We start from the raw sequence: 144,179 nt of genomic DNA, 5'->3' as shown, positions 1-144,179 counted from the left end.
TACCAAGGTGATTTGGGTTAAGAATCCTGCCCAATAGTAAAATAAGTGCCTCGGTGGAGGGTCAAGCCAAAAAAACTTGCTGGTTACGAGCCCCATTCCTTACCATTATACCACACTGCAAAGCCATTTTAGGGGTGGAGACCATATTCTGTAAGCGTGAAAAGCTGCAAAAAGGCTAAATCACAAAATGCACAGACAGAGCCTGAGAGAGGAAATGAGAGATATGAGATGGGGACACATGAGAGGAGACAATCTACATTAAATGTAGATTGTGCAGCTCATGACTGCAGACTTTCAGCTGTTCAAGGCTTGAAGAACACTGAGGTCTTAGACGTACCCATAGGAAGCCTGTGTCTAAGCCATGCAACTGAAATATGATTGCATGCAACTGCCCATAAGCTACAACATGCTATATCTGATGAATTCACAATATCCTTTGTAAGATTCGTGCTCTCATTTCTCATGCTCTCTGTGCTATCTTTTAATGTTTTCAGAACATACACAAAATGAAAGAAATGCATGATGGGAGGGAACAAAAGCACATCCTGCTGAATCACAGCCCATGCCAATACCATGCGCACTCCTATTTAAACATGCTTCTCATTAAGGCGCAATGAAAAGCCAGTTGACAGTGGGCGGCGTGAGGGATCACGGAGTTACAAAGTTGCTGAATGAGTGTAAATAAGCATTGTACACACTGCGCCTCATCCAAAATCCTGTTCATTACGTAGCAAGCTTTAAATTGGCCCTCTGAAGGCCACGTACATCAATCCACCATCTTGAGCAGAGCCATCTGACCACCACACAGCGCAGTTTAACTGACACAATCATCAGCCCTGTAACAGGCAGCGGCCAGAGGACCAGCAGACGAATGTTCATGCAAGCTAGTGAACCCAAATTTGAATATTTTCATGTGTAAGTGAGCCAGCTTTGGTGCTCATGTGAAAATGAGTCACCTTCTGGTTTTCTCATTGTATTCTTTCCTATTCTTCGTTGCCAATATACCACTATGTGATTTTTTTCCTCTGATGTGCTAAAGGTCTGTGTTCCCAAATGACTTATCTTGCTTTGCTGCCATTTAGTCAGCTCATAATGGCTGGACTGCGGTGATCTTGAGTTTACCCCATTTTAGCAATAGTCCGCTTGGTCACTCTTGTGAGGCAAGGGGAAGGACTGAAATCTTTCTACTTGCAATGACTCCATTCAGGGTCAGAGAAAATGCTTACTAGCTAGAACAATGGCGATTTTTTTCCTTCCAATGTGAGCATCAGACATTCACCACACAATGTCTCTCAGCAACTCTGCACAACATTTTTGGCACTTTTTGCAACCACATTCTTTGACCATCTTAAAATTCATACCAAAAGGAAAGCAAGGGAAAGAATGTCTGGGCTACAAAAAAAAACAAGAATAAATTAAAATAAATCTCCACGGGACACCGAGGCTCTCTCGCACTTTATTTCTTTTCTTCCTCTTGTAAGTGTATTCATCTCTTTCAGAGAATGGGCAGCTTTCAAACCTGAGACAGTGATAAAGGTCAGCGCTTCCCGGCTTGGCAGGCTGTCAATGTAGCGCTCCTGGTACCGCGAGCAGCAGAGCAGACAGCCCCAAATCAGCCCGTCTGAAGGGTCTCCAAATGTCAGCACTGGCAATTACTCCAATCACTGCGGCGAGAGCCTGCACTCTGCACTCCGTGTGAACCATTTTGCCGCAAACCATTACGGGCAAAGCCGAACTATTTACATAAGAAATTCACGCGGGTCTATCATCACACTTTACTCACCAGCTTTAACTTCAACATTGAAAGTATCAGATACAGACCACTCCTGTTCTCATAGAGGAAGCCAGAGGAAGCCTCTGCTGCATTTCTCATATCGGTTTGATAGGGTTTGCTTGCGTCAAATAGAGGCAAACTTTACTACCGGATGAAGTGACACTTATCAGCTACTCATTCGGTCAGGCATACAATTGTTCCACGTATCTTAGTAGGCCTTCCTGAAAAGGGGGCTTGTTTTTTTCCATTTGCTCTGACACAAACTGCAATATTCATGCTAACAGTAGCTGCTAGTGCCTGTTTGGTACTATGACATGCCAGTTGGCATCTCCCATTTACACATTAAGCAAAAGGGCTGGGGTACCTTTGCATATACCGCGTCGTTCTTAACAGCTTTTTGTTTTAAATAGCGCAGTGCCTGTCCTCTTCAGGACATGACGGCCTTACACTTACCATTTCCTCTGCCCGTTCCTCTCCGTAAACAGGAAGAGACTTTTAGTCATGGTTTCTTATCCTCTTCGTTCTGTACACAGGCGCACCACCATTTTAAACTGACAGCTCGCTCGCCTTCCTGTGACAACTCCTGTCTGGCAGCACTGACAACAAGCAGACATGGCAGCATACCCTGAGCCCGAGCATTAGGGGCCATCGACAGGGGAGGGAAAAAGAGTTAACAGGAATTCATCTGGAAAGTGAAAAAGAATCACTATGTTATGACTGACTTATGATAACCTCTAACCTGTCTGGCTTCGTAAGCAGTCTCTCAGGGACTGCTGCTGTCCCTCTGGTGACCTTTGACACCTCTGACATCACGTATCACTCATAGAGGGGTGTTTGTTGGCACGAGGCATGTCTGTGTCAAACAGCAGTCACAAGAGTAAAAACTTAACTTTGAAAGGGGAAAACAGCTACTTTAATTCTATGTTAATAAGGTCATAAATGTGGAAATGCTTTGTGAGCCAGGCTCACTAATGTCATCTTTTAAAGCATCTCAAGAGTGAACAACCAGAGTTAACGCACTCAACTTGCAGGCTCCTACAAGAAAACTCAGTGGGGGGTGGGGTGGAGATTAGTTGAAGTCTGTCCAATTATTCCATTTAGAGATTTACAGCCCAAATAAACTCCTCAGTCCTGCCACTTTCCAGATGAAAATCACAAAGTAAGACCACTTTAATGAGCATGCTGGGGGATAGGATCACTCCTACTCTCCTCAGGCTTTGGCTGATGTTTTGTTTATCATTTTCGGGAGTGCTTTGGACGTGGTGGGATGTCACGAAAGCTTTTATAATCATCTCTCAAATCACAAGGGCCGAGAGAGAAAAGAACAGAGGTCCAACAGAAAACCCGAGCCCAGGCAGGAAACAATTCGAGAGCTGAAGAACAACAAAATAGGTTTTCAGGACCATATTGATATTTCACCGCAGTGAAAAAAATGCATCCCCATGCTGCAAGTGTACGTTTCTCATTGGTTGGAGGACTTCTGGGTCCCTTAAAAATGATGAAACGCCATATCTCTGCACAGACTGCCAGGAAGTGAGGAACGATCAGCCAAAATGGAAAAAAAGAAAAAAAGAAAAAGAAAATTCATACTTGGATTCGACCTGCGAGTCGGGGGAGAGTTCAGCTTCACGCACTCCCTCCCGCGCTCTGCAGATTTTAGGTCCCTTTTAAAATATTAATTTCTGAAGCACTGGATGGCAATAGAAGAAGCATGGTGCCGCAAACGCAAACCAACCGCAGACACGGGAGGTTACACACGCACCTCACTCTTGAGCAATAAAACAAATTGGGCGAATTTGTGAAACGGCAACCTCGGTTATCTCCCGGCGAACCTTGCGCGAATGCTAATGCGCATCTCCCCCGCACCTTCCCACCGCGGCGGCTGACCTTGGTTTCAGAAACCCGAGATCGGGATGTTTAATTACATTGCGGCTTATGAATAAAGAATGACAATCGATCGGCGCACAATAACGGCGCTCATCATTATTAATATTGGGGGGGGGGGGGGGGGGGGGGGGTGAGGAGAGACGCAAGAGAGGCAACTGACGTATTCATTCAAGGCCCTCCCTATACAGCTAAGCCGAGTAACAGCGCTAGAAAACCCGAGTCTGACAAAGCGAGGGCTCCTGTCTTGGCGTACTCTTCACTCTTCTCTTGTCGAGGTGATGTACGGAATATCAACATGCAGAGCCCGTGGCTTTGCTGGGGAGTTCCGCGGGCTAACGACAACTGCTACGAAACTACCCATTACGGAGCCCACACGTGTCTGTGTGAGATGTCACCACGGGGACAAGAGCTTGTTGCTGTCGGCGGGCAATCGAAGGCAGGGCGTTGGTAGAAATAACCGTTAAGAGACTGATATCATACCGCTGAGCCAAGTAATTAACTTAGCACATACCGGTAATGAAGCATAACAGTGGAATGCTGATGTTATTTAAAGTTTGCAGGAATGTGACGCGCGTACGATGGAAGACGGTAATAAAACGTTAAGGTCTCATGACCTTAAGGAGTGGCAACTCTGCTGCACCTGTATGCCCAAGATATAGCATCCGCTAATCCAATCTTATCAAACGCAAACCCATTCATAATACGTGTATGTTGGCACTACTGTGTTCATTGACAAAATGCCAAATGATTGCCTGGTTCCGCTAGCCTATAATAGCAACAACAGCGTTGATAACAATGGCAAGGAACAGCACTGCAATGCTATTTTATGTCCCAGGTTTGGATTTCTCTTTTTTCCATTTTGTTTTCTTGTGCTGCATGTAGATAATCTGACAGCAATATTACATATATACGCTCACTATGATATATTAATTTTGTAAATTGTATTTTATTTGTAAATTAATTGTATTAATTTATTGTACTGTATTGTACCATATTTTTAATTGTATTGTATTTTTAATTGTAAATTGTGCTAGGAAGTAGTAATATTGTTAACGTTATTAGTAAATTAGCTACAACCATCACCTATAATAATAATTGTAATAACAATTAATCAGTACTACTGTGTGGGATATTACCCACAACATACAGAACAAAATGCTTTATAAACTCATCACACTTCAAGTGCTTTAGGGCAGCCCCTTCTGCATGAATGCACAGTTTTACTGCACTTTGTCATCATTTTCGTCTCATGTCGTCATTATACGTACCCTTTTGTGTAATCAAAAAAAAAAAAAACAGTGCTAACAAAATGTGCAGGCCAGCAAACACAGAGAATCAGAGAAGCCATTTGGAAAGTGCCCTGTGCTTAGCCTACATGCTGCTGTTCCACTTAAAAGTTTTCTCACAGCCCTGCTGCCAGCGGTTAAAGGTTGCTTCGAGAGCTTGGTGGTAGTTATAGTCTGTGGTGAGCGAGCTTGCCAGCAACCGCTGACAGCTATTCATTTCGGCCGCTGCACCGGCACCTCTCACACAGAGAAACAGAGAGGTGAGAGACAGTGGCTGAGAAACACAATGCATATTCACCCACCCTGTCTAAGCTACTATATACTCTTATTTTTAGCTTGCACTGTAGTCGTGACCAGAAGCTTCACATTCCATTTTACTGTTCTGAGTTGTGCAATTTTGTTCCCCCCAGATGTACAGTCAGAGGTGAGATCAATGTGATTGGTCAAGAACCCTGTCCTCCGAGCAGTCAGCAGTGAGCTGTGGCCTGTGTGTAAGCTGCTGTCCAACGGCTCTGTTCTGTGGTGAGGATGTGCTACATACAAGCTCAGCATGATGGGGAGAGCTCAGAGTCTCGGCATTGATTTTCTGCCTGTATTCTTTACTCTAATCCTCCAAAGTACCAGGGACTCCTATTATGTAATGGAACTACACCCAGAGACAGCCGTGGATCACAAAGGCGTACTCTTCCTTCTTTTCACAGAGGCACGTAGGCCACCGTCTCCAGCATTTAAGCTGATCTGCTGCAAGTCAAAATGTGCCCTCCAAACCCCACCAGTTCTTATGCAAGAAAAAATGTGTGGTGCTGGCAAGCTGCCATACAGATGTAAGCCCGCACTGTGTCATTTCCTGTGGACACTGGGGCCATTGAGCAAAAAAAAAAATCAAAGGGTCCTCATTTTCAAATCTGTAACATCTTGAAATCCTGTAAAATCCCCCTCTTCCGCAGCTAATGGGATAGAGTTGAAGCCTCCCTCAAATGCAAGCATCATGTGATTCTTCGCACCCAGCTCAACCAATGTTCCTCTTTGCATCTCTGATGTAAAATAAGCCAGTTAGAGATTTGTTACACCGGGGGAAGAGCTCCTGAAAGAGGAGGCCTCAGATCAATAGACTTCTCCGAATCTTCAGCAGAGAACCCGAAATTGAATTTCCAGGAACGTTCCCTCTCCCCGGATCACAAATTCTGAAAGGTATTTCGGTCTTAGCCGAATATCCGATGTCAAGCAGGGTGCAACATTTGAATAGTGCAATCCGACGAAGATCATCATAGCAGGGTCATATAAGACAATGGAACAAAGCTATTTAAGGGTCCCTCTTGCACTCAGGGTATTGTCAGCATAGATACAGAAACATAGATATACACTTTATTTCTGTGGTGTATTCATATCCGCTGTATGGTGGAATCAATTCACAGTGAAACATTGTTAGGGGAGCCATTTTCCACAGCAAGGCACAATGGCTTTTTCTAAAATTACAACAAGCTCAGCAGCAGGGTGATTACTACTGCTGGTTATGTAACAAAATGCACAGCCCAAACGGTTTCCAGTGCTCAAAGGGTACCGCGGTTGTTCTAGTCACTCAGAGTTCACTGTTGTGAATCTGTGGCAGAACCTGCACCAAATGTGACATCTGCGCTACGCTACGCTACCTCTGAGTGTTTCTGCTGACTCCACCAGCCCTATTGCTGGGCTGCCACAATCACACACATTTTCTAGGTCCCTCATAAAATACTGAGCGTTTTGAGGACACAGTTATCTGCACCATAGCAGCCTCATAAATTATCCAATTCTGTAATTAAGAGTTCAGATGAGGAGAAAAACAAGTACCTCCGGCTGTCATGGGCTAGAACTGCCCAGCCCTGGACTACAACAGCACTGGATACTGATGTCTTAAGGATTAGGCAAAGATTGGTTTCTTATGCCGTGAGGCCATTTTGGTTTTGTGATGGCCAGTACATCCGTTTGCATCGTCATGTAAATCGTCTTACACTCAACAGGGCTTTTTAGAAAACGGCTTACTCCCACCCATGTGTCAGCCAAGGTATCAACAACCCTCCCACCGCTACAGAACACCACAATGCTAAAGTGTAGCTCTTCTCAAGTGTCACTTTTTCTCTGGGCATTTGCGTAATCAACAGCAAACTGCTGTAAACCATCAGCTTCATTTCATGGCCCATTCCTTGGTGGACAGCGGTTTCTAATGACAAACATGGCACCGTGAGAAGATATTCAGAAATGTATATGCTGAAATTCTTGGAAAACACCGAGACAAAAACTGTCGCAGTCTCAGAAATACAATCTGCAATTCACCAGGACATAGTACGCATCCAAACAAAACACCAGCACAAACGCAGCAGTAAAGAAAAGATACACTGGATATGAGCGTCTTTGTTCCTAATACAAGTGTACTGTAAGCGGGAACAGGCAACCAGAAATAGGACATGCACGATATACTGTGTAAGGACAAAAGACCTGGATTTATTTACAATTCTGGTGGTCAAAAACAAATCAAAAGCAACCTTATGGAGAGATAAACTAGGAGAGAGCTTAGGAAGGCAGTGACACTGGATGTGGAGCTCCCCCTCCTCAACTCCAGATCCACACTCTGCATCTTCTAGACTAACATCAGTGTTTTAAAAGCCCAGTATTAGGAGCTTCAGCTGTTTGGCAAGACACAAAATGGCTGCGCCACACGTCACTCGTACCCACTGTTTATTCCTCTGCCAATGAAATGAGACACTTGGAGAATCTCTCTGCCAGTTCCCCATAGGGCTGGGGAAGACTGCGGACTGCAGGGACCAGAGCGATCATCACAGGGAGTTTCTGAATCCAGAAGCAGCAACCGTAGAATTCAGCACAGTATCTGAGCAAGAGAAACGAGTTCTGTGCAATTTCCTTTCTGTCAATGATATGGCTCACCTCCTTCCAAAATTGCCAAATAATGATACTGACAGTGTCAGTCCTGCTCCTATGTGATGTTAAGGGAATGAGAAAGAGAAACAAGCTCTACAGTTAAGGTAGAAGTTTTCTTTAAAAAACTGTGAAGATTTTAAATGAACACTTAGGGGAAAAAACAAGAACTAGAGACCGGTTGTTACTGCAGGCCAAAACAGATTAGCCTAAGTAACACTTTCCAGCAAGAGAACAGGGAGAAACGAGGCTATGCCCAACAAGATCTTATCTCTCAGGCTCTGAGGGATCTCGTTGCGCTGCTGTGTGCAGATATCAGCGGAAAATCCCCAGGAAGCCGACCCCAGTAGGATTATCCCATTTATCTCCCATTTGTCTGTCCTGATCACTGGGTGACCGCCAGCTCCAGACCCCGATTTATTGGAGATGACAGCACTTTCACCTGCGCCCATCTGGGCATCAATTATGGGATCTGGCCACAGACAGGCTTTTGGGACTGAGCCCTATCCAAATCTCCATGTCTGACGTGATACTATACTATGCTATACTGCATTATACCAACAGCAGGGGAACTTCCAGCAATGATGGTCACACAGCTGTGTGGTCAAATTGCACTAAAAGTATTCAATCCAATGCCATTTTTTGTTTTTGTTTTTTTGTGGTTGCAACAGTTAATCCTCTCTCTGCAACTGTGGTTGTTCCCAAATGCAGCAGGACAAATACCAAAGGCCCCTCAGTGTCTTACTCTGTGTGCAGTGCTTGCTGTTGTTGTACTGTTCGGTAACTGTGCTATGCAAGTCAATAAAATGGGCTGAGAATATGATAGTAAACCTGAACCTTGGACTCTGGCTGTTTAAGTATTGGTAGGGTTTCCCTGTTGCACCAAGGTAAAGCTGTCAATACATCAGGCTATGCACTCATACTAAGGAAAGTATGCAGCATGTGCTCTTGTGCACTTCAGAATGCATCGTATACTTTTCTTGCTGACTCCTTAGCTATAGGGGAGCATGTATGGAAGATGTCAGATACTCTAGAATTTACCTTTAATCAGTGCAGTGAAGTAACATACAGAAATTAAACGCTCAATAAGCTATTAGCCGAGGCTAAAATACACCGCTAATGATCGGAGCCTGCCCCGCAACAAGGTCTCCCGCCTGAGCGTGGTCATTAATTCCCATCTGTGACATATCAATATTTCATTTGCAAGCTTTCCATATCATCTCAAGCTTTGAGGAATCCACTCCACTTCTAGTGATTAGGACCGAAGACGAGCTTTGAAGTCACAGGGAAGAAAAAGGGAGTAGTGCGACTGCCTTTCTCAGAATGGGAGGGAGCGATTACTCAGAGCGGGAAAAAAAACCACCTCACTGACACATCAGGGAGGCTCCTCTTCCACACAGCCAAAACCGACAGGCTCAAAAACGGGGTGGGGGGGGTGCAGTTTCATTCCCCATTACCTCAGTCCACCTTCCTTTGCCCAACAAAATCAAAAGAAGTATTAGCTGGCTTTGAAAGCATCCAGACTTAATCGTTCCTTCCTCTCCCCCTCCTTCAACTGAAGAGCTACCCAGTATGACCGAGAACGACGGTGGGGGAATGTGGGGGGAGGACTCCACACGGTACCTCCTTTTTGAGTAAACTGCACCTGTCAAAACCTGTACTTTTGTTTGCACAAACATACCAAGAGAGAGAGAGAGAGAGAGAGAGAGAGAAGATGGAAAGGTCAGCAGTGAAAACGGTCTGGGTTTGTTCTGAATGGAATGCATTCCTGTTGAGCAAGGAACACTCCGGCAGCACAACAGAAGGCCTTACCTTACCTGCCACCTGTCAAGGCAGATGGACTGGCGGGCACAGCCGCATAAAAACAGCAAGCGTGCGCCTGGGAGATGCTGTAACACCAGTCACCTCAAAGACAGTGAAAAGAGATCGCAATGCCTCACACACTGGCCGATGGGAACAAAAAAAATGACAACATAGCTGATGAAGTTCAATTAACATTCCTCAAAATTCACAGATTTTGCAAAGACAGGACATTTTACTCCATATTAATTTAGGACTTTTTTTTAACTTGTACTGAACATAGCGTGACTTTGCTAACGTCACTGCTTCCCACTGCCTTGTCTTCAACAAAAAAAAAAGTTTGCCTTCTGCAAATCACCTTCTTATTTAATAGAGCAGTCTCATAAAAAAATCTTTTCATCTAGCAAACACAAGCTGTTTGGTTAATTAACGACTTGGTTATGTACTTGCATGAATCTCAAAAAGGTTACTCGCCGAACCGTCTTTTTGATCTGCGCCTCTGTTCATAAGTCAACCGCAAAAGAGGTTAGTGGGGGGGTGGGGGGTAGGGGGGGGACATGGCCTGAAAAAAGGTCACTGGGCCTGTGCTACACAGATGTACAAACTTCTATCAGTCTAATAGCCAGTGAAAGCTCAGGCCTTGGTCAGCGCAGGCTTTGACCCAGTTTCTTGCATTACGCAGATTATGTCTGCGGCGCGATCACACAGCTGATGGAGTGTGCACACATGTGCTGAAAACAAAAGGGATTTCCAATAGCTTAGCGTCCTGGCCCGTCTTTGCACAATGGGCCCCTTGTCTGGCATGCACGCAGCCCATAGCCTGCGCTCGAGATTGGCTATCGAAGAGCGGGCAGCCTCAGATAACATTTTAGCAGTCCCCCCTCTCCAGGCAAGGTGAAGGTGGCTGCAGATATCGGTGAGTGGCGGGGGGGGGGGCAATTACCCCAGCAATGTGGTGTTGTGCTCCCGCGCAGGAGGGAGTTTCGGGTCGCCCGTCCCCCTCCTCCTCGCGGTGTCGGTTTGAGGGACGTGTTCCATCAAGCGGCCTGTCTTCCTCGGAGCCCACACGCGAGGCGTCAGGTCTGAACGCCGCCGGCGCTTCCCGCAAAAGGAACGGGCCAGTGAGGTGAGCATAAATCACGGCGCCTGCCGCGCCGCTTCAGAAAGGTCACCGTCGTCTCGGTGTCGAGGCCTCAGCCGCGAGGCACGGGCTCACAGGCGACCCTGGAGGAGGGGACAGAAAGACCCCCCCCCACCCCATCCCATCCCCATCCCCTCCATTCCCCCTCCCCCCGGGTGAAGATAACTAAATTCCATTCCTATCTGTATGGCAGGAACTCCCGCATGCAGACTCAGGAAACGGCTGCCCTCTTTTTTCGCCGGCGTCAGTCTGAGGTCGCGGCCTGGAGCGGGTTCGCTGTCAGGGATAAAGTAAACACGGACCGCGCGACCTCTGAAGCTATCAGCCACGATTAATTATGATCTGATAACAGCAACACTGATGGGTTCATCTGCCCGTCCTTAGAACTGCACAGCTCATATATCAACCTCCATTTCCAATGTAGCATTAGCCTACATTACTTAAATACTTAAACCATTCAGTTAAAGAGTTCAGTCACATTACAGACCCTTCCTCCCCTATCCTGCTGCCGAAAAACCCATTCAGATATTTTGACCTGTAATGGCCAGGGTTACCTGTAACAGTCAGAGCTGTGCAGAGGTCCAGACACAGGTTTTATATCTGCATAATCTTTTGGACAGGGCTTCTGGGATGAGGGTTAGGAGCGTTAGGAGCAGCTGCTCCCAGTGATCATCCCGGTGTTAACCAAATCCCCTCCGTGGCTCTCCCAAGCGGCCGGCACGGAGCCTGGCAGCGGTTCAGTGAGCCCTGCTAAGCAGCGGAGCCACCAGAGGCTGCGCTCTCTGAGGTACACCCCTCCTCCAGCCCATCTCCAGGGCTGCATCTTAACCATGTATCCACTGAATGACTCCCGGAGTGAGGGCAGGCCAGTGGGTGTCTTTACATGTGCTTCAGGCCATAAGGACTGCGATCAAACATGGTGTGGGGCGACCAACCGTGGCGAAAAAAGTCCCGCTCTCCCAAATGCCGCAATGTGCCTTCAGGCGTTCGACCCTCCCCCCTACCACCACCAAAGCCACCCCCTGCTAATATCATTTCCAGATATCGTCCTGGGGTGCTGTGCTATTTGCACATTCCTGGAGTACATGCTCTCTCATTAGCAGTTACAAAAAAAAAAAAAAGAGCCAGACTTAACAGAGGAACGACCCTGACCTTATGAAACTTTTAACAACTTTCAATTAAATCGCTAATGACCTGATCCACCGTGCGATTGCCCCCGACCCACTGGCTGCGCAACGCGGCAAATTAACAGTGGCAGTATATATTTTCACACATATTCAATTTCACTTTGGGCGAGATTAAAAGGTTAGGAGGGGGAGGGGGAACCCTGTGTTCTTCCTCCTTTCGATTCGAGGCACACCGGTCCAGTGATTCTCCCGCAGACAAATGGAAACCTCCGTCTCTCGCCTGTCAGAGAGCCCATCTTCTGGGGAATGGGGAAAAAGCTTTTAATGTCACAAGAGCGGGCTCCAATCATTTTTCTCATGAGTCAGCACATTAGCCCTAACTACCTCGCGCTGTCTTTTGTGGGAAAACAGCCGGGGTTCACTTTTATAGATAGGCCTGAAACAGACACTGTACCATCCAGCCAAAGCCAACAGCAGAAACTCTCCGAGGAGAGCGTATAATTTGCTGGGCGTAACTCACCAGCCCTTGCGGATATCTCTAACCATTGAATTAATCCCAGAAGAACAATCGCTAGTGATGCGTATGAACACTCAAAATGGAACCCCCGCTAGCACTTCACAATACTGCCTAATCTCTCAAAGTATGCTGATAAAACACGTCAGGAATTGATGAGGGTTTTCTTCATAAAGAAAAAAAAATAAAACTTGGACTGTTGAAGGATAAACAACACCATGGTTACCATCAGTACAGTGTTATACTGCAATAAGAGGAACCCTCACACATTAACATCTACAGAAATGGAAGCAGACAAGTTCCACAGGCTGCTTCATCATGGCAATCTCTCCATGACCAAAAAGCACTGATAATACATGAAAAGCAGCAGAAAGGTTCCTAATGAAAAACATTTGCAATGCAAACCTGGCTAACGGCCAGACTGGACCAGGCAATGTGCTGAGCAGAGCAAATAACTATCAGTGTGTTCACCACAACAGCCATGTACCAATCTGCCCGTGCCTGTTTGGAGAAAACCAGCGTGTTGGCCACAAAAATCACTGTTGAGAACATGCTGCAGGCATTTTGCCAGAGGTGGGGGGAGTGGGTTTCTCTGAAGTCACGCAATTTACCCTCCTTAAATCCAAATGGGCCTACCGCATGTGGGTGTCCAGTGGGGTTGGACACCCGCATGCGGCAGAAGTGCTTTTGTCAGCATGGTGCTTCTATTTGATATATACGCTTTCTGTTAGACTTTACAAGACTTTTAAACTATACCATAGTGATGTTCTGTGTGCTCCTGTAGATAGACCATACTTCTGCTACCACACAGCATCTTCCCAAGTAGCCTTTTCTCACTGCAACTGTGTTTTTAATAAAACTAAGACCTGTTAAACTTATTTTATCACTCCCAAGTGCCCACTCTCTGACTCACCTTGAAATATCCTGACCTTGTCAAATCATTTCACTATTCCATCTCTGACTAGCAGCAGGCCTGGCTAGCCTTTATTCAGTCAGGTTCTGAGAACATGTTAATAGGATGCTGCCATGATAAGAAGATTTTGACAGGCTACTTGGTGTCTACGTTACCTCCAGACATGAATATGTAACCCACTGGAGGAGACTGTCCTTTTAAGAAGCAGCCAAAGTATAAAGATCACATTCAATTAAGCAACGTGGATACACAATCAGATAAAACATATGCCTATTACTGTCCTGTATCCTAAAAACCACAGCATTGAGAAAATGCCAGTTTTAAAATATGCGGCGTGTATACATTTGAAAAAAAATGCAAACTGTTTGTGTTGAAATGTCAGTTACACAAGGCAAAGGGACAATTAAACATAAGGAATATCAATTCTAAATAAATGTTAAACGTCAGACCATGAAATAAGCATCTGAGCGAAGCACATTTATATAACAGCGTGAATAAACGTAGCTATGTTCAGCAAAATGCCGTGTATCACTTCAACAGTTCAAACCTTTAGAGATGAAATATTTTGGGACCTTGCCTGTAACGTCGTTTCCACGGCAAAATAAATACAAATTTCTGTCTCTGAGTGTGTGTATGTGTGTATGTGTGTTTATGTGTAAGGGGAGGGCACAAAATTACAAGGGAACACAATGTTACAAACAACGTCCCTGAGTGCTTCAGACATTTAAATGAAGCACAGAGGAAGTGAAGCGTATGAGTGCGGCTAAGCCAGTCTCACCTTGCCATGAGTTTCACTACCTTAGCAGCTCCAGAGAGGTCGGGAAATGACCTCTCTATAATATTGTGGGTGCGGACTCCAAAGGTCAATATAGCTCCACTCAATGTGAGCTGGTCTTTAAACTGCACCGCACACAGTCTCCGCCGCGAGTGCAGACAGTCACGAACGAAGACCCCGACTCCTCGGGGGAGACAGATTGCTCGGGCCAAATTCGCCGCGTGTAATGAACGCAAGTGCTTCAATTTATCAAGCTTCCTGTTCTTGAATGCTCCTTAAATAACAATGGCTGAGGATTCAGCACACAGTAAAATCAGGGCTAGCACAGCTGCTCGCACCTGGAGAAGGACATAATGGCCAAAGCAGAAGGAGTCCCGGTCTGTGAGAGGGGAATACTATCATTCCACTAACATCAAATATTCAGCAACCTAACACGACTATCGAGAGAAGCCTCACACAAGCCCTGAATAGCTGAGCAAGCAGCAGTAGCAGCGAGCATATTGGACCAATCCATCTGGAAGGTAAAATACAGTTTATATTTTGTAAAACGTCCAGCAAGCCACCCTTATAACACTGTCTGCTTGAAATTTATGCTCAAATTTATGTGGTAGTCTCACTCAGATTTATCATTTAAAGTGGGTGGTATCAACAGCCCAAACAGAAAGCCACAAGCACACATAAAGGACACACACAAGAAAAGAATCCAACTTTTAAGGCTTTGGCTTAGCTGCAAATAAAAGTATGGATTACAACGGAGGATCAAAAGTACCATGTTACTTGATCTGGCCTGGTGGGTGCTTTGTAACTTTTCAATAAATACGTATGCAACTATCCTCTTATACATATGTAAGTTAAATATTTCAATCGTATTACGGAGATTTTGACTTCTTCCTCTGGGTTCAATGAAACCAAGGTATTAAGAGATAAACAGTCAAGTCTTGGCATTTAGCCATCTGTTGCCAAGCGGCCTAACACAAAAAAATCAGTCCTGCACTCAAATTCTTGGGTAACAGCTCTGTAACTTTCCCCTGCTTGAAATTACAGGTCACCGCCATCTCTGACAGATGACTGACAATGTGAAAGGAACTTTGGGCTGTCCCACACATACAGGGATAGAACACAGGTGTCCTTTTTTGAGCAGGAGGGGTGGCTCTGAAAGTAAATACCAAATCAAACTTTTAGTCCATTGAGATACTAAAATCTAAGTCTGCCATAACCATCGGAATTCCAATTCCGATCAAGTTTTGTTCTGCAACACTTGTTGTTTCCTTTGACAATCAGTGCCAACCAAAGCGCCAACCACAATGCACAACACGCTCAGTTTAAACCTATTACAGTCCTATAAACTTTTGTTGTGTTTTTCTGCGGATAAGCTGGAAAATAACAAATTTGCTTGAAGTCAAAGCTTTAATGAGACACTGGAGATATGAACATCAGAGGAGGGGTGTGTGGGTGTGTGTATGTGTAAAGTGGGGGTGTTAAAACTATAGTGACAGAGAGGAGGGGAAGAGTCTCCTCAGGAGAGGGGTCCCTCGTGAGCTTGCACATTTCAGGAAGCACCCGCGGCGAGTGCGCTGAAGCGCCGCGGAGCCCTGGTCCCTTTCCTGATGAACGCGGCCGTGGGGCGTGGCTCCGGTGGAGCGGCGCGAGGCGTGGGAGTCGCGAGCTGGCGAGCGAGCGGGTGAGAATCAATCAGAATCATCGTTGTTAATAAACACTCTCCTTGGGCGACAGAGACAGACAACCCTCTCCCTCCCCTCTCCCAGCACCCCCCCCTCCCCCATCCATGTGTCAGCGGTGGCTGCCAAATCAAAACTGCAAATGCTTCTCATTTGAGTCTCGGGAGAGGAATTATTGTCTATACTGTCAGACAGCTACATTTACAGACTGAAGGAACAAGTGATTTTTTTTTTTTTTGCTTTACTGCGAGGCCTTCCTGCGAGGATATCATAAAATCGCCAGAGATGCCAAAAACAGGAATGCTCCAGCAGGAGAGGAAAGAATGTGCTCCCCTGTCTTGCTGGTGTGCAATCCCTTCTGAGCGTCAGTAAAGTGGAATAAGGGGAAGGAGAGTACGCCCAGGGTATTGCTAAAGAGCTGGGGTGACCGCACTCACTATTACCATATCAGACTGTGACGTCCAGGGAAAAAAAGGCTTATATAGGCCACTTACATGTGATTCTCAATCCCATGATTCAGGGGAAAAAACAGAAAATGCCCATGAGTAAAGTGGTCATAGTTGAAGCTGGGTGAGGGTGGTGTCCCCGGCGCAGGGGGAACAGACGGGCTAGTCAGACACCCTCCTCAGGAGAACATGCGATTCACTCACGACAGCGCACTGACTGATTCTGTGAAAGTACCACTTTAAAAAAAATCAGAAAAAACCATCTGAGTGAATGCTCAGTGGACACAGTTATTTTTACTGACATTCTTTTTGTTGTTGACTAGTTAGGCCATTTTTTTGCACTTTTTCACAAATCAACATCCTTCAGTGTTCTCAGGCGCCCTGAAAAGTTCTACTGCCTCGCAGCGCCTCTGCTCACTGAAAGGACACCTTTCCTCCAGCTGCCAGGAAAAGGCCTGTCCTTCAGCCTCTTCCCTGTGTGTCACTGGACTGGATACCAAGAGCCATTTCATTTAAAGAACGCTCACATGAGGGCTGAATAACCAACATGTTTAAGCGATATTTATGCCCAGCAAACAAAAACCTCTCGGGCACCTTGTGACAAATATGCTGTTAGCGTTGAAGTTATGTCACTACGTCTTTACTGTTGCTTCATAACCGAATAATAGGAGCTGAACAACAGAATAAATGAGAAAGCTCACACACTGTTAGCATTAGAGGAGGACTGAGAACACTGCTGTCACATGCGTACCCATGAAGAACAACGCAAAGCAAGTCGGGTCTTAGAAAAAATGTTGGAGAGAAAACCCAGCTTGCTTTCCACTAGCTACGCTTCCAGTGTTGTGACATAACCAGTGGGTGACGTTCACTGTGCGTACATGGATGACTGCATTAAAGATTTATCGTTCGCTTTCTCACTCAAGGCGAAGTAAGCACATCTCCCCAATATGTCCCTTTATATTAAAATTTATTTTGAAGCTCGAATACTACTGCGCTGTGCTTTTTAACGATCATCTGTTCGGCTAGCTAACACTCATTTTTCTTCGAAATAGCCTTACTTTCCCATCGGGAGACAGCCTGTATTTGTGCCCCCAATAACACTGCTAGGTTGCAGTATTTTTTAAGATGGATGACTACCGTAGCTACTGTACCTTATATGCATGAGCTCATCTAAAAGTAAAGGAAGCATTTAAAAAAAAAAGTCTTAACCCATGAGGAAAATATAAAAAGCATGAGTCAACATGTAGCTATTGAACACATTCCACAAAGACATCTCCATACTTGCTAATCGATGACAGAAACAGACAGCCAGTCATAATTTTGGGGAGCTGGCACAACTGGACATTAGTCTACTGAACATACTACAGTTCTTTAAAACTATAGGTCATTACTAATACATTACTTTTGAATTTGTATTAACATATGGAAATGCAAACATCCATTTTTTTTTTCTCACAAGGTGTGAAAATAAACATTACAGCGGCTTTCAACCTCTTGTGCAGCTCATTCTCTAACTGCAGCATAGAACACATACATTTTAAAACATTCCTGACAAGTTATAATGAACCGTCTGAGAAATCCAACGCATTCTGCAAAAGAAAGCGGCTTTTTCATGTCAGGGTGTAGCTACAAGCCACCATTCAAAAAGACGCATAGTTAAACTGAAAACACCTCCTCTAAAACTAAAAATCTAAAATATCCGAAAGGACCAAATAAAACAAAAAAAAAATCCTCAATGCTCATGAAGTCTCTAAGTCCCATCAGACGAAATGCAGGAAACCTCTGACAAAGATCTGCCTGTTATCCCCTTGAAGTGTTTCTGCAAAGAGGCCAGTTAAGGCTCTCCCATAGCTCAAAATGACCTATTTCCACGCAACATTATCCCTGATGTGATCACATCAGAAGCCCATCTACTCTGTGCCAGCCCGGATCAAACAACCTCGCAGTTCAGACAGAGTGAGAGCACAGGAACACATCCTGCACAACGCTGGCTGCTCGCGACCCTGTCTGTGATCTCCCATGTTCTGCACAAGCTTACCATCCCTTCATTACTCACCAACTGGGACTTCCGCGTGAAAACTCATAGTGAAAAGCCATTTTGACACCGTTTCGCAACACAATTTAATGAAATATTTCAGGTGATTTTTTTTTTCTTTTTTGGAAGAAGAAGTGGACCGCAGCCATGACCCAAACGTAGATACGATGCAAATCAGACAGGCTTTGCCTCTCCCCAGAGAAATCTGTGCCTTCATCTGAGCTCCTACTTTTTGCATTGGAATCTACAAATATTGCTATTTACAGAACAATATCCTCTTATCTGAAAATATAATCAAAAAACACATATCCATATGTCACTACGCATCTGTGATATATGACCCTCTATCTTTCCAGAGAACTTGAAAATGTGAGTGGCTTGCAAGTAGCTGTGCGTGTTGCATTTCTTTGTATTCTAAACCTCCCGAGTCATTGTCCTCCAAAAAGCAGGGGGAAAAAAAAGCACCGCAAATGACACTTGAGCTGTTTGGATACCAGAAAATGGAAAGGAAACGGAGCCGCAGAAGCCAGAATCAAAGCCGGCTTTGTTGACAAAGAAGCTGTGATGTCACAACAACACTGGGTCCCTTGTGAGTCCCGCAAATGAAATGAAATCGCCCTCAACGAGCCAAGTTACCTCTGCTGCCCGCAGACTGAGTGAGGGGATGAGAGAGCAGCCGTGTGTGTCTGTCCGCAGTGAGGAGGATGAATACAAATTCGTTAAAAATTACCTATTTGGATGTAACTCCATGCCACGATGGCCTGCTGGACGAGGCACAAATTATTCGATTTTAGGACTTGCAACCACTGTCATGGGTGGCAGAGGTATTCATTCTGCCAAGTGCCAGTGTAGTTTAATTAAACTGCGGGAGGTGGACAGCAGGAAAGAAGTAGTAGATTCATATGTTCAGTTTACTTTAGGCACTGAGATGAAGAATGACCATGGCAATAGCCATTACTCAACCATCATCATCAACCTCACCCACAACATAAATAACTTGTCCTAATGCAGGCATTTAAAGGGCAGCATAAACACAGAAACTAGATCTGTCCACCTCAAGTTACTCTACAGTCCATCTGCAATTGACATGAAATGAGTCAACAAGAGCAGAGCTTATATGACAGTAATCCCCATGTCACTTCTATACAAAGCCCTGCTGTCTGTTAGACCAGAACTACAGCTGTGCTCATCTCCCTCCTTCTGTGACCCAGTCACTCATGCGGCTCACCTTTTCCTGTCCCGTCCTCTGCTAAAGGTCCACCGCTCCTTTCAGTTGACCGAGTTTAGTTTAAAGCGCCGCTGTTCCCCCAAGTTGGTTTCTCCAGCAACTGTCCGTACCTGCCCTCCACTCACCTATAAGAAATGACCTCTCTGTCCGCCGGCCATGCCCCCAGGGGATGTCGGAGTGTCCGGTCTTGCCTGATTTGCTGGCACTTGCCCCCCCCCCCCCCCCCCCCCCCCCTCCAACCTAGGTCTGCCGACTTCCCTCACTGCCCCTTCCCTCCAGCTCTCTCCATGTAGGAACAGTTGGGAGTTCCTCTCTTCTCTCACCTTTGTCCTCCTTCACCGTCATCCATTTTGTTGCCCTCGCCCTTGCCCACCTTGCTCCCTGATGCCCGGGTCTCAAACTGCAGATTAAAACTGGTGCTGAGGGACTCCTCCTCCTACACCATACCCCTGGCAGCATTGGCACACACAAATGCAAGAGTAAATTCGAAACACTTTCTTTCTGAAACCCGCATTCAAGGGGATCACTTCCGCTCCCATTCCGAATGACAGCGATGCGCGACCACGCTGCCCACGAGGCCGGCGGGAACAATGGCATTCCTATGCTCCCTGCTGCCAGGTGCCCAGTGGAAACCCAATCCCCACATCGCTGGCACACACTCCACGGGGCTGCCTCCACTGCAGCGCACAAAATAGCGCTATTGTTCCAGGGGCACTTGGAACAACAAACACAAAAGCACTCACTTTTCATCTGTGGAAGCACATCTGCTGTTTGAGGCATACCAAAAGAGCAGGGAAGGAAACAACTCATGTTCTTGGCTTCACAAGTTCTGCATAGTGAAAATGATTCATTTCCCTCTAATGTAAAAAGACAGTCGTCATTGATTTAAAAACACCTCAGTGAATGAACCATTACCAGAAAAATGTGTACAACAGACAATACAAGTATAAAAACTACGACTGACATATGCGCATAGCAAGTAACTGACAATAACCGAGTGATAACAGAATAGGGACGTTATGTACAATTTTTTTGTAACGTGCATATTATCGTCATATAGTCTATAAACTCAGTTTTACATATGTGCACACACATTAAGCCATAGACCGCGATGTCTTAGGGAGATTTGTAGGTAACTAACGTTACGATTCAGACCAACCAAAATGTTGCTGTTGGCAAAGCAACTTGTTCTATCCATGCCTCCCGGTCTATCACACCAGGACTCCAGGGTTTCTCGGTTTCAAAGCGAGACATCTTTACAGTCAATGTGAACAAGTTACACTTGTTTATGCTCAATAAGGGCTCCCAAAAGCTATGGATAAATTATGGACTACTTGCTCTTTCCTACCCGCTCCTCCGCGCAGAAACATGAAAATTTCATTCCTGTTACGTCTATCTTACATCTTCATCTACAGTAATACTCTTGAGCCGTTTGATTGCTAATCTATTTCGACTTCCGTAATTTCGTAATTATCAACTCATAGCTGTCCTCTCACAAAGACAGTCCCTTGCCGACTCCAAATAAAGCAATCAACAGCCCTACAAATAACGCCCTCCTCTATAATTTAAATACTTATTTTATATTTAATTGAGATATAATCAAATTTGTATAACGGCTAGTATGCATTGTTCCGTATTGAAAAGGAGAAACCAAGCTTTCAGCCTGGCAACCTAGTGTCAGAGATGAATCCGAACTTGCGAAATACTAGTCTTAACTACTTAGCCTACCTACACAGTTCTGGACACATTTCTAGCTACTGACAACCGACCATGTCGAATTATGCAGTGTTCTTTAACTGATGGATGTTCTCACACCCGCGTCCAAAATACAGCTAGGACATTTCATGCATTTTGACTCAATTTCATATCTGCAGCGCAGAACTTTGCTTGCCTGCTACAAAGGTGCCGTTAGCTATTCATAAATTGCAGAGATGTAGCAAGCTCTAGCCATACACCTCGAAGGTAGGTTTAATACTGAGATAACACCTCGAGCTACTTCAGTTACAGACACAATCGCAAAGATATAACGGTATTTAGTTGGCTAACTTACGTAGCTAACTACCAAGCTTGCATACGTCTGTGCAACACTTGAACTGATCGCCATTTAGCTAAGCAGCTACAAGTTAGCTACCTAGATTAACTAGTGGCTTACCAGCTAGCGTTACATTACAGCTAGCCAGAGCCGCAGAACATCTCCTAGGTAGGTAGAGTAAGGTAACGTTAACCTTAGACTAGCAAGTGTTACATGTGTTGACACCATAATGCATTTCTGCTTCAAAAGACAGTTAACGTTGATTTCACATAAAATAATATCACTCAAAATGAAGATGCATAAAAGACCGAAACAAAATTACTGGCTGAAAAGCTGTATCGACTATGGCCGTTCAGTCGCTTCCCCATAACAGCTCGCTAGCTATCTATCAAGCAAGCTAGCTCAAATAGCTAGTACAGCTAGGTAGCTGGGTATCAAGCAGCTTCTACCAGCTAACAGTTAGCTGGGTCTAAAACACAAGTAGCGCCACTGTGGTCAGTAACCAGAAACCTGTAACGTTACAGAATAATTCCACCTACCTTTTGATGCTGAACTTGGAATCGCGTCAAGTGTTTTCTTTCGTTTCTTTTTAGAAGTTATTTTACATGTATTCTGGTAAGTCGCATTCCGCGTTTAGATCCCTCCTGTGCCAGTCTGATTTAGCGGAGCGACAATTTCACAATTGAAAACGTGTGCTGAAAACGATGCAGAATCAAGCTGCTGTAGCTCGCTAGACAGAACAAGGTAAAGAGGAATATGACACGTTAGCTAACGGTTCTTGCCTCTTAAGTCAACTAACAGAAATCCGCCCGTTAAATGTAGTCTATTTGGCAAACAGACTAGAAGCCCGACTCAGCTAACGTTACATTCAAATGCGGATCGAGCCAGCTAGCTCGCTGGCTAGGTCCTTCAGTCGATGTAATTTGTGATCTCAAGATCGCAGTACCTCAAAAATTAATCCAAAAGAAAAGAGGAGAAAAACATCCGTAACATTCGTCATTTGTGGATAAAACGCGAAATCTCTTCCATACTTTCAAAAGGCGTCCTTTAAATACTTCGTGCGTAGTTGGCGTTAATTGCAGAGCAAATTAACAGAGGATTGCGAGCCTCCAAACCCCATACGTGCGGTCTCCTGCTTCGGCTCACCGCTCTGTGCTCTATGCTGTGTCTGGCTGTCGGTTGCGGGGCAGCCAGCAGCGGCTCCGTGCCCTCCCACTGCAGCTCCAACCCGGAAGAACATCTCCCCTCTGCAGTTACGTCACTCTGCGAGAGCGCGCACTAATGGATGAGCGAAAAGACATACCGACATAAGCAAGTGCCGAGAAAACAGTACATAGCTCGTCTAAGTTGGTTCTTTTCTTTCTAAATGTATATATTCACACAGTATTTAATACCTAAAATTATTTTTGAGCGTGCAGGTCTACAACTGGGATTTACCCCGACATGCTGTGATACTTAAGCTTTCTCTTAGTCCGAGCTGTGTGATAATATTGAATTATTAGCGTTGTTGTGTTAAAGTGTAGAATGTCCCCGGTGTACTCAGATTGATCTTCATTCTACGATCGGATGCTCTCATGCATTTTAAGGTGCTGCCAAACGACAGCTTCCCTAGCAGTATTAACTGAATCGTGTAACTGCAAGCATCGATTAACAAAAATCAAGAAAATCCTGACCTATATTGTTCCTCGTTGATATTGATTAGTGATTAATTTAACAGCCAGTACTTTTTACATTTATAAAAATCTATATAAAGGTATACATTTTAAATATAAATATGAATATGTATACAATATAAGTATAACATATTGTGGGGGCAGAGCTTCTACCCCAAAGGTTGTCTGTTTGATTCCTGGGTGGGACACTGCTCTTGTATCCTTGGGCAAGGTGTTTAACCTGAATTGCCTCAGTAAATCCAGATGTTTAAACTAACAACAGGCAAAATTGGTAAGATATGTAAGTCGCTACTCTAGCTGACCCTTTTGGAATAATATTTTTTATTCCATTCACTGAGGGTGTGGTGTGAAATTTATATAATAATTTAATGACTAGCCACAAGATAAAGGAAGTATCTTTTAAAATGTTACACAGGTGCTGCCTGTTTAAAAATGACCTGGCAAATTTCAAAATAGACATTAACTCTCTGCACTTTTTGTTAACTAGAATATGAAACTTTTATTGACTTATTTAGTAATTATGTATTTTCTGAAACCTGTCAGATTAATGTAACAAATTTTATTGCAAAATATCTTTAGGAAGATTCATATTTGAAATGAGCAGGTTGTTTCTGGAATTATCTGGAATTATCAGGATCTGAACCAAAATAGGCTTTTTTTATCCAATTTTCTGATAATATTAGGGAAATTCACCCATAAATGTAAATTCACACAGCAGAGGCCAGTCTGTTGTATATGCTTTCTGTTATTGTAATTAATAATGTTAATAAAAAGTATTGGTACAATAGAATTATAAATAATTGCCACTAGATGGCACAACAAAGCATTCAACTTGATCAATAACAAATATGAAGGTATGAAAGATATGAGAGTGAGACACATAATTACAGTTCTATTCTCAAGGAGAATTGGTTAAGTTTACTTTGCAGTTTGCTTTACAGTTGTCATTGGTTAGATGGGTCTTACATTTCCCAGAAGAAGGAAATGCATCAAATAAATCATTTTTGTGGCTAAATGCAGAGTAAGATATGACTATTTTTTATCCCACAAACTGTTCTTACTGATAAGCTGGCTAGGTATTGATCTTTACATATTCTGTTCACTCGGAACAAATATTTCCATTATGGGTGCACACATACTATAAGCCTGTGGCTGTAATATTAGCTAACATGAAACAATTTCTCTCTGCCTCTCTGTGCTGCTCAGCATTTCGCCACATAGGAGATGTTCATAGTATAATAAGAACTAACTCCTACAACAAAAGGTAGGATTTGACTTTTCTATGGGGCCCCTTAAGAAAACAAGTCTCAAAACAGCAAAATCACAGGGCGAATGTTTCTAATCTAGTAATGAGCAAGTATTTTCCTACACAAAATAGCTATGGAATAATGTGAGCCAACAAAATAGTTTATTTGACATCTAGCCTCACATTTTTGTGACTGCATTGCCACTTGTGTCCTGGAGGAATTGTTACAGCCAATATCCAAATCTTTTTAGAATGTCAATTCTTAATCAATTCTAAATGTTGGCAACAGCTTGTGAAATGTTGAGTCGCAAGAAATGCTACTGCATCTGCCTGGTAGTCTCATTGTGATTTTGTACATCTGTAAAATGTAACAAAAATGTAAATGATCACACAAAGAACTACCAATAAATACCAGAACCATCCAAATGAAAAGTAAATAAGAAATGTATACTATGTGTGTAAGGCATATCCCCAGGAACTGTTGCAGTCCGAAATTAAAAATATGTGCAAATATTAATAATTAATTTACAATGGTTGCAATTATTCAGCAAACGGCCCCTCAGCAAATTCAAAATGTGGGTTTTTCCCTTTGTGCTAAAAAAGACAAATTAATAAGCTGTGAACAAATCTTTGCATATCTGTTTTATCAAGTGTAATGCTCTGTGCATTCCCCATTGGCGTTTCCTGTTGCACAACAAAACAAATTACCCCAATAAAGAGAGTGAAGCGCTTGTGACTGTTGAAGCTAATAACACTGCCAAGACAAGCAGCTGAATTCAGTGAGTTAATTTCATTCAGTATATAAAATGGAACTCAATTAGCATGTAGCACATGAAGCCAAATATGCACTTTAATAAGAGGAATGTAAAAGAAATTAGGCTTGCTAGTGCATTTCAACTGAATGTCATTCCCTGGCACAATCACAGTCTACTTGTACTTTTAAAATGGTGTTTACACCTGTCTAAATAAAAAGTTGACTTTGTCAGCACAAGTTGATTGTGATGTTGTTTCCTTAAAAAAAGGAAGAATTGATTAAAAATTAAATTTTTTAGACTCTTTTATGGAAGATTTCACAATAGATGTATTGTGACAGAATGTCCTCTCTTAAAATCAAAATGGAATAGGTCTCCAGATACAGTGGAAAATTCCTCTTTTTCATCACAAATATAAATGACTTGACACTTTAGATCATCAACCACAATAACATCCAACACAGATGTATCAGATGTACTTCTCTTTTATTGATATTTAGTGAAATTATTGATGTGTTAGAAGGCCCAATTTCACAGAACTGCCAGCTGAAGATTTTGATAAATTTTGTTCCAGTAATCCTCAGAAATGTCAGAAAAATGGTTTTTGGCAGTGGGAACTTATATCTAGAAAGCTAAATGTTTTGAAACACATGTTAATATTTACATATATTCCGCATAAACATTTAAAATGTAAAAATAATAGGATTGGTTCATAAATGAGCCTCTTAGCAATGATGATAGTGACAGTGATTACAGCCTATTTTGCAATGAACCTGGATATGCTGCCATTGTGAGGTGAGTCCAGCAAGATGTCAGTGTTGCTGTCTCTTATCTTTATTGGGGGTCTCCGCCGTGCAGCATAAGTGATATTAATATCTCAGCTAGCTTTCTAGGGAAGTAATGTAAGAAGTACACATAGCCTTGATGAGACCACCTTGAGCCGATGAGGGTTTTGAGATCTAGAGATATGGGTCTTTCTGCAGACTGGACTTAACATTACTTATTCAACTGAACACATCAATGTGTGCTGTAGACAGTTGTTAAGTATCATATCAGTGAAATTGGGCTCCAAACCAGCAAAATGACGTGAGTGATTATGCTTCTTATTATTCCATTATACAGATATTTAATCCATGCACCGCTTCTCAGTAATGTCCATCCCCTACAGTTACAGTCCTTGTGTGAACTAGGATTCAGAGTTTTCTTCCCTCTTCCCTGTCTACAGTGGAGTTTCCATGTGTAAATCACCTTTGAATTCACATATATTCAAGTCAGTCAATGATGTTTGACATGGATCAGTTGGATATGTTGCTGGCCCACTGACCTTTGACCTGTGCCTGAGGAATGCGAATCGTTCCTGGAAAAACCAATATCAATAAATCAGGCTTTACCATGTAAAATTATTTTGAAATCACAAGCTTTGGGGGCAAAATCAATGTGAGAATGGATGGGTTCACCACTCTATTGCTGTCATGACATCTTTGTGCATTTTTTATAATGGCTGTACCATATCACTTGATGTAAGATGCAGAGAAGCTTGTATTGATAGGACTGGTTGAGTAGCAGCACAATGAAACACCTCCTTATTGCTTGCAGAAGGAAATCAGTGGACTATAGGGTCATGTTATATTAAAACCTTGACCCACTTACTTACAGCTATTCACTGGCTAAAAGTGGGTTCAGTTTAGTATCAGCAGTATTTACTTGCCTCATAAACCCAAGAAGGTACAATTAGTTTTTACTGCAAAAGGGCTATTGATTTTTGACCAGCAGCAGCTTATAAAATTCCATAGTTGTTCACTGGAGACACAACAAGGTCTGCTGTGACATGCTGACACTCTCCACAAAGTGAAACAGGAAACATTGATTCATTGGCTGTATTTAAATTAAAGGGCCATTTCTGTTTTTAGACAAAGTTCAGAGTTTTAGCTGCTGCATAAAACTATTTTTTGTGAAAGAGAACTGTAAGAAACCTGATACTAACAATCAGGTCTAGGCCTAGAGCCCAGTCACCTTTCCATCATCTAGTGTCATTTACTAACTAATATGCAGTCTTATGGTGAAATAAGTAATAAATGGAATGAATGGGAATTCTACAGAATTTAGTGAAAACCATTACTTTCAAGCAGAAAAGGCGTACACATCAAAAGCAAGCCAGCACCTTCGGTCATCCATACAACATTAGTCTGCTTCACCATCCACATCAGCAGCAGATGCGGTGATGTAAATGTGCAGTGTTTAGGCAATGCAAACACAGACCTGAAAACCAGGTCCCGAGTTGTACGCTCATTTGTTTTATGTGACACCATGCATCTGACTGGGTCTGAATTCAAATGCTTCCAACTTCCCTGGTGTATTTAATATTGGTGCGTGAAGAAAAAAATTATTGGATTCTGCCATTACCCTGCCACTGGCTAAGCTGTCATGACTGGCTGCTGCAACGAGGCCCCTCAGTCTGAAAGCCATTTGGATCAATGTAAACAACATTACAGGAGCCTGAAGAAAGCCAGTGTTTAAATAATCAAGGATCAGGTTTCAGGCTGAGATTTATAGCCCTTTTTGTTCCTTTAATCTGACTGAGGAGACAATTTTGATCAATTTGCACCAATGATTTTCAATTTGGTGTGACTCAGTGGTGGTAACTCTTTTATTTATGAGCCGAAACGTCCTCTGAGATGTCTGGGAAATTAACCCCTGTCTCTGCATTCTTACATAGCAACAAAAACAGTGAGGGTGGTGAGAAATAGAAACACTAAACTTGCCCTAAATTACGTGTTAGCAAAAAAAGACGGGTTCCTATTTCCTAAGTTGCTTACAAACTGAGTCTGTCTGATGAACCTGAGTGAGGATGTGAGCAGGGCACCCCTTACCAGAGTCATACGCACGGCATCTCCATTCATTAGTCTCAATTTGTCCATTGAATGTCTCTGTTCGTTTGCCAGCTGAGCTGCTGAGCATTGTCTACAGCCATGCTTTATTCATGCGCCATACATCGTGCAATACTTGCAGCGAAAAGCCTTGTATTCATAAAATATGAATGGAATGTCAAGCGCTGTTGGAATTGGCTGTTTTCTCTCTGCATTGCCCTCCCGATGAATATGAACTCAGGGTTCACTTCAGGCGGGAGAGCTCCAGAAAGTAAACATCAATAAACAACTGGAGAAAATCTTCACCGGCAGCACGCGAAGCTCCAGCTGCCGCATGATTCCACAATTGCCTTTTGAAGAGGTGCCTTGGTACTGACATTCCGTTCCCCGGGGGATGCGAAGGCGAGCTGATGTGACAGCTCGAGGTTTTTTTTTTTTTTTTTGAGAGCCAGATGTGCAAGGAAAGTGAGGCTCCAAAGTCACAGCAGGAAAATATGTGAGTGGCTATGTGTGTGTCAAACAGTGCCACTCCCTTAAGGCCCACTTCTTGGCACCAAGTGGTATTTGCTTATGAAATTACAACTGTCCAGTTTCTTAAGACCATGGAGCGTGTGATCCGTTCATTAGCTCTGACAGTCTGTTTCAGCATGCTGTGAGAAGCAACAGGTATCCTAATGAGACCATTGAGCTGGAAACCATACAGAGAGGTCAAAAGTTTCTGTTCCAATAAATGAATGATTCTCTTCAGTTCATCTGTGTTGCTCTCAGGTTTTCTTGCATTGTTAGTGCTAGGATTGTTAGCAACTCGTTTTCACAAACTGTCACGGAGTGGCCATATTTCCTTTAATTATTTCCATGTGTCTACTTGAATGCCTTTTATTCTTAAATAATTCAGCTGGAGCACATACAATGTATATGTTCTGTATTCAGTTATTAAACAGTGTAATGAAACATATACTGAAATATATTTTAAAATTACAACTGGGCAATTTATTTCTCCAATGAATGCATGGAGTAAAAATTAGATTTGACATACTTCATTTATTATGGATTTGTTCCTTTGTGCTTTAGTTTGTTAGCTTTAAATGCCTGAATATTGTACACATTTGGATCCTTTCTTTACATTAAGAGGAGCCGCTTAGGAGACAAAGCAATTTTCTAATCAAAGCCAACACTGACATAAGAAAAAAAAATAATAATTGAAGGACTGCATGAGTAACAAGAGACCTGCCTTGACACCTGACATCTCCTTATTTCCCAACATGGTTAAAGCTAGAGTTCAGACACCATAAGACATGTGTGGGTTAAGGAAACATTGTTAGGAAACCATTCTACACTCACATTCACCATTCTCCTTCCCCGGCCTGAAAACAATTTCAATGACATGGCAAGTAAGAGGGAAAATATAACTCTTTTTCTGAAGGTTCATCAAAATATCAAAACTACTATAGGCCCAGTGGTATATAGCAACATCAGTAAGGAGAGACCTTTGACAAAACAGCTGCAAGCAAGCTGCTCACTTTCTCAAAATGTGCTTCCAGGGCAGTAGTGTCAGATCTGATCATTTCTGAACACATGAGTCTCTTTGATAGAGCGCTGAGAAGCCACAGGAGCCCATTGCATCAGTCAGTCATTTTTAATACTGATGCAAACTGATATCGCCAGAAAACACAGGCTGCTGGGATTAATAGCCATCTCTGAAATGATGTGAAAGCCTTTCCTTCAGTAGCTGAAAGCAATACCAAGAAAATCACTTGAAGTGGCAGCATCTCCATCCAGTATATATACTGTATATGTGTGTGTGTGTGTACACGTGCACACACACACACACACGCACACACACACACACACACACACACACACACACACACACTCTGAATTATATTCCTGCGGGCCAGCACTTTCAGACAGGTGAAATAGCTGTTTTTTCCGCCAAAAGAAAACACTTATCTACTGCAACATTTGTTCTATTATTTCTCTTAAAAATATATGCTGTTGGCAAAATTTGCTATTTTTCTCAGTAGTTCTGAGTGAATGTATTTATATATAGCATATTTCCTGAAATATTTCTGAAATGCTCTGGTCAACGTTCATATTTTTCATATTTATGCTTCATTATCCTGCCATTTATGAGTGGTTCCATTATGTGTTTGAATGTGTTGGTATTTTCCTTCATTTTTTTCGTTTTCTCGTCAGCAGCTTGAGAAGGACGAACAGCACAATTAAAGAATGCATTATTCATCTCTTTGCTTTGGTGCAAGTGTAAATCTTCTATGTGCTATTACTGCACTATGAATAATGAATTAGTTTTTTTAAAAACACTCAGAAGTAGATTATGTCTAACTCTTGGGAGCTTTATGAAACAAATTGCCTCTGAGGTCCTTTTAGAGTACTGCTGCTGCTCATTGTTAATTAGTCATTTTTCCAATGCATGATACAAAAAAAATCACGATGCCATTTTCAGTCCCCATTCTTTTGTTGGCCAAGGCTGCAGTGTGGCCATGAAGCCAGCTTATCTTAACAATGAAACAAAAACAGCCAAGTACATGCTTTTATTCTAAATTCTAAAATGGCTTTTGACCATATAAATTTGCAAACTGATTTTATTAATTTATTGTTATAATCAATAAGTTAGTACTTTCTAACACATGCTATGGTCTTGCCAGAGGGCATACTGCTGGAGGACTATATACTTCCTAATTATTGTTAACATTATAGAAATGATGGAATATTCTCACTGGTGGTTGCCTCTAATTAAAAGAACTGATCTTTTGGTAATGTTATTTTCCAATGGAAAATGTGCTCTGTTTCATATTATTATTGATTATTATTGATTCTTAAGAATTAAGACATTACACATTAACAGATAAAAGAACATCAATGTTTTAAACATTTTTTTTCCTATTTAATTGCTAATTTTCTTCAGCTTCAAAGATGGTACAAAATGTATCAGAACGCAGTGTTTCATACAATCCTTTAATAGAAATAGCAATGGACACACATTAATTATTTGACTGTCACCATGCAATTGCTGGTGCTGTGTAGGTTAATAACATCATGCCACAGATATTTCCATCTGCTGAATCCGAACATAAAATAAAAAATGGACTTTTATTATTATTATTATTATTATTATTATTATTATTATTATTATTATTATGTGTCTCTGTGGTAATTACAGCTGTGCAGGCTACAAGAATCTGCCTCGATCATAGTTGCCTTATTAGACACTGTAGCAAGTGGAATGTCCAATGTATCCAATGTATGTATCCAAATTTTTCCACAACCATTTCTATTTAAGAATGTTTTACTTGCAATTAACTGTAATTGTGCGGAAATTAACCGTGTGGAAGTTCTGTTGTTTTTTTTTTTTCAAATATGTGCTACTGTGAACCCAAAGTGATGAGTACATTGATATTGATTAATTCCTACCAGTGGAGGGTTTAAACAGTGTTACAGGAATGATTCTATGCACGTTTTTGATCAATTTATGGAGATAATTAAACAGTTTCAGCTTTTTGAATATAGCGTGTTTACATCAGTTTTTCAGCTGGCAGACAGTTCCTACAAATCTGAAGACAGAATGTCTGTATTTTGTATTCTCATACAAAATGTATTTTCAAAGATTAAAATTGAGGTGTCCTACTTCGCATGGTACTCGTACATTCTCTGCCTGCTTTTTTCTTGCAGTCTGAAATAAAAAGGGCGGGACTTCCATTTTACGTCACAATTTTAATTCTAGGGAAGTTTTCTACTTCCGGGTTAAGAGGACGTTGGGGGATTTATGAATTGAAATGAGGAGAATGGTCCAGAAACTGCCGTCATGATTTCATTTAACCTGTTAATTTTAATTCGTTAAATATGCTGATAGGGTAGTGCGCTGACGAAATGGCATCCCCGACTCCTGCTTCGGGCGTACTGGTTGTGGCGGAGACGGTGACCGCTGCTTCACCGACTCCAAGCAGTAAAACGCCGGCAGGGGCTCCGTCTTCTCAGGCCAACAGAGGGAAGAAACGACCCGCCAGCCCGGCCAACAGTTCTTGCCCAACCTCGATCGGTGGGAACAACAGTAAAAAGAAGAAAATTAATTTCCCCACAGGCGCGACCCAGCCACAGGGACAGGTACGAACGAGTACTTATCCGACACACTTTTCATTTAAGTTAGCTAGCAGGCTAACGCTACTAGAAGCCTTTGGTGATCATGAAGCTCCAAGGTCTCTGCATGGGACCACTGACAAAGCTGGCTTGCTAGTAAACTTTATAACGTAGCCACGATAAACAGTGTGTTCTGGGAGACGTCGAGGTGTGTCGCTAGCAAGCTAACTAGTTATTTATGTCTCTAGGTTGCTCTGTACTACAGTGCAGCAGAGTGCAATCATGCTAGCTAGCTGTTTAGCTAGTAGACTAAGCGCCCGGGTGCTAACAACTTTAGCTAGCTGACACACCTCCCATCTTGGTTGCTATGGCTACCCATTGCGGTTTGATTAAAGATAATATTAAACTGGATCCTTTTAGCCAAATATGACAAGTGGAATGCTTTGCTGATCCCCAACCCCTCTACCCTGCTATCGCTTTAGTTAAGTTAGACTGTTGCTCCTAACTACATAACGTATGCGCAAAAGATGTCCAATATAACGGCACAATACAGGGTTTATAATTCGGGCATAGTGCTGGCATGGCGCGGACTTTTATGTGCTGAAGGAACCAAGCCAGTGCTATGATCACTAGCCGTCATTTTCATTTAAATATTCACTATGACAAGGGTGTGAAACTTTGGTCTGAACTGAAACAATATGACATCGTCAAATAAAACAGGTAAATTTAAGGTTACACGCCACAGTGTACACGCAGCGCTCCGGTCCCCAGGTTTCCTGTCCCCTCCATTTCGCTGACACTTCGACATTTCGGTAACTTACCCCCACAAGGAGCAAGGGATAGGGAGGAACAAGACACTTCGGCTTCGTCATCCATTGCTATCCATCATGCCTGGAATTGTATCTCCAAATGAGTCAGAAGACGCAGTAGCATTTGAATTATCTCTGTGCAATTTCTACGACAATTCCCATTCGACGGTGGTTTTCGGCGAGAAGACAGCATGCTATCGCATGTATTGGACGAACGAGAGGTATTTATCAGGTTAGACTGTATGTGATGTTTATGAAATGTGTTGATACTTTGTAAAATTCTGTCTCGGTAAAAACTCAAAGTATGTTTGCTCTAGGAGTGTTGCACAATGAACTTTATGTCCTAAGCCCGCCTCTGTGTGCAGTGCGAGGTCACAGATTTTACATTCATTTCCTAGATGTCTCACCAAAACATCATCAAAATGTTTTTTGATGTGTAGAGTAAACCTTTTTTATAAGCAATGCAAATTTTTGTCACAACACCACAGATATTTTTATCTAAAATGGTTTGTTGTTACATATGTCATTTTCCAATGAGCAACCTTTTCATAACATATGAAACCCCTTTTATCTGAAAGGTTGCTTAGTTGGTCACAATTTTTTTGTCTGCAGGACTGCAACATTTAAGCCCTGTGTGCACTACAGATGTACTAATTAATTGCCATGGTAGGACTGTGGTGTTATGTAATTGAAAAGGCAGTATAGTACTTTAGTAATATAGAGGAGATGTAGTATAAAAGAGAAATCGTAAAACTACTAAAAATTGAAAATGAACAAACCACAGGCAAATGAGCTAAGCAGGTTTAATCATGGGCAATGTTCTCCCTTTAGGCCTGTTGTCTGTTCGTATACACCAGGCTGAACCGCAGCGTACCAGTTCTTAAAGTGTACTTTGATGAGGAGCAGGACCTTACAGTGGACTACCACCTGAGCGGGGACACCATGAAGTCTTTGCTCCAGCTGGTTCACAGGGAGAAGGACCACGGCTGGGCCCTGAACCTGGAGCTCCTGATCTTCGTGTACTGGCTGACGCACGGCATGTCCTTCCGGCTGGTGGGGCTGGCCTTCGACGTGCCCACGAGCACCACGCACAGGGGTGGTGCACAACATCGCCAAGCAGCTGATGGACAACATGGGCAAGGTGATGTCGCTGCTTGGCCGGAGGAGCTGGGTGCCATCAGGCGAGGCTTCGGGCTCCTCACGCGGAGCGCGGCCTTCGACAAGGCGGCGGGCGCCATCGGCTGCTGCCACATGTGGCTGAAGCCGCCAGGGGGACGCTGCCACACGGGCTACATCGACGACCGGCTGTCGTACTCCATCTGCTTCCAGGCCATCTGCGACGCCACCGGGAAGTTCCTGGACGTGTTCGTGGGGTACCCTGGCTCGGTGCATGACAGCAGGGTGCTGAAGAGCAGCCGCTGTACAAAGAGGTGCGGTACCTTCCCCCGGGCTACTTTATCGTGGGGGGCGACGGTTACCTGTGCCTGGAAGAGCCCGTGTGCCTCATCACGCCGTACAAGTTGCCTTTGCAGAGGAGGGTCCAGGAGAGGTTCAGTCTGCACCACTTCGCCCCGAGCGTCATCTTGGCCTGCACCCTCCTCCACAACGTCTGCCTGATGAACGGGGACATGCTGGAGCCCGATCCCAACCTTAGGGACGATGTCACGGGGCCTCTCCCCCCGCCCGATCCACTGGATGCCTATGAGACCAGTGGCACTGAAATTCGAAAAAGACTAGGGGTGCAAGTGTCCCGGTCCAGCCTGGGTCTGTGACATCTGCAGGAGCATGACTATGTTTGAACATTTTCTCGTCGTGTACATATTCAACCCAAAACGTCTGCGGCTCTGTATGATATTGCAGGTTGTCAAAAGCTTTACGCGTTGATCTTATTAAAAATAAACGGTTCATTCCGTTCGCTCCTGGACTGTTTGTCTTCATCTTTCTGCAGCGTTTTACCCGGATTCTAACACATCGAATGGGAAATGCATTCCACACACATAACACCTTATCGGAGCCAGGTTCAATGGGAAACCTTTGACATCTGTTTTGTTAAAGTGCCAATGGGAGGTGATGTTGGGAATTTTTACACTGACAAGTGCTTTTTACTCTGAACTTCATCTCCCATCATCACCTCTGCATGACTGTTTTGGCAGTTGAGCTCACCTTTGGGCTGTTGTTGGTTCCTAGTGCTTAATTAGCATTCTTTAGTTTATTATTTTGGATTCTTCTTTCTGTCTGCAACCTCCCCCCCCCCCCCCCCCCATTATGTTGGAATCACCAATTGTATGTTAGGCTTTCTCACCATGGAAACCTGCGCTGGAGTGCTGGGCTCAGCAAATACAAAGCATCCTGCAATATAGTTGCATGCAGACAGCAACAGTGTTTCACACTACCAGTTGCCCAACTCACTAAAGCAATGTAAGCACCAACTGGAGGATGGACGTGGCTTCACTGACGTCATCCGACCAATCTGTATACGCCAATCAGATAAGTATCGGGGTGCCAGAGATGAGCGAGACAAGGAAATCTCTGCCGGCATACCCACCCTGTGACCCTGTGGAAGCAAGCCACTTTGTTCCCTCACAGATGACGTGGCTGGGATCGAACCTGGGCCATAGGATTTGGCACTCGCTCAAGGCAAACCACCGGACCGCTTGGGGGGGCCGTCTTTGTTTGTTATTTAAATCTGGTGTTAGTCATTCACCCCTGCGAAGCCAAAGCCATTCACCCATGTGAAGTTTTGACATAAATGATCTGTTGTTGTTTCAGTATGAAAGAAGTGTTATTTGGATAGTGCCCCTCAGGGACTTGGCAGTGAATTGCCTTTTTTATTTTTGTTTACCTAAGCAGCGCGTAATGGATTCTACACCCGACAGCCAAACATTGCTTGGATTAAATCCCCACAATTCTTTTAATGCATTAACATCGATATAGCATCCAAGCCATTTAGAGATGAACTTGTAGGACATAATTTTACTTATTGTTATTTACCTCTTATAAATGATTTTCTTTGAGCAAATTATGAACAGAGTGGACATTGAAGCTTTTAATTACGCATTTAGACAAATTTGCATTTAGTCTCTATTTCAATAACATTTGATTTGGAAGCATCTACCTAATTAACTCTTGAATGCTCAAAGCAACAGAGTGGAAACAGAAACGGATAATAATAAAACTTTTTATTGATCATTCTCAAAGAGAGAAAAATTACCATCCTGTAATTCTTTGAGTCTATCTTCCTGTCAGTTAATCGAATTTTAGCTGCTACAGCAGTCTAAACAAACCAAATGTGGATTCCATTACACTAGATGCAATGAAGTGAGATCAGCTGTACTTGACATTAGCACAGTGGAACTCCTTACATCTGTATATGGTAAGTTACCATACCAGCAGTTTACTCTTGTGCAGGTGACAAACTTGCACACAAAATGGTCACCACAGTACAATTACAGCAAAACAAGCCGATGATAAAATTTTAGGAGCAAAGCTGTCTAACCTGTTGGATTTTTTTCCCACCCGTTTGTAGTGGGGTTATCGGGGCTGGTTCTGAGGGTCTGGCTTTACTCATGGTTAGTGTGGAGGAGAACCCTGCATGGGCTTACCTTTAAATTGCTCCTTAAATTGTGTAGGGGCAAATCATTGCTCCTGTACCTTGGTACCATGACATGTCTAATAACAGGCCATAATAGACGATGACATGAGTATGGCATAAGATGAGATGTATGGAAGATTTATAATTAAAAATATGGAGATGGGATTGGGAAGAGAGACGGTGAGCTCGCAGATGGCAATCCATCCGTCTCGTTTCCCGAGATCAAGTATCTCCTTCAGAAAAATGTGTTTCGAAGATGAATGTCTGTCTTGTGTTTGATCCTGGGCCAATACTGAAGCCGTGGTGCGCTGCGTCTGTTTGGCTTTAACCCGGCTCACTGTGATGCATGGTTTCTTTCTAGATGGCAGGGGTGGATTCAGCCATCGAGATGAAGGCCGCTGGATTGGCCGACCCGGGCCCCGCGGAACCCTCTGCCAAACCCCTACCCTTCAAGGACCCCAGCTTTGTGGTAAGAGCAGTGAGGAGCTGGCACTGCACGGCGGGGGTATGAGATGACAGGCAGTCCTCCTGTCATTATGATCCCTGTTTGCAGTATTTATAAAGATTCTGCCAATGCTTATTCATGTATTTGACAAGGACAGCATACAATTTTCAACATGGATGTGAATTACTAAATACTAATTCCAGTGTATTATCCCAAAGTTATTTCAGAGGCTAATTTTCATCTGTAGTCCCTTGGCAAGTCAGAACAGTGTTACAGCAGTGTAAAACACACATGTATTACAATACTACACTAAGCGTGGATGTAAATTCAGTTTGTGTCACTGCGCAAAATCCTGATTTTTGACAAGAGAGGCTGGGGACCGAGATCAAAGAGTGAGGGGGAAAAAAGAATTGTCACTATGAAAAAAGGCTGAAAAGGCAACAAAGGGATATTTGCTCTAGTTTGTTGTCTTCCTTCGTTCTAGCTTGTTTTCATTCACTGAACCCATGAGGGGGAGCTGAGGATGATTAATTTATTTTGTCCTTTGAGTGTGTGCGCTCTGTAGCTCCCCCTGTAATCAGCACTAGTCTGAAGGCTGTGATTTGCACCATGCTGTTCTCTGTGTCCCATTAGGCTTGAACTATCACTCTGCTTGTCATAGTGCTCATGTTACTATACTTTAATACATATGTGTTTATGTTAAATGTGGTATTCAGATATCCTGAAAAAATGAAGGATTAGGATTGTTTAGGATTCTTTTTTTCATCAAAATTGTTGTGATTTCTAGCCCATGTTCAGAATTGAATAATATTGCACCTTTGGGAAATAGGATTAGTTCCTCACTGATATGGTTTATGTCAGCATTTCTAGGAACACGCTTTAGCATAAAAGCAGGGCCTGCCTGCATTACAGATTCTGATAGCCTATTTAGGGAAGCAGAGAAGGGGGTCAGCGCAAATGCAGCCATGTAATGCTTGGGACAGAGTAATAATTTCCTTTGGCTTCGGTTTTAATGAGCCGTAGTGGCTTTTCACCAGCACAAACAAAGTAACAGAATGCCTGTGTACTTGCATTCACCTTTGACCTCTGAAGCAGCTTTTGACCTGCAGATGCCCTTAGAAGGGAGTCGCTCTAGAGTCACACACTTGTGATGTTCAGAGGGTGTCAGGGAAGCGACCCCCCTCAGATAGCGCCCGTGAAGCGCACTGTGATAGCGGTATCGCCCGAGGCAGCCCGCTCCCCCAGGACCGCTAATGCGGAGTCTCGCACTTCCACACAGAGCCTCGGAAGATCGCGGTCGCGCTTTCCCCCCCTCCGGGCTCCGGTGACTCGGGAGGGGCGGGGGGAGGCGTCCTCCGTTTCGCGGAAAGCTGAAAGACGAACAGCGGTTACCCCGGTGTGTACACGCTGTTCCCGCGCCTCTTTAATTACCATGCGAGGGCTTCTGTAACGCGATCCGCCAGATCAATTAGTGACATTAAAGACTTAGAGGCCCTTCCCAAGCCCTGCCGTGTAATGGAAGCCCCTGCCCGGATGCTCGGCTCTGTCAGGGATCAGCGCAGGCAGCGGATAGGTTCAGTGCCAGTGCATTATTAATGGGCATAGCTTACATTTTATTCATTTACAGCTGGGTAGTTATTGAAGTACTTCGGGTTAAGCTCCTCACTCAAAGGCAAAGCGGCAGTGGCAGAGAGTGAGAGCTGCAGGACTCAACTCAAAGACGCCTGCAGTGGAAGACAAATTGGAAATACTTTCAGTGAAGGGCCCTGCTTAAGAACTACATAAAGCCCTTATAAGCCCTGCATAAAACATTCGCAAGCTCTGTGTGAACATTCATAAACACTTATGGCAACTGACATAGATGGTTGTGGAGTATTCTCTGTCACCCGACATGGCATGAGTGACATTACCATGACAGTCTTATGTCAGAATGTCAATTATGACATGGATGGCGACATGTTATATCTTATTACTGTATGTCAGTTAGAATGAGTTTTATGAATGTTAGGCATGTACCCTTCATAGAAGGCATTATACAGAGATTGGGTCGGTTTGTCTTTTTTTACTTTGTTGAAATCATTGATTTCAGAACTTTGTTATGCAGGATGAAGGACAGTATCAAATTGAAGAAGTGTTGTTGATAAGCATTGCAGTGCATCAGTCTACTGACAGTACTGTTCAGTCATTGTCTTAGCGTGAGGATCAGAGCTCACTCTGTTTGTGCCAAGGAGCACCATTACCCGCAAGGCCATGGTTGCAGTCACATGGAAGATGACATCATAATCAGCCTCTTGCACCTGTGGTTTCAAAAGTGCAGGGTGTTGCGGATTTTTCTGAGATAACATCCAGCTGTTCTTCAGAGCATGCTCAGTTCACTTCCTGCCCCGTCTTCCTGTAGGAACTGTGCTGCGGTGTTTTGAAGCCTCCAAATTGCCCTGTTAAGAGGTGAACAGAGATGAATAATGTACCGACGAAGATCAACGGCCGGCCGTCATGCGAAGTGCACTAATGCGGCACGCTAATGCGCCCCCTCCCCGCACCTGCCCTTCCGCGAACGCGGCTCGGATGGAATGGATGGTCTTAACGTGAGGGGTCACTCTCGGCCATTAAAGCAAATGGGAAGCGAGCGCTGCCGAGCGTTATCTCCCCGTGGCTGCGCCTCCTGATAATTCTCCTGAAATGGGACAGATTTACCGCCGGCGTCGCTGAGCCCCCTCGATTTATGCGCTGTCTGCTCGAGCGCTGCCAATTGATGCTGTTAATAGGCCTCTCAGCGCGGGGTGCCAGCGATGGGTTAATGACAGCAGCCGCGGGGACGTGCCTGACTGAGCGGGGATCTGGATGGCGCGAGGGCTTTGGAACAGCAGTCTCAATACCGCTTCCTTATCTTTCGCGCACACTTCTGGAGACCAAACTTTATCTTTGCTTCCCTTTCCCACCTCATCTGTTGCGTCCCTGTAATGAAATAATTACTGTCACATGACGCGGAGCAGCAGTGTGGTGGGTAGCTTGATCATTCACGTGCGGCGCAGTCGTCGTACCCACGAGCGAGGTACTTAATCTGAATCAGATCTGTAAATATCCAGCTGTACAAATGGATGGTATGTTAGCCATCTAAGTCATGTCATGTAACGTTATGTAATTGACAAATTCGGCGCACTCAGACCTCCTCACCTCTTGCCACCCAGCACTCAGGAATCGGTGGGGCGGCGGCGGGGAAGAAGAACCGGACCTGGAAGAACCTAAAGCAGATCCTGGCCGCGGAGCGGGCCCTGCCCTGGAAGCTCAACGACCCCAACTGTGAGTGTCCGCATCCCTACCCGCGTCCCCACCCCAAGGGAGTCTGTGAAACTCCGCCCTTCCCCATGTGACACACCTCTCTCTGCAGTGTGACCTGTCCTCCCACCCCTGGGCCGTGGGTGACCCTCTAAAGCCAGAAAGCTGTGGAGAGCAAACAAAACTCTCTGAAGCAGGCTTTGTTTTTACATTGCCATTCATTCGTTTGGCAGGTGCTTTCAGAGTTTACAGAGCAGTTAAGGACACAAGTACATTGCAAAGCACAGTGAACAAATCAAGTACAGCAACTGCATTAATTCACAAACATAAGATACTGCCTGTAATGTGATAAATATAAAGTGATGATACCTTGAATCATGCACAGAGTAGAGTGCAATTTTATAACAAGGTACAGAATATCAAGTTCTCGCATTTTATAAATTATAAGCCACTCTTTTGCTATTACAGAGGCACACTGAAAGCCCTACAGTGAGAGTACCCTGTGTATGGGAATAAAATATTCAGAGATAAATACGTGTGCTGCTTTCTAAAACGCTGAGTGTAATCAAAGCGCAGTCTAGCACAGCTTTAAGTGCACTGTTCTAAGAAAATCCCTCGTTCTCAGAAAATGTTTCATTTTGTGTTTTATGCACTGTATTTGCAGATTACAGCATTGATGCCCCTCCGTCCCTCAAGCCTGCAAAGAAGTACTCCGACATCTCTGGGCTCCCAGTAAGTGACTGGACCACATAATCCGCTAGGGGTCTACTGACCAACCAGCATCTCCATCCTCTTCCTATTGGCTGTACACTGAGCAACTACCCCTTTGTGGGTGTTTTACCCCATAAATTTGTAAATGTAAATGTAAACTTAGTTTATAGATAGTGTAAAGGTGGAATGGTTGGGTAGACAGGATTCAAGTGTGAACAGTGTTGGAACAGTTTGGAACTTAGGGATATGGCCTGCAAGGTGCCTTCTTTTAAGCAGTGTTTACAAGGTGAGAGTCTATGTGCTGAGGTGTGCCCACCTGGTGGCTCTTCTTGTCTCCCCAGGCAAACTACACGGACCCCCAGACCAAGCTGAGGTTCACCTCCAGCGAGGAGTTCTCCTACATCCGTCTGCTGCCCACTGACGTGGTGACGGGCTACCTGGCACTGCGGAAGGCCACCTGCATTGTGCCCTGAGCGTGCCAGGAGAGCAATGTGGCGCCACCTATGGGCATCAGGAGAATATTCAAGAACAATGACAGGAACTGACCCTCTCCATATCTGGCCACATGCTGACCCTGCTTACCCACAATTCACTGCTCTTCACTCCCCAAGTGACATGGACTTGCAGCAGCAATAGACGTTCCGCCAAAGCACACGCTAGTTTGAGAATGTCGTTATCTGGAGCTATGCTAAGGGACTCCCTCATGATGTTCAGTGCAGATGGTCATACATACATTTCTGATACAGATGTTCTCTGGTTGTTCTTTATTCTGCTTGGCTGGCCTGCTGTCACAATAGGAGTTTTTATGTTCATGGTAATAGGAGTTGATGAGGAAATAATCAGCCACCACATGGCAGCAGGGTTACAAAGTTTGCCTGTAACAATGCATTTATGATAACTCCAGTTGCCAAAATTTGTGTCTTTTTTTTTAAACCCAGTGAAAATTGCTCTTTGGTGTGAAAGTCAATGTCATTATTGGCTTCTGTTTGCTGATTGCACATTAGGAAAGGGAATGTCAACAATTCCTATTCTGATTACATTGTGTATTACGTTAAGTATATTGTGTACTTACTTAGTAGCCTGCCATATCCAAGGAAACACAGCATATCAAGTTGTGTAGCTGGACATTTTACAGAAGCAGTTCAGGTTTAGTTTTGGAAACAACTGCAGTGCACCACCTGGGATTTCAGCCAGCAACCGTCTGGTTATAAGCCCTATTCACAGCTCAACATTGCTGCACTGGTAGGTTTTAGAAAGTCACACACGCAGATGACTGCGCGTTGGCAGGCTGTCCAGGCGGAAGTGACGGTAGTCAGCAACCTGTCGTGGGCTATCATTTCATCCATCATGCTAGCCTGGGGTGAGATATCATGAATATCCTTCCTCCAGTCTCTAATTACAGTCCAATCAAGGAGACCATCTGGATCTAACTTGTTCCCTCAACTCACTAACATGAATTATCCTAAGTATCAGATCTTAACCTCCCAGCTCCCCCCTTTTTTTTTTTTTTACTTGGTCATGGCCCTACTTTGTGAGGACCTGCATCAGATAGCAGCTGTCAGTACCAACACAGCAAGAACGGGGGGTTAATCTCTCCCAGCTTTAAGCTGTGGGGTTCCAGGAGGTGCTGCAAAGTGCCGCACATTGAACCCCTCTGCATTAATCATGGGACCCCGCACGTCTGGCCATCTCCTCGTTGATGGCACTCAGTAATAAGGCACTGCCTGGGATTGGGTGGGAGTGGAAGCCAGCGATTTAATTAGCACTCAGGACCTTGCGGACCTGAGCTCTCTCAACTGCGAGTGCTTTGTGAGTGTCTGAGGAGGAAGGGCCGTGCTTTTGGTCAAGTGGGCGCCCTTTCCGTGGGGGGGGGGGGGGGGGGCGGCAGTTTTATCTCCACACTGCAGCTGCCTGTTTGAGACCCTCTTAAGAGGAAAGGACACTTCAGCACATTCGCCGGAGGAATGAATTCATGTCTTAACTTCTGCAAAAGGCCTCTCTGTAACCTTGTCTCTGAGGCTGTGTGTGGAGGAGACGGAGGGCTGTCTGAGTCTTTTTTATAACTGTGGGTTGTTATCTAGAGTCGAGGTGGCCATTGTCCGTTAAAAGTTATCAGGAGGATTCACAGAACATTATCAGCGCAATAAAGGTCGGCCCCAGGGTTTTGTATTTTAACTGGTCAAGAATTTGAATCTGCTAATCCATGTTATCAACTTCACTGACTTTACATGGAATTCAATTTGAATGGAAAATTTAAGGAAATGCTGCCTCTTTTGTGGTGGTCTTCTTTCATTGTGGTATTCAGTGGACTCATGGGTAGAGGTAACCAAAAAAAAAAAAATTTGATATTAGAAGTTGAGAACAATCTGCTATGTGGTTATATTCACCAAAACTTATTCAGGTGATGTGGAGATAGTTGGTCTCTGTGTTTAGTCATGCTAGCTTTAGGAGCTTGATCAAGGCTTGATCAAGTCTCTTCAGTAAAGTGTGGATGTGATCCTCCAACACTCGACTTCAGAATAAACTTATGAGCTGTTGTATGTCCCACACCCTGAGGATTTTGCTCGTTCTTTGTTCTGACCAACGATAAGTGCTCTACCGATGGCTTGGCTTTACGGGGACAGGTTTGCTATGATTATTAATTCTCAACCGACTGAGGCCATGCAACTTTAATTTGGCTGCACCTTCTGTTGCCGCGGCTCCTTGAATGATTGGGTTGATGGGCGCTAATTAAAAGCCCCTCACACTGTTCTGGTCTCACTGAGGTATCGTCCCTCTTTTAATTTGGAGCGCCGTGGAAAGCCAGACACTCTTGAGCACGGTTCTCTCCTCGTGGGGATGCTTTTTAACTCTACCGCCCTACGTGATGCAGGCGAATTAATTCAGTCTAATTTGGAGGTGGCTGGGCCCCCAGGCGTCAGACAGGGGGAGAGGGAGCATTAGCAGGGCCGTGTCCCTGAGAGTCGGGGTGAGCTTTGCCCCATCAGCTGCTACACTGTTTGATCACCGCTGTAATTAATGCCTCCTGGGACGTTCCACCACCCGATGTCGTGTCCCACGGCGCCAGCTATGAGGCGCACTCAGACCTCCTGCTCACGTCTTCCTCTAGGTGCGGGCAAATGTGGTTAGAGGTGGGCTGACTGCATTTGAGGCTGAAATATGACCCCTTCCACCGTCAGTCCCATGGGATTCGCAAAAAACGCTTTGCAGAGAACCTGGCCAATTCTTCTAACTAAAAAACAAAGCGAGGGAGGAAAACTATTTTAAAAATCCACCAACAAAATGTAACTAGCCTGAGCGCACAGCCAACCCAACTCAGTTTTCTGACATTTCAGCCTCACACCCATATTTAACAAGCTTGAGTAGACAGGTGATGCTCATTAACTGATGGCTGTCTTACACAGACAATTACAAACTGACAAGTAACAACGAAACAATTAAGTGGTTAGATGTATTTAACATGCAGTGAGTTCAGTTATTGACGAGGTTTAAAACTGAAAGATCCTCAAACATTTGAACAATTAACAATTTAACAATTTAGTTTTGGGGAACAAGTTAAGATTCTCCTTCACGTGCCTCATCAGATATTTTTACCAAACCAAAGTGAAAACTAGATGCCCAGCAAATGCAGAAGGAAACAATTACAACAGCTCCGACCTGGGCGTTGGCCTGTTTGCGCCATATTTTTCCGGGAAGGGTTCATTTTGGCCACATACTATCCAGGCGGTCTGTCAGCCAGTTGATCCAGGGGATGCATCAGAGGCAGGCGAAACCCATCCTTGTTACAGCCGTGCTTATCGTCTCAGGTTCGCCCCCCTCCGGGAGGCAGATGCTCCATGGACCCAAATGAGAAATCGATAACCGTAATGGCGAGGCGGTGGGTGGACCTCCCAGGGATGCAGAGAGATGGGCGATCAATGCCTCCTGTGGTACCATGGGAGGGGTCCGGGCATCACAGGCCATGCTTATTTACACAGGGCATTATCATCAAGGGTTGTGGTACAGGAACATGCATGTCCTTCAATCAGTGTGGGGCTGTCTGATCAGGAACCTTTTCATAAATGCAATGTATATTAATTACTAAAGAGTGTCCTCCAAGTTTTCAGTGTGTGGAGCAGCCTGTTCCTGGAGGAGTTCATTTTCTTTGTGTAATTTCAAGAAGGATTATTGTTGAAGGAAAGTTTAAAAATGGACGTGGGTGTGAAGAAGCCATTTCACTGCATTCTTAAAAATAGCTCTGTAATGCTTTGAAGAAGATAGGGCAGGGCCTTAATAAGCTAGACTGAGATAGCAAAGTGCAAAGTACAGATTATGTCTTTTATTAGGCTTCCTGACAGCAGTATTTTCCCTGTCAGTTTCTTTGGCAGTACTTCTTAAACATGCCTGCACCTTAATAGACATGAAAAATGGATCTTCTCTGTAAAAAACTTTAAGACTAAAGATGGCAGGAGCTTTCCTTGCCCTGGAGGACAGTAAATGCTGAAGAATACAAAAGAAAGCACTAACCTAGTTGAAATATTTAGTCTGCAAATATTTCCTGATAATTTGCAATGTGCTGCCATCTGCTGAATTAAAGTGGTATGGTGAAATATCGTAGCAGACAATGGACTGCATAGTATGGCTGCATTTGGAAAAAAGTAAAATAACATTTCAATATTTTTTACGAAATACTTTTTTTAAAAAAATAAATATTACATACTTTTTAAATATTTTCGTGATTCGAAGTTTAGCTTGGGTCAAAATGTAAGACCGCACACTTAGGAGGAGAGAACTAAGGATGATAAATAATCTGCTGTAATAATGAATAAAGACAAAAAGTAAATGAAATCATTATTTCAGTTATTATTTTATCGAACTATTTGACGTCAAAGTGAACAAAAGTGTGTGTCCGTTTTCAGTTTCACAACGGCCCCATGTTATGCATTTCTTTGTCTAAGGTACCAATGTCAACTTGGGGGGGCTGTTTTTGAAAATCTACTCAGAATCTTCCATCTTGGTAGGCCTACTGGTGCCTCTGTTGTCATACAGAGTCCATGTATTTTGTACTTTGACCGTATTGCCGTATCCCTGGCTCAAGTGTCAAGATAGTCAGCGCGCCATAAATCGTCAAGTGAGCTGATTGGCGCACCAGACAGTGGCATTGCATTACATTAAAATGAAAGGGGAGTAACCGTGCAATTGTGTCATTGACAGAATAGATTTCAAAGCTTTTACTAAACAAAGTGTTTGGGCAGTGTTAGCCAGCCAACTAAACACCGTGGGTAAGCTAGGCTGGCTAATCAGTTTTAAAGTGGTCCCAACCATACAGCCAAGGTGACTTTTCTGACATTCGCGATGGATTGGAGGTCAACAGTATTGTTCACGTGTATCCATAAATTAATCGGCAAAATTATTTTCTGCCTATCAGTCATTATCATAATCCAACCTGCCCCCATCCTATCCGACCGTCCGTAACGTTACGCTATTTATCCGCATCCATCATACTGCAAGAGGCACTGTCGAGGGTAACATAAAAATAAAACTCCGGTATAAGAAATAAGTTAGCAAGCGCCCGAATTGTGTGTAGCCCTATTGCATAGCTAATCAGATGCGGAATTGTATAGGGGACAAATTGAGTAAATTTCGCAATGTGACCACCACGCCAGGTTTAACACCTCCTCTCTTTTGATAAATGCTCTGGGATCGTTGATGATCACAGCGCTCTAGGGCTTAAATTCAATGCTTGGTCCTGCATGTCATGGCATTTCCGACAGCACAGCTTCTCCAATCACTGCACCGGGGTATTGGATTTATGTCGGCCAGGTGTGAGACTGCCTAGACAACCTGTAGAACTGACTGGCTAGTCAACACTACACTACTTCGAACATATGGAGGCTTTCCCGTGACATAAAAAAAACTTTCATGGCGGTGATGTACTGCACTTCATGACAGGACGAAGTCTTATGAGAGTGATTATTTAATACATCTTACACTGCTTGACAATGTGGAAAAATGCAATTTATTTCTCAATGACAGCACTTTAACACTCCCACTTAAACCTCCATTGTTAGAAAATACAGGATGTTTCAATTATTCCACATCACAATGATTTAAAGTGGCTACCTGACACCTTTAATGGTCCAGCATTACCACAATTGAAGAGCTGTGAAGTACAGAAATTTAGTGGGCTGAGAATTTCACAGTTTTTATCAAACAGTAGAGGTATTTGTGAATTCTTTGTGAAAGGATGATGGAAAGACATTTTAGACACAAAATCTAGATTAGAGATATTTCAGTTAATTATTTCAACAGGATTGGTCTCAGATGTCTTGTCTAATGGCAGTTTGCTGAAATTAAAAGGAGATGTAGTCCCGATGGGAGATAAGTATCTTGTTTTGTGATGATGAAGTCAAATTGTATCTGGGTTACACATTCAATGAAGTATAAAAACTAGGATGAGAGGAGCCAAAAGATTTTCAGTCCTCTCTGGATATGAAGTAGTGTGCATGCCATTGCAGGCCCACTGTTACCTGGCTGTCATGAGGAACTGGGTAAGTTTGCCACATGTTATCTCACATTGAAGGGTTGCGGAAGGCTGGAGAGCTTAATGTGTGGCATGCCCTCCTCACTAAAATGGAATAGAAACCAATGGAACAGACGACAGACAGCACACTTTAATAGCAGAAAGGGGCTGAACACATTGTGGAAATAGTGATGTTCATGACCGTACATGTCTCAGCTTTCAGAGGCCTTATGTAATAGTGCTCACTGTCCTGCTGAAGTTCTGGAATTGTATGACAGTGTAATGGAATGTTTCAGTGGAATCTCACATTACAAACACCTGGAATGACTTGATATTGAGGGAGTTTTTTAACTTTAATCCAGTGTTTCCCAACCCTAATCTTGCACATACCAGTTGTGTTGTGTTGTTGGTGTGCTTTTGAAAGACACAAGCAGTGTAGCATAATGGGTAAGGAGCAAGACCAAAAGGTGGCTGGTTCGATTCCCCACGGGGGCGCTGCTGTTGTACCCTTGGGTAAGGTACTTAACCCACAGTTGCCTCAGTAAAAATCCAGCTGTGTAAATGGATGATGTTGTAAAAACCTGTAATTGATGTAAGTCACTCTGGATAAGGATGTCTGCTTATTGCCGATGATGTAATGCAGCCCATTTCTGGTCATTCTATGCCCCTCAAATAGTATAGAAAAAGTGATATGATTCAGTGTGATTCAGATGAGCTAGTTATTCAATGAACTGCTTTAGATCCTAGACCAATGATTTGAAGAGCCAGTCAAATTAGGCTGAGACAGCTGTCCCAGATTTGTCTAAGGGCTAGACGTTCAAATTATTTTGAATGAACCCCTTTATATCTTACTGCCAGCACACACACACCTCTGATAATGCTCTTGTCAAGGACTAACAGCTCATAGCTTGCAGGTGACATGAGGTGTCAAACCCAGATCAGAATTCAATCCGCAGCTCAATGTAAATGAACTAATTGGAAGTATTTTATAAAAGCCAGCATACACATTTTCCCCTGGGGTCAGAGTGGGGAAAGAGCAGTTTAATTGATGGCTAATTGATCAAGATAAGCCAAGTTTTTGTTAATATAGAGAGCAAGAGGGTCCTTCCCGTGCATGGGTTTGTGACATGGGTAATGTGTACATGCAAGCCTGTAAAATAGGACCAGTGCTCTAACCTTTGAGCAATGGAGCCAGCACTGAATGCTACTTTGCACAAGATGGTTCCTTCTCACATGGTAGTTACATTTATATGGCAGCATGCGTTCTGGCCAAGTCAGGTAGTAATAAGTGTTCTCTGTTTAATTGTGGAAAATTCTTTCTGGGTAGATAGGGTTTGATGGCATAAACAGTGGAGATTGTTTGAGCTTGAAGTAGCTCAAACAGTACTGCTTACTAGAGCACTCCTCTGCTGCAAGCCGTTCATAATAGTGCAGATCAAATATTACATTACCTATATTGTGGCTGAATGGAGTTTGAAGTAGTTTGATTAAGCAACTGTTTTTTTTTCCAATGGGTGCTGGAAGCATCTACTCCAGAGAGACAGCAACAGGGTCTTTGTGTGAAGTGATACTAACATTCAGTTGGTATCTAAAAAGGTCAACCTCAAGGCCCCAGCGAGGATCGAACTCGCGACCCCTGGTTTACAAGACCAGTGCTCTAACCACTGAGCTATGGAGCCTGACATGATAGTATGTCACCTGTCAGGTTTTTTAAGAACACACCCAATGCAGAAAATAGCATTGTCACACCCCAGCTAAATAGTCATTGAGGTTATACCAGGTAGGGGTACGTGGCTGATATGTGAAAGTAACTTCAGTTTGCCTAATTTCTTTCAATGTGTGATGTTTAAATTTCTTGATTTTCAGTTACGACTGGAGAATCCAGCCCTAGGGATGAAAATTGTCCTGTACTCATGAATTAAGCAGCTCCCTAAAAGAAGTGACTGTACCTTGTTTTACCACTAGATGGCAAAGTGGGCTACAAAGTACAACATTACATACATTAAAGAGACACTCTTAGTCTAGAGCAACTTTCAGCACAAAGGTCACACCTGAAGGCCTCAGCAAGGATCAAACTTCCAACCTCTGATTTACCAGCCTAGTGCTCTTACCACTGAGCTATGGAGCCTGCTGTAGTGTTGTTCAGTTTATCTTTAAACAATCACTGCTGATGTGACAAACAACTAAGAGTGTCTCCTTTTCACACAGGATCATGTGTGAATATAAATAATAGAATTACCCAGAAATTCAGAAATCCTGAAAATACTTATAGATAATACTAAGGCATGAGTTCACAATCCCTGATTTAGGTTTTTGAGAGATGTATACCAACTGTAATTAAGCAAAGCAATCCAAGTCCCAACATAGACATATATGGTGCTGAAGGTAAGACCAGGGTCATCATTTAAGCCTTTAGCACCTGTAAACCTGAAATGTCACTCCCTGAATATAGCCTCTTTGATGGCGATCACCTCAGTTGGAGAGCTCCACGTGCTGTTGGTTAGCACCAGGGCCCAGTTGTTCAGAAGTAATCTGATCGGATATCGGCTATCGGATTGGAATCAAATCTTGAAAATGGGTTGTTCAAAAGGAAAAAAAGGATTCTGAAATCGGATTAGATCACATAATCCAGTCTTGGTTTTGATCTGGATCAAATCTTCAGTATATATATGTTGTTCAAAACTTTTTAGTAGGAGACCGTTGATCCAAAAAATCAGGATCATGTCTGGGTCTACAACAGGCTCAGGTGCATCATAAACGTCATCTCAGAGAGGGTAGCAATGTTGTGCAGGACAATACAGGCAAGTATTATGTTGCACGCTCCCTGTGCTGTTTTCTGTCTCTTCAAATAAAAACACTTAAAGTGACCCCACGCTGGGTATTCTACCTGTTGTTCTTTACATAGCTAGTAGCCTACCTTGTGATATGTAGTCCCATTTTGAGCACTGGTAATCCAGATTTGGTAATCTTGAAAAATTTGTATCTGAATCAGGGTGATCCAATCCAATGTTGATTTGAAAAACCGGCACAAAAGTAAGATGGATTACCTGATCCTGGATAGCAAAACAGGGTCCAAATCCGGATCATTCTGATCCAGATTAAACTTTTTGAACAACTAGGCCCAGGTGATTTGTGTTTGGTCCTGAAGGTGCTAGTGTCAGCCTTTGTCTCAGTGCTTGCTGCCCAGAGTGCTGTCACTTTGGCAGCACCGACTTTCGGTGAATTGTCCCCCAAAAAAGTTTAGCCCACCTACAGGCCCCAGCGAGGATTGAACTCGCGACCCCTGGTTTACAAGACCAGTGCTCTAACCACTGAGCTATGGAGCCAGGCATTATGCTATGTGACCTTGCAGGTTTTGTGATGAACACACCCAAGGTAAACACACTGCAGTCCTCTCGCCTCAGGATAACAGCCAGAAAACCAGTGTCACGTGGGACAGATACAGTAGGCTAATCAGAGATTGGGTTCGTCAAATGCAATGAGAAAAGCAGTTTCTCCATCAAACAGTTCCATCTTTTTCAAACCTGAGCAAATAATTTTCTTGGTGGGGTTATGATGTCATAGGTGTCATCTTCTTGTCTCCCCAGTTTCCTCAGAAACCTGCAGTGCAACATGGTGGAATCCTATGCAGAGGATTTTAGATGTTTGAATTATTTTTCTCAGTCTCCTCTCACCATACCTTTCCTGCAGGCCTGTAGTGGATTACATTTCTTTGATTCATGTTCGATGATGCTCAGACAGTGCCCCTCCTCTTCATGGCCTTCAGGACAGTACAAATGGGATCTGATACTCAGGGGCTGAATTGAACTGAATAGTTTGATTAATCTACTGTTTCAATTTCTGTTCACACTGCTCATGTAATATCTGCTTCAGATGGAGTCACCAACACCATTTGTGTGTGACCTGATACTAACTGCTAAAAGGGGTTCTGGTACCTGAAGGGTTACAAGACCAGTGCTCTAACCACTGAGCTATGGAATCTGGCAAATATATGTGAGTCTTATAGGCCTTTTGAAGAACACACCTAAGGGCTGGCAATAATTGTGTTGTCAGGGTTGTGTCATTGTTATCTAAACAAACAAAGACAAGAAAATACAATAGAGGCAATCTGTCCAAAGAAGCAGTGTTAGACGGCTGATAACGTTCTACAGAAAATTCCCTCCATTGTAGTTGTGTGTACTCACTTGTGCTCTATCAGTCAGTTTTCCTGAGATCTCTATTCTCCAGTTCATTTCCTGAACTCGTACAAGAATTCCAGAGAATTGTAGAGGTGGAGGTGCATGTGGCTAAAGGTGGTGGACTAGCTATTGGTCAGGCCTTGACTTTCATTTTGTTCACTGCAGTGTACATTTGTCTCGCTCAGAACAGGTGACCTCAAGCATTTGAGATGGATGTAATGCAGCAACCCATAACTTCAGCTTCAACTATTTTTAATTCAGACACCCTTGACATGCTGAGAAGATTCATAGAGAAGCAAGGAAATTCACACAGGAAAGCCCAGATAGAACAAGATAACCCTCAAGGCAGAGGCCTATGTGTTACAGGTCAGAAATGTTGTGTTCAGTCAACGATTCAAGGTGGTCCTAGTTGCCAAAGTGTATTGGTTCAATATAATGGACCTCAGGGATTTCTATTTCCAGGTATTGACGCCGCCACATCACATTTTTTTCTGTTTCTGTTTTCTGAGTCAAAACATGCAAATATGTGGTACTGCTGTCTGGTTTTCTTTTCATGCCTCTCGTGCATTTAACCACATTCTTGGGTACTCTGTGACAGCTGAGTTTTGGGATTCTGCCCCTTCACAATGAGTGGCTTATTTTGCCCACTATCTCTCTGGTTGTCTCCCCACCATATGACATGGGTGATGGTACATGTGGATGAGCTCCTAGTAAAGCCTGAACCTGACAAAAGAACAGCAAAGTTTCTACCAAAACAAACCATCTTTATAGGAGTCAGCTCTGAATAATTTAATAATTAATTTAAAAAATCATTTAAAAGTTAAACAAGGCTCCCTTTGTAGCTTCATCTTAAAAACCCAGACAAAATAACATAATATTGTGTAAAAATTTTTCCACACTTCTTGTCCAAGGACTTTTGGCTTTGCCATTGATATTTTAGCTTTCGTTTTAACTTATATTTTAGACTTTAAGTAGGATGGAAAAAAAGGGATAATGTGCTTTTAAAAGGTAGTTTCAAAAATAATAACAACATTGTTATACTTGTTAGACACGGTCAACATAATAATAAAGGGTTACAGAACTTGTTTCTTCTCCGCTTCCTTTGGATAACCTCTGGGATTTAAATGCAATTATTTTTGTACATCATTGTTCTCATATCAGCCTCTTTTTTTTCAAAGTTTCTGCTTCCTGCAGGCCTGTGGCAGATTTTGTGGCCTTGGCTTATATGTTGATGAAGCTCAGTCCATGCCCCTTTTGTGCATGACCTTTATGACAGTACAGATGGCATGTGAGAAACACTAGGGACGGAAGTAATTTGGTTATCCACCCTGCGTTTTCTCTTCAGACTACTCAGAGAACATCTGCTTCAGACAGAGACAGTCGCAGGGTCTCTGTGTGATGTGATGCTAACAGGTGAAAATGATGCTAACAGGTGAAAAAAAAGGCAGACAAGCCCCCCAGCAAGGATCCAACTCACAACCCCTGGTTTATAAGGCCAGTGCTCTAACCACCAAGCTATGGAGGCAGGCACAACTGCTTATGACCGTGCAGGTTAATAAGGAAGGAAAAAGGAAAACAGCTCATGCAGGCTGCAGTCTGTGCTCCTGTCCCTGCAGTCACCTGTGAACGATGGGTTTGCCTGTACCATAGTAAATGTGCTATAATTGAGTAGATGGGGTCACACCCTTCTCTCTTCAGGTTTTCTGGGTGCCCTACCTATGCTCAGGCAAAGCTGCCAATGTCCCGGCTTATAGAAATGTTGTGATTGAATTTCTTCCTTTGACCTTTATGGGCTGTAAGTCTGAAGTATCTCTCCTTGAATGAGGGCCTCTGCCTGGATGGGGATCACCTTGGCAAAGAGAGCTGTAGGCTTCCATGGAGTGTTGTTTAGCCCAGGCTACTTTGTGATAGGTCGTCAGGCCCAATTCAAGGCTTTGTACTGTATTCTGTCAACTTTTGTCTAATGCAGACAAGCTTTTTCCCAATGCTCTGTGCCCAGTCAGGGCAGTGACCTGTTGAGCAAGTGTGGGGCATGCACAAATCTGAACAGGTATTTGCCTGCTTTGGCTAACACACCACGGTAAATGGTTCTACCCAAAGTTCTACTATCAGATGGATTGGGGAAGGGGATGGTCAGCATTTCCCACGCTGATGTTAGGGCAGTAACCTGAGATTAGCTCAGGGGGAATTCGGCTGTATGACTTTTGTGCTGTGTCCTTCCATCTGTCCATCCAAAAAAAAGCTTCTACCCCCTGAAGGCCCCAGCGAGGATTGAACTCGCGACCCCTGGTTTACAAGACCAGTGCTCTAACCACTGAGCTATGGAGCCAGGCACAACAGCTTGTGACCTTGCAGGTTTTATAAAGAACACGCCCAAGGAAAACAGCTCATGCCAGCTGCAGTCTATGATCCTGTCCCTGCAGTCACTTGAGAACTATGGGTGTGCCTGCAACACGGTAAATATGGTATAATGGAGTAGATGGTTGATCCCTGGGGTCACACCCTTCTTTCTCCGGGTTTTTGGGTGCCCCATCCAGCCACCACTATCGGTCTCACAGCTTGGAAAAATGTGATGCTTGAGGTCGTCCTTTGAGCCTTTATGGGTTGCAAGCCAGAAGCATTTCTCCCTGAATGTGGAACTGTGGATGGGGATCACCTTGGCAAAGAGACCTGGAGGGTCCTACATGCTGTTCTTTGGTGGAGGGTGCTTTGTGTTAGGTCCTCAGACCCAAACTAAGGCCATGTACTGTATTCTGTTGGCTTTTGTCTAATGGGGAAAAGGTTTCTCTTAGTCCTCTGTGCTTTGTCAGGGCTGTGACCTGTTGAGCAGGTGTGGGGCATGCATGAAACTGACCAGTTATTTAGCTGCTTTGGAGAACATGGCCTGGACACAGCTCTGTCCAAAGTTCTCCTTGCAGATGGATTGTGGAAGCCATTACTACACTCATGGTACTGATGGTCAGGTTTTCCCACACTGATGCTGAGACAATAACCTGGGATTAGCTCAGGGGGAGTTTGGTTGTATGATATTTGTGATCCCTCCTTCCACCCGCAAAAGAGTTTCAGACACCCAAAGGCCCCAGCGAGGATCGAACTCGCGACCCCTGGTTTACAAGACCAGTGCTCTAACCACTGAGCTATGGAGCCAGGCATAAGTCTAGCCTTCCTTATGGATACTTTGAAGAACACACCCAAGGCAATTCGACAAAAATGTGAGCAGGCCTCAGGATAATAGTCAACCAGTGTCACATGGCCAGGATATATCTCACTTCATTGGTTTTATAACGAACACACCCACAATACACACAAACACAATAGCATCGTCAAATCTCAGGTTAAGAGTCAGTTCTTTACAGTGCTTGACATGTAGAGTACTGACCAATCAGGTTTTACAAGGAGCACACCATCAGAGGCACACCTCAGTCAAGAGGGTTTTTAAAAGATGGGCAAAGAACTGGAATAATTTGAGGATGGATGAATAATTGTAGTTACTAAAACAGTTTTGTGATCAAACTCTTTTGTTTTTGCTGCTGATACAGACAAGTAAGTGGGTCTCACTCTTGCAAAGGGTTCTGACATAATCAACCTGTCCATAAATTGATTTACTCATAGTCCTGAATGAGGATCAACCACAGTCTGCAATACCGGTGCTGTAACCACTGATGTATGGGGGAAGATGATGTTCTTGTTTGCATGGGATGGTAAATTATCTGGAATATAATGTGCTGTAGTTTTAGCAGCATTATCACCATTAAGATGACATATAAATGAAATGTAGACATTTTATGCAGATAAACAGTTCAGTGGGAACTTCATGTAATTTCCCCCTATAACTTCAGACAGTTAAAAATGAGATTGCATGCCATTGCATTGCAGTAATGTATTCTTTTACATCATAGCTCTTGCATGATTCTCATCTTTAACTCACAGTGCATAGTCACTGGCTGCTGACAGATGGGCATTGAAAGGAACTGTATCATCGCTCTAGTGCCGTTTGCTGTGCTGAATTCAACATTAGAGTGCTTGGAGACTTTTACATGCGGTATGGCTGTACATTATACTTCTGACACACCAGCTGGACAGAAGACTGCCACACTCTAATGCTTTCCTCCACATGCTAATCATTCTCAGTTTCATGGTTTTCTCTAGGTTCATGTAGAGGTCGCTCAAAGAATTTGGGGGTGCCTAACTGGTGACTCAGAGGAACAAATCTTTTAGAATGGTGACAAAGTGCATACAGTATATGGAAAACATTAGTTCAAAAAGATTTGTTGTTCTCAAAATGTACATAACTAGGTGGATTGTGTGTCCCAGGGTTTATGTGTGCTGAAGTTGCTTAGTAACTAGACAAATTATAGACATCCCCCAGCCTCCATAAACTCCTGTGATTCCAGGATGTGTCAGTAGTTATGGCAGTCATATTAACCTCATGTTCCCCAGTTGATTTTGTGGCCTTGATTTAAGTGTATCACAGTGCCTCTCTACACAGTCTTTTTACTTCAACTGGAAGGATCAGAACTAATCAGTTGTTTCTTAATCTGTGCTAAGAAGTTTGTTGTGGATACTGATAGCATTAGGGTGTTTACAACATGAGTCAGTGTAGCAGTTCAAATAATCTCTCCAAAGGCACAACAGGTTTATGAAGGCCCCAGTGAGGATTGAACTCACACTCTTTCACTTAGAAGCACAGTACTCTAACCACTAAGCTATGGAGCCTGGCTGTGTGGCTCACTACCAGGTTTTACAATGAAAACACCCAGGGAAGAGGGGGTGTTGCATGAAGGGGTTACACCAAACAGGGGCCTGCAAAAGAAAAGCAACACACCCAAGATTCTCAATGGCCAATTTCCCCATCACAGCTGTGATTGGTCCAGAAAACCCCATGTGACATGTTTAGTCCAGACCTAATGAGTGTGTATTGCATGAAAAGAGGAAGCAAACTACTTGTTACCCTGATAAAACCAGAGAGGTACTGACAATGCTGTGAATGAAGGCTGCAGGTAGAGACACAGCACTCAGATGTTGTAAGTCAGATGCTACATAAGGCAATGCTAGATGCTGGATGTTTTCAACACTTGTATGCTTGTTCAAACGCAATAACAAATATGCAAACAAGCTTTATTAGCCTTGGAAGGAAAATCAGCTTGCTCTTATCTCACTGACCCCAAGACAGGTGGGAGCTTGAGGCACTGTGACACATAACCCCGCGGAGGCTGTTGATAGGCTTCCCTGGAGAGAGTGATTAACGCCGCTGCAACTTTAAGGCCAGAGTTTACAAAAAGCAGCTCTGAGGGCCCGGGAACACATCTAGCACCGGGTTACAGCTCACAGTTTCCAGAGAAAGAAAGAATCTCAATCCCTTATAAGGCCTGGCGGGCCCTGAGCGGTGATGTCATGAAAGTGGCAGCCCGTGGGGTTCTCTGTTCACTCCTTTCAGCGAGTGCAGAGTTTAAGAACAGGGAGGGCGTGTCCCGGAGAGGGAGGGATTGGCAGAGAGAGAGAGGAAGAGAGAGAGTGTGTCACAGAGATAGAAAGAAGGAAGGAAGATAGAGTGCCTGTGAACCAGAGAGAGAGAAACGGACAGAGAGAGTGTGTGTGTGTGTGTCTGTGCATGTGTGTGAGAGAGAGAAAGAGAAGGAAAGGGCAGAAGTGGAGCAGCTGAAATTGTGAAGTTAAGGGAGAGCCCCACACAAGAACAAAAGGCGGAAGATTCTCTCAGCACAATGGGCAAGTCAGGTAAGAGTTTAAACATCTCAGCGTTTAGCATGTGTCTGTTCTGTTCTTCCCTGCTGCTGGCCTGCTCTGTTTTAACATGCAACAAAGGCTCTGGCCCTGAACTCTTGTGTTTGTCACAAGCTTGTTTAACTTTGTAAAACAGTGCATTTGATCTCTGCCATTGCCAACTGTTAGCACTAGCTATTTGAGCTGTAAATAATTGTATGTGTGTGGTAATGTGTGGAGCAGCTGTGCTTGCGCTAGGCTTGCCAGGGTACTCTCAGTTTAGTGTGTCAGGACGTGCCCAGTCTGAATGAATGATTTCTTTCATTGTGTGAATGCACTGTATGAAGGGACGGCGTGGTGCTGGACCAATGCCGTTATCCTCGAACAGGCCCTGCTGTACTCATTTGGGCTGTAACAATGTTCATTAAAAAACTATTTTATTATGGAATATTGCATTTTTTGGACCTTGAGGGCCAATATACAATGGCATACTTATTACGCAAGTAAGAGACATTAAATGATTACTGGTATAATGACAATAACTTTTTTACTTTTTGTAAGGAAATGGGTATGTAAGTGTCATCATACAGATGTGTCATGTTCGCTAGGCTTTCTGTTACTGTCTGTTAATTGCAACACCAGAAAGAAGCCATCGCACTGATCTTATTGGAATGACATGACAAAGGACTCATGTCATGATCAGCTGTTTGCAACTAACCTGTTCTTATCTCAGTGTGTTCAAGGTAAAAAAATTCAGTTTCGTTTTCAACCAATTCAATAGCATGTAATTTTTTATGGAAAAAGAATGGCAATTTACTGCTTTTCATGACTATTCTATTTTAGTGTTTTATCACAATGAGATGTCTGCGTTGTTCTGCAGGGTAACAGAATCCTTTTCAGGGGTACAGGGGATTCCTGAGGAGATCCCTTTATGCAGTTTGCTGGCCAGCCTTTGGTATGTGTGTGTGTGTGATAGAGAGAGAGAGAGGGAGAGTCATCCCAGCTGCTGATGGAATTGTGAGTTAATGTAAAAGAGAGAGAATCTCTTAGCTCTGAAAAGATGAGTCACAGTCTGTGGTACCCCTCCCCTTCCAGAGACTGAGACTGATGACTACTGCTGGCCTGGTGTGGGGGGAGGGGAGAGGGGGCATACCATAAGCCCGCTATTTACAGGAAGTCCTGTTTTACAGTGCTCTCTATGACAGGGTTGCCGGTGTCAGGTTTCCCCCCCAAGGGTGATGCTTATAAATGAAGCTGGCACTGGATCTGTATGCATATGGCCCACTCTCGTGTTCCAAAGATGATGTGTGTTTAGCTGTTCAGCGTTGAGTATTAGGACTTGCAGCACTTCCAGGCCTGGTCCCAGCATAAGCCTCTTTTTAGCCTTTCTAACAGATATGACTCACTTCCAGCAGGCCACACACAGGTGGATTGGGGTGGCAGCGAAAGACAAGTCTTTCAAAATGAGGTTTTCGATTCCATTATTTTTCAGAGGAAGAAAACAAACACGTCTTGTGGAATCTGGAGATGAAAAAAAGAGAAAAGAGACCCAGTTTCATTATTTTGCCCTGTCGAGTGGAGCTCACAATTTCATGCTCCGGAATGCCTCTGAGATAAAAATGGAAAATGAGAGGGTTGGAGTCGGCCCTTCGGTTTGCGCGCAATTATTTCCTCAATTTCACTGTGGGTGTGCGGTCGATCTCTGCCACGGCGACGTGGCCCGGGGCCCGTTTCTGCGGCGACATGACCAAGGTTGTGGCCTGGCACCAACCGCTGATCCGCAGTGGCAGCTGCGGGGGCTAGGGGCTCATTTTCGTTTTGCACCAGGCCCCCTTACCGTGGGATCTCCGGCTCCTTGGGTCCCCCAGAGGCCGTGTTACTGCACACGTGCGCTAACAAAGGGCGCTAAGACTGGCGGAAACCACCTCGTGATTCTGACTGCATCAAAATGACACAATCGCTCGTTGTTGTTTTGGCCGCGGATTAGGGCTAGGACATGTGACTGCAGGGAATCCCAAGTGGGGATGGCCATTCAAAGCATCTTTAGTACATGTTTCACTCCATGAAGCTTAGAAACTGTCATTTTGTCTAAGCTAAAAACAAAAGTAACTAATTAGTGTAATTGAGCTCCTGTGATATTATTTAGATACACACTGTTGTGTAGGGAGCAGGTTATATCCCAGTATGATGCGTATTCTGAGCCATTGGAGTGCTTCCTCAGGCGTGTGATCTCTTACGTATTTGCCAAAATGACTAATGATTTTGTTTGGTGTTTGATAATAATTAACAATTAATTTGATAAATAAATAACAGTTAGTCATTGGGTTAGTGGTAAGGCAACTCAGGGATGGGTGAATGCTTGCGAGCACCATTACCATTTATTTATAATAAATATGTTATTTGGTTATATTTATAAATATAATGTATTTTTAATATGGCTAAGTGCAGTACAGTAACCACTTTCTTCAGAACTTTCTTCATGGAATCAGGGTAGCCGTTCAAATATGTTGCCATAATATTGTCATTGTTTTTTTGTTTTTTTTTTTAACACCCATATTGTGGTTAGGTGACATGTTATCTAAGTCAGTGTGCTGACTCATATTGCAGTGAGGTGCACGTGCAGATGTGATTGGTTGAGTCATCTTTCAATGCTTAGTGTTAATCATGGAAAAAAGGGTGAATAGGTAGATGAAGGAATGTCCTGATGCAAAAGGAATGCCAAGCCAGTCCATTCTGTCTGTTAATAAAGCACTCCAGTTTAAACCTGTTTGCCCAGTGTCATCATGTATTGCTGTTTTGTATAGGTTTCCAGATGTTCAGATTTCCTTTCTACCTGGTTTGATGTGAATCTCACCTAGGCAAGTTTGCCAGTGTATGACAGACACAAATTTTCCATTTGTATTGCATTTTGCCTTGATAGGACGGGCTGTATGCTGAGCATCAAATGTAATGTAACACACTATTGATGCTGGTACATAAGTCGTGAAGTTGAGGTGCTGAAATTTTCCAGAAGACTGTTTAAAGACAAGCATCTTGCATAGCCATCAGAGGAGTTTTATATGTTTATATGTGTATCAGGAGCTCACAGCAGTATTGTGGCTGGCTGCAGGCACGTCCAGTTCTCATTGTGCAGGTTGGGCTCCAGCAGACTGGAATTCCAGCAGTACATGTCATAAAGACATTCCACCAGTTTGGATTGGCATTGGCTGATTTTGTTCTTCGGAAAGAACTAAACAAAATGTGCAAACAACAACAGGAAAAACACAGAACCAGAGAGATGTGCACGTCTGTAGATGAGGCGTACACCATAGGAGGACAAATGAGGATCAGGTGTTTTGGTTGAGACGAGAAGGAAGTTTAAGAAATGGCCTCCCGTACAGTGCTGTGTGGCTCAGTGTTTGGCCACAGAGGGCACAGGGCAGCATTTACAGGGCAGAATTTGTTGTATCATGAATATTCTCCCTGTCTTCTGCAGCCTCCAAGCAGTTTGCCGAAGAGGTCCTGAGGAGCCACAATGAGTACCGGAGGCAGCACCAGGCCCCGCCTCTGAAACTGAGCAGCAAGCTCAGCCGAGACGCCACGAGGTGAGCGAAACTGCCTCCCCAGGAAGTCCCCGGCCTGCTGCACCGGTGACTCAACCTGAGACCCTGCATCCGACACAGCTGCGTGAAGTCTGCCTGTCCACTACCTCAGGAAAACGTGGGCCCTATTTTAATGAACACGTGTATTCCAGGTATGCGGAGAGCTTGGCCAGCACCAGGATCCTGAAGCACAGCGCCGAGTCCAGCAGGGGGAGCTGTGGAGAGAACCTGGCATGGGCGTCCTATGACCAGCCAGGTGAGTACTGCAGCACTCAGGGCATCCTTCCACCTGGACAACCAATCCCGAATCATCCGACACATCCTAAATCTATCCACAACCATTACGGTAAAAAAGTTGAAACTGACCCCAAGTCAGTGTTTGGGAATATAGTCTGTAATCTATACCTGCTGTAACAGGGCGATTCTTAAAACAAGGATTCTGATTATGGATAATCTCTTAAAACGTTCACTTTGGGAAAAAAAGGAAAAGTGTAATTAATATCATATTAATGTATTTCAGGTGACAAACAATTGCAAACAGTGACCAACCTGTTTTTCTCATCCACAGGAAAAGATGTTGCGGACCGATGGTACAACGAAGTGAAGAGCTACAACTTTAACCGTCCTGGTTTTTCCACAGGGACAGGTGAGATTCGCACCACGGCAACATTTTAAATGCTCATCTCATTGGCCATCTGTTGGACACCTTCTGTCATCAGCATGTCATTACATCAGAGCTTCTGAAAGGGTTTCTGCCCCAAATATTACCCTGTTCATTCTCAATACACATGACCTTTGCTCACTTCTGTGGAAAAGGGTGTGTGCTAGAAAGAGATGAGACATCATACATGAAGCAGATCACTAATTCTGAAAGTGTACAGGGATTATGTGATGGAGGCCTCATCTGGTTTTACACTGATGTGACCCCCCTCGTCCCCTTCAGAGCTTCTTTGACACCTTAGAGACTGCTGTGGCATTGTCCCCACTGGTGATGTGGGTCAGGTTAGGAGTTCACATCCTGTGTCTGTGGGAGTGTGTAGAACATGAAGCTCAGGCTCATGGCTGACATGCTGCTCGGGACGCTCCTGCTTGCTGAAAGCAATTTCCTTCCCCGAATTCTTTCTGCGCTCATCTGATGGTCTGCATGATTCATGAAATGTCGACACCCTCAAGTATGCAACCCGCCCCCACCCCCAACCTCAGCGTCGCCTCCTCGACCTCTCAGCTTTTGGATGGGCGGTTTTTACTTCTCTTTTCCAGGGAAGTCAGTGATACTCAATCCAAGCAACGTTGTGCTTTTCTAAATATTCACCCTGAGTGACCTGCTCTGTAATTAGGCCTACGTGCTGTGGTTTACGTCAGCAGGCAACATGAGTTATGACAAGCAGCCAGGGGGGAAAACCCACGCCGAGTCACGGTGTCACCCCTTTCGCAACACAACCAAAATGCAAATAGTGAGCAGAGATGCATCTTCTCCTTCAGGTTTTCCGCTATGCTAGGGGAATGCTAAGTTCCAGACCGGTTCTCTGAGTGGGTTGTTGCGAGTGATGAGCTAGCATACAAAGCACTTGATTACGCCACGATCATTAGACAAACATAAAGCTGCTCTTTGCTGAAGGACAGTGGTGTTTATTCACTAACAGTATGACAATATTTGCACTTTCTGTCTTATCTGAGCCTCTGTACATGTAGCACCCAGCAGTCAAAGGGGTATTTTAAATGCTAGGGGTTCAAATGGTATTTCAGTTCTTAATATTTACCGAGGGTATGGCCCTCTCCTCCTATCAAGGTAAATAATCACAGGCTATTTGGATCACAACGCAAATTAGCACAAACACTGCACAGAGAACGAGAGGTTATCGCCAATAGCAGCTAGTCAAGCTTCAGATAGGAGAGGCAGAGAAAGACTCACCTTTATTTGATTGTTATCAAGCACACCAATTTAAATACTCCTCCTGTATTTGCAGCTGGTGCCTTCTTACCTGATTGCATTTAATGAGTGTCACCTGAACATGAAATCATTATGCTATAAAACACTGGTTTCAAGCTAAAACTGACCTTGATTTTTCTGTTCCTATGAAAAGTATTTAATGTAACACAGACTCTCTGTTTTACTCAAAATGATTTAATATAAAGTTCATTGAAGTACTGTAATGCCAATATATTGCACACAGATAATGTCAGTAGGAATAAGATGCTGATGGTTGATCTTTACTTGAAAAATGATTGTTAAAGTTGGCGTTAATTATTCCCGCCCTATAGCTATCTCAAGCTGAGCATCTGTACTTAAGCAGGCAGGGGTTGCTTATGGATAGAAGGCTTCTTGGGAGAACAAAGTTGCTGCTGACAGTGCCATTGATATGCCAGTAGGGGGCAGTCTTCCTCAGGTGATACCTAGGCCAAGTGAAATGCCCTGTGGCTGCGATGGGGGCTCTGGGCTGTTGAAGGTGCCTTCCTTCAGATGAAACTCTAAGCCGAGCTTCTGTTGTACAGTGACCTTCAATACATGTCCTGACTTATAGAAGGAAGTAGGATATGAATCACTGTGTCACAATGGAATTTAACAAAATTGGCTCTGTATCCAGTCACCTGTCTGTACCCCCTAGAGTTGGTTGGCTATGCAGTCCATTGGATTTCCTGCCTGCTTTGATTGTGCAGGGTCTTCACTGTTAAAAGAGAAATGAGTGATCAGTTTGTTAAGCAAAGGAGTAAAAATTATGAAAGAGGATCACTAATTGATTCAGGTCAATTACCAGTTTAGGTAAGCTCTCTGCCTCCCATTTTTCTTGCTCTTGGTCACTGCTGGTAATTACACAGCTCTTAACCTTTATTTCTCGTACAATAATGTACAGGCTTTTCACAATGCTGTCAGTTTTGCATAAAAGTCCTTAATTTTACAAGATCATTTAAGGACAGAGGGACCATCCCAGCTGATGGGTAACAGGGCCTCAAACACAGGCGCTGTTCACTGTCAACGATCCAATTAATTTCAACCAATTTCGCAAGTCAAGAAGGGAATGAAAACGGAGGTGGCAGCCAAATAAATCTGTTACAATTCAGTGGCTGCACAGGAGAGAAGGGATTAAGCCAATCACACAGTGAAAACAAATCTTATGTGATTGGCCCTCTTCTGTCCAAAGAATTTCAGTGCAAATCATGAAGGCCATGATGTTTAGGGAGGTTTATGTTCTTCACGAAAGGAGTAGCAAACCCCTGTTCCTGGAGGGCTGCAGGGTCTACAGGCTTCTATTGTGCTTTGGCAGCTGATAGATCAACTCACAGTCCAATCATCCCAGCAGCCGGTGAGGTGACAGTCTCTGCAGTTAGTGGTGCAAATCTTGTCCTGAGGCACAACACACACCAGCAAACCTCTGTGGCCCTCCCTACCCCCACACATACACTAATCACAATACCTTCTGTATGTAAACATTGATAGTTGCTTAGCTGTCTTTAACAATAATGAGCTGCCTGAAGCTGTCTGAACACTGTAATCATATAGAAATCATGGGTGCAAAATCTCTGTAATCAAAGATTTTATCTGCAGCCAAAAAGAAAATAAATGGGTAGCAACCCAGACTGAGGTGTTTATCGCAATTTAGACTGTGTCTATGTTCCTGTTGGTTGGACGTCAGTAGCTTTGTTTCATATTGAGAAACATCCAATAACTGTGACGATAATCTTACCAGTTGTTCTTCCATGTCAACTCTGGCACTGCTGTTACTCAAGACAACATCCTTCTTGCACCATGTCAAACTGCTGTTTGTGCTTAAGACTGACTCTGGCTTTCTTCATCTTCTCCCCTGTGCGCTAGCTGACAGTTTGTATCCCCTCCCTCTGTGTCCTGACAGACTCTTAGCCTTATATAGTCCCACCCCTTTTCATAACTGACTTTCTGTAGAACCCCTCCCTTTGTCTTGACAGATTCTTGGCCCCGCCCTCTGTATTGCCTGCATCCTCCCAGTCTCTTTAAAGCTCCTCCCTCTGTGTCTTGACTGACACTGTCTCTCCCTCCCACAGGACATTTCACAGCCATGGTTTGGAAGAGCACAAAGAAGCTGGGAGTGGGGAAAGCCACCGCCACCGACGGCTCCACCTTTGTGGTGGCGCGCTACTTTCCTGCGGGCAACATCACCAACCAAGGCCACTTCGAGGCCAACGTGCTCCCACCCAGGAAGTGACGCAGAGGGAGGAAAGGGAGGGCGGGGTTCGGCTGGGCCAAACATCACTGTAATTACCGTGGAGACATCACCGAGGTGTTCTACCATAGCCTTAACCTGCAACTGAATAGAAACACATGCCATTTCCCTGTTTTTGGTTCACAAATTGATCTCGCCTCTAATGTAAACTGGTGGAAACCAAATACAGGTCTATTGCCTGTAGTATTCCTTTCATTTTCATTTTCATTTTTGGGTAATGTAATGACCCATAGAATCAAATTGCTCTATATAGAGTTATCGGAATCTCCTGATCCAGTTCATTAAACAGCACCGCACTATCTGAGATTTAAATTACATCCTAAATTACAAGCTGTTGTCCTCAGTGTCCTCAGTAGGTGGAGAGGTACACAATTGCTTGATTGTCACAGCTGGAGAGAAAGTAATTTTGGTTTGCCAGGAGATGGAGCACATAATTGGGCCAGAATTTTGTCTCCACCGTGCTCGCCGTTCATGTGTGGGTTCTTGAGATTGGTTTACTGTGATTGATTTTAAGAGGGCCAAGACTCGCTTTAAGTATGAGTAACAAAATTCCCGAGAGCTGTCGCTAACAACAACCCAGACTCAGGTGGCTGAAGGAGATGGCATTACCAAATGCAGTATTTTCCATGGTCTGTAAGGTGTATGAAGTGCACGTGCTTGACTGTCCGATTGTACCAGCTGGACCTCAGGGACAAGGTGGGAGGGTTTTTATCAAGGGGTTTTTAAAGTCCTCCTCTATGAGTGCCATCCCAAAGCATGCTGTAAAACGTGCACCCAATATGCTGTTTAGTGTTGTGGAAGCCCATACAAAAAATAATACATTGAGAACATATTTTTAGCTCAATCATCATATTGCAAATATGAAAGTAATTCTACATTTTGATATATTGCAATATAATTATGCTTTGTATGAATATATTTGACATGTATTTGGGATATATTCTTGGGCTAAACAACATATTTCTCAGTGTATTACAATATATTTCATTTGTGTTTGGGAGAATGTGATTGAATGAAGGATGACACTCTGATACAGTATGATACTGTGTGATGATACTGATGCAGTAAAAGACTAACCTATGTATGATAACCCCCTTAAACTGTTCAAGTAAATGTCCAGTAAATATAAATCAATTCATTTCTACAACAGAAATTCCAGGTCAGGATTTGTCCGGTGTGTGGAGTAGTTATCATTAGGAAAGGATGTCATTGGAGTTCCGCCGATCTGGGCTGGTGAAATGACAAATGATTGTCTGATTACTGAAATTGATTAGCATGTTATAGATCAAAAACAAGAACTTTTTATTACTTGAGAAACTGATATCATATGATATTTTCAGCAATGCATTTTTCACATTCTTAAGCAATAATGCACTTATGATAACTCAATTTCAGTTACAATTAAGTTCAAATATACCACTTGACATATTTTGTATGGAACCTTTTGTAATTTGATAGTTTTCATTTTTTTAACTGTTTTTATATAGTAAAATAATGTGTGTAATAAAATTGACAGTTGTTTATAATCTTGTGTATTGTGCAAAAGTCTAATGTCATTTAAAAATGTTTGTCTTTTTTAACAGAGCAACATATTCTGGCACAGGACAAATGTCTTTAAAGGTCCTTAGCTGTATAGGAAAACATGAACACATTTACTGTAGATAGAGCTAGGATGCCCCCTTCTGGCAAGAATAACATAACAGCAAAGACGTTCAAAACCGTTTTTTCACATCAGATTTTTAAGCTGGGAGAAAGATAATGGTTTTAAATATTGACACTCCTCAGTAAAATGAAACAGTACACTTTAAAAAATTTAATAAAACACTAAGATTTTGGGTGGCATAAATGAGGTGATACAAGCTGAGTTAGTGGCTGTTTCCTTTTTACTTTGTGGAATTTGATATTGTAGCACTACAGTTCACATTAAACAGATTGGGTGCATTAAATGAAACTGATTATAGTCTATGTTTACATAAAATAACTATGTTTGCTAGACACATTTTCCATTGTAATTGTTCCATATGAAGTGCATTACTGGTGTGTATTTGTGCCAGAAAAGTCCTCATTCTTTGGGGTGATTCTCATACTAAAGCTCACAGAAATGTAAACAGAAGGAGTCCACAACCATGTATGGTTACAGCAGACTGTTTTATTCAGCAGGTACAAGGGGATGCAACATAGCAGCAATACAGTGGAGTATAGTGTGTATGGGTGGTAAGGGCAAGTGTGCGGGGGACAGGCAAGATGACCTCTCCTCTCACATGGTCAGCTCCTGCAAAGATAGACAACACAGACCAAGTTAAACAAAAGCAGAATGCTCGCTGCTGACACCTAGTGGACACTTTGCCCTCACATTTCCCTGTCTCAAAGTGACGCTCTCTGCCCATAGTTGGTGTCGTTTAGGTATGAAGTGGCCTAGCTTACAGGACATGTGTCTGTGTCCACACTACTGGTGACTAACCCCATGATCAGTGAGATAATAATACTGGATATTAAAGAAAATCAAAAACTTCTGTTCAAAAACTTCTATCTATAAAAAATTCTAGATTTTTGAAAATTTACCTTCCACTTGCATGTGTCTGGGTTTATTTATATGGAATGTTACTTTGAATTTCTGGTATGAAAATCAAAGCCTTGAGTTGAAACCTCATCTTCAGGTGAACATATGATTTGCTCAAGAAATAACTAACAATTGTATGGTTTGCAAGCAAATGGGCCCATTCACCAACAAATGGGGGTTGTACCAGCCAGTTCTAAGTATTAAACAGGGGTGCTGCCAGACATCAGAATCATTAATGATGTAAGCATGGCAGGCAAGGTTGGGTGTATTGCTGTGTCACATCCTGCTTTCTCAGTATCACACCACAGATATTCTCCTGTGGTCCTTCTGGTTTTTGTAATGCCTTGTCTTGTCTGTGATCTGGTTGATTACATGAGGTTCATTTTATGCCAGCAGTTGCTATGCCAGCTGTGGATGTTTGTTATAGATCATACCCCTTCAGTGATATTAACAACAAATCAGCCAATCAGAACACTTACAGCTTCAACAAATACAGCTGTAATAAATGAAACGGCAAATGAAATTTGAATGCGGTGCAGTTTGAGCTCAATATCTGCTCCATATATTCAACATCTGTTGTTACCCTAAGGGTTTGCCCCCATCCAAACACACTCAGCACTGAACCTCTGTGAAACTCAGACAGAGAAACTGGTATAAAGCTGGCAGAATTTACAGGGGCTAACAGTAATGTTCTGCTGCAAAACCAACAGTTAAAACATGAAACCTTGATTGTGTCAAAATCTCAACAAATGTTATAATATGTATAATATAATAACAATTTCAACTAACCCACTGATAATAGTGTGCAGATATGTGCTTTCCTCATAAAAGGGCATGTTTCTGTAATTGGCACGAGTGTGTCAGGTTGTGTGTTACGCGCGTCACACGTTTGGAGCCTGCCCTCTCTCTCACCATGATAGCGTTGACGATGTCGTTCTTGTTGTGCCGCAGCGCACGGACGGCCTTCCCTCTGGACACGTTGGCCTGGGCCATGACCAGCTCAATGTCCCTGAGCTCCAGGCCCGCCTCATCCACCTGATCCAGAGACACGAGGAGGGGCACGGTCAGAGAGGGGGAGGGAACAAGGAGGGGCGCAGGAGACACAGAGAGCAGGGTGGATAGTGAGGGGAGGAGACAAAAAGAGAGGAGGGTGGAAAGAAGTAGAGGGATAAGACATAAGAGAAAACAGCCATCTTACTCAGCCTTGATCCCTGGGGCCTGTTGTATCTGCTGGCCTCTTTTCCATATAGACATTAAACCTAATCTGATTTAATTTATTAGGGTTTTGACTGAACCTGTTGAGTTTTGCTCTGTTACTCTGAGACTGCTGGTTTAAAGAGAGCTGAGAAACCTGTGGGACTCAAGCCCTGGAGGTCCTTGGACTGTGTTTTAAAGACCTCATCAGAAAACAAGCTTCACAACCCTCCCAAACCAGCAGAGGCCTCCTTTTGATGTACACATCCACACTCCTGGAAGCAGGTACCTCCTCCTCCTCCTCACTCTCCTCCTTGATGCTCAGGCTGGGGGTGCTCTCTGGGACGAGGGGCGAGGGCTCCAGGGGAACTTTGAACTTCTCCGCTGCGGCCTTGTGCACCTGCTGGGACAGGTCTTCAATCTGGGCGGAGAAAGAGAGAGGCAGAGAGAGAGAGAAACTTCATCAGACAGTCTGACTACTTTCTGAATGAATATGATTTTAGAGAAATCATGCTGGCCACATGTTTTGGTGCACAGTGTTAACAGTATGAACTAATATACTTTCATAACACCTGATGTGAGTTGTATGATGGTGAGACCCACACAATCTCACTAGAAGAAGGTGTAGTTTCATGGAGTCCCCTTAAAGCCTTGTTAAAAGTCACCTTCAACCACAAACCTATAAGAACTCCTGTATCATCCCTCACCCTAGGCCACACCACAATCTGGCACCACAGCTAACAGTATTCTTCTTCTGACTGAGTGTAATGGAAAATTGTATGTAACATTCTTTTTACAGAAAGGTCAAAAAGGATAATGATAGTTATCTCAGTGATGTTACATCCGTAGGTAGTTATATGCAGAGCATCTTCAAAAGCCCATAGTGCACACTCTCTCAGTTAATAGAGGTCAAAAAAACTGAACTGCATTATTCTGAATTTGATTTGATATGATATTCAATTTGGACACGATTAACTCAACCAGGTTCTGATGCAGTAAAGAGGGCAGACAAAGGCATATTAAACAGTAAAAAGGCGCACAGATGCTGTGCTTTCAGTGAGCGCTGTCTTGTCAAAACAGCATGTGAACCTCAAATGACATGCTGTATTCAGAGAGAGCTAAAGAAGGAAAAAAGCACACAGTAAAGATGAACAAAAACTGTTCCTCTGCCACTATACAGTATTTTGTGTATCCTATCAGCTCAGTATACACCAAAGCAGCCCATAGGTTAAGCTTGCTTGTGTTTGATTTGATGTGCGTATAGTTAACACCTTTGTGAAGGGAAATGGCATGAGGTTTGGAGGAGCTTTCGGAAATAGAACACAAAGCTCACAGTTGTCAGTGCGTTTCGCATTAGCAAGCACAAAGGTGTGGCTCCAGGTGGTTTCGTGATGCTGACTGGGCTACTGATCAGCAGGGTAGCAGTGACAGTGAGTGCGTCTGCTGACACCACCGGCGGAGGTCGACCTCACCTTGGCCTCCCCAAAAACAATGTAGATGTCGGAGGCGGGGCTCTTGAAGACGTCGGGGCGGGTGATGACGAAGAGGATGTTTTTGGACTTGCGGATGGTGATGCGGGTCACTCCCTGGATCTGTCTCAGCCCCAGCTTGGACATCGCCTGTGACAGAAAGCTCATATGCATACATGTGCACCCAAACACAGACGTCTGATTTCTGATTATAGCATTATAGCATTGTAGCATTAAATTATAGAACCATAAATTGCAGATCTACACTGCAGAGCTGATTTCATGGTTAATTCACATCTGGAGACTGTAGCATGACCCTAAAGAAAATTAATGCGACGACAAAGAAAAACAGCAGATTGCAGTCTCTAACCATGAATGCTGACTATGAAAAATGTAAATTTCCACTGTCCCCCAGAAATGACTAAGACTGAATAACTTAATAACTTGTATGATACCTCTTTCTGTGGACCAAGAGAGAAGGTGTTGTTCAGTAAAATAAGGAATTCCAAGAGTACATCGAGAAACTGCTTCAAGGACCTGCCTTTCCCCATTAAAACCAACTTCATCCATATGCAGTAGAGAAAAAGCATTACACAGGTATTTTTGATATTTCAGCTGATTTCGAGCTGAATAGTAGACATGTCTAAATTATGATACAATGATACTAACAATGACAATGTCAGATTACGAAATACTCTTAATGGAACTCCATGCCTGTAGGGGAATGAAACAATTTATCGTACACTGGTGGAAATATGATCGTACAGCAGAGTTCCATTTGAAAAGCAATTTTGTTATTATAAGCTAAATTGTATAATGATATTAGGTATCACATTCAATAGCCTTCCATTGGCATACTCATCAAGATTCAATGACTGATTCATTTATATTCTTACAAACTAAAAACCTTTGATTGCTCTAATCACTTAATTAAATTCAAAACTTTATTTCCAGTCTGAGTAATAAGACCTATTGGGGAATAACATTTAACAGATTTTAGGTGACCTTTGCACGACTGAAACATTAAAAAACAGCTATTGGGCAAACACAGGACCAGCACAATGTCATCATCCAGAGAGCAAGTTGGTCTCGTCTGTTAAGAGACTTAGTCACGTTAATTAGAAATCAACCCACACAGATCCTCTTCACACATTAATGAATGAATACAGAAACCCTTCTCAGACTTCATTAATCCCTCCAGTGAAGCAGTGACTCATTTTTCGTTTTGGCCTAAAGTTTGATGTACAGTTTGATTGGGGTCATCATTTTCCGATCCCAGAACTGTAGGATTAGCTCTGCACTGGATTAGTCATGTCTGCGCCACTTGAGCAGCTCTGTGTTTGACTCTCTGCGCCTCACCTTCCGTGCTTTCTTTTCACTGCGGCTCTGCTTGGCTTTGTTCAATGACTCGTCACCAGGGGGCGCTGAGTGAGAGAGCTGAGACTGCAGGTGGGGATGAAGGAGGGTAGATGCAGTAGGAAGGGAAACAGAATGAGAGGGTTATAGTAAGCATGGTAGGAAGATTTTTTTGATTAAGTCAATCACCTATTATGAAAGATAAAATTTATTGACCAAAACATAAAAATGCCAGTTCTTGATCATTAGCAACACAAGTGGCAGGACTTTTGCAGTACAGAATATGTTTTTGTTAAAAAGCCTGTCTGTATCTCTCAAATCTGTTTAAATCAAAGCAGATTTAAATGTAAATGAAAATGGCTCATGAAATTCGAGTTCATCCGCCACAGAGCGCGCTGAAATCCTCATCCGCAATTATTTCAATATGTTGAACAAAGTGTATGGGAGAGCAGAATTCACACTATAAGACTGTCCATGGTGCTGAATCACCAGTGGGGCACTCCTTATGGTGACTCTGCATTCAGAGCTGTGCCCCTCTCCACATTTTCAAGAACAAGATAAATAAAGAATAGGACTCTGGGTTCATTCCCACTTCCTCCTTGCGGCCCGCCACTCACCTGTGTGTCCGTGGCCCTTAGCAGGGGACTCTCCGGCTCTTCCAGCTCTGGCACTGAGCCGTCACTGTCCGACTCATTACAGGAACCAACTGTGGACACACAAATACACACAAACACATTGCAGACACTCACAATGAATCCCAGTGACAGAGCGTGCTAAATATAAAGAAGTAATATACATAGATCTAGAACAGTGTCTCTCAATCCTACTCCTGGAGCCCCCCTGTCCTGCATATCTTCTATCTAACATGCTCTTGATTAAATCAGGTGTGCTCAGCTAATCAAAAGTGCCACTGATGAGTTCAGTCAGGTAGGTAGAGCAGGGAAAGATGGAAAACGTGCGCAGGAGCAGGATTGAGAATCAGTGATTTAGAGCAGTGTTTCTCAACCCTCTCCTGGACTACCCCCCTGCCCTGCATGTTTTAGATCTCTCCCTGCTCCAACACAGCTGATTCAAATGATCAGTTTGTTATTAAGCAGCTTCAGGAGTTCGTAACGAGTTGATCATTTGAATCAGCTGTGTTGGAGCAGGGAGTACTCCAGGAGAGGGTTGAGAAACACTGATCTAGAGTATTCCTTGGGTCTCACTTTCCACCTCTCTCACACACACACATGCACATACACACAGACACAAACAAAAAACACACGCACACAGGCACACGTGCACAGGCACTGAGCAAGAGTACAAATCAATGAACCTTTCATAGAGAGTGCCTCAAAGGTGAAGCGCTTCAAACAGAAAACAGACAATATTGTCTTTAAAGGTCAGTTTTCCCTCGATGACAGGGCTTTGAAAATGTCTGTCTCAATCACCTGATTGATTTTGCTTTGTCGGTGTGGCATAGTACCCGCAGCTCAGTTTTAAAAGATTGATGAGCGCCCTTTCAAACTACAGCACTTCAACCTCCAGAATAGCATGGACCACAGACAATTATTGCCATTCTACTCAGTACATAATGCACCGAGTTACAGCTGCTAATCTATTAATACTGATCCCATAATGTCTGTTGTTGAATGTGCTGTTGAAAAATGCCATGCCTTTGACATGAACACACACATGGTAAAATACAGGATCAGGTAAAAGCCACTGCTCTCTCAACCTTCACGGTCATTGTGATGTCTCACTGTCAGTTTTGTTTGTGGTAAGGTAAAACGAGTTTTTGTACAAGTTAAGACATGAATAAGATAACGAAAATATTCAGGAAGTGATCAGTCAGTCAAAAAACTCATATAACAAACTCTAACTTCTGTGGACAGGAATGACTGTGCCAGGGAAAGATCCAGCTCCCTTAAACCGAGGGGCCATCCTGGTATTTGCTGGGGAAAAGAGAAAGTCCAGATGAACCCGACCTATGCGCGCCTCCTATTAGAATCAGGCCCCAGTTTTACTGGGGAGAGCATGGATTGGATTTATTTCACACGAAAGCTGCAGAGGTCAGCCACATTGAAAAATGGCCGCTTGGTATCCTGCAGCAATACACAGGGATTGTGTCCAGTCAAGCTTTACCATCAAAATGAGGGGACTTCTTTGATTAGTGGACACATTTATGAAGATTAATCACTTATACGACCTCTAAATATTCCCCATTTATGTGAATGCCCTCAGTCTCAGCTTGAAAGATTTACATATTTCTCAAAGTAATCTCCAGTTTTGAAGGTTGCATATAAAACACCCCTGTCAACATTTTTTCATCATCTTTATCTCTGATACGTTTCTCATTTGTTAACAATCCATCCATAATTCTTTGATTATAAAAAGGACAGTGTGTGAAGTTGAGTGAAACTGATTACAGTGTTGTCTGATTACACTGACGCTGAACTGAGCTGTGTCCTTAATTTAAAGAGTGAGGTCAAAACAACCATCTTATGGATTCACCACAAATAACTGCTCAATGACAAACTTTTGCACATGTTGATGAAAGAGTTTCACTCTGTCTCTGTCACACACACACATACACACACACACCGCAAAAGCTCCTGTACAGTCCCTGGACACATACCCTTGTTTTTGAAGGAAAGGTCGACCTCGGTGGTACCTTTGTGGCTGTAGGTGATGGGACATCGCGTCAGGGGCTCCTGCTGCCTCTCGAGTGGGTGTGTCTCCACACACATGGAGGTGCGGAGGGTGGGGCTGGCAGCCTGGGGGGAGGACGGAAGCTCTCTCTCACTGGATGAGCTGGACTCAGTGTGTGAGGACCCTCTTTGGCGGCCGCCCTTATGTCCTGGGGCACTGCCGGGCCTGGTTGAGGAGCCACGTGGGGTCTCTGTGCAGTAGTCTTCAGCCTCTACTTCTGGACCATCTGCAAAGGATGAAGTTACATCCGGACGTTACCATCCGTAAGTAAAAACAACAAACAATTTCCACAGCTCTCTGCTTTCAGATAACAATAAACATACCACATAATGAACACCAGAGCTTGAGGTGTGCTTCATACTTTTGCAATGAAAAAAACCCTATTACCCTATTATAGAGTCTACAGTATCACCCTACATCTTATTTATAAGGCCACACACTGGAGCCTGGGAGGGATTCCCACAATGCATGACATCAAAATCAATTTGCAACACCTGCATAATAACAACATTAACATTACAAGGCTGATTTAACGCACCTCTCGGTTTTTCCTGTGAGTGCTGCTTTGGCGATGGTGGAGACTGCCTGTTCACCTGGTGCTGGGTTTCAGGGATAGGCACTGAGGTTGGCTGCCTGGGTGCTGATACAGTCTCCTGGAGGGGCTGTGAAAGGCTGGGCTGATCGAGGGGTGTGGAGATCTCAGTAGAGCAAAACTCGGGTATGGAGTGGGGTTGTGATTTGGGAGGTTCGGATGGCTCCGGGGCAATGAAGTCTGAGTGGGACTCTTGGACGGGAATGGATAGCTCCTCAGTGGGTTGACATGAGTCACCCAGAGTAGAGGATCCACTCTGCTCTGTGGGGGACATTGGGCTGCTCTCTACATGGTTGGCATTGATGTCTCTTGTGCTTCCTGCAGGATGGTCTCTCTGTAAGACGCTGTTGTCAAGCACCTCTTCCGCTGGTAATGCAGGTTGCTCACTCTCATGAACAACAGAGGAACTTAAAATTTGGACAACAGGTTTGTCTTGGTTTTGCATGTTTCCGCTTTGCTCCGATACAACAGAAGTACTTGAGCTGTGGACAACAGATTTATCTTGGTTTTGCACGTTTCCGCTTTGTTCCGACGCAACAGAAGTACTTGAGCTGTGGACAACAGATTTATCTTGGTTTTGCACCTTTCCGCTTTGCTCCGATGCAACAGAAGTACTTGAGCTGTGGACAACAGGTTTAACTTGGTTTTGCATCTTTCTGCTTTGCTCTGATGCAACAGAAGTACTTGAGCTGTGGACAACAGGTTTATCTTGGTTTTGCACGTTTCCGCTTTGTTCCGACGCAACAGAAGTACTTGAGCTGTGGACAACAGGTTTATCTTGGTTTTGCACCTTTCCGCTTTGCTCCGACGCAACAGAAGTACTTGAGCTGTGGACAACAGATTTATCTTGGTTTTGCACGTTTCCGCTTTGTTCCGACGCAACAGAAGTACTTGAGCTGTGGACAACAGGTTTATCTTGGTTTTGTACCTTTCCGCTTTGCTCCGACGCAACAGAAGTACTTGAGCTGTGGACAACAGGCTTATCTTGGTTTTGCACGTTTCCGCTTTGTTCCGACGCAACAGAAGTACTTGAGCTGTGGACAACAGATTTATCTCGATTTTCATTGTTTCCACTTTGCTCTGATACCACAGGACTCACGTCCATATCGACTTGCTGCTGAGCTGCCATTACCTGCTGATCTATGGAGGCCAAAGGCATCTCAGCTACAGGGATGTGGCTCTTTTCAAATGTTGCTACATTGCAGTTGCTCTGACTGGATGCATCCTCTTCCTCTGACCCTTCTGAGGCTAAAACATCTGGTTTTCTTTGATTTTCATGTGCAGTGACTGGACTGTCACTTTTCACTAACAGAACAGGCTCCTTTGGTTCATTGTCAACAGCACCCTCTGCTGCATCATCAGATTCACTTGAGAGTTCCTGTCCACTCTGAAGGGTTGGTGTGCTGTTGTCCCTTGCTTTTTCTTCCCCCTCTGTCTGAGGCAGGATTGGTTCCTCCACATTGATTACATCTTCTTGCTCATGACCTTTCTCTGGCAAAGTCAAACTTTCCGTAATTGTCTCCATTGGAGGAATTCTTAGCTCTTTTTCATCTGTTTTACATTCCCCTGAGATATCAGAATTACTCTTACTCTCTTCACACTCTTGTTCCTTAAAGGCATCTATAGTCTTTGGTTCATCGATACGTCTATCAAACACCAGACTTCCTTCATCCTCTCTGTGTTCCTCTGTGTTTATATTAGTCTCTGTTTTTTCACTTGTTAGCTCCACATTCTCTGGTGGAGCTTCTTCGGTCTTACATGTTACCACAGAGTCCTTCTGTGCTAAAGGAGGACAACCAACCAGAGGTCTTTCTTGCTTGGAGACGTTAGCATTTTTTCTGGGGCTGAAGGTGCCAAAAGAACCTCCCAGTAAAGACAACGCAGCGTCAGCTTTCACCTTATGTTCTGCTTCATTATCATTTTTATCATTGACAGATTTTTTGGAAGCTACATCTTCCTCTGCAGTCACTGGATTTTGCTCCGTGACAAAAGCTGGGCTGTCTGATTTGTCAGAATTATCTTTTTGGGTTTCGGCACCTGATATTTCGCTGTTTTCTTCAAGACCAACTGGCAATGCAGGCTGAGATTTGTCAGGCTCTTCAGAGCCACCTCCATCATGTGATACCTCAGAGGTTACATCAGCTACATCACACGGCGGTATCTCCTCCACTACAGATATGTTCAACACAGACTCTTCAAGGATGTTTGCATGATCCTGCTCCAAAACCGGAGTCCGATTTTTGGAATCCTCATTCTCATCCTCTGAAAGGATGTTGAACTGGAGACATTTCGGTGGCCCCGTGGATTCGAACAGTGAGCTGCCACTTTCTGCGTCATTCAGCTCTCCTACCTCTTCAGGCTCAATGGAGAGGCCATGCTGTTTGAGTGGATCACCCTCCTGATCTTGAAGGTTGCTTTCGTCATCCTCGGGGAAGTGAGAGCTCCCATCCTCCCCTCCGCCTGCCTCTGAAATCTCCTCTATGGATTTCCAGTTGGAGAGATTGGACTCTGGCATGCCCCCCTCTGCTTCTGCCGTCTCCTCATGTGAGTCACCACAGAGCACATTTTCCTCCTGATCTGTGACGGCGCCATCTCCTGAGTCGATGCTGGGCTGGGCATCAGCTGGCCCTTCACTCAACGGTCTGGCCATCTCACACAGCAGCAAGCTCTCAGCCTCATAGTCGCAACACTCCCCCAAGGACAGAGGCACTCCCGATTCCCACCCTCCAGAGGAAGGCTCGATCCCTGAGACGCTGGTTTCAGAGTTCTCTTTCTTTGGTGATATGGCTAACATGCTATAGGCGGAACAGGACGCATCGAGAGGGCCTAGGTTGACATCATCTGCACAGGGTTGGTTCTCAGCCAGGTTGTCAAGGTTCAGGGAGGACCCTGAGGTTGGGGCATCTGCAGTGGTGACAGCCAGGTTGTCCGGCACTTCAGAAGTAGTCTCAGGACTTGTGGAGACAGGTATGTTGCTGGAGCTGCAGCAGTCCTCTTTGGGGTGTGACAGCAGTGGCACCCCTTTATTCAGGTCATTGGTGGCTGTCTCATCCAGGCCTAGAGTGGGGTCTGTGTACTCTAAGTTGTTTCCATTTTTCTGATCTGCAAGTTCAGCAACCAGATCCGCATGCTCGCCACCAGTTGCTGCTGCTTCCCCGGTTATGCATGTGGAAAGCTCGCTGCTTCTGTCTGCAGAGGCCTGGGGCAGGTCCCCAGTGACAGGGTTATCCTCTGCTCTGGTTTGTACAGCTGACTGCAATGCACATGCCTGAGAAGGCTGCGTGAAAGATGCACCATCTGGCTCCTGCACTGCACTGACTGCAGCTTCGGTGCGCCTTTCAAAGCTCTCCAGTGCAACCTGCTCCTGGGTATCTGTCTCCGCTGCCAATGTTTCAGCTTCCTTCATCTGGGCTGCTGGATGTGTAGGAGGGATTGCTTCTGCTGAGCTGGCACAGCCTACCGCTGGGAACTCGTTCAGCTCATGGTTCGCCTCGGAGGACTCGGAGGAGATCTCCATCTCGCTCTCACTGCCTGAGTTGGAGGAGTCCTGCCCCCGGGGCTGTGTGGATTCCACGGGGTCATCAGGCCCTGGAAACTGCTGAGCCAGTTCAGCATGCCTTTCTGTGCTGTACAGCCTCTCATCCTCGTCGCCGTTGTAAGAGGCGGAGTCAATGGACTCCTCTGTGTCATCCTGGAAGGCAAAGGACTCGTCCACCCCCTCGTTGATGGAGGTCTCGGAGAGGGAGTTCAAGAAGGATGCGGAAGTGTCTTCCTCATTAGGGTCCTCCAAAACCTTCCCTTCCTCTTCCACCACTTCCTGATCTTCCTCCTCCTCCTCCTCTACGTCCTCCTCTTCATCCTCATCTTCATCCACATCCCCCTCCTCCTCTCCAGCTGCATAGGCATCTATGTCATTGCCTGTCTCGTCCTCTGTTGGAAACAAAGTAATCTCCATGGAGTCAGCCTGAAAGATGAGACTGGCATGGAAGGGAAGCATTGAGGCTGGTATCATCATGTCGCCTCCCTGACTACCCTCTTGAGACAGCAGGGCGGAGGAGGCCATCTCACCGTATAGGCTGTTGTTGTCCGTGTCCGACACCTCAGAGGAGCAGGTCGCTGGGGTCAGACTGCCCGTGTCCGCAGCGGCAGCCATACGGTGACCAAAGGGGAATGAGGCCACCAGCTCTGGTGAGATGACCTCCTCTGGGCTCAGAGGCGCATCCAGGGTGGCAAAATGTTCAGATACACAGGCATTGAGGTCCAGCTCCAAGTCTTGTTCTGGATCCTCGTATGCCGCCAGTCCCGCGGTTTCCTGCTCCTCAGTTGCCTCTAGGGAACCCTCAGATTCTCCACCCCCCTCCTGGGAGGACGTGCTCCTCCCGCTGCTGCTCCTCTGGGGAGAGGCTTCCTCCGTCACCCAGTGGGGCCGGCAGGTCTCCCTCTTCAGTACGTCCCCACCCTCCGCAAAGGCAACACTCTCTGGCAGTCCCAGGCCATCGGCCTTACAAAGACAGGGGTCCTTCTCAGCGCTGTTCCTGTCCTCACCAAGCTCGTCCCCAATCTCTGAGAGGGACTCCACATAGCAGGCGGGTGCCTCCTGCAGCTCTGCCTCAGCGATAAGGTTGGGGGAGCAGGAGGGTGAGGTGCTGGAGGTGTAGGAGGAGGTCCAACTGCCCCCCTCAGCGGTGATGTAGGATCCTGAAGGGGAGGTGGGGGGAGAACACAGTCCTTCACTTTCAGGAAGATCAGAGGACTCGTCAGTAGGGGAGCTTGGGCCTGGGCTGGGTGAGCCAGGGTACCACTGGTGCTTAAGGTGCGAGCAATAGGCCATCTTAATGGGGGTAGAGGGGGCTGTGTAGTAGAGGTCAGGGTCCAGGCCTGAGGGGACTCCCACTCGTTGGGGGTCAACCATACAGGAGGGCTCTGAAAAGGACAAGGAAGGCACTTCACCCTGAGATAGCTCCTCCCCTGCTTCTCCTCCCAGGGGGTTGCAACTGTCAGTCAATCCATCGTCCGACATCGCTTTGGGTTCCAGGACTGGATGGGTGAGGAGCTGCACAGAGTCCTTCTCCAGCTCCATTTTAGGGGTCAGGCACTCATCGTGGACGGCAGATACACTCTCCTGACCAGTGTCCAACTTTGCCTTCTCAGTCTCCCCCTCTTGACCCTCTACTGGAGGGACAGTTGGCGGGACCTGTGTCTTGCTCTCCAGACTGGGGGCTTCCTTCCCTGTCTTTTTGCCTGTCACTGGCCCCGCCTGGCTCTCCATGTTCCTCAGCAGAGCCTCCTGTCCCATCACCACCCGTGTGTCCATGGTTTCCGGCTCCTTGTAGTCGCTCTCCACCTCGGTCCCCGTCAGCACTTTGATCCTCTCCATTTTCACAGGCCCACGCTTGCAGGATCCTCGCCCGAACTTGCCAGTGAGCCGCCCGACGCTGCCCGGCCGCCCGTCTGAGCCCCCGTCACTGCTGGCCCCCTCAGGCTGGGGCCTTGCGCAAGTGTTGGGTTTGGCCATGGCCAGCCGGGGGCCAAACGGAGAGGTGCATTGTGGGGAAAGCTGAGGTGGGGTGCTGGGGGATGGTGTGGAGGCACAGTCACTGGGAGTAGAAGCAGAGGAGCTGGAGGCATGTCTGGTCATGTCTATAAAACAAACAGAGAAAATAGTGGGGGAGTGAGCCAGAGCTTTCTGATTTATCTTGAGAATTTAAAAACAACAAAAAACAGAGTAATTTACAGAGAATCAGAGTGATTTGAAACGCATGCAACTAGTTTTTCATCCATTACAAAATCATACAGTATCATCAACTCCATTTCAGGCATTATTGATTATATGCTCATTTCATTCCCTTTCGTGAGGCTTCTTCTTCCTAGATGCAGTCAGTTGAAAATCTGAGACAGAATCATTTTGTTTCTATTTGACTACTCCTATTTGACTAGCCCCAAGACTGTCTGTTAATTCACTAGTAATGTCAGCTAAATGTCAGATTATAAAATATTCAATATCAATACCATCATAAGAAAGGGCACACAAACAACAGTGAAAGCTAAAATGGTCCATGTCGAGTCACTTTCACTAAAACATGAACTGACTGAGAGATGGTTCCTCTGTAATTGCATTCAGCCTTTTCTCTTTTTATTTCCTGTAGTCTATGATTCAGAGTTGCCCTTCTTTTACATAAGGAAAACTGAAAATGTTAAAAAAAAAAAACCTCCACTCCTTTGGCTCCTCAAGGCTAAAGTGTATTCATCATAATCATACTGTGGTAAATGAAAAAGATTCCTATATGCAAACTATGTGTGCAATGAAATATAATGCTATGAAATTACCATGCTCATACAATCAGACAAACATACATTGCCCTTTCACTGCTCTCCCCATTGTGTATCACCAGCAGAGTGCGATTATGTCATTGTGACCCCCTACCCATGTCATCATTTGTTTTATTCTGGATCTATTCAATATGTTTCCAACTCAGAAGCAGAGAGATGTTCTCCTTTTTAGAACTGTATGCAGTTCTCTTGACTAAAACCATTTCCTCTGTCTCATAATATTGTTTTACAGACACCCTTGTGAGATGTTTTCTTTACATTCTGTTCTGTTTTTTGTATTTTCCTATTTGTGCTTTCTTCTCTTTGTGAAATTGCCAGCTATAATACATTCAGCTCGCCTCCCAGCAACAGCCTCTGTGGTCACGCAGGAGTGCCGAAGCAACAAAAAAAGCAGTGGCTGTTTTTCACACTACAAGTCCCACAGTGCACCACTGCAGAGTGATAGCCGACTGGAGGATAGCTGCATTTTCACTGACATCATGACCTACAGGCACCTCACAAGCTGCTAGAGGGTTCCAAACTGATTGGAGGACCCTTCCCTGGAGGAACAAAGCCAATTGTGTTCCGCCACTGCGGACTCCTAGTGCCCGGCCTGGTGGTCGGCTTGTGCTTCAAGCAATCGCCTTAACTGTTGGGGCTCAGATTCTGCCTTTAAATGCTGGTGGCACTGTGATTTGTCTGCATCTATTATCTCTAAGTTTCTTTTAGGATCAGCTTAATTCTCTCATCTACCGAAAAGACAGGGAGGAGTTTGTTTTTAATAGAATCACTCTAGGTGATTTGTTCTCTGCTAGAACAGTACCTCTGCAAGACCTATCCATTTCATGTCACTTGCATTACTTGTCAGCTTGCATTGTTTCTCTAATGCACCCTTTGAAGCGCTCCGTGACAATTCCCTAACGAGAACAACACCAAGTACAATTTGATCAATTTAATTGAAAGCTATTTACTTAATTAGACTGAGACACAATTTGAGGGGGAGAGAAACTACAAGAAAATCTACATTCTGAAACAGTCTCTCATACATCAAAGAGAAATTATTCAGCAATGGCAGGGTGAAAGATCCTCCAATGTAACAGAATCATTCTGGCAAGAAGCAAGTCAGACTGAGGCAGAGGTTACAGGCACAGCGACAGTTAGTCTCTCTTGAAGTAGCATTATCTGTTTGTGTGTGAATACTATACAAGTCAAAAGTTTGGACACACCTGAATAAGATGATGAGAAACATGCATTCAAAGACATGTTGATGTAAAGACTTATGCTGCTTAAGTGCTTGAAATTTGTTTCTTAGACAAATATAAATAGTTAAGTTGATGCCTGTGTATGAATATCTTAAAAATATATATATATGATATTATATAATTCCATTTGTGTTATTTCATTGTTTTGATTACTCTAAAATGTGGAAAATAGTAAAAATAAAGAAAGGTGTGTCCAAACTTTTGACTGGTATTGGTTATGCTTTGTACATTACATGAGACCTTAGATGGACACATGCTCACTTTGACACAGTTATCTTGCTTTACCACCCATAGCAGGATTCTGCTCTGAGAAAAAGGAAACTCAGACAAAGCCATTAGCTGGTAACACACATTTCTAAGTCAGCATTGTAAAGGCCACCTACTTAATTGCATATTTAGAATTTCAATCCTAATTTAGAATTTCTAACTTCTCTCCTTCCTTAAGTTTAATTTCCTAATGCTTGGGAAAAAAAAATATTCCAAGGTCTTAGCGCATGGAAAACAATGATGAGCTAACTGGTGATCATTTTTCACTAATGTCGAGAGTGCTCCTTCGCAGAACACCACAGGGCAGAAGCAAACAAGGCTTTCGTTATCTTAATTAACATCATCCACGTCCTGAGCCTCCCCGGGTCTATTCGGCTCTCGCCCGTCCACTCTCCGGGACGGCCCTTAAAGGATCCCTTCCCTCCTCTATCAACCCAATTACTGCAAGTGAAGGAAGTAAGATGTAATCATCTCTGATAGGTTCGAATTTCCCTCTGCCCTAAGAAAGCAATTGCCCGGGCTGTCAACTCAGTGGGGAAAAAAATCCCTCTAAATGTCTAGCGCCTAATTAGACGTCTTAGGGAAAGCGAGGCCTTATCCAAACCTCTCTGCTTGACTGCACCAGCACTAAACTCGGACTGACAGCATCGGCTCTCCCGGCAAACTCGGAGCACACTCAGCAAAAAGGAAAGTGAGGAGAAAAGCAATGGCACAGCGCTTTCTGGAGGGCTTGGGGCCTTCCTTGTATCAGACAGAAAAAGAGAAAAACAAAAAACATTTAGTTTACGCTCCCCTTGATGATTAGAGCATGCTTGCATTTTCAATTAGCAATCAGTCCACGTAGAATACAGTTCACCGCCAGTGGTTTAACATTTCCTCTTATTACATTTTCCATCTCCAAATGGAAGCCAGATAATGGCGCATTGCTTTTCTTTTCACATAATACAAACTCATCACTGACTGGCCTGGGTGTGTCACGTGGGCCACCAGCACCAATCAGAGAACAGACAGCACTGTGTACGAAGAGAAGTGCAACACATTTCTCGCTTTGAGGTGTTATGTAAGTTGCACAACACCATGATGTAAACTCAACACGTGCGTGTGTCAAACAAATATGTCTGATCAATACAATCACAACAAAAAGGGTATACTTGATTCTCCACAGCAGAATCAGGTTTAAATGAATGGAGAGATAGAGTCCTTCTCTGTAAGCAGCCTCACGATCAGACACTGGGGCCCCCAAACACTTCAGTGTTGAGCACTAAACTGTGCTTGGCCAACGAACACCCCCGGGGCTGTTGATAGCAGGCCAGACCTCTGCACTTGGAGGCGGCTGCAGTGCTTGATCTGAAACTCTGCGCCTGCTCTTTTTCATGCCGTGCTGTCTTTTAAATTAGACACAAAGACAAGCCCTGGGCTAAATGGCTCCAGCATTCGATTACCGCCACCACACACTCTCAGCTCTAATAGCTGAGACATTGTCTCCCTAACCTTCGCACAGGATGAGGGGCCGGGACACAGAGAGGACGTGACAGGGTGGGCGGCGGAGGACAGAGAGACGAGGAAAATGGGAGAGAGATGTAGGACGGGATGGGATGGGACTGGCAGGGGAGGGACAAAACACAGGTCTGAGTGGCGAAGGGATGGGGGAAGTGCGGAAAACGGCCCACAGTGTACTCAAGGGTAATAACCGTGCCTTTGGGATGCTCTAACTGCGGCTCGTCATAGACAGAAGGAGAGGGAGTTAAGTGTTTGTGAGGTGCAGCCGCAGCTGAAAGACCAATTTCCTGACAGCATATGGATGTACACAATGCAGAGCGCCAGAAATGTGATCACACTCACATTGTGCTTGTCAAACTGTGACTCGGCATATTTCTGAGTTGGGCCCTTGCAAACAATGAAGTTGTGTGCAGAGAGCACAGCACAGCTTTGAGAATATGCAGACTCAATTCCTCTGGGAAAAGCTCAGCTGTCTCCTTGTCAGCCATTTGAGAGGATCACAATATCTTACCCCAGCACTACGTTGCTCCTGTATGATATGGTACAAAAAAGTTACCTATCTGTGGCTATTCATTACTAACAATATAGAAACACAGATACCGAACATAAAGCAAACTGGGTGATTCTAACACACCAGAACTAGATACTCATGACCTAACTTGTTAAAATGTTTTGAGCTCCTTGAATGCTGTGCAAAAAAAAAACATTGCTGAAAACTTTCACGCCAACAGCGTGATACTTCTATCACGGGCACTGGAAAGTGTTGGAGTGTTATTTGATCATTTGCACATTTGTAGACTGGCACATTTTTAACAATGCACTAAAACCACCCATCTCCAGGTACAGAGTCGGGAAATGGATGGCTGAGATGTATTACAGCGGGTCCCGAAAGCCACAAACAGGGCTCCATTCAGCCCTGTCTCAGAACTGGGACATCTCGGCAATGAGCTCATCCTCCATGCTGATTGGCCGGCGTGGTTCTGGGTGAAACAGCCTCCATCGCTCAACATGGCCGCTCAGTGCCTAGCTGAAACGCTGCCAGCCCAGGCACTAGCTCGCCCTGGCAGAAAACGAGAGATGGCTCGCTGATGAAAGTGCTGCCCCTCCCCTGCCTCTCTCTCTCTCTCCCTCTCTCTCTGTTTCTCTCTCGCTCTCTGTCCTTCTCTCTCTCCCTCGCTGCACCCTGCGCCCATCTGAAAACACAGGCGCCCCCGCAAGCATCATCTCTGGGTCTCAACAATAAAAAACAACAAAAAAACAAAAAACGACCCTCGGTGACTTAGCGCCGGCCTCTGGAATCCGGGTTAGGACGTTTCAGTGCGTTTGGGCTGCTCTGCTGAGTCACGTCCCATTCGCATGTTAATATCAGCACCCCCCCATCCTCCGCCCACCCCCCACCCGGCTGATTTATTCCTGCTATTGTGCCGCGCAGCTGTGATTAGAGGACGAGGATTTTTGCAACATAATGAAACGTGAAAAGTGCGCTGCCCGGAGATCTCGGCGCTGTTTGTCTCCCGTTACGTAACGCCTTTGAGTCACCCCGGGTTGCAGCTGCGGAGAAGGAGACGAATACGAACATGTTCGCTGTTTATTAAAAGTGTCTTCCTGCTCTCCCCGTGTGCATGTTTGATCTGGACGATGGCCACGTGAAGCAAATCACAAATCCCGCGCCCAGCTGGTGCAGGGGATCGGTCAGGCGAGAGACGAACTTGAGCTGAACAGCATGATGTGATGAGAATATAAAGTCCTTGCGATATTGAGTCCCTCTCGCTCAGCTGAACGTAAACACACCCTACCTATCTCCCAACCGTTAAGCTAAATAACAGGTACAATCAGCTATGTCAACAGTGGAAATTTACAGTATTATTGCTGGGTCAGTCTTGGTCAGCTTTGTGCTCAATAGCAGTCAGGTTGTTAAGCATTATATAACTGTAGCATACTGCCCCACATACACACACACACAAACACAAACACAACTTAAGACAAAAAGTGTTAAAGCCATTTTTCATCTTCTAAGATGCAGAGCTGGACACCACCACTGCGATCAGGCTTAAGTACAGCACAGCACTGCAATGTCCCCAGCACTTAAACATATGTGAGCAAAAACTCCTAGGAAGCCAAGGCCAAAACCAATGAATGACACGGTATAATCATAACAAGTCATGATGCTCGTAGACAAGTGCTTCAAAGAAAAGCAGGAAAAAAGAGAAAAACACTTTCATTATGAGTGCTTTCAATACACCACCGCTCATTATATTGAGGGTGTGCCTGTGAGGTGATTGTACATGAGGCCACAAAAGCTGTGATGGTCCTGCTGTTAGCACGGGGACAGGAGGGCCCCGATTTATCGACCTCTTCCGCCGTGCTGCTGCTTTGGTGCGGTGGACTGCCGCTGTAATTGAGAGCCCTGCTTCCTGCTCTAGCCCCCGGGAGCAGGCCCGAGCCTGTTTCTGCTGCGTCAGGGCAGCTCCCCCACCGCCCCCCCCCCCCGCCCCTCTTAGACTAAGCGCTGATGTGTCCACTGTCTCAGCCAGAGGCTCTGCCAGTCCCCAGGTGGCTGTAAGCATGAGGAGATTATCCCACAGGGACCCCCCACCCCGTCTTGCCCTCCCCACGCCGCAAGACACCACAGACAACCACTCTTTAAGCACCCCACATCATGGCCCTTTCTCTTGCCCTGGGCCGCCAAGTCACCTGTCTGATCCTGCTGCCCTCTTTCTCTGAAGTAATTCGATTGGACGGGACTGGAGAAACAGGAGGATCTGGCGCGGAATCCTTCCTGCTCTGGAAACGGTCCACGGAAATTCGCATGCCACAGGCTCCTGTTGTTAAAGATGTGCTTTTTTAAAAGGATGAACTCGGCTGAAATCCCAGCAGAGCGGATTAGGACACTGACTGTAACAGAAATGCTGTTGCGCAAATACCATGGAGGAGGGTTTGAAACAAACCTATTAGACTATTATTAAGCTCAGTGCAGGTTACTGTGGTCTGGGTACGATGCACTTACTGATAATTGCTAGGCGCTCTCTGTATGTTTAAACCACTGCTGTCATCCGGTTATGTTTTAGCCCTGCTTCTGGTTATTCTGCACCTATTTTCTTCCTGTTTCTCGTTATCCTGTGATATGAACCTTATGTCCTACCATAACAGCTTTTAAGTTGCTTTGAATAAGGGTGTCCATAAATGAAAAAAATAATAATGCAGTAATGACAATAAGCCTGTGCAATTTGCTCCCCAGGAGCATTGTTTATCACTGTATTGACAGCAGACCCGACCCAAAACAGGCATGAATGCGAGGCCGAGAGCGCCTCAGAAGCACGCCTACAGTGATGCGAAACTTCCTCGCGATGGCGACCATCGTGGAGGACCGGTTTGTTTACTGCAACCTCCCCGCATGCCCCTCCCTTCCTGGCTCCGAGCGTCAGCATCACGCGGACAGACCACAGCGTACACCCCCAAAAATAACAAGACGTGGAGCAAAAGCTAGGACCTCGTTAGGGGTTTACTGGCACCCCGGACATGTCTGGAACGCCCCGACCCCCCCCCTCCACCTCGTCAGCGTGGGCTCGTGGGCTGCGTTTTCCCAATGGGCTACGTGTCGTCCCCTAGGCCACACGTCTGAGGCACGTCAGGTCTCGTCATCGATGCTGTGTCATGCTCCTGCCGGCTGTCAGTCAGGGAGGTGCCAGCACAGCTTTATGCACACGTATTCACCTGGAGCATGGTGGCAGAGATTGGAGGGGTGGTGCAAGGGGCAGGGGGGCCCAAAGGACTGGGTGGGGTTTGGGCCAAAGCTAACTTCGAGGCTGCCCGCACCCAGTGCTGTTTGCAGGACCCCGCTGAGCCTCTTCGTATTTACTCTCTAATACCTCCCCTGCTACTGGTCATCAATGCCTCTGTACACATCCCATCATGCCAATAACAGCGTTAGCTAAATGCTAATGCCATGCCTCCTTCACCCCCCTCACTGATCGCACCTCCTGCCTGCTTTCACCAGCCTCCGTGCCCAGCTCCATTTCACCTACCTGGCCCCGGGATGCCAGTGTCCTCCTGCCCCGCCCCTGCCAGGCCAGGTGAGGGGACGGTCCTGTGGGCGGCCTCCCCCGGCATGGCTCCCTCTGTCTCCGATGCAGCGACCGGGATGATGCAAAAATAAAAGCCCCGGCAAGATCGTCAAGGTGATGGAGGGGGGCAGGAGCCAGCGAGGCGGTGGCGGAAAGGGAACGGGCGGATTCTCTCCGGCGTGGCTGAGCGCGGCTCCAGGTCTGGGGTCCTTGCCTGGAGTGGGTGCGTGTGCATGTGTGTGAGCGGTTGTGGGTGTGTGTGAGCGTGTGTGTGTGTTTGAGTCTGAGGGTGCGTACGTGTGGGAGCACGCAGGTCTCTCTCCGTGGTGCTGCAGAGCTGCGTTGCCGACTGCGTGAGGAATCTGAGAGTGCACCGCAGTATTCTCTCTGATTACAGGGCTGCCTGGCGCTAACTCCCCTCCCCCCCCAGGCTCTGATTGGGTCCTCGGAGATGATGTCAGCAGAGTTCTGCTGTGTCATTGGACTCCCGTGGATGTCAGTCGGTGAAGGGTGCCCAGCACTGCAGAGCTTGAGGAGAGAGAGAGAAAGAGAGAGCAAGAGAGAGAGAGAGAGAGTCAGAGAGAGAGCAGGGGGAGAGTTGAAAGACAATGCAATAACAACTAAATAAAATAAAGGCCTCTACATTTGAGCTAACACAGCAGAACACAAGAGAGAGAGAAAGACAGAGAGAAAGAGAGCAAGCCCAGACAATTAAGGCCACCTTCCCCCACTCCTATCTTTCTCTCCCTTTCTCTCCTTCTCCCCCCCTCCCCAACCCTTTGTCCCTGAGGAGCTAAGGCCACTTGCTGTTACCCAGAAGGAGTGCATCTGTTCCAGTATCCCGTCTCACGTGCACACTTCAACGGACAGGCAAACACTTAACAGAGACCAAAGCATTTAAATGGTAATTAGGCCTCCTACTTATCACGGCTGATTCACGTCATTGTTTCAGGTACTCAATTTAAGAAGCATCCCTCCCATACGGGAGGCAAGCCGGTGGTGATGTACAGTTTTATATTCACATCAACTGTATAAAAATCGAACAGGCGTTTGTTAAAGGCGGTAGACCAGTGTGTATCCAGCAGTGCTAATGAGGCGCATGCAGCTCGCAGTCTGAAAGGAATTGTTGTTTCCCCGCCGAATTTTCCCTCTGTGAGACGAGAAAAGGAGAGGGGGTGTTAGAGGGGTGTGTGAACCCTGAGCTGACGGTGTGCTTTGCGATCCTCACCGCCTGCGCACGCCACAGAGCACGTGCAGGAGAGGCGGAGAAGGCGAGGCCTCCAGCCGCAGTGCCCCAGCCCGGGGATGAACCCAGGAGGGGAAGCGCCAGCTGGGTCTCCACGGCAACCGTGCCACAGAGCGCTCAGAGGAGCAGATTAGATACTTGAGACTCCACTTCGGCTTTTTTCAGAACTGCAGCGAGAAAGGGTGGGGGCCGGGGAGTAGGGGGGATGGGGAGGGGGGTAGGATTGGATTTTTGGGGGGTTTACCAGACTCATACAAAGAAGGGGGAGGCACTGTGGGGAATGTTGAGGTCACCTCCTTTGTCCTGTTGATTTCACTTTCACATTCCCAGAAACCACTCATTCACTCACTCACACACACAGACACACACACACATACACATGCAGACACAGTCTCCCCACAGCTTAGGCTACTCACCTGCCATGGGGATCTCTCTCAACATACTGTTCTGCCCTCACAGCGTGTAACTGCCCTCCTGTATCCATGTATGTGCCGAGGTTGTATCTACAGCTGTGCAGCTCATGAGAATTCAGCACAGAGGGAAGTAGTGCAGTCCAATTAACTATTTGACTGCGGGGTTGGGTGAGGTATATACACCAGTGAATCAATAAATAAGACAATTACAGTGTCAAATTGCTTGCAGTTCTCCTGCCTCTTCTGTTTCTCTGTAACAGGACCATTACTGCTGGTAACCCTTTACTGCCCAGTGCCAAGCAGAGGTGGATTAGGAGATGGATTAGAACTGATCTTATTACCTTCTGGTGTGAGTGTAGTGTGAGGGTACCACGAGGCCCCCAAAACAATTCCACAAACTTCTTGCATGCGATATGTTCACCCTGGCCATGGTTCCATTACAGTGCTACGGTTATCAGATAATTCACTTTATTTCATCAAAATGTTTTTGGAAAGTTCAGTTATGAGCGTTAAATGTTAGATTATTTCATGTTACGAACTAATTCTGACTCAGTTTTGGAAACACAGCCATGTTGTGGGGATCTCTGGGACAGATCTTGGCTGATGATAGGCTGTGAAAAAACTACATCATACCTTTAATGCCCCGACTTCCCACTATTTTCCCTTATCTGGCCCTGATCAGCTGTCCCTCAATGAGACGTCTGACGGCTGACTAAGAGTCCACCCACTACTACGCCCTGACAGAGTTCCCGCTCTTATCTCTGAGCCGCGCGGTGTGTTCCCACAACCCGCCAACGCGACGGAGAGCACAAACCAGCATTCAGCTGTAAGAGGGAGGGACCCGTGTCAGTGGGTCGTAGTGCGTGCTTTCGGATTGGCCCTCTGAAATCCCATGGAGAGATGCGCGGGGGGGGGGTTGCGTGATGTGGCTGGCGAGTGGTTTCAGGCGGCACTTTTCATTTCCACCTGGAAACACTATCATCAACAGCAGTGGAATCACATACTGTCAGGGATCGGAGACAATCCAAGACCGTTCTACTTTATCACGGTCGTCTGCCCACAATTGCACGCACTAGTATAGGATGACCCCGACGTTCACCAAATCACTACTTAATTTAAACCTGTCTTAGATTCACTTCTGTTCTCCAAATCCAGTTCCTAATTGCTCTCAAGCACAGTAGTCATAATTATGACTGGATAGTGACTGTTTATTTAAATAGCATAGCATAGCATAGTTAGCATAGCCATAATGACCAAGAAATTCTCATTGGGAACAAGTGTAGGTGCAGGGAACAGCAGGCACACAGACATGCCTTTGTGGTCCATTCACAGAGCCTGGTTGTCTGAAAGCTGAACACATGGAGCATTGAGGCAACAATGCACAGCTAACATAACAGGAAATACAACAGAGCCATACTGTACTGTACTGTACTGTACGTCTGTCCTAGTGCGAGTGGTGCATGGTTGTGGTGCACTACGAGGACAAACACAGGGCAGACTACAGAAACAGCTTGGCTGCTGTCACAAACTTAAAATGTAGAGGTGGCCTTCCTGCTGACCTCCCTCGACCCCCACAAACTAAGAGTTGCACTTTTTCACTTACCTCCTACCTCTTGGTCATATGATGGGATGAGTGAGGCTTTGTGAAGGTAATGCTTAGAGCTGTAAAATCATCAGCGAATTGCTGTTTTGAACAGATCACAGCGTGGAGAGTGAAGGCTTTTCATTGCCCTTTGATTGGCTTTCTAGTCGGCAGCTGGCAGCGTATGGCAGCGCCGCCCTGTTTTGCTGGAGCTCACTCTCCCGTGGCTACGCCTCGCTATTCTCAAGCCAACTCAACGCAGCTGGCTTCCAGGGCCTGATTTTGGCAGTGCACAGGTGCTGACATGTGTTTGTTTGCTAGGCTGGCCCTCCATCCTCTTTCCCTCCCTGTCATTCTCCCTCTCTCTCTCTGAGCCTGATGCGAGTGTGCTTCTCAGACACGGCTAATGCGGCCGGGTAAGCAGATTTTACATTTCCTGCAGGCGCGTTAGCGCCTGGAGGAGGAGGGGTGGCGGCTCCAGGATATTTTTAAGTGAGAGGCCTGGCGGAGAATCACGCATAGTCCACAGGGACATGTGGGTCACACAGCTGCTCGAGGTGGCATTTCTGAAGCCTCATCTTTGATGTTTCCTATTTGACGGGTCAACATGGCCCTAGTATAACCGTTAAGGACCACGCACCCTAACCACAGGGTCTGGTATCCATCTCAGCTATATCAGTTTGAAAGCTTATAAATTCACAAACCTAACTGCACTATCTGCAGCACTATCTGCAGCACTAACAAGAGTATAACCGGGAAAATTGCAGTGTCAGACCATTTTATACTACAGGCACCAGCTTGCAGCATTATGATCTGAAGAACAATGGCCTGACTGACCGAATCCCCCACGTTGCAGGAGAGGAATAGAGGGAGGCCCTGCAGACACAGGCCTTTGTGTTGGCCGTACAGCCCCCGCGGTGCGCCACAACCACAGCCAAGACAATCCGGTGCTTGTGGACCGACTCGGACAGAGAGGCGCACCGGGCAGAGGTTAGTGCTCAGCAAGGCGGGTCCCTTCAGACGAAATGGTCGTGGACGCCAGAGAGCAGGCATGAGATAAACGCTGGAGCGAATGGCCGCCGTGTCTGTAGACGTGGATCACAGAACGATTACACCGGTGTGAAGTTCTGTTGGTTCAGTGCGTGTGGGGAGGGCCATCGGCGGGGAGACTCCACCCCTCTGTGTTCGTTCCTTCCTGTTCTTGAGATAGAGCTGCAGGTAAAACCACCCATAGCATTCAAACAGCACACACTACTTTAGATGTTCTACTAGAACAGTGCTGTAGATTATTATATAGAGAATTAGATCTCAACTGGAACACTTGATTTAGATTCAAGCCTATCATATATGGTCACCCAACCTTTGCATACATTAGACAATTGGTTTTACCTACATGATCTATCCTGTTAAAAATATTCCTGAGGTCAGAGCCTTCTTCCACATGGAGAGACACAGGAAGGATTTTAAAAATAACCTATTCCTTATGTATGTCATATGTCATAAGGCCTAGATGAAGACTCTGCTAAATCACTTAATAAAACAGAGCTGTAGTATACCTTAACATCAGTCAGTCCAGGGTGGAAGACACAAAGAAAATCTATTTATCTCACAGCCCATGCATTGTTCTCATTGTCTACATCAAACAGACACACATCAAAACATCTTCAATATTTATTACAGATCACATTCCACATTTAAAATCCAATACATGATGCCTGCACCGTCGACACACACTCAACACTCCATACTTTTTGTTGTCCACTGGTTCACAGGCATTCTGGGTAGCTCCACACCACCAAGTTCCTGTCAGTGAGCCATGGAGATGACCGTGCCAACATATAATGAACACTATTTGGGGAATCATACCGATGAAGTGTCACCACGGAGATTTTTCACACTGAGGTCAACTCTCGCACCTTCTGGGGACGCTGGTGGGCGGTTTGGTGCTCTGAGGAGAGACATAAATCTTCCCTGCATGTGTCAAATTTCTAATTATTAAAATGAGCTGCTAAGTTATGAATTACGGCTATACGTAAATGTCTTTCAATGAGTGCAGCAAGAGGCATCACGTGGTTTTCATCTGTGACAGTGCTGAATATGCTGACACAGTGAGCCATCCAAGTAGCAGGCTAATCTATTACATAATTGTGGATATAAACAAAATTCTATTTGCTCTGACAGTTGTTGATTAAATGGAAAAACGGTAGACTGAATCTTACAGAACACATTTTAACAATTCTCAATTCTGTGTTTATGAAATTCAAATCCTTGCACATATGACCACGCAAGCTGCACTTTCAGCTGAAGAAAGGGAGAATCAAACATACTCTATCAGCCATAATCAAGCAAGGAGCACAGAGTACTATACATCGATGAAGAGTTCTGTCAGATATATAGAAGTATGTTCCTGGGTATACCAATTCAAGACGTAGGTGTGAGTTAAATGACTGTTTATGGCAGATGTATTTCAAAATCACTCGTTTATTATTTCTGGTTCAAATCTAAAGCACAAGTCTGAACAGTCATTGTGTTATGCACATCCTCTCCCACTCTGCAACGCCCATAATCTCTCCTTCCATCGATACTTTTTTTTTTTTTTTTTTTTTTACAGTTTTGAACCTGCCCCCCCCCCCCTCCCTCTCTCTCTATATTTGGGCACCCCCTTACTGTCCGCATCTTCTAGGCTGTAGCAGTAGGAATGCCTTTGCGGCCATCTCCATGGCAACAGGGAAAGCCCCAAGCGTTGTCTGGGTAACCAGAGTGAACCGGGTGCTCTCTAAATAAAAATGCTGCAGGGAAGTCTTTCGAAGAGTAGCTTGCTTGTACGCTCTATAGAAACAGGAGGGGTGTCGACTTGGCCAGAATTTGTTGCTCGGTTGACGTGTCGTTCCATTGGTTCGGTGGGGCAACACAGGCTGTGTATCCAGTGGGTTACTTCGCCATTTCCTCAGCTACCGCCTTCCCCATTTTATCCTTCAGATACGCCACCTTTTGCCAGTCGGACTTCAACTCCAGCCACTCAAAGTACGGCACCTTAAGAGAAAAAAAAACAGGAAGCGTACAATGGAGGGCACTTTTCCAATTTGCCTCCACAACTGGAGGACGTTTTCAGTGTTGCGTCTCACTGTGATCACTCATTTGCTCTCCTTTTTCATATCATACCTGCTGTAACTTGCAATCACTAACAATCACTTTAAGAATGCTGCGTTAAACCAAATTCGACTGCGACAATTTGGGAGGGGAGTGAATGAAGGGCAGAGCTTCTCTGTCTTGCGTAATGCACATGTCGCGGTGAGAGGTCTGTGTAGAGTCTGAGGCGCATTTCAGCCAGGTGAGCCCCTGCTCAGGTGAGTTGCCAGGTATAGCAGATGCTGTATGTGAAACCAGCAGGTCCAACCTGTAATGCAGCCCTCTCACTGGCCACATTCAAGCACCTATAAACCTTCCAACATACTGATTACCAGCCCCCCTCCACCCTTGGAAGACACCCCCCATTAAACCCCTAGCTTTGATCTTCTCATGATCCTCCCCCATTTTGTGATTACGACAGAAAACCGACTAAGAGAAAACAATCTTTTCCATTTAGATTTATGCACATTTATGCATTTTTGTTTAGACTGCAAACAAGCCATGCAGCACAAGGAGACTGAGGAAGGCATTACAGACCTGCTTACAGAAACCAAAAAAACAAGCAGAAAAAAGAAACCTAGAGCAGTAATTCTTTGCAAAACATAGGACATCTTAACATATTTCAAAAAAGGATTAACTGCATGAACATCGGACCCTCCCCTAAAAGTGCACTGCAACACGCAGACCACTGCAGTGCTTCCCTTGTTCTCGAACGAACGTCTCGAGCCTATACATTTTGTGACTCAGCTGGTGTCTGCACCAGGAAAAAAAAACCCCTGAACCAACTGTGCGTTAATGAAATATTTATGCGGCGGCCTACCCTTATTACAAAGCGGCCAAGTCATTTTTGAAATGCGTCTCCAATGTGGAAAAATAGCTGAACAGATAACGGGACCTTCCCTGACTGCAGCTTGAAAGCGCCTCCTTCCGCACCGGCTCCTGGGCTGCGCTCGTGCCTGCGCTCGCCCCGGGCGCGTGTGAAACAGGGAGCCGGCTGTTGCCAGGTGCCGCCGCAGGTCTGCATGAGAACCGCCGGCGCCCTCGCTCACGCTAGGGGAATGTAGCCAGCGCTGCACTCTTCACTCTTCCTCGACAGTGAGGTGCGCTAGCCTCTGGCTCGGCCGCGTATGTTTCTCACAGGAAAATCACCTTGCTCATTCTCACCGTTCTGACAGAGGAGCCGTTAATCCACTCAGCCGTTTAACGCCGTCGTCATGTTGAACTATTTTAATTAAGAAACCAGTGCTGGCAAGCTGCAATGCTCGCTTGAAAGAAAACAAAGAGTAACCCATGGGTGAAAGTGCTTTTAACGAGCCAAGAGGGCAAAGTTTTAGACTGCATGAGAAGGAATTTGGTAACAATGGAATTTTTTAAAACCTTTTTACATTGTTGGCAAACTAGCCATCTACTAACAGTAAATTGCTTGCTTAAGCACAGTAACAGGACTGTCCCAATAAGCAGTTAGTTGGTGTAGCTACCCAATTAGTTGGACCTAGCAACCAAAAGACGTACTTTTCTCCATTAGGAATGTTGATGAAAAAAGTTTGGAAACTGCATTTCTGAGTTCTACCATAAAAATATTATGCTGTAAGCTGCTTATCCTGGATCCGCATCTATCTTTACCTCCACTGAAGCACCTTCCCCACCTTCCGCATCTATCTTTACTTCCACTAAAGCACTTTCCTTACCTTTCCTGTTTTTTCATGTGTCTCACAGTAATGTAAAAAAAACAAAAAAAAACAAAATTGTGTCCCTCCCCCAGCACCACAGCCCCCTAGTATCCAAATCCACAGATGCTGTTATTCCGGCCCAGACCGCAGGCCCGACCTGACCAACTCAATTCGCCCTACACCCGCAGAGCCCCCGAGCTAACGGGATTGGCCTACATGCAGGTCGTTGCTACCATTCTGTGTCGTGCCTTCACTGACCCAATTACCCATAATCCACCTGACAGACTGGGCCCCCGGCCTGGCTAAGTGTGTGCCAACTCCCGTGACGTGCCTGCCCCTCCACCGTGGATCATGGAGTGGCATCGGCCACATGGGGAGAAACGCCCTCCATTTCAGGACTTACAAACGATGCACTGAGCTGGAACTCTTTGAGGGGAAAAACCACTCTAGCTAACACTCCGGAAAGCGAGAGCCACTCGTGTTAACATCCAAAGGTCTGAAACGCATTTCTGAGGCTCGGCGAGATACGAGTGGCCAATTACTGGCAGGATGCAGAATCCTATTACCCTGTGGTTAATTTTGTCGGATGGAAAGAGAAATGCTCTCACGCCTCCTACACGCCTCGTGAGAGAGCCGCTTCCGGTCCCTTACTACAAACACGCTTTGGCCATGTGGAGCTGGTGCATTCTGGGGCATATTCTGCATATTCATAAGAAAGTCATGACCTGACTACTGAGCTATTTACTCCTTACTTGTGTAAACTCTGGAGGCAGCTTATATAGTCCAGATGTCCCCTCTCTCTTATTACAGCACTATACTATGTATCAAATGGAAGCAATGGAATGAATGTTACATACTGCCACGCCCGTCGGAAAATGCAAACTGCTTTAGACTCCTGGGGCCCCAATCTGAGTCACAGGGTCACCGGCCACAGGAGAAGAGAGCCGCTGTGCTGCATTTGAGATCTAGAGATTCTGAGGTGCCAGCTGACCGATGTCCGCAGCAGGGGCTTTGCCACTGCACGAAGCGGGGCTTTGTTTCGGGAGGGGGCGTGGGATGTAACCCTCGACCTCGAGGGGACGGGCGTGTGGGCTCATCCCGGCTCTGGCTGACAAGCGGCTTGCGAGGGGGAGATTATCCTGCCCAGCCCCTGGGGGGGATGATCCCCACTGCTCCTGAGCACCCTGACGCAGGTACCCCGGAGGCCCCTGGGAGTGGGTGCAAAGCTTTCAATGTGATTGCAAACTGAGGACCACAGTGACTGCAATCACAGGGTGAGAGGGGATTAGATACTCCTCTCCTGGAAGCCAGACTTACTAAGGAGCTGACGCCGAGTGTTCCCCGAGAGAGGAAACTTTGCTCAGAGAAAGCACATCAGAAACTTTATCATTTTATCTTAGGCTGTGCGTAATGGCTCCCAGTGCTCCTCTCTTTATTTATAAGAGAGCACCACAGGGTAGCACTCAACTCTCTGCAATGTCTCTGAATAGAGATGAGACTAAAAGATTCAAACTTTTTGGCAAACTGACTTCACAGGTGCTGGCAACCTCTATGTTCCTACCTCTACAATATTACTTCAATTTATTACAGAAGAAGTGTCAATAAGGCTGCTTAACGAGTTGGTCTCTTGTTACTCAGTAAACGCTGTGAAAGTAACTACAGACCAAGTCAACCGTTCTCTGGAGGCCGATTGCTCAATGCTGATGTAGGGGATTTGAGTGAAAGACCGGCCCCGCCCTCTCACCTCCACGGTGAGGAAGCCGGCCAGCTGCAGGTGGCGTCTCTGCATGGCGAAGCGGCCCAGCAGCTCCTTGCTCCTGGTGCTGTAGTTAGGGAACTCCCCGGCCAGGAACGCAATCCTGCACAAACACATCAGAATCACAATCAGAATCACAATCAGACTTTACTGATTGATCAAGTATGCTTTTACATCTACAAGGAATTTGACTCTGCTTCCAATGCCTCTCGTAGTGCTTTCATACAATATCAATGTGACAACAACAAATACCATCCAATAGCAGTGGTACAACAACCAACATCAGTAGTGCAGGGCACATACATGGAATGGAGTAAGGATAGAATGAATGAAGTACGTAAAAATTAACATGAACAGCTACTGCACAATAAGTTAAAGTGTAGGCTGCGGGTCCATACAACAATTAGATATAGACACTGTGTTATATACAGCTCATGGACCATTCACACACCAGCTACCTTCTGCATTCCATGTAAGGGATGGAATGTAATGCATCAGATGCCCAGTGTCAGAGCGCGTGTCAGACAAGCCTCAGAGTGATGCTAGTTCTGTGCCTTTATCAAGATGGCCGCTGTACCCAGTCTCTGTGCTCGGCAGACAGGGCTCACCTTCTGGCCCCCTGAGGAAGAGGAGAGGCCCCCCCGCCTCCTGGGAGATGAGGGGCCACAAGTGCCTGTAGGTCGATGGGTTTGTTCTCGGCATCCACCACCAGCTCCCCATCTGACATAAAAAAAAAAAAAAAATCAGCCTTTAACTATATATCAGTACTACATCACAGCTGGGCATGAAGGCAATCAGACACTGTCGAAATCCAACAGGGTTAACACTGGAGTGCTTAAGCGGTACAAAAACTGAATTTATTCCAATTTGCCCTTACTGACACAAAATAATCCACCAACTTCACAGACAGACAATACAAGCAATTCCTTTGATAAGCTGCATTTTTCATTAATGAATGCAATGACAAGTTTGAAAGACTGGTTGAAAATGTGGTTTACTCTTCCTTCTGCCTTTCTTACAGTGCAGGTGAATTCTGGCCCCTTCCTTCTTACCTATAGTCCAGCCGTACACTGTGTCGACCCCGGTGCGGTAGGCCTCTGCCCTGCCCCCCGCCAGACTCTGCAGCGCCTCGTGCAGACTGGTCTGTAGGGGCGTGGGACGGCTGTCCCGGGACGGGGCAGGGACGGGAGGGACGGGGCTGCTGGAGGTCTCTGGGGGGCACAGCTTCTCCAGCTGTGCCGTAGCGGTGATGTGGAGCAGTTTCAGCCGGTAGCTCTCAGTGCGAGAGGGCTTGGCATCTGAGAGGGGGGAGGGAGAGGGAGAGAGGGAGAGGGAATGACGGAGAGGGAGAGTGAGAGAGGGAGGGAGAGTGAGCGTGGGGGGTGACGGGGGATAGAGAACCCAAGGTTACCCAAGTCACAGATTATGCAGGTGTACCTGTATAAACATGATAGCAGTCTACAGGAAATGCGTCAGTAGTTGCCATCTCTGAATCAGAGAGCTCTTGTTAAACAGCCTGTCAGAAAATGTAGAATATTGCTGTTTATAGACTACTGTGACCTAAGGGGGAGAAATCTTCCAATGGAAAAAAAAACACCAAATGGAAAAGCTGACTTTAACTCCAGACTCTATGAAAATTATGACTAAAAGAAAATGAATGACGTTTCATCGTGAATGAGCAGATTTGGTAAAGTGACCACAGCCTAAAAGCATACACTTAACACCTATGTGTGAGCAGTCTACAGACACGCTCTGAGGGGCTTTAAATGAGACACATTAACGTCAGTAAACTGACATTATAATGACATAAGGCTTCACACACATATGAATATGACTGTGCCCGTGGCAATTAACCAAGGGTGAGCTCACTGCTGCATTCTTTATCCTCGCCATGCTTGTGCAGACACGCAAAACATTTACACACAAACCCTTAAAATATTCTCAAAAAATGTTCAGTAGGTCTGACAAAAAAGGTTTGGGATTTTACTATGTGGGCGTAGGCAAATTTATCTCTTCTGTAGGATTATTGCAAATTACAATATTCTTTTTATATTTTCAAACATGACTGAAAATTAAAATGAACAGAAGTACTGATATGGTAATATTTTACCAGCAAGAACTGAAAAAAAGAAAAATTCAAAATATCCAAATATCTAAATTTGGAACAGCATCAAGAATACTTTATGAGCCAGTTAGTAAACACTGACACCCCCAGGCCACACCTGGTATTGCAATAACCAACAGCTGGTTCTCTTGATTCTCAAACAAGACAAGAAGGTATAATGAAATATCTGAGTATTACTATGTGTGTCTCTGTTGTGTTTCACATTTGCTTGGGGGCTCAGCATGCAGTTTTGATTTTTCAAGTGCTCATTTTCCATTAAATTTCATGTTTATTTTTTGGGGTATTTGGGGGAAATGCACTTCAGGTATGGAAACAGATTAACCATCCAACCAAATGCATGAGGACTTCAGGTCAGCAGGTCATCTCTAACCACAACACACAGGTACAGTGCTTATCTAAGCTTACATCCTTAGCTGCTTTCGTATGCCGGCCTTACACCAAATGACTTTCAAGTGATTTCACTGTCACAGACAAATTTCCAATGTCGGAATAAAATCATGAGAGTATTGCTGGAGTTGTGGCGCGCTCCCGTGATCTCGATCGTTTGGTGTAAGGCGGTAATCCGAGCTTCAGTCAGTCTTTTTCTCGTCTTGATGTTCTGATAAAATCAACCGTGTTTAATATTATCATATGTTTTGAGGCTTGCCTGATGCAAATAGTGACGTGGACATTGTCAACAACTAATAGGTGAGCTCTCTCAGCACCAAAGAGGAAACAGCAAAGCGGATACAGGAATAGTTAGACCGAGATAGACATGGAGGAGACTCCGGGGAGGCCTCGGAAGCTGCGGTTCTCTTGGACTGTACAAAAGGAGGAGAAACTGGTAGAGTTGTGGAGTGAGCAAGAGTGTCTCTTTGACGTCTTTTCCCATTTGTACTACAATAGAGTGGAGAAAGAGAAAAGGTGGACAGAAGTTGCTGCAGCCCTCGAAATCCCCAGTAAGTATGCTATATGCTATAGCAACATAGCAACTAGCTAACCACTGTCCCGAATGGGGCTACTTGCAAGCTTACGTTAGCTACAATGTTTGTTATTAGCCTATGAGCTAACCATACATTTCAGCTGAAGACTGTGCTCCATTTCTCTTCTTGTAAATTTCTGCCAGGAGCACGATGGGAAATAATCTCAAAAGGAATCCAGTTGCAGTCTTGCAAATAGTGACCCTGCAAGATCCCCAGTCTTTGCAAAATCATAGTCTGTGACTAAAAACTCTGTGACTAATGACACGTCGTCTTTAGATGTGAGAGGGTGTCAGACTTTAGTCTTTTAGAAGTCTTTTCAGAGTCTTGTCAAAGTTTTCTAGTGTATGGTTAGCATTAGTATTACAAAGAACAACCTCCCTGCAACTAGACCCCTACAGAGGCAAGGAATATAAGGAAATGGAGTTCAACCACTCATTTGCAAGCAACACTACACATTTATAGACAGTAATGACTGGATCTCTCACCCGTCAGTTTGCGCTGGAAGGCAGGATCGAGCACATTCTTTAGGTATTGGGGTTTGGCTTGCTGCAACACACACAGAGACCAGACCACGTCTGTCTGCAGGTACGGCTCCAGGCCCGAGAGCGCCCCCTCCAGGGCAGCGTGCACCTACAAAGATGGGACAGAGCACTGGTTAGCATCAACGGTGACCAGTCTCTCTCTTTATCAGTAATCTGCCAACCTGTCCAGTGTGTGATGGAAGATGCAATACATCAGACCTTGGCACCCATGTGTCCTTCATATATCAGCTTAGCCTCTGTTGGCCATCATTTCAATGAATCTTACATTGAGTCAACAGAAAAGCCAGAGGGAGACAGCATAAAGTTGATGAGTGCAGTATAATGTATTTCTTTAGTGTTGTTAATACTCTTAAATTCACCAGATCTTTCAGGGTTTAAGTCATGGTAATCATGTGGTTAGAGGGGCTCTTTCAAGAAATGTAAATCATAACCTGGAATTAAATTTATACATATACACACAACCATATAATGAAGATACCATCTTCTGATAGTTGTTAATTTTCATGTTCTCACCAATGACAAACAATAGTGACAAAATCTGAATATGACTGACTAATCCCTGTGCCATCTCAGACAAAGTTCTGAGTCCATCAGGAACTCTTGATTCAAAAAATATATGTTGTTGCCATATGTTGCTATATGTTGTTGGCATGCAGTAGCTGTTGCTACCCGTACTGCTCTTACTCAGCTACATCTAACCTTCAGACCATTTAACACCCTTCAACAACTTTTTTATGTCATAATCTATTCTCTTCAAGGTCCAATTATTTTTGTGCAATGCTTGGTGAAATAATTGCAGAGTGGATTCCTCAAGGCAGAGGAAAAGTGCAGACGCTGGAGGGTGTGCTGACCGGAGGGATCGATGAAACGCTTTCAAACCGTGACACGGCACTTTCTCCGAAATGCAAAACTTTCCTCCCCCTTTCCCCTCCCCCCCCGCTGGGCCACGCCTCCCCCGCGCTGGGCCACGCCTCCCCCGCGCTGGGCCACGCCTCACCTTGCTATAGAACTCGTCCGCCTTGCTGGGCTGAAAGTTGAGCCGCGCCAGAGACAGGAGTAGGTTGCAGAGCTGCGGGACTCTGTATTTCTGCTCGTTCTCCAGATAGTGCTGAGGCAGACCACAGAGACACATGTCACTCAAAAATGAACCCCGCCCATCACTTCTTACTGCTATTGTTAAAACTTGGATTATTATTTCGAAATGACAGCCTGGCTAGTGCAAAGGCATGCACCATTCGCCTATGCAACTGTACTGTGCAAAATTTCCCCTCAGATAACACATTTGTTGACTTAGAAATGAAAGGCAGATGTGCATTCAGGCTTTGGGCTGGCTGACAAATATTTTAGTTAGACAGCCTGCATAGGAGAGCCTATTTAAAGTGTAAGAAAACAGTATGTGGTATCATTCTGTCTGCTAGAAAAAGACAAGAGTCTTTAGTAAATATCAACGGCTATATTTGGACTAGCTGCGCATAACAGCACACCATCACACATTCAGCATTTTGACTCTCTTCACCCCGTGAGCAGAATTTAGTGAGTCAATGCTGCGATACTGTTAAATGTGAGCTAGACCTACTTCTTTGACCCTTGTCACACTCCTTCCATTCAACCCCAGTAGCTCTAATGATAACACAGCCAACATTAAATTCTCATACCGACGCAAAGTAACAAATATATTTCCAATTAACATCATGCTATTAGCATCACATGCATTAGGGTTTTTTTTAGCCTATTTAATACCTGCATGCTCCTGGATTACAAATGAATGACTATTTATAGGTGACCCTATACGTATCTATGAGTGTGAACCTCACAGACAGGCCCTCTAAATGATGAGGGCCGAGTCAGATTTAGGCCAGTGACATGTGGTGGGGAGAGGGGAGTGGGCTTGGTGGGGGGGGAGCATACTTCAATGAAGCTCTCGAACAGGGGGAGGTGGAGCCACTTGAGGTAGGCGAAGGACTTGGCGCACCGCGTGACATCACTGGGGGTAAGCTCCTCCCGCCTGGGCAGTAGTTCGGACGCGATTCGCTGGAACACCTGGGTCTGATGGAAGTTCAGCTTTCCTAGGAGGGAGAGGGAAATGAAGGAGGGATTAAAGGTCAAGACCTTCCATGCCAATAATAAAATAAATAAATATGTTATTAATACTGATATAACCATATTATTAATATATTATAAACAAAATAAAACCAGTAATCTGAGCATTGACAACATGTGTTGATTCAATAACACAAAATATGTTGTATGGAGTAGGTTTAATTTTGATTTGTTTGTCAGTCATTATCATTGATCAGCCACATGTGTAGACCAAATTGTTAAACTAGCAACAAATATAGAAGCTGGTGGCAAAATGACCCAGTATGCCACTGCAATTCACAACAAATCCTTCAGCATCAGACATGTTAACTGTTATTAGCTTAGCTTGCATGAAGATGCTAACATACTGTATTTAATGTTATTTTTTCTTGAATGAATATCGGTTTAATAAAACCATTTAACAAAAATCACTCATTAATTACCGTGCTGGGGGATTTACCAGTGTAAAATAGTCTGTGCGTGAAGCTTTAAAACAAGATACCTGAGACAGCGTAGTAATTCATAATATATGACACTATCACATTAATACAAGTAGTTAGCATTGCTGGATGTAGTCATAATCACTCATTGTAATAGAATTACTATCATAAGGGACCTCATTGGCAATGCATTCTATTGAAATGCGCCAATACCCACCACAACCCACCCAGGGTTCTGATAATAATACCAAAGGCAGTTTTTCAGGTTTTGGTCTATTGTGTACACCTGTCTACTAGGCTGCAACCCAATTAGCAGGTAGTCAGAGTGATCTTTTCTGTGCTCCTTCAAGCAGCAGCCTCACCTACCCAGCCTTGCAATACAAATACAAGTCTGTCTGTGGGATTCCATCGAGGAAGGACAGAGACGAAGTGCCACGCTAGTCAGCAAATTACCACTGTAGTGCAATGTGCCAATATCCCAACCGTGTCCTCGCCTCTGATTGGAAAGCTAAATGCTTCCATTGATGCAACCACACTTGGCATGGCTCTCCTGCCAACCAGACATATCCATCAAGTTCCCCCAGACCTGTCATGATAGTCACCGTAGGCCTATGGAACTGTCAATCTGCTACTCAAAAAACTGATTTCGTCTTGACCTCTCTGCTGCTTTTGATACAGTTGTCCATCGGAGCCTCCTGGCAACGCTGGCTGAACTAGGCATGGCAGGCACTGCCCACTGCTTTCTTCCTACCCTTCAAATCATTTCTGCCAGGTACCATGGCGTGATTCTGTCTCTAAGCCCCATTCCCTCACCATTTGGTTACCTTTTCTTGGTCTTTTCCTCTTCTCCCTCTACACTGAATCCCTGGGAGTGGTCATCTCCTCCTACACCTTCTCCGACTTCTTCTAGACTGACAAGAATATTGCCTCACACATCAAGGCTCGCCTCAATCATGTACCTAATTAGATGAACAGCAAACATCTCAAACTCAATCTTTCCAAACCAAACTTCCCTACATTCCTGAAAAAGTCATCACCACTTTGTGACCTCTCCTTCCCCTTTGACAACACGACTGTGTCAACATCCCAGAGTGCCAAGAACCTGGGAATAGTGCTGGATACTAGCCTGCTCTTCTCCAACAACATAGCAGCAGCGACACAAAACTACACGTTCATGTTCTACAACAGTAAAATCTATCCATTTCTGACAACTACCTCAGCACCACTCTTGGTTCAGGACGCAGAATTTTCCAGACTGGACTACTTTAACTCTCTTTTGGTTGGCCTCCCCACAACTGTCATCAGTCTCTTCCTGCTGATCCAGAGTGTAGCTGCTCATCTTATCTAAAACTTACCACAATATGGTCACGTCAAAACGGTCAATAAACGTCACGCCTCTCCTTATCTTTCTACAAAGGCTACCTGTTATAGCCCAGATAAAATTCAAAACGCTGGTTCTACCCTATTGAGCTGTAACAAAAACTGCACCTCATACTCAGAACCTCTCATTACACCCTACTCTTCAGCCAGACCACTTTGTTCTGCTATCTCTGGACACCCAGTTGACCCTTTTTCAATGGGTCTCTCATATTCACATCCCTTCACTACCCTAACCCCCCCCAGTGCTGGAATGAGTTCCCCACTACTGTCAGAACTGCAGGATCGCTATCCATTTTCGGTTGGAGACTAAAAACCCTCCTATTCAGAATAAACCTGGGTTCTACATTCACTGTCATCTCCCCCTAAAAACACTAATATGACACAACAACTATAAAATTGAATGCAATTTAAACCAAAAAGATAAAAGCCTGGTGGCATCTCAAGCTTTTGCAGTGTTGTGATGATAAAAGTCAGTGGTGTTTAAGGTTGCACGGTCTAACCTTAATGTTTCATGGAAATAGGGTAAGGTTGTATATCCTTTGACAGCGGCGCTGTTTCTCACAATGGCATTACACTTCCAATCACAGCACTATTGTTTTGATATCTGTGCAGCTATTTGTCTAACCTTTTGAATGCACTCTGGATAAGACTGTCTCTCGAATGACTGAATGAAAAATGTATACTGAACTTGGAGGATTATTTGTGAGACAGTCAGTAAGGAACCCCATGGAAAGTGTTTGGTTGTATTTTATGTGCAGACATAGTCAACTTCTCCCTAACCTAAGTAGACCAACATGCAAGATAGCAGCACCTTTCTCAGGATATAATGACTGTGGTGTCACCCTCTCTCTGTTAATCCAGGAGGCACACACTGAGCTCCTGCCTCACCGTGCCTGGTTACCAAACCCTCACCCTCCCAGCTGCCTCACCATAGGCAAAGGCCAAGTCGAGGAGCAGAGGGGTCTTCAGCTCCGCGGACGGCTTCTGCTGGATGTGGTAGGAGAGCGCCCGCATCAGCGGCACCGAGCGCCGGCCCTGATTCGCCAGCGACATCGCCACCCTCCGGATGTCCTCCGCACTGAAGCCCTCCGCCAGCTCCAGAGCCTGCGAGGGAAGGAGGGAGCGTGACAGAGAAAGAGTGAGTGAGTGAGTGAGTGTGAAAGAGAGAGACAGAGTGAACAAAAGAGTAAGAGAGAGTGTGAGGGTGAGTGAGAGAGAGACAGAGAGAGTGTGTGTAAGTGTGACAGAGAGTGTGAAAGACAGAGTGTGTGAGAGTAAGAGAAAGTGAATGTGTGAGAAAGACACAGTGTATGAAAGAAAGCACGTGAGGGAGAGAAAGAGAGTGTGTGAAAAAGAGTAAGAGAGAGCATGAGATTGTGTGAAGTAAGTGTATGAGTGAAAGAGTAAGAGAGAGTGAATGTGTGAAAGAAATGTGTATGAAAGAGAGAATGTGAGGTAGAGACAGAAAGTGTGTGAAAGAGAAATAATGAGAAAGAACGAGAAAGAGAAAGTGTGTGGAAGATAATGCGTGAGACTAAGAGAGAGAATGTGTGAGAGAGAGAGACAGAGGGAGAACGAGCACTAATCAGCCCTCTATTCCCCCTGCCTCATGCCCCCTCAGCTAGGCTGGTTCTGCTGTTTAGTGTAACAGCACACCTGCAGCACGGAGTAGGCCGTCTGTCACAGCGGCGGGCATTACCTTGTCCTCCAGCTTGTCCATGAGTGAGGGGTACAGGTGCCCTGCCCGGGCCATCAGCAGGCTGGCGGTGCGGGCGTCGGCCAGCTCCGTCCAGCGCAGCTCCAGCTGCTTCACCACCCCGTTCAGCAGCGCCTCCGCCTGGGGGCCGCCCCGGCTGGTGCCCCACTCCGCCAGGTAGGCCAGCTGCCTGTAGGTGAACCTCCGCACCCGCCAGAGGGCCTCCGTCTGCAAGGAGCGCAGCACGGGAGCCCCCGAGGGCACCCCCAGCAGGGAGAGGGCTCGTAAGACCGAGACCAAGGTGCCGTTCCACACTGTGGCCACCTGGGGGAGACACAGAGGACAACAGGATTGCTGCAATTAGCAAACACTCGAAGGATAAAAAATGTCCAAAAGAATACATATAGTGCAAGTCAACAGAAGTATCTCAAGGCTTAAAAAATAAAGGATTCACCCAACAGCAAAATATTCCTCATTCTTTGAAATTTTCTTTAATTTTACTTACATTCTAACAGCAGAGGCCAGAACCTCTGAACAGTCAAGAAAAAACTAAAATGAAGACAGGCCATTTCAACTCCCTCTTTATGATTTTGCCACCTACAAGAGTCCCAGAAAGACAGCAAGACTGCCATATGAGACACATCCGAATTGGGCACTGTGCTCCCGGAAACACACAGCAGTTATTGCGTGCACACACAGACTCAATCAAACAGCAGCATTTATTTGGCTTTCCGTTTACTCTCTCCTACAGAGAACAAAGGGGATGCACTCAATATGATTTTATCTCCTTCCTCTAAGCAACGGTAAACCCCATGACTTTCACAAGCAAACAGCAACAATATCCAGCACCAGACACAAGCAGCTCACTGTGCAAAAGACCCAGGTGCCTCACAGAGGAACCGAATGAAGCGCTTATGGTAATTCACCATCCACAGCAGGCTGATGAACACATGGAGCTCAAAGCGTCTGATCTAATGATGTCTTCTGATGGTGGCATGATCATACCTGAAAATCCGAGCAACTTCACAACAACACCTAAGAATCAATTACACCATTGCTGGACTGGAGTTTTGTACAGGGATTGTAGTCAGTTTTTAAATGTACATTCCACACACACTTTAACAACTTGTACAAAATTGTATACAATAATACAAAAGCCTTGCTAAAAAGCTCAGCATCAGTGTATCAATCAGGGACCGAACCTCAATCTTATGTAGAGGTTAAACATCCTGAGCGGATCACCACTAGGCGGTCCATGTTACCTGAGAGGAAACCAACTCGACCATGTCTTGGAACCTGTGGTCCTCAAGGAGGATGGCCCGATCCGATTCACCCTTCTCCACGACGAGCTTAACAAGGTGAATCAGAGTGGTGGCAGCCTGGTTGGCGCTGCCACCGTGGACGTCCCACAGCTGCAAGATCTCTTGCAGGCTGCTCGCTTTCTCAACAAGATCATCCAACTCTGTGCGTTTCGGCGTCTGAGCAATCTCTTCCTCTTTGACCAGGCTGCGACGCTCGCACAGCCCCCGCACCTGCGGCCGTAGGCGCACGCACTGGACCCACGCGGGCTCCGCGGGGGCAAGCACGGGAGGTAGGCGGGTCCCGGCGGAAGAGGCACGGGGACACCGGGCCCCCAACAGTCGGGCACACCGGCCCAGTAATCTGGTGGTCATCGGGAAAGCTTCCGCTGCTAGCACTGGACTCACAACCCGGCAGCTGACTCCCGCATTTCACAGCCCCTGGAAGTAGAACACAACCACAAGGAGCCCACAAAGTTATTCAGAAGCCCATAAAACATGCTCTTCGTTCACACATTCATATTGACTTGGTACAAGATTTTGACCGGTTCCTTCAGATAAACCGCCGCAGCAAATGCGCTGTTTTTAACAATAAAACAAAATATTCTTTAAAGGTTTCCCTATTAATCCACTGCTTCAATTAATACATAAATACATCCAGGAAGTGTAACATTACGCAACGTCGCTAGCCGGTTATCCAACTATCCCGCTACAGATCATTTATTAGCAATTAGCAACTTTTAGCTAACAGTTGCCACGCGAATAAATAGTGCCATACTGACAACCACTACACACAGAAATATGCCAGTAGTAATTAGCTAGTTATCCAGATACACCCAGTTAGAGCAATGGTATTCCACGTATTCCACGACCACATCCTTGTCTTTTTAAACCAACCCTGGAATCAATCCTGACCTTGCCGACTACACACTGGCGATGAGCTACAGAAGCTAACGTTATCGTGGAGTGTGGGAACACCGCAGCGTGTGTTACACACACTATGCAGCTTTTACATTCCCTGACATTGCTGCTTAATATACGTGGATTAAATCCATGGTACAAAACTGTAAATGAAATTTACTCTCACCCTCTGTTGCTATTCGGCTAACTTAAGTAACCTGCAGCGACATTCACATGCATGGCTATGAATTCAAGTCGCACAAAAATTGCGTCATTACAGGCCCCTGTCACGTTGGCACAGGCTATTCGTTGGATGACGAATTTGACGTTTAAAACTAAGCACACCGGTAGGCGTTGAATCAGTCCTATTTGTTGGCTGGAATAAAGCGTCTTGGGCTCATGGAAGCAATGTCTAAGCTAACATTGTTAAACTACAAGCTTTGACGGAAAAGATGAATACGGAATTACAGTGTGCTAGATAACCAGTCCAATGTTATGCTATGTTAACGAAACAATATTAATCGTTTTTTGTTTGCTTCTGTAAAGTTACCGCTACAAACCATGCAGCAGGCTTGAGCTACGTCTGCGATGCGGCAGCAGATGATTCAAGATTTTATTTCTCAAGGGGCTCACAAAACGTTTTGAAGCACATTCCCAGTGCTCTGTAACACCCATCTGTTGCAGCTTCAGCACAATAGTACGCCAGTATGCTGCTCTTAAGAATACTTTTAAGCACAGTGTGTATGATAATACAATAACTGCTGCGAGCATGTATTTAAAATCCGTTTAGGGGGTTTTCCTCTGTCTGTTTCCCTACAGCCTGCACCCCTGGTTTGATCAGTCAGCCTTGGCACGGTGCCACGGTGCCCTGACCTTCCCCAGGACATGGACACCTCCTGCCAAGACCATGGGGCTGTCTTGGCTGACGCTGCATTCATATCATGTCAGAGTAATCGTACACACGAGCTGCCAACTTGGAATAAAGTAAACCTCAGCAATAAAGTGTTAGACACAAGTTGGAAAGTCGAGAATCATCTCTGAACCCCATCTTTCGTTTCCTGAACTTTGACGTCATTGACCACAGAAATGGCAAGAAGCATGGCCACGACTACGGCTGTCACGGCTAAAAACAAAATCATCATTTTATGATATCATGTATATTGGTAGTAGAATTTATTTGCAAGCGACATCTACTCATCTACTCATACTACTGTTACTAAATACTACAACTAAATTGAATCATTTGAAAGCGAACAGGCTTTCGTGATTCCAAAAAAAAAAATCACACAAAATGGCATGATTGGCCAAGCTAACACTAATTGCGACTAGCTGTCTTATATTTTTATCCTTCAGAATGAGGCAGTATCTGTTAATTGTGAAAAATCTGATGATTACTATTACGAGCATCAGTCATTTACAAACGACCTGAATTTTGTTGTGGGCTAATGCTTATGCTGCTGCTCGGAGTTTCAAAGTCGTTTCTCCGATTACTCCGATGTGACATGAACGCAGCATGCGGCGCTGGCATGGAGAGGGTTACACTGTCGGGCGCGGGGGTGTTCTGCATGGTGACGTGAGGCCAGACCAGCTTCCCACTCAGACCGGCACCCAGAAGCCACAGCTGACTGACTTTGACAGTCAGGAACCTGGGAAAAGACACGCCCCTACGCGAACTTTGGAGGTCAGTGATAGGGGCAAGTGATGACTCCAAATCTACGTTTTCCAAGCACTGATACTGCACTGTTATAGACTCAGGATGAAAGCCTGTTATTTTGTCATTGTGCTTCTCATACCCTGAAATGACTCATTGCATAACTGCCTTATAGTGTATTGCACTTATTTGCTCCTATGTCTGACCGTCAGGAAAGTGGCAGTTTAACCCCCTGGAAGTGCTCCTGCAGGCGCATCTGGCTGGCCCCTGCACTGTCTGGTCAGTTTGGGTGGCTGCGTGCAGGTTGACATGCAGCCCTTCTCTCATACCAAGGGCAGGGTGAACTTCACAGAGAGGTTTCGCCAGGTTAGTGAGGGGTGGCACACCACACATGAACTCACACAACCTTTCCCATTCCCCCCCTGTCCAGCCCATAATTCTCAGTGTTAATTGCAAATCACAGAATGCAGAAGTTGAACAGTTGATGGAGAATATGTGTGAATCTTAGCTTCAGTTAGGCAGCACTGTCAGATAGTGGAATGAGTGTAAAGGAATATAAAGTAATAACCACTTTTGGACAGGTTGGTTTCCTTGCACAAGATACAAACCGTATACACTTCAGTAGAGTGAATTAATAGTATTTGGCTTAATTGTCTGTGTAATGGTATCATTTAATTAGGTATCCTATTCTGAACCAGACAGAAGAGTGATTCCATCAATAACCCAAATAATAAAAATATACTAACCATGTAATCATCATATCATTCTGTATATATATATAGCCTGGCCTGACATTTGTATGTGTATTAATTGGAAGCAAGTTGATACGTAGGCACGTACAGCAGTGTATTTCACAAGCAGCTAGCTAGATGTGATAGTTTATTATTACAAATTATTTTTCAAAGGTTTCCAGTTTAAAGAGCAAACATCTGTGAGAGGAGGCAGAAAGCGTTTGTTGTATGGACTTGGACTTGGCAACATCACAAGATTAGCCCATGCTTTACTGTTGTTTTGAGTAAGTGAAGTCTCATTATGTTTTAAATGTATTTTGTTATTTACCATTCCTATATTTGTTGTTAATTGTTTAGAAATTTTAATGCATGATGCTGTGAATGCCATACATAAAGAGTATTGTTATTTTAGATGTGGGTGTACTGGTCAGCCTGGATGGGATGAATGACCTGTTCTCATCAATGTGGTGTTCTTATAAGACTGAGCCCTTCATGTTGTAGGAAAAATGCTTCCTTGTACTGTTACCGCTGACGTTTTTGCTGCCATAGTTGTAACTACTTCCTGCAGACAGTAGATGGAGACATTTACCTAAAAACAATAAGTATTAGGTAGAAATGAATGACATTGAGGAAAAATGTAGCTATACTGTACACACAATATCTCTTTTTTTAATTTGCAGCATAATTATTCTCTATATAGGGTACCTGTATACCACAAGGAACATCTAGGGGAGAATACACATGAAGAGAAAGCCCAGCAAACATATTATCTGTGCAAAAGGTCTCAATGTCAAAAGCAATTTCCTACAGTTTCCTACATTCTTCCTCACAAAATATAGTGCTTTGAAAGCATTATATTAACATTTCTTTGTGCTTGATAGGTATAGCATATAAATTGGTTCATGTGTTGTTCACATTTGAAAGAGACTCTTCTGTCTTGGCTGCAGTTGAGAGCTAACTGTACTTTTTAATTGCAGTGTGATTGGCATTCATGATAAGAAATACTGGAAAATTTATCACCCTATAACTTACATATGAGATTATGATGTAATTCTAATGGGTTTTCTGGAACACTTTGGAAATGTGCAGCGATTAACATTTTGGTGACTTTATGGAATTAACAGTATTTTTAAACAAATTTGGGGTGTTATAATAAGTAACCTTTGACACCATCTGCAAATTACTTTCCAGTCATTAGAAGAGGCTGGAACTTTTTTGAAGGGAAAATCTAAGAACTTTCATCCTTATAAATATGTAATGCACACAGACATTTAATATGAGTAGACAATGGTACGGTGGTAGTTGGGGTGGATTAAGAAATGTTAAATGCTCTCCAGTCTTACAAAAGATACTTCTTATGTAAAAACTGGGGTTTTTGGTGCCTTGACACATTTATTTTTTGAGACTCAATCATTGTAAAATGGTAATTTAAAGGCACATTCATTGGCATATTATTTATATATTCGAAAACAAGGACATGTATTTGACTTTCAGCAGACGAAAGGGGGGAAAACTTTCTGGCTTAAAAGGCCAAGGCATCCAATAAAGCTACTAATCTCTTTAAAGTAATTAAGTCCCAAGCGTAGGCCAGAGTCAATGTTTAATATTAGCCTTAATGACCTGCAACGTCTCTCCATTCAAATTAAATTATCTCCACATACATTCAAAACACTTGTGGTTTTTCTTCTTAGTGTACAGAAATAAACAGCTGAAAAGACTACTTTAAAATGTTTTCTGTAGCGTATATGTTGGTCTCAATTTCATCATTTTCCTTTTGCAGCTTTTGGTGGAAAATGAAACTGAAAAGAGAGTGGAGCTAAATGCCAGCATCCGAATGACATTTAGGTACTGCTAAAATGGAGTTTCTTACATTTTTTTAGTTTAGTTTTTAGTTTTTAGAGAGTAGTTAAAATGGCACCTTTCTCATAGTTTGGTCAAGGTACTTCACTGATGCCCTTGCAAAAAACTCACTGTTATATATATATATAACAGTTGTCATTTTATTGTCATTTTAGCAGACACTCTCATCCAGAGCGACTTACATAGGTTACAGTTTTCACGTTATCCATTTACATAGCTAGATATTTACTGAGGCAATTGTGGGTTAAGTACCTTGCCCAAGGGTACAATGGCTGTCCCCCATCGGGGCCTCTAGCCAGCAATCTTTTGTTTACAATCCCTGCTCATTTCCACTATGCTACACTGCTGCCCATAGTAACATAGTTCTGTGCTTAAACATAGTTCTGTGTTTTATGTTTAAAAGTGTACTATAACCTTTTTACAAAGTGTCATTTGTTTAGCACTGTACATCATGTAGACATCTGAGCACTACAGGACTACAGGTGTTATGCATGTTTTGTGCAAAGGGACACTACCTGCTCTGTCACTGTGTACAAGATGGGGACCACTCGCTTGCTGCGTCTCTCTTCACGCTGCGTATTAACTGGGTACCTCTGTCTCACTGCCTCTTGGCAAAGTGTACGAGACGGGGACCACTCTCTCTCTCTGTCTCCGGCTCTTCATGCTGTTTACGAGCTGGGCACCACTCTCAAGCTCTCAGGCTCTGATTAGTCCCCTAACTCCACCAGAGCCAATCACGTCTTATTCACAGACGCTCCTCTCCCCAGCATCTGCGTGGGGAACTCCCACTCAGCTGCTCTCACATCTTACCCCGTGTGTACAGGCGACCGGCTGATGCTGTCAATCATCCCACCCCGACGAGGACTTCTGGGAGAGCGCCCACTGTTCGTCAGCCTGTTTCCAGGAACTCCGCTGCTATCTGAGAATCTCTGGGGCTTCAGTAATTATGTTTACACTCTCCTTTTCCTCTGTTTCCAGTGAGCAGCTGCATGGATGTCCAGTTTGAAAACTGACTGCGCTTACCCTGAGGGACACCTCAGCCGGTGCCCAGGGCCATGCAGTAACTAGTGAAACCCCAAGCAAAACCCCCAAGCGAAACGCCATCCACCCTCCCTTCACCAGCTGTAAACACCTCTCTTCACTCTCTTGGAATGAAGTTTGAAATAATTGTTCCTTTTAAACTTCGCAGACCCTCAGAATTTGGGCCCAATTATTCAAATTAATTTTGATGTTGAGGGCAAGTCTCAACTGAAAAACGTGACTTATCTAAATCGGTATGAATTTGAATGATGTGTTGTGTGTGTGAGTGTGTGTGTGTGTGTGTGGGGGGGGGGGGGGACCACTTTCAATGCCTTAATAAAAAATAATGACATGGAAATTTGAGTGGATGTTCTTGGTGGAAAATTGCAAGTGATGCGTGTCCCTTGATGCAAAGCAGTCTAGAGCAAGACAATTTATATGCAATATAGGAAAAATGATTGCATTCTCTTTGAAAAATAAAAAGCTATTTGGTCGGTAGGAAATGCACGATCATTTGACTCATGCTTCATACACAGAAAAATATTACAATGAAAAAAACATTTAGGGATAATGTGAAGACCTAAGTTAGTATTATTTGTTGATTTTATTGACGTTGAACATTGCAATTATGGGCTCTTTAAGTCCCTTGGTGCATATCTTATCAGCTTCACTCCATCATTGCCCTCAGATAGTCCTCTCCCACTCTTCACTTGGACACCCAAAGACTCTGATGTCTCCTGGCTTCACAAACCAACCAAATGCCCTGTGAATCCAGCCCCCCCTCTCTCAAGCAATCTCTCCTGATCTGCTCTCCTTCATCTCTTCTCTCTTTAATACCTCCCTTTCCTCAGGCTATTCACAGGCTGTTTAGCTTCAAAGAGGCACATATCACAACCACTTCTCAAAAAACCCAGCCTTGACCTTTCTGTTGTTCAAAGCTTTTGCCCTTGTCTCTGTACCTCCCTTCCTTTCCCAAAATACTTAAGTGTGCTTTATTTAAACAAATGTCAGGTCTTCTCTTTTGGATCAGCCTGGTTCCAGGACTGGAAGCCCCACAGAGATAGCTGATTTCCGGCAAGAGCAGCATCCCTTTCTCTGATTGTTCCAAAACACACTGCAGCCCTAGACAATAGATCCTCCTGCCCACCCTGATGGCAACGTGATTCTCAGTCCTGTGCCTGCTATATTCCTACATCTGTAACCATTCTTGCTGGTTAACCAAGTGAAGCTCCATCTTGTCTTCTTCCAACAAGAGTTCCCCAAGGCTCACTGCTCCACTCCCGTTTGTTTTCCCTTTGCTCTAAGTCTGTTTCTGCCTTACCACTGTTATATTGATAATGTGATAACTCTTTCTCCCCTTTACTGTCACTGACTCATAGGTTTCCACTGCATGCATTGTAGAGATCTCGATCTGGAAGTCAAACTATCATCTTTAACTCAATCTCTTTGAAACAGACCTTCAATACCTACAGGGCAAACACCTCACCATCCCAAGCCTTTTCCCAAGACTAATCCATGTGGTTCACCCTCTCAGACCACAGAGAACCTTTGTGTTACTCTCAATAACACCATCTCCTTCACAGACAGGATCCCTGAATATACTCAGAACTATATGTTCTTCCTCAGAAAGAGGAAGAGGAGTTTCTCTACCCTCAGATCATTGAGCTGGTGCTCAGTACACAGATATCTGATCTATCCTTGTTTTCATTCACAGGCCTCCTATCATAGCACTCAAATTCAGTAACCAGGGAGTAACCTATTGGTCTGGCAAGATTATAGGTCTTTCCTCCTAAAAATCCATTGGAGATGTCTGTTTAGCAGCTTCTGGTTATCTGGCAGATCATCTTCTCTGCAGCCATACACATCATGAACTCATCTCTTTCCCTCAGTGGACCCCTGGTAGTGGAATGAGCTACCTGCAACCATCAGATCTGCAGGAACAGTCTTCAAACCCTTATTGCAAACCCACCTAATTAGGCTTTGTCTTGGTTGCCAGAACCTGAAGTTATCCCCAGTGCCTGATCACTTTAAACCCTGTGTGAGTGTAATGTTACCCTAATAGACTACTGATGGGCACTGAGAGAAAATTAGTATTACGCTAGGTAGTGCTGGATCTTAATTAGCCATGATGTGAATACAATGATATTAGACAGTGTTTCTCCTTATGGTTCAAGATTAGGCTCTACTCTATGTGCAGTGTCAACATGAAGTATGTTTTAAAATTCAAATCTAAAATTTTATTGTGCTTTCATGCAACTGACAATGGAAATTTGCCTTCAGCTGCACTGGCCCATCACAAACCAGACATACAGGACACTAAGTATACAATGCAATACAAAAGACAATTCATTGTATTGTACTGTTATTGTATTTTTTTATTCTAAAGGAGAACTGTTAGGCATAAAAGAAATAGGTTTTTTGCTTTCTGCTGTAGCGGAGCGCGCGCGGGAGTGGGGCAGACGGTGCGGCTGCCCTGGGCCCACGGTTCCTCCAGTTACAAAGGGGCCCACCTTGGGCCCAATCTGCCTGACTGAACATGCATTTGTTGTTTAGTTGAATATTTTGAATAAAGTTTGTTTGTATAGCTTGATAGCAGCAAAAAATAAAAAGTCAGACTGAGGGTGTAATGGCTTCGACCGACCCCTAGCTAAGTTTCTTGCTGCGATATTTATTTTGAATGAGCAGAGTCACAATAGAGTTACAGAAAACTTTATTCGCTGTCCAGTGTCCTTGTGTAAGTGTACAAACAGAAAAATTAAGCCCTCTGTTCGAGTCCCAAAGTAGGAGCTAGGCGATTGCCGGCTGTTTTATTTCCCATCGCCATCACTGCTGATGGAGCCGCAGTATTTAAAAATGGTCTCACGCAATGTGGTGTGCTGAAATAGCACACCTCAATGTAATCCGTATTTCTGTCCGTTCCGCCCTTCTGTCTCTGTAAGTTTCCCCTTGGATCCGTCTTGCATCTCCATACAGCCTATATATAAGGGCCCACTACAGGTCCTCGCCCTCTCTGCATATCGATCGGCCATTGGCTTCGCCCCTGGCTTTCTGCATATGTTTTAGCAACATTTTTTAGCTGGTTGCAAACACTACCATCTTTAGCATTATGCTTACTTACTGTGTTATTGATAGACAGGCCCCTATGTACTTGCTGTTCTTGTTGCTCCTACCATGTGCACTTTTGTGGCCTTGTAAGCTGCTGTGGATAAGAGTGTCAGTCACATAAATAATAATTTTAATTATAAGAAAATTATAAGACATGATGACTTATCAAGTAGCCTGGGTGCTAATGCTTCTGACATTATTTCAACATCGGTTGGCCCAAAGTTCGTACTGCCCTCTTGTGGCTGTGGGTATCACGGAGCACAGTGGCAACTGTTCAGTCTCCCCCGAAATGTGTGAATCCTGACCTAATCACAAGAAATAAAAGAAGTAAGGGTGAAGGATCATGCTGGGCTTGACATTTTTCCTCTTCACCCCAAGTCAAGTTAATTAAAGGCTGAAGCAAAATGCCACCTTGCACAAAACTACCCACTTCTGCAGCAAAACTGCACAGTTGCACCGTGCAGGACAGCAGCTCGACAATTCATTCTCGCCGAAAGTGACGCATGGATTGATACAGACTGATTCTCAAATTCTTGTCTTTCAGACAGGATTTGAAAGTACACTGCACTTTTGTTGAAACATGCTGTACCGTGAGTACGGGATATTTGTCATGCTGTAGCAGCTGTAGCATAAGGGTTACAAACAGCTGCGGCCGCTCAGAAGTACAAACTTCACAAAACTCTCCAGGACTACTCTTTCCTATCTCCCCCAAAATGGAACTGTCAGTCTGCACTAGAGACAGAGGGACCTGGCTATTCCTTTATAATGGGCTCTGGCAGGAAAAATGAAAGTGATTCTCAGTGTGAGGCAGAGTGTGTGTTATAGTGTGAGTTATAATTTTGTGACGGACTGTCGTGTGTGCCACCCCATCTGAAAAATAATCCCAGCAATATGTCCTGCTCTTAACAGATCTGTCAGAGTATCTGCTCTCCTCCCCCTCCAGCTCGTGCCGCGCGATCCCTTCGGAGCCAAGAAGAGAACCGGGGTCACGTCGGGTAGGCCTTCAAATCCCACCACAAGTGAAGAAAACCCTTTCATCCATTGTAACCGATACCTCTGTGACAGGCTCCTGGTGGACTAACAGCACAGACCGCTTCCGTGGATCCAGAAACACGTGCTGTTTTCTCCAGCTGAATCCCTTTTTTTGAATCCTCAACAAAATATGAGGCTGCTCCTTTGCATGGCGAACAATGGCACTGTCACAGGTGATGAATTGTCAAGGGCCAGGTTGTCTCTGCCCCGCAGTGCTAATGGCAAGTTTCCGCACACAGCAGAATCCAGAGCAGAGCAACACATTTTTATACCAGAGTCTAATACGCCAGCGAATCCCTCTGCCTTTTGTTGTGCTCTCATTCATCAAGAATGTTGATTAAGGCTGGCAAGATGAGTCAGAGTCAGGCTCTGTTGCGCTGCAGCTTACGGATGAACCTGCCTCTGTCTGCATGGAGTCTTATCTGTCTGTATGGTCTGTATGGAGTTTTCTCCTGCAGCACAAAGATGTTCCATCCAGTGTTTTGCACAGCACGCACCCCTCTCAGTTTGCATAACCTGTGACGGACTGGTGTTCCATCCAGGATGTAGTCCTGCCTTGTGCAATGATCCTGCCGAGTTTAGCTCTAGATCACTACAGCCTACTATAGGGTGAAGCAGTTACGGATAATGCATGGATGATCACTGATTGCCCCCCTATTGAGAAGCCTTTCCATGCGCACATAGTGGTGTGTGCATATTAAAGTTCTATATTTTTATAACCTTGAAACAATGTGTGTTCTATTCAGTGAGTGTCTTCTTTATTGTGGTATGTGTACCAATCTGCACAGATGGGTAATTAAGCATTCACACTTGATACAAGCCAGATTTCACTTTGGTTCATCATTTGTGCCTAAAATGAGGTAAATGGGATGACTCTGTTTTTTTCAGTCTTTTTTAATGATGTGTGCTTTTTGGAAGATCGGTCCAAGTGTATAGGGCTATAAAACTGAAACTAACAGTATTACTAGAAAAATTGGTTGTTGTGGTAGCAGATTGCCAGGTTTCTGCAAAGGAATATTAGTAACATAAAATTTGACATATTGATCTGACAGATTGTGTTCAACGTGAAGTGAAGACATGGAGTTAGCTTCGTTTTATGAAAGTGTTAACACTCCATACAAAACACTGTCACCTCTGTACAAACCAACTCACTATGAAAGAAAAAAACACAATACCATTTCTCCACCAGCGTAGACATGAAAAGTCCAAAGCTGGGATGCATTGGAATGGCCTTCATTGAAAAAACAGCATCATTCCTGACTCTCTTTTCAGTGGAGAAAATGATATCTGTGAGATGGATAACATGAGACTCAAATGAAAAGGCTCTCAAGACTTTTTCCCTACAAGTTATAGCCTGTGAGGAGAATCCATCTAAAGGAGTGGATACGATACTTGTAACCCTGAAGAGGTGACGAAGAGCTGACAAGTGGGGAGCTGTGTTTCTGCAAAGGCTGCAGGAGAGAGAGGCCCTGACTGTACATGTGGCATCCCAAGCATCCCACCTTCCATTGTGACCCCACACACTGTGCCGACAGGCCAGAAGCAGAGCCCTGCACTCCCTCCAAAACTCAATCCTGTGCCACAAACATATTAATGCCAATCAGGCACCAAGAAGTCACTTGGACAAACAGATCGGTTTTTATTCATTCATGAATAAAATGAATAAAAACTCTTTCACTTTGAAAATATGATCTTGGCACAGTGGACTATATTTATTTGTTTACATTTATGGCACAATGTCTAAGGACGTATGTACTTTAGCTAGCTTCCTTTGTATTGCTAGTATCACAACATAACCACATAACTATCAAATTTATTAACAATGCTTCCCACATTATTAACTGTATGTGTTGCTCCAATCATTCTAACCAAATAAGGTGACTAGCCATACATCTAAACCAATATGTAAAATAAATAGCTTAAAGATTTTAAGCTTAAAAGTTGTAAACTCAATAGATGTTGGTCATTTGTCCTTCAGCATAATCTGCTATTGCCGTCAAAGCCATGGGTACCTTTTTATCTCTGGATGGTGGAGACAAGCTACCTAACTAACCTGCATCTCCACAGGATAAATAAAGCTAAACATCCAGTCTGCTTTTAAGTTGTACATACATACATAATCTTTGATAAATAATATAGCTCACAAGCTTAGCGACATTGTCAATGGTGACCTTTTGAGTGTTATGTGTTGTGAGCTACTGTTTGCTGTGAACAAACACCACAAAAAAACTTCTTTAGGCTAATTAGTGATGATAATACTGCACAAACATGTAAATTCATTAGTTGAGTAAATTCATGGTAGGGGACCTGCTGATAATATCGTATTACTGATAGTAGTTTTGGTTCTGTAATTTAATTGTTAGTTACAAACCAATTATACGTATGCTAAAACATAATTTCAGTGAATTATGGAGAATATCTTGGACCAAGATTTTGTTGACAGTGTTAAGAGGAAACACAGACTAATAATGTAAAACTGTATTGATCAGATATAAAGTATTGCTAACTAGCTTGTACATTTGCAGTTGCTAGTGCCAGAGGACATCAGGGAAGAAGTAATGCTACAAAGCTTTAGATACTTGTGTGGGACTGTCAAAAGGGACCTTGATTGTATTTAATTCAATTTATTCAAATAGATTCCTCTGTCTCATTTAGGCATACCACCTGCTGTATACGGAATGCAGTGGTGTTGATTAACATTTCTGCTTCAACAGGTTTCAACAGAAGGTCTGTTACTGGTGACTTTCTGTTGCCATTACCTATTGCCAGTTTTAAACAGATTTTGGGGGTCAGGTGCTTTGCTACCAGCTTGGGGGATGTATTTCAATTTTTTATCAAAGTCTACACCTGCAACAGGTTTTCTAATAACACTCTTTGCTTGAGGGCGCAGAGCTTCTCCCCAAAGGAAAAGCCTCCCCCACTTTCCCCACAGCCTTCCTGTCTGGACTGAATAATCGCTATTCCACTGATTGTCAATGGAAACCACGTCCGACCGTACCCAGGCTAATTTGTTTACTTTCACCCGAGCTGCCCGGGCCTATTGTGGTTACCGATATCCCCGGCGGCAGCGCTACACAGCTTCTCTTGCCCTTTGACCTTTATACACTGCTGTCCTGTTGCACACGTGTTCTGCCAGACTTTGAACTCTCTTATTAAGATGCAGGGAGTAATGTTCACATTATCTATACTGTATGAGGGGTCCAGGGTCAGAATATTTGTGGTTCTGGGATGCGGAAATTGGACTAGTTGGTTCACCACACTTTTGCAGAAGCAAATGTGGGAGTGTTTAATTGCAAGTTCTCTGTTCATAAGCTTGCGGCTGCGGCTGGCATATGATGCATGTAAAAAATTCCTGATTCAGCATCTTCAGTTCTGCTACGGCGAGTGAAGCTTACAGTGCCATCTAATTGAATCTGAAGAGCATTAGATGTGATGCGGATATTCTGGAGTGACAAGCTGCCAGACAAGGCAACATTTGATGTGATGGTTTGCCTTAATTAACACGACATGCAGCCAAAAGCACTCTCTGTTTACTGGAGGTTTCCTCACTGCACGCAAAAGCATTGTGTGAGACTAAGCAGCAGGATAGGCAAGACACATTATCCTGCTGTAGCTATGAAAAAAACTAATTAAATGAATTACGCCATTCATTATTAATTTATTTTTGGTTTATTTAGTCATATTACAGCCTCATGCAACAGTTTTTTTACAGAGGGGGGAAAAAGCTAGTGAAAATATTTTTAAAAAACTGAACATTGCCTATGGGACACCTATTGGTAATCTGTTCTGTCCAGACTCTTCAGATATGCTGTGAAAAAAAATTAATTTAAAAATCAGGAAAGGTTAAATCAACACTCTGAAAAGGGTTCTGTTGGAAAATGATGACCAGAGGCCCGTTATAATCCTGCCAGTTTGGCTCATAGCACAGAGACAGAAAGGTTATGCTGAGGTAACAATTTGGCAGGAACAATACATAATTCAAAAGCTCCACAGAGTAATCAAGCACATCTAGCTAAGGTAGTGTGCCGCGAGATACCAGGAATATTAACTGGAATGATCATGTGGAGGATCTTTCATGAAAAAAAAAAAAAAAAGACATGATAGAAATGAGAGAAAATGCTTAAGTATAAAATCCAACATACGTATGTTGGATAAAATCCAACATAAGAGGAAAGTAGTCACATTTGCTACTCATACATGCAATATGTTGTGTGTGTATCATAAAACATATTTAACAATGTGTCACTTTGTAATATTGTGATGTGTCTGTAATCTTACACATATCTAAGTGGCACACTGAAATATTCTCTGATATGAGTATTACAATCTGATATGGGTGTGAAAATTATAATCCCTAGATTTTGTATCATGTATGTAAGAACACGCTGCGAATCAATTTTCAGGGGATCATTCCATCACTGACAGGGACTTCCTGCTGTTTGTTTTAAGATGAATAGCAGCGTAATCTGGGAGCATTTCACTGCCTTTGATTAAATTCATCCTGTTTTTTCCCTTTCCTCCATCTATCTGCCAGGAAAATGAACAGCTATTGTGCCTCTGTGAACTGTGAACCCAGAATAAATCCCTGTATAAACCTGAAAATGCAACTGTAACCATGTTTGGGGAAAACGTTAAAGTAGAAAAAAATCCATTTTCAACCAGGTTTGCAATGATAAAATGGGATATTAAAAAGCCATTGATGCTGGTCCGATGTCACATAAAGGTGCCTACCTTAAGATGTACAGTATGTCTCCAAGTGTTAAACAGACAGGATTGTAAAGGAGACTTAAATTGCCTCTTTAGCCAATCACAACTGCAGTGGTTGAAAACAAGCCTGGTTTTTGGCCTGAACTGGTACTGACTGCCCCTTCTTCAAATTCTTTTGAAGAGGCTAGACTTTGTGCTTTGAGAGATCTGCTTACATTCACTCTGATTTCATTAACATGGTATTTTTCCTCCTCTCTCAGCACGAGGAAGCAATGGCTGTGTGTGAGTATTCCAATGAATTGGAATAGATTACACAGCATGCTTTTTGTTCTCAGTTGAAGTTCAGGCCCAATTACTAGCCTATGTTATGTCCATGTGTGTATATATGTATATATATGTATATATATATATGTATATATATATATATATATGTATGTATAGATATATAGCAGAAAAGGCCAGCCAACCAGATATTACAGCACTTAAGACTGTTATTTCAAGGCAAGAAGCTTTATACAGACAGACATATTCAATGACAACTGCAAGAACATCTTGTCCTCATTGAACAAGACCCATTTGTTATTTATGACCCATGTTTACCAAAAATGGCTTGATTTTAGGTTTAGGTTTAGGTTAGGTAACAGTGTACATTTGCTTGAATGGAAGAATGCAATGAACAGTTTTACACATCACTTTTTTACATTGCTGGCTGTTTTCTTCATATGGTAATATTTCACATCTGTACACATAGTGTACATGCATGTACAGTCAGGTTATATCCTAGCCGACAGATTCGTCTTGTGGCAGTTGCATTTTTCCTGAAGATGTCTTCTTGCACCATCTATCAGCTGCGTGCCACTCAGCCACGCGACAGAAGATATGTCACAGCAATACTCAGGGGACACCCAACCATTTATTAATGCTTTTTGATTATGTCGTTACCAATGTCACTGTTGTCTGGAGCCGCTATTTGTCAGTGCTAAGAGACTTGCAGGCCCCACCCCCCTCTGACTTCTCCCTGGAGTCTTTGATTCTTTGTTCTTTCAGGTCATTCGAAATGTATGTTTTCTCCGTGCCCTCTGACACCAAGGGCATTCTAAGCTACTTTTAAATTCTCTGCCTTAAAAAATGGAGCCTGCCAATATTCATTACAGTATTTGATCTTTAAGGTAGGCCTTTTTCTTTCATCTGAAATCTCTTATTTTAGGTTGAAGCCTCAGATATTTTATGGGGTCTTTTTATTTTCCATCTTGTTTACTAAGAGAAGCACACCAAAGGTATGTTTAGAGCCTGTGAGATTTGAGTGTGAAATGCTGTTCAGCTAAATTAACCCTCAAGGGTAAAAAACATTTGGTGTAAACTTAGCATATATCACCTTCCACCCTCCACATGCAGAAGCATATCTGCTCCATCTTGTGGAGATTCCCTGCAGCTCTGTAAGACAGACTGGCATAAACCCATCTGAGACTCGGCTGTGAGTGAATCGGCAATAAATTTTTTTTGCAAGGCTGTGCTCTGCTACTAAGCTGTTTTTTCCTTTCTTCTTGGAGGATGTTTAAACTTTAATGTCCATTGCTGTGGTGTGGACACCCTGAGCCCAATACAGGAGGGAGCACCTCCTTGAGGTCTTCATCCTTTGACTTCTCTGAACATATTACATCAAAGGCCTTCCTCTAGGTAGGCCTTTTTGTGATCTCATTAAGTGTTTCTGTGCACACTGAAGACTGTTGTAAGAGTTCCCTCACATCAAGGAGGTACAGACAGAAGAGAGATGTATGGTTTTAACCAGGCACGGAGTGCTGAAATCAAAAGGGAGAATCCCACAGTCTTCATGTTTAATGCTCGAAATCTCCGCTCTCTGTACTCGAGAAGAACAAGATCTCATTGCTCAATCTCATATGTGATTTATGACTTTTCTCAAATCTAAGCCATTGTCCGCTGTAATAAGATGGTCCTTCCCCACATTGTTGCATAAGTGGATGTGACATGGCAATGAAATAGACTTGTTTAGTGTTTGGTGTCAGCTGTTTGCCGGTCAAATTGATTCTTTTGTCTGAAGCCCCCAACAATGGCTGTGAATCTTGTGGCAAATGACATAGCAGGTTTTGTGGATGTGTAATACATTCAGTTCAAGCTAGCCTTGTTGTCTGAGGGTCAGTGTGGTTCTCAGAATAGTTTCATGAATACTCTCATTCTGACATATTTTTCAGTAACAATGAAAATGCTGTTTGAAAGCAAGCCTTTCTGCTTAGCAATCTGTCTCCATTATGTATTGTCATTGTCAGCTTTGAGTGATGACAATTTTTTGTGCAATATTCTGAGCTCAGCTGTCAAAGATTAACAAAATTATGTAAAAATAAATAATAAATTAAAAACAACTTTAAATTGTTGTTAAAAGTTAAGGAAACAAAACAGCAGTTTTAATCCATGCATTTATGCAAGTGGCAATAATTGATGTGTACCTTTTATAGCGTGCTTCATATGCTGGTGTGGGAACACACAGTAAAATACATTCCTTATTCTTTGAATTGCATATTATGTGCTTGTAAGTGGTTGGGGAGTTGGAGACTTAGACCGGAGGTAGCAGGTATGGAGACAGTGTCTAGCAATGAATGATTCATGGCAGGCGCATGTTTTGACTTAGCACTCACATTAAAATTCCTCATCTGGATGTGTCAGGCCTGTCCGATCTGGCTGAAAGAACACAGAGGTAGAACTCAAAAGTATGCTAATGCTGGCATTAGTGGATGGAATCCACTCCATGTCTGTCGCCTTCCAGATATTAGGAGCACAGAAAAATAATTACGCGGGTGGCATGTCAGAAAGTTGAAGTCCTCTCCTGTAATTACAGTGCACCACATTTCTCATCATTACTGACACACAAATTGCGTGGAGCTCAGTTTTTAGGCTTTCAGCTACCATCACACATCGTACGTTTCTACTTCACTTTCAGCTGCTTAGTCCCCTTGTCCGCTTCCATACAGCAAGTCCCCAGCCGGTTACAACTGGGAGGCATGTTCTTCCTCTATTGTATGCTCTGGAGGTCACCAGGCCTCTGTGTTTCTCCCTCTCTCTCACCCCCTCCACTTTGTGTGTTTACTCCAGAGCTTGCCCCAGAGTGAACCCTGTCTGCAAATTTGGCCTGCGTGCTGTTTGACCTGGCTTGGTTCTAATGAGTAACCAGAAGCTCAGCGCCCTTTAGAGTCAACAGACTGTCTCAGCGGTCCCCTGTTTTGGCTCACGAAGCGACTTTTGGACTTTGAGGACGGCGGAGGTTCAGATGGCGGCGATCGATTACTCTGAACTCTGGCATGTAGAGTGAGGGAGTGAGTCAATGGGTACGTGGGAAACGAAAAGACCCTGTAAATGCAACTCATCCCATTTTGAATGGCAACAAAAAATTTGACATTGAGATGCCTCTGAGATTTGCCTCACCTGCTGTATAAGGACGGTGGGTCGGAGAAGATCTGTACAGATGATGCTACTGCACTGCTTTAATAATTTATCGGAGGGGTGGCGGTTCTGAACTGGGGATGGATCACATGAAAAGAATGGTGATGGTAACAAAAGCAATGTGTAGCAGGGGCCACGCGGACACTGATGGCTTGTAGGATCTCTTTCATGTTCCTGGTGAATTATCCTGGTGACGTCAGCAGGGTACGGTAGCCATGCATGGAGGCGTGGCGGTGCTGCGAGAAACAGTACGCGATGAGGAGAGCGATGGCGCTCAGTGTGGCACAGGCGAAATGTTGAACTGCTGCACATCCCGTGTCACGGGAGCACATCCACAGACAAGCATCAGATCGTACATAACACCCAGGCCACTCCGCTCTGCATCCTTGGGAAGACTGGCTGGCCCTCCCCTCTGGGGGCACACGTCCTGGTCGAGCCTCCTGTCTGTTGAGATGTCCCCATGTAGTGGAACAAAATTCCCAAGGTGGTGAGAATTCTGAGAATGGTGGAGGGACTGGCCCTTTTCCAACACAAGCTGAAGACAGACCTCTTCAGACTGCATCTCACTTTCACAACTAACTAGTTGTTGTAACACTTGAGTGTTAAGATAAAATATCCTTTATTTGTCCCACTGCGGGGAAATTTGCAGTGTTACAGCAGCATAAAGTAGAAAAAGAACAAGAAATAATAAAAATGTTGTTTTGCTTCTTTGTATAGTATTTTAATGGCAGTATTCAGTATGCTGGGATTTTAGTTATATCCCTCATACTGTATTTAGCCTTTGTCAGTTATGGCACTGGTTAGCACTGTCACGCTAACAACTTTGTTTAAAAGCAGTGTGGTATCTTCTGTGTGTATTGCTGTTTATGGGGCCTTATTATATGCAGTTACATTGCCCTCCACATTTACTCAAAAATATACATCAGGGTTAACGGCTTTGGGATGCCTCTTTACAGTCCCATAAGCTTCCGTTGAACCTCCATCAAGCAGAATATTGTAGATTTGTTTTGTTAAATTTTGTTTCAAATATTATTTAAAGGCATGAATAAGAGTAACCCTTTTATTATTTTGAATATGGTCCATTAGTTTTTTTTTTCTGTTCAATACCATTAAGATTAAAGCATCACATTTTAAACATTTTAAGCAGAAAAAAGATATAATGTTTATTTTTTCTTCTATTACATAATTTTTGTTCCCATTTAGCTAATAAATATGGAGGACACTACATGTAGATCACTCTGTATAAGAATTCCTTCTTAATAATAAGTTTATAAATGTAAATATAAATGTCCACTTCCCTCTCTGCATTTCCTCTCCAGTAATTTGCATCCATCATTGCATTTTTTGTATGTTTTTATGTGCATGTTTTTATGCAATTTTTTTTTGACCGGATTTTTATTTAATGTTTCATAAAGTGCACCCGCGCAAACTGTAATTTGTTCAAGGACTTCACAAATGAGTCAGATAAACCAGGTCTTTGCTTTAATTAGGTATCTGCTTATTTTTAAGCACATTAGTGAAATGTGCTGAGTGCTGATTGCCTGTTGCTAACTGTCAATAGACTCACTGGTTGAGAAATGACAGCGATGCGAAAGCCAGAAGCAGCCGATCAATTAACAGGCCACCAGGTAACATCAATGAACAGCTCTCATCAAGTGTCTCATTTCCCTCTCCTGTTCACATCTGCACTCCTTTCTGTGCACAATAAAGCTGTATGCGTTCTCAGAATTTCCTTTCCTGTGACATGTTTTCCATGGACTGGAAGTGACCGTGCTGTGACCATTTCTCATTCCTTTGACCCTCAGGCTTTCAGGGGAATTACAGGCCAAGAGGCGATTTCCAGATAATTTAATTTGACCGATTAAACAGTTGTATATATCCTTTTATCTTGCGCATTACACTGCTGTGATTTACGGTGGAATGCATCCTTGGTAACCACCTCCGTGTCTGAAAGGTCAGTAAAGTTAATGAGATAAATCTAATATTCCCTCTCATAAGCCGACTCCCTCTTCACTGGCCTCTCACGTACATACACTCACTCCCACGCGCGCACACTCAGACACACACACATGCATGCACACACCCACACACAAACACACACGCATGCACGCACCCATACACACATACACATACACACACACAGCGGTGAAATGTGCGCCAAATGATTGCCAATTTTAGCCGAGCCTCAATATTTGCAGCATCGGCATGTGGGGGGGTGAGGTGTCCCTTAACCGCAGGCCTCAATTTTTGATGGATTCTACTTCATGTCTAACTTCAGGGTGTAATATCCGTGTCGACACCCACACAGGAAATGAACCTAAATAATACATTATTTTTTGACTTAAGCCTTTATATATTGTTCCTAAATGTTCTATAACAGTTCATTCATAACAGTAACATAAGCTGTTTGATTCAGACAGTGAGCTTTTTTAAAAGTATACCTTATTGTCTGTGTCATAAAGATCTTGAAACAATATTTTTTTCATGGATTCACATATTTTTATTATTGCCTGAACAGTTCATCCACTTCTTTGGGCATTCCATATTAAGCCTCCTACTGCTGTGTACTACACTATAAAGGTTACTGAATATGCACAGAATCTGTGTAGTACTCATCCAATAAAACAAGGCCACTACTGCTGAACGTCTTCAAGCTGCTTTGAGATACTTGGCAACAGCTGATATACAGTGTGGCGCCACCCTACGGAGTGTGGTCACCTACTTAAACAACAAACAGACTGACAATTTTGAAGTGTCTTTTAAGAAAGGCCACACAACTTACTGTTAAAGTAAGTTATTTTATATTATCAATGCAGTTAAGTAAAAACAATCCTTTACATAAGATTTGCTGTCTATAAAGCATTTATTCACCACAGTACAAAAAAACCTCCATGATTTTTAACATGCGTGTACTTCACAAATGCGCATTAAAAATGTGGGTACTGTGTAGTCCTAACAAGCATGAAGTTAACAACTGAGACTAGTTATCTAACTGAGGTTGCAGTTGTTTGCTTACACAATGATGTACTGTGCCAAAAAAGCAAGTGCTAACACCTGCTTTTCAGAAAACCTCCGTGCCAAATCAGGCCTGGTGTGCAAGCCTCTGTGTGTAAATTCAGTGGAATGCTTAACGGATCCTATTAGTGAAATCCTCTCCCACAGTAACAAATATGCATATGAAAAATTGTACAAAGTCACACGGCGACGCTATCCCCAGAAACAGTTCTTGATTGCAAGTTCCACCAATTTTGACTGCGCAGTAAATCCCAGGCACATTTATACGAGACCTCACCGCCCGACGCACCCTTTAGTAAATCTGGCCCAGATAAAACTATGCCGAGCGAATATTATTGTAATATGTTTTATGGATTTTTGCATAAGCGGCATAGGCTGGATGAAAGAAAGCTTATGAAAAAAAGGCTTGCCTTCCTTCACACACTTCATTTATTGCATCGTTTTTTCAAAGGATTGCTCGGCCTTTATGTGATACATCTGCGAAACAACAGCAGCAAAGAGTCCTCGTTTAGGGAAGCACTCGACACTGCGTACATGGGCTTCATCCCATTTCATCTGACTGGCAATCAGGCGCATCCCTCTTTAGAAAGCTGATTAGCAGAATATACCTGCTTGCGCGTGCGATGAACTAAACTACATACAAAAACATTCAATGCATTTTTAAAAGAAGTCAAGGACTCAGATACATATCTTTTGAAACGAGAAACAATATCTTTTGCACAAGCCTACATATATAAAAAATAAAAATACTTCTAGGTTTTACATCTTATTAAAGTCTAATCATTAAGAGTGGAAATAGTACAAATTATGATCCAGGCATGGTCAGCTGTGACCGCAGCAAAATTTAATCACTGCTTCAGTTTCCAAACTGACTGTGGTACCCCCTGCAGATATTTGGGATATTGTGAAAGGTCAGGTTTCTTATTGAATACTTTATTTTTATTCATGTTTATTTATGTGTTAGATGGTATTGTCATATTTTGCTGTTTAAAATTTAACCATTTGAAGTGCTCATATCAGGCGTCAGCAAATTTAACCCCGCGCGAGCACTCACCACTGAATGCTGCCTTTAAGTGGTGACCCTGTTCGAGTCAATGGGATCCTGATATTGATTTTGTAAAAAAGAAATATGTGCTGGCAGAGTTAGGCAGAGCACTGGTAGATCTGGGTTGGAGGGCAGTAAAAGGAGGAATTGGCCCCATGGTTCTAGAGCATGAGGGGCTGACTGCTGGTGGTGCCGTTGACGCCCGCCTGCCCCGCTGGCTTCCTCTCCCAACCTTGCCGTATGCGAGTCACAGTCCGGTCCACGCACGGGGTGATGAGTACCAGCTTCAGAACCAGAACGATGCAGGGCAAAATGAGGGACAGCATGTATCCAGGAGGAATGTACCACTTATAGGGTCTCAGGAACTTGTCCCAGCCAAAGAGGAAGGTGTGCGCTGTACACAGGAGCAGGGTCAGGTGGCCTAGTTTGGACTGCAATGGGAAGGAGAAGCAGGATTGGATTAAAACATAATACAAATGCATTATGAGTTCCCCTCACCCTAATCACAGTGGAAGTCTGCACCATATAGGCTGTTTTTTATATTGGGCAATAAATGAATTTTGTAATTCTTCTTTCGTTTCGTATGCAACTCCACAGCAATGAAACTCTAATGAAGACCACTGGATGCATTTCGCCATCTCTTTCTCTCTGGACTAAACAACCTTACTGGGCATGGAGAACTGGACAGAGAGACCAGCAGTAGTGGACTAATCACTGTTTGTTTCAAATGGAATCGCACCAGACAATAACATCCATGTAAAACATATAAATGGCTTAACTGGTCAGTGGAAGCCATCTGAACTCATATAGAATTGACTTGTTGGTCTTTTTTTTGCAGTGAGCCTACAAATCAAATATGCATTCCTTTCTGATCACGTAGATAAGGGCTATGCAATGGTCTGTCTTCAATGAAAGTAAAAACGACAATAAAAAACACTGGGAATTCTCTGCCCCTAAGGTTTTGTGCAGTTTGAAACAGCTTAAAACTACATTTGTTTTGCAGCGTAATGCTGATTGCAACCATCTAGAGGCTGTGTATAAATTGTATGAACTGGCCACACAGTAGCTGTGGCCTAAACCAGTGACAGAACAGTGAGGCTTCTCTAAATCCCCTAATGTCTGGGGTTACGGTGTGCCGTCAATTACTGAATCATATCCAGCCAACCAAAAGACTTTGCGCCCTACACGAGAACAACACGATTGTCTCAAAATGATGAGCTATTCACTTCACATGGTAATTCCTACTACACTGGAACTTTTTAAACCTTACAAACATGCACTTAAACTCCTGTAAAACATGCAATGGAGCAGGCTTGGTGTGAGCCTTGGGTCTACCAGCTCACATGGACAGAGTAGGCAAAAGGGCAAGTGTGTGGTTTGGGACACTTCTGCTGCTGCTGTGGCTTCAAGCGACCACAGAAAATGACAAATATACTTTGTGTAGTCATATAAGGTAGCCAACTGAGCGTCTGACCTTTTGGAATAAAACATCTGGCCTAGATTTCACTGAGTGCAAATTTTCTTAAGTTGAACTAATTCATATATCTCAAATTACTTTATGAATAACTTAACATTTAAGACGTGGTGCCATTTTTAGACCAAGGCACAGGCCAATAGTGTTTGACATTTTATGTCAGTATATGAATTATTTTATTAATAACGCCCTTTGTGATTCTTTGGTTAAAAATATTCACTTTTGACTCACTGCATTAAAAAAAAACAACTTAATAATATAAATGACTTCAAATGTTTTTTGAAGACTTTTTGTATTTATGGGTAGGAAATTCTCCTCTTTTGCAGCCCTCTGTAAATGGTCCTTGTATCTTGCATCATATTATTGCATCAGATTGAAAATTTTAATTTGTCCAGAGCAACTAACAGAACTCACAATTTTACAGTGCATTCATCTGAACAACTTGACACTGATGCAATTGAAGTGAATCTTCCTAAAGGGTGCTGCAGGAGTTCACTGGAGTGAATTGCAATAATCACTACATTGCACTAGTGTTGGCTAATAAAACTCATTATACATTAATAGAGGTATGAGGTATTCTATTTCCAGGGTCCAATGTTAGTGGATTGCAGTTTTGATGTTGCATGTTTTACACAGTGATCGCTCTGAGAAGTATATGTTACACTGTACCTGTACGAATCGGAATTCCCTCCAGTTCATGGCATTGCTGACAGAGGGAAGAGAGGTTATTCCCAATAGGACAAAGAAGGCAAATCCCAGGACCCCAATGGAATAGTAGGAGTCTGTGCGCCAGGCCATGGTGGTGTCCAGCGTTTCCGTTTTGTTTCGTTTAATCTGTAAAAAGCAGGAAAAGATTGTTAACATTGCGGTTGCCTTCTCTGTTGTACACAAATGCTGCTGTAGTCTATGAAACAGACTTTAATATACCATCATATAAGAATCAACTTGTGTAAATAACAGGCACAACATTGTTCCTCTAAATATAGCTTCTCTCATACCATAGTAATGAAGTGGCAAAAAATGTGTTTTCTGTATATATATATATATATATATATATATATATATATATATATATGTATATAGTTTTAGCCACAGTAATGCTGTAAGAAGGACTTGGTCTAAATATATTTAGCCTCAGAAACTATATCTGAGTGAAATATAGTCATCTGGCAATCTTTGATACGTTGCTCACCTGGGAGATGGTCCAGTCGTTCAACCTCAGTCTGACATAGTACCTGATGGGAATGATTAATGTGTACAGGACGTGAAGGAAGGCCAAGGCCAGGGCCACCAGGCCGAGCTGCTTCCGACAGAGCATCCATCTGTCCAGCCAGTCGGGGAAGCGGCGGTACTTGGTGCCGTTGTAGAGCTGCAGGAAGGCCGCGATCACGCCAGGAAGGTAGCAGAGCGCCAGCATGATAAGCGAGACAATCGGGAAGACCTTGTTGGCCAGGGAGATCATGATGCGGAAGGAGTTGTCCTTCCCGTTGACCACGGCGTTGTAGACGACATCCTGGATGAGGACGTAGACGAAGAACGCGGCGGTGAGCCCGGTGGCGATGGCCATTGGGAGCCTCCACAGGGGGAAAAGCAGCAGGGGGTAGTCCTCGATCTCCCCAGCTACGCGGAGGGAGCCCCTGTCCAGGGCCGTCAGGCCAAGGCTGTGGGCGATGTCCACCACCATTTGCTTTGCCTCACACTGGTCTCCGCAGACAAAGACCTAGGTGAAGTAGAAAAGCCCCACACATTATGACACTGCAGCAAAGAGAATAAGTCAGTGGAACCTGCTCAAGAGGCCAGTGATTCTCTGAGGCAATTAAGCCCAGGAAAATGTTTGGTTGTCCATCTATTTCCACACATTTGCTTAGAGCCTGCTTTCTTTGCTTGGTGTTCATTTTAAAATGCATGACAAGAGGTACTGGACAAATGAAATTTCCAGGCTCAATTAGACATAATGATGAAAATTATGATTTCAGGGTAAACTGCTGTTCAGTTTTCAGAATGAATGGCTCCAGGTACGCTTTAAAGAATTGTGGAAACAGTGTAAAGCAATAGTGGTGGATAAATGTTTTTGTGAAGGGTAGAGTACTGTCCTTTGATGTACATTGCATCACTTAGATTATAAAAAACTTGCATCAGGCTGTATAAAAGACCTCTAAATTAAATGCCACAGTGGAGTAAGCACCATATACATAATCCAAACACCTCTATGATGTGTTTATGCTGGTGAGTAAAACTGTTTGTATGGCTTGAAATTACAGCAGTAAAATTCCATATCAGCACTCCAGCTTTTTCCATAGGTTCCCGTTTTCACCAAACAGCACCATTTTTCCCCCTGCCCCCTCAATGGTGAAAATGTCGGTTTGAATTAAAATCTAACTCCGCAGCGCTCCACTCCAGAATTAATGGAATGGCGGGGCCAGACTGTACCTGTAAACAAACACTGTCCTCTCTCCATCACAGCCCTCTTGTTTTCCCAGACACAGGGAGAGGGAGAGAGAGCTGTGAAAAGGAGGATTCAGAGCCGGAGAAAAGCAATTCTGCTCAGACTCCAGGGGCTGTGGTGCGTTACCATCTGTAGACTGGATATCTCACAGCGGCCAGGAAAGCAGGCTGCAAACCTGCACTCCCCCACCAGAACCGGGTCACTCTTGTATTGCAGAAATCCAATGAATGGCACAGGAAAAAAAAACTAATACTATTTCTATAATGCTTACATCACAAATTATTGTTACATTGTTAATTATTGCTACGTTATCTTCATTTCAGGTTACGCTCAATGAAGTTCCAGGATACCAACCATCAAAGGTGTTGCAGTCGGCAATAATCTGCTTCCCCCCCCAAACTAGATTTACATTATAGTATCGCTGTAACCTACACACGCTGAGATTACTTTGGGCTTACTTGCTTTCAGCAAAATAATGTTTTAATATTCAGTAATGCCCTCTTGGTAATGCCTCTGAATAGAGCTTGACACATTGCATATCCCAATAATCCTTTTTCAATTGAGTAATAAATCACTACCTGGCGGTTTGCATCCAGCCCCCCAGACTGCAGCGCCCATGCAGAGACTGTGTTGAAAGCTTTGACAACGGAAGCTGCCGGAACCAGCGTGCTCAGGTACTCCGCATTGGACTCTGGGTACTGGTTCCTCTTCAGGTTGTTGCTGACATCCACCAGGACCTTCCCTGCCAGTCCTTCTGCCATCTGACCCAGGAAGTCGTAGTTTTCCCGGTGCACAGCGACAAAAATGACCTGGGCGGTCTGGGCAGCCTCCGCGTGGCTCAGCACCTGGGTCCCCTTGGGCAGGAGGCTGGAGTCCTTGGGGTTCCGGCTCCCGAACACCACCCCGTACCCAGCTTGCAGCAGCCGCAGTCCCAGGGAGCGTCCAAAGTCACCCGTCCCGAAGATGCAGATGGTCCCAAGCTTGCGCTGAATGCCTGTGTCACCCATGGCGAAGGAGTTGCTCTTCATGTCTGCAGAAATGCACAAACAAGACAGTCACACAAAGTCATTGAGAACAGAACCACACAAAACTGAGTTTACAGATTGCTGTGAATCCCTACAGATCTTTTAACCTAATTAAAAAAGCAACTCAAACCTTAGTGTGTCTCTGCAGAAAGAACAGATTCTCCCCTCTAGAGTTTGACTGCCCCAGTGAGGTGAAAGATTCCCTCGGTTCCTCACCCTCTGCAGTCCTAGCGTGGTGTGTCTGTGTGGTCTGTCTGTTGAGTTACTGAGAGAGTTCTGCTCCTGCTTTCCTGTTTGTACTGGAGTGTGGTTGTGGCCTGTCCCAGAAGCCTCTGAGAGCCAACTGGATGGAGTCCTATTTCCCTGTCTGACCTAGGAAAGTCCGGGGGGGGAGGGGCAGGGAAAAACACAAATGAACTCCTCTCTTTTATCTGTTGAGATTTTTTTTGAGCGAGCAGTCTCTGAGAAGCAGCCACTAATTGTGCAAGAGTGGAAACTCTGACAGTTTGCAACCAAAATACAGGCTGTTTGTTTGGCACCACAAGTACCACATGGATATGGATGTCTCCGTGTCCAAACTTCTTTCAAAGCTACATACCACTGTGATTTTAGACTCTGTTGTAGTGATTTTACAATTTAGCAAAGTTTATGTACACATAGACAGGGGCTTGTGTGACTTAAAAACATTTTTTGCATTGTATTTTGTCAAATGTAGTAATTAAGTGTCATGACTGTTCCACAGAGTGATGTGTGATAAAACAGTCAATATTGTTTTCTAAACCTTAATCTGTAAATCTGTGCATCACACTTACATGTATGCTAAAAACCCCTGTCTGAGAAAAAAGACAGTGTGTCACACACATCCAGGATTAGAGACCTGTTAGATTGTCTTAGGACTTTGTTACCATTTGCTATGTCAGTGCTGCAGACTCCAACAAAGCTGAGCAATCCTGTAATTATAAAAGAACCTCAGATATGACATCATCACCCCACTGCTTACGAGTCCTGCTCCTTGTGTGTGAAAGGTTGGTGCTCAGCCAGACCTAATTGTGTTTGCATTTCTGTTCCCTTCACCTGTAATCTTTGTTTTTTGTTGTTGGGGGGGGGGGGGGGGGGGTGTAAGTTCAACTCTGGATGTTTTCTTCTCCCTGGTTTTAAAACTTCTCAGAAATGCACTGCAGCTGCGTCTGGTTAAGACCGTTAGATTGTTTTTACACATGACAGAAAATGGTGTCCAGCTGCTGACTCCACAGCGTGTGGATTGCCCAAATTTCCAAACTCAGCACTGCTAGCATGTTTTTTTGGGGAAGATTTTGCTTTGAATCTGAACCTCATCTGAACTCCTCCATTTTTTCAATCCTAATGTGTACAGTAGACATTAAGCGTTTACCTAAGTCAAATATAGGTATATATGAGTCTCCTTGTTTGTCTGGAATTTCCTGCTTTCTGCAGGCATCAGTCCAGAGAAAATGCTGGGCAAGTTCATTAACCTTCATATTACATCATCAGTACTCATGTTTAAATGGAAATTTTGGGGACATATTTCTGGGTATCTGATTACCTCTTTTTCAGAGTTGATTTACATATTCAGATAAGGTGATGGTGTGATTTAGTGGAGATTTCATCTAAGCTTGAATTCCATTGGCCTTAACTTTCAAAATGTTTTTTAGGCAGTGTTACTTTTTTGTTACAAAGCAATGCCAGTTATTTCAGCTGTTGATAAAATAAAACTTTCAAGATTACAACAAATGTACTGTCGTCATTTTTTACTGAATCACTACATTTTGAGCGGCCTTGGATTGGGGACAATCCTAGTTTAAGAAAGTATTCAAGACTTTTAAACATTAATCAGACCCAAATTAAAAAGCACATCTTTTTATTCTGGCCTTCTATGACATCGGCAGTTACAAAACGAGGAAGTCTGGGTATTGCTCCAAATATACAAGAGGAATGAGATTACACAACTGGCCTGTGCTGTGTGCCAGTAAAGATTTTCAGATATGTGTGATGCCACTGTCCTGACTCTGTTGATTTCATAACAAGTTGGCCAGAGATCATGTTTTCTCAATCTGGGCATGTACAACATACATGGACTGCAGACGTAAGCATCCAGGATAGCGATGCACTGCCTAAACATTTGAATGACATAACCATTTGGTAGCTTTCTGTATGAAAATGAAGTAGAACCCATCACTGAATTTCCCTGTTTTCAGATCTTGGTGGTTTGAGTCAACGATGCAAGGGGTGTGGTGGTTTGTAGTAGTTCAAATTGCATTTAATTACAGTGCAGAGCCATCAAAGTGGGTTAAATGTGGTATGAAACCATAATTTTACTGTCTTCGCTTGCCAGAGCCACAGGCACACCCCATTCTACAATATGTTGTGGAAGCAACAAATGAAAACAAAATCCTCTGATATGAGGCAGCACTTTCTCCATTACTGTGCAAACCAATGTGACAATTTTACCCATGGGCGAAGTTGGCTAAAACTTTAAACAACCCGTTTAACACAGGGCTTCATTTTTTCACAATATTTTTCTTTTTGTTCCTTCAAGTTAAATCGTTTCATCAGTAATTAAGAATATCTGACGCAGCTCTTAATTAGTTTCTGAACATTAAGGTCAAACTGCTCAGACGTTTGATCGAATATCCCCCAAATACAACCAATGCACATCCACGGAAATGCAGTGGTTACGGCAGGCGCTGAACGAGCCTCGATGACAGAAAGGACTCTCCCGGAAAAGGTTACAGTGGCAGACGAATTCATTCAAATATTTGACTGTTTTAAGGAGAAGGCTATCCTCTTGACACAGATCAAAGAGCACGGCTGGACGACTGGTGAGTAGACTAACGAGAGGATACACCCCAGTAGGCTGTTGTTTGAATAATAATAACACTTGCGCATACTGTTCGGTTCACCCGCGAAGCCTAGATTTGTGACGCTCAGCGGAAAGGCACAACAGCCATCGAGTCTCAGCATGCTGTACGGTGCCTGATAGCACATGACCTTCACTTCCAGGAATGTGAGTGATTAGACTGACATATTTTGGATTTTCCAGTTACCTGACCCCTCTATTCTTTCGCAATATTTGGCCAATACGATTACTGTCTGTTCAGTGCCGTGTGCTGAAAACAGGCGATTAAATTCCCGTGCTCACAATAGATTCATAATTTCATGAGACAGCGGGCACATTCTCTCTTAATGAACTTCATTTGTATTTACTGCATTTTTCTTGTAACGTTTTAAATGAAACTGTTAAGGTTTATATTACTTGTGTCTTTACTAATCCACAGTCTACTATCTGTTCCTTGCAGTTACTCTACCAAACATCGAAGTTTCTTAGCTGCCTCTTTAAAGCTACTATGTAGTTTTAATCCAAGTGTATGAACGTCTTGTGTTTTGCTCCAGGCCACCTTCCAGGAAACTTTAAGACTGTTTTGGCTGTGCTATTTGGCTGTGTCCCTTTCATATTCAAAGAACAGAATGTGATTGAGAAAACGTGGAAAACCCAAAAACTTTTCTTAAGGTCTTAAACGTTCCCTGTACGTGGATATTATTCAAACGTTGACACAAAGTCTAATATTATTTTTCATCAAACCGCACTTTATTTACTGTGGCTTTTCTAAATAATTTATATTTTTCTGTCATTTTAATACAGAAAACCTAAAACTTGATTCATTGTGAAATAATGATTATTAATAAAATAATAATAATTATTTTGCTATTTTGTTTCCCACCCCTGACAAGAAGGGTAATGTGTCAACAAAAAGGCCATATTTAAATATATGCCAAAACACATTGCATCTTTGATAAATCAGCCACTTCCAATTATGCAATACTTTTGCACACTGTATAATTGAGAAACTATGACGAATAAGCACAATATTATTATGTAATTTATCATATGTTATATATAGTAGAACAGGTGTGGATACTCTTAAAAACCCGAACCTGTATCTTGTAATTAATATCTTGCAAAATATATAACCATAGAGGCAGTTCAGTTCAAAAGTATGTGCCAACTTTCATTTCTCTAGACTGATGCAACTTATTCCAGCATGTTTCCTTAATCCACTGATGACATTGGGAAATATCCTTTACGCAATGATAAATATAAGCAAGACTCTTTGATATAATGTAAAATGTCTGAGTGAAGATATTTCAACTTTAAAGACTTTTTTTGTAGACAGGGCATGTTTTAGTAGAGTGTATAACATTCTTTTTTATTTGTTGAAAATGCTGGAAGGCTAAGCAACAGGCAGCTGGTAATTGCACTACAGCAATCAGAAAATTACATGAACAGATAGTGTTACAGCAGACACGTTTGGCTTGTATTAATTGCGTGGTTTTTGTTTGATCAGGAAGTTCTGCATAATTTCGAATAAGAATTGCTGATATCTGTCAGCACTCTGAAAATGTTTTAATAAAACAGTCTGCTCAAATGGGAAGGGGAGCAGGTGGTACTGTTTGGTGTCTTGACTTGGTTGTACTCACAAAAGTATGGAGAAATGATGCCTGAGAATAATGCTAAAGACCTGTACCACCACCTCTGAAGATGGAGTGTGTACAAGTTGCTGCTCAGGAACGAGGATGCTGTTGTGCGCCCTCCTTGTAATCGCCTTGTTTTGAGATTTGATCGACTGCATACCTGAAGGCCTTTTGTGTGTAACATCACATGGGAATTCAAACAGATTGCTGCAATTTAATAAGTATGTCACCTCATGGAAATGGATGGTGATGGCTTATGACTCTGGGCAAAGAGACCAAGGAGAGAAGGGATATTTAAACTGATATGTGTGTTTGCTACCTTTTCACTCGGTCCCGCTGAGTGACACTCCACGGCTCTGCAGGCAGTCAAAGTGACAGGCAGGCATGGTGCTCAGCTAGTGCAGGGCGGACCCGCCAAATGTCAGCCCAACTGTTAATGTTCTCAGCTTTGGTCACTTTTGGTTACTGATTTGTTTTTTGTTTTTTTGCCCTTTTCTTTTGGGTGTTCCTGTGTTGCTATTATATCCTAGCATTTCTGGAAAGTTTTTATTGCTAAACCCCCTTTTATGGTAACCTTGACACCTTTTTTTTAAAAAAAAAATCCATACTTTTTTCAATTCTGTACAAGGAGAAAGAGATTCCCCTTCATTTTCTTTGGTCTCACGGCCTAACAATAAATTGGAACCCACTGAAAGTGCTGTATTTGAAAAATCACCTTCCGATTTGAGAGCACAGATGAGAAGCATTCAGTCTTTTGGATATTCTTTAACAATACTGATGGGCTGGCAATAATATTGACTGGATCAGCCCTTTCTCATTTGTCACTGGTCATACTTCCAGAACACAGTAGCAGCCCTCTGTTACAAATGAACCACCTACATTCAGGCTTTCCCTAAGTTTATTTTTTACATCTAATTTATTTTCAGAGGTTCATATTGTTCATAGATCTTAATCTACAACTGCATGAATTAAATATGTATGCTCTGTTTCATATACATGCCCGCAGATCTAATATTTTTTTGATCGATTGGCTGTTTTTGGCCTCGTCAATTGAGCTGTTTGTTGAAAATAGTTATTACTAAACTGGCATATCACATTTTTGGGTTAATATTAGTTTAGCGAAAGTATGGTAAAAGTTTCCATACATGTTTTTACCATACCTTTACTACAGCTACCATATATTGTTTTTTCATATGTCTCACAGAGGACATTTAGAATGAGGCAGTACAGAAAGCCAGAAGCTTTGGAATACAAAAATGAACAGATCAAAAGAAAAAAAAAATCAACACAGTTGTTATCTCCTAACAGAGCTTTCAGATTCTGAAAGCATATAATTATTTCTTTGAAGAAGTATGTATTCAGAATTTTCCTCTCAGTCCTTGGACAGCCAGGTTTTTATACTGTTGTCGAGGCGGCCCAAGGGGAGGCCAGTTAAATGGGCCATCACTGATGGAAAGCTGTTGTTATATCACGTTACTACGGTTTTATCTACGTTTTCATTTTTTCCTCCTTAAACTCAAGCAGTTTAATGGCAAAACAACAAATGCACTGCGCCCTCACATAAATATGATGCAAATTGGAGTGACTGATAAGAAAAATGTGAATTATTTAACGTTTGCGCTTCTTGAGAGGGCACTGTCAGAATTAATGTGTTGGGCAGAACACGCTCTTTGCTTGTCCCTTGTGCTTTTCCACTGTTGTTGCACGCTTAATTGTAGATTCACCAAAACTGTGACTCATGCATACATTAATAATATATATATATAAAAAAAAACAGGCTGGCCAACGTTTGTATTTGTTGTAGTTCTCAAGTATTACTGCTTTTGCCAAGCACATAGAACTGGGTGTGTCATGTAATATGCAGTCGATCCTCTGATCGATGTACAGCCTAAAATACAAACGTTTGTTGAGTGACCTGAAAACCAGCCTTCCAGTGGGAGTACCCGTGTGTGGTGGTGCACTGTGAAGTGAATGTGCTTTCAACAGTCGCATAGTCTTAGCTGGGGTTTTTTTGTAGTTTTTTTTTTTTTTTTTTGTGGTCGTGTCTTTACTGAAAACACGTTTTGCATGTTTACGTGTTGAATATCCGAACATGTCTCGCATAAAAGGGTTTACAAGAGAAGTTTATGTGAAAAGCTTAGTGGATTTATTCTGAGGAGACAATTTGCATACTCCAATGAAGGGGAACCTGTAAATTTGAAAAAAAAAAGAAAACTGAACTTTATTGCACATTTAAACTGAGTGTGCACATAACAGTGCATTATTCATTCCTGGCCATTGACTCCACTCCTCAAAGTGCTCCCCCCCACCACCACCAGCATACCTCAGTGGCAACAGGCTAAGGGCAGGGGGTGGAGTATCTGCCACTCTCCTGCCAAGTGAAGGCTGCAGTGTGGAAGGAGTTCAGAGCAGAATTAGCAGCATGCTGTGAGATTAAATATGTCTTGAGTATACCTCCAGGATGTGTGGAGAGTGTGCTCACAGTGCTTTGTATGATTGGAAGTGGAGACCATTGGCTAACAGGGGTGACTGCACCAGTGCTTAGCAGCCCCACCTGAACTAGCTGACCGCAGTTTATGGTGTGATGGTGTGGTCACCCAGTTGGATAGTGAGAGCTTTCCATTTCCACAGTTGCTGACGGACACTGCTAAGTGTGTGGGAGGTACTAATGTGTAAGAAACCCAAGGATAAGTGTCTCTCAGGGTTGAGACATGCAAGATATATGACTGTTCGTAAAACCTTTGTAAAGACAATAGCTACTGTAAGACATCACATCACACCTGCTGACTCACAGTGACTTGTGAGAGGAGGTTATTTTCCACGACACTGAATAAGAACTGTCATTATAACACAGACTCTTTCAAACAGTTCAGCAATTCAGCTGATGCAACTACTTTAAATGAACTATACAGAGAATGATCTTATTTAATGTGCTTACAGTGACTGCACTGGACTTAGTGCTTTGCACATGAAGCTACATGAAGGAAGTAGACATGAACGCACACACACACACAAACACACAAATAAACAGATATGAACACATATGAATGCACATGTACACACACTCAAATACACACACATCTAAATGCACACACACAGAAATACTTTCACTCACAAGTATGGACCCACAACCCATATACACACATAAATATACAAAAATGTACAGTATTTACAATGGCATTGTGCAACCTGGCATTGTGCAAATGCACACACACATATACACAACAGTGCTGTCACACACACAGTAGGAATACAGACTCACCCACACACACCCGCACCCACACACACAAATGCACAATATTTACAATACCTGAAACCTAATTTTGATGAGAAGCCACTTGATAGATGAGCTGGGTCATTTTCCGGGCTGTGGAATATGAGTCATGGTGTCAGACCAGAGGGAACCAGAGCTCCTGTTTGGCTTGGTAACTGCGGCGGAGGGGAGACTTGATTA

General features: G+C 44.1%; 6 protein-coding genes and 4 non-coding genes across 12 annotated transcripts in view; 2 read left to right on the top strand and 8 right to left on the bottom strand.

Moving 5' to 3' along the window:
* The window catches only part of galnt1 (UDP-N-acetyl-alpha-D-galactosamine:polypeptide N-acetylgalactosaminyltransferase 1), a 162,541-nt gene extending 139,845 nt beyond the window's left edge, over positions 1–22,696 (bottom strand). Inside the window, exon 1 of the mRNA XM_036538863.1 lies at positions 22,087–22,696. The gene's annotated coding sequence lies outside the window, so the exon portion shown is untranslated. The remainder of the gene's footprint in view (positions 1–22,086) is intronic.
* A 9,166-nt stretch (positions 22,697–31,862) lies between these two features.
* ino80c (INO80 complex subunit C) lies at positions 31,863–42,860 on the top strand. The gene is made up of 5 exons (XM_036539132.1): positions 31,863–32,207; positions 36,943–37,050; positions 40,215–40,326; positions 40,967–41,034; positions 41,355–42,860. The coding sequence occupies exons 1-5, from the start codon at positions 31,974–31,976 to the stop codon at positions 41,484–41,486; spliced, it is 654 nt and encodes a 217-aa protein (XP_036395025.1). The 5' UTR covers positions 31,863–31,973; the 3' UTR covers positions 41,487–42,860.
* A 6,261-nt stretch (positions 42,861–49,121) lies between these two features.
* trnat-ugu lies at positions 49,122–49,194 on the bottom strand. Its single transcript has one exon. It is a non-coding gene; the product is annotated as a tRNA-Thr (tRNA).
* A 1,574-nt stretch (positions 49,195–50,768) lies between these two features.
* Positions 50,769–50,841, bottom strand: trnat-ugu. Its single transcript has one exon. It is a non-coding gene; the product is annotated as a tRNA-Thr (tRNA).
* A 3,108-nt stretch (positions 50,842–53,949) lies between these two features.
* trnat-ugu lies at positions 53,950–54,022 on the bottom strand. The gene has a single exon. It is a non-coding gene; the product is annotated as a tRNA-Thr (tRNA).
* Positions 54,023–54,767: 745 nt separating this feature from the next.
* On the bottom strand, positions 54,768–54,840 carry trnat-ugu. Its single transcript has one exon. It is a non-coding gene; the product is annotated as a tRNA-Thr (tRNA).
* A 2,436-nt stretch (positions 54,841–57,276) lies between these two features.
* glipr2l (GLI pathogenesis-related 2, like) lies at positions 57,277–65,986 on the top strand. Its single transcript, XM_036539504.1, has 5 exons — positions 57,277–57,429; positions 60,890–60,998; positions 61,148–61,251; positions 61,564–61,641; positions 65,013–65,986. Exons 1-5 carry the CDS (start codon positions 57,417–57,419, stop codon positions 65,171–65,173), a joined length of 465 nt encoding a protein of 154 aa, XP_036395397.1. The 5' UTR covers positions 57,277–57,416; the 3' UTR covers positions 65,174–65,986.
* Positions 65,987–67,351: 1,365 nt separating this feature from the next.
* On the bottom strand, positions 67,352–88,828 carry nacad (NAC alpha domain containing). 2 transcript variants are annotated; one of them, XM_036538748.1, is made up of 9 exons: positions 88,417–88,828; positions 75,000–80,693; positions 74,388–74,687; positions 72,388–72,476; positions 71,774–71,857; positions 70,418–70,564; positions 69,235–69,366; positions 68,664–68,786; positions 67,352–67,463 (listed from the first exon to the last, which is right to left on the bottom strand). In XM_036538748.1, the coding sequence occupies exons 1-9, from the start codon at positions 88,499–88,501 to the stop codon at positions 67,449–67,451; spliced, it is 6,669 nt and encodes a 2,222-aa protein (XP_036394641.1). In that variant the 5' UTR covers positions 88,502–88,828; the 3' UTR covers positions 67,352–67,448. The 2 variants fall into 2 exon arrangements, with proteins under 2 accessions (XP_036394641.1, XP_036394642.1); XM_036538749.1 differs by having other exon boundaries at positions 74,424–74,687.
* Positions 88,829–93,351: 4,523 nt separating this feature from the next.
* Positions 93,352–109,928, bottom strand: tbrg4 (transforming growth factor beta regulator 4). Its single transcript, XM_036538891.1, has 11 exons — positions 109,861–109,928; positions 108,738–109,214; positions 107,479–107,799; positions 106,709–106,883; positions 103,789–103,946; positions 102,878–102,988; positions 101,824–101,968; positions 99,304–99,549; positions 98,860–98,971; positions 98,240–98,354; positions 93,352–94,729 (listed from the first exon to the last, which is right to left on the bottom strand). Exons 2-11 carry the CDS (start codon positions 109,146–109,148, stop codon positions 94,628–94,630), a joined length of 1,896 nt encoding a protein of 631 aa, XP_036394784.1. The 5' UTR covers positions 109,149–109,214; positions 109,861–109,928; the 3' UTR covers positions 93,352–94,627.
* A 21,098-nt stretch (positions 109,929–131,026) lies between these two features.
* steap4 (STEAP family member 4) lies at positions 131,027–136,615 on the bottom strand. 2 transcript variants are annotated; one of them, XM_036539127.1, is made up of 5 exons: positions 136,368–136,615; positions 135,791–136,242; positions 133,959–134,486; positions 133,436–133,600; positions 131,027–131,723 (listed from the first exon to the last, which is right to left on the bottom strand). In XM_036539127.1, the coding sequence occupies exons 2-5, from the start codon at positions 136,238–136,240 to the stop codon at positions 131,454–131,456; spliced, it is 1,413 nt and encodes a 470-aa protein (XP_036395020.1). In that variant the 5' UTR covers positions 136,241–136,242; positions 136,368–136,615; the 3' UTR covers positions 131,027–131,453. The 2 variants fall into 2 exon arrangements, with proteins under 2 accessions (XP_036395020.1, XP_036395021.1); XM_036539128.1 differs by having other exon boundaries at positions 136,454–136,615.
* Positions 136,616–144,179: the final 7,564 nt, after the last annotated feature.

The sequence above is a fragment of the Megalops cyprinoides genome, chromosome 10 (assembly GCF_013368585.1).
Source record: "Megalops cyprinoides isolate fMegCyp1 chromosome 10, fMegCyp1.pri, whole genome shotgun sequence".
NCBI classification, from domain to species: domain Eukaryota; kingdom Metazoa; phylum Chordata; class Actinopteri; order Elopiformes; family Megalopidae; genus Megalops; species Megalops cyprinoides.
This window is presented reverse-complemented; position numbering and strand designations above follow the sequence as displayed.

Excerpts from the sequence above, each read along its gene's own strand:
- ino80c (XM_036539132.1), top strand. The coding sequence starts at position 31,974 with ATGGCATCCCCGACTCCTGCTTCGGGCGTACTGGTTGTGGCGGAGACG. Across the intron at positions 40,327-40,966 it reads GAAGCTCAACGACCCCAACT|ATTACAGCATTGATGCCCCT; the intron begins GTGAGTGTCCGC and ends CTGTATTTGCAG. Across the intron at positions 41,035-41,354 it reads CCGACATCTCTGGGCTCCCA|GCAAACTACACGGACCCCCA; the intron begins GTAAGTGACTGG and ends TTGTCTCCCCAG.
- glipr2l (XM_036539504.1), top strand. Across the intron at positions 61,252-61,563 it reads GGCGTCCTATGACCAGCCAG|GAAAAGATGTTGCGGACCGA; the intron begins GTGAGTACTGCA and ends TCTCATCCACAG. Across the intron at positions 61,642-65,012 it reads TGGTTTTTCCACAGGGACAG|GACATTTCACAGCCATGGTT; the intron begins GTGAGATTCGCA and ends TCCCTCCCACAG.
- nacad (XM_036538748.1), bottom strand. The coding sequence starts at position 88,501 with ATGCCGGGGGAGGCCGCCCACAGGACCGTCCCCTCACCTGGCCTGGCA. Across the intron at positions 71,858-72,387 it reads TAAGGGCCACGGACACACAG|TCTCAGCTCTCTCACTCAGC; the intron begins GTGAGTGGCGGG and ends CCCCACCTGCAG. Across the intron at positions 70,565-71,773 it reads GTGAAAAGAAAGCACGGAAG|GCGATGTCCAAGCTGGGGCT; the intron begins GTGAGGCGCAGA and ends TTTCTGTCACAG.
- tbrg4 (XM_036538891.1), bottom strand. The coding sequence starts at position 109,148 with ATGACCACCAGATTACTGGGCCGGTGTGCCCGACTGTTGGGGGCCCGG. Across the intron at positions 102,989-103,788 it reads TGTTCGAGAGCTTCATTGAA|CACTATCTGGAGAACGAGCA; the intron begins GTATGCTCCCCC and ends GGTCTGCCTCAG. Across the intron at positions 98,972-99,303 it reads AGTGTACGGCTGGACTATAG|ATGGGGAGCTGGTGGTGGAT; the intron begins GTAAGAAGGAAG and ends TTTTTATGTCAG.
- steap4 (XM_036539127.1), bottom strand. The coding sequence starts at position 136,240 with ATGAAGAGCAACTCCTTCGCCATGGGTGACACAGGCATTCAGCGCAAG. Across the intron at positions 134,487-135,790 it reads GGCTGGATGCAAACCGCCAG|GTCTTTGTCTGCGGAGACCA; the intron begins GTAGTGATTTAT and ends TACTTCACCTAG. Across the intron at positions 133,601-133,958 it reads ACGACTGGACCATCTCCCAG|ATTAAACGAAACAAAACGGA; the intron begins GTGAGCAACGTA and ends TGCTTTTTACAG.